At 50.3% G+C, this 140,839-nt stretch overlaps 4 protein-coding genes and 1 long non-coding RNA gene across 17 annotated transcripts in view; 2 read left to right on the top strand and 3 right to left on the bottom strand.

Annotated features, from left to right (window-relative positions):
* LOC123363156 (gastrula zinc finger protein XlCGF52.1-like) overlaps positions 1-11,658 on the bottom strand; it is a 22,357-nt gene extending 10,699 nt beyond the window's left edge. Inside the window, exon 1 of the mRNA XM_045004045.1 lies at positions 11,526-11,658. The gene's annotated coding sequence lies outside the window, so the exon portion shown is untranslated. The remainder of the gene's footprint in view (positions 1-11,525) is intronic.
* A 9,134-nt stretch (positions 11,659-20,792) lies between these two features.
* LOC123363160 (centromere protein F-like) lies at positions 20,793-48,360 on the top strand. 2 transcript variants are annotated; one of them, XR_006576714.1, is made up of 8 exons: positions 20,793-21,064; positions 24,184-24,288; positions 26,096-26,203; positions 32,384-32,517; positions 38,689-38,770; positions 39,544-39,627; positions 40,479-40,672; positions 48,082-48,360. XR_006576714.1 is itself a non-coding variant. In XM_045004048.1 (5 exons), exons 1-5 carry the CDS (start codon positions 34,999-35,001, stop codon positions 48,289-48,291), a joined length of 651 nt encoding a protein of 216 aa, XP_044859983.1. In that variant the 5' UTR covers positions 34,904-34,998; the 3' UTR covers positions 48,292-48,360. The 2 variants fall into 2 exon arrangements, 1 of the variants encoding a protein (XP_044859983.1); XM_045004048.1 differs by lacking the exons at positions 20,793-21,064; positions 24,184-24,288; positions 26,096-26,203; positions 32,384-32,517 and adding an exon at positions 34,904-35,079.
* Positions 48,361-70,489: 22,129 nt separating this feature from the next.
* On the bottom strand, positions 70,490-82,603 carry LOC123363152 (zinc finger protein 436-like). 3 transcript variants are annotated; one of them, XM_045004030.1, is made up of 6 exons: positions 82,422-82,603; positions 79,029-79,155; positions 74,632-74,736; positions 73,958-74,044; positions 73,101-73,202; positions 70,490-72,048 (listed from the first exon to the last, which is right to left on the bottom strand). In XM_045004030.1, exons 1-6 carry the CDS (start codon positions 82,455-82,457, stop codon positions 70,919-70,921), a joined length of 1,587 nt encoding a protein of 528 aa, XP_044859965.1. In that variant the 5' UTR covers positions 82,458-82,603; the 3' UTR covers positions 70,490-70,918. The 3 variants fall into 3 exon arrangements, with proteins under 3 accessions (XP_044859965.1, XP_044859966.1, XP_044859967.1); XM_045004031.1 differs by having other exon boundaries at positions 70,490-72,045; XM_045004032.1 differs by having other exon boundaries at positions 73,958-74,041.
* Positions 82,604-88,557: 5,954 nt separating this feature from the next.
* On the bottom strand, positions 88,558-94,746 carry LOC123363162. 3 transcript variants are annotated; one of them, XR_006576715.1, is made up of 4 exons: positions 94,197-94,746; positions 92,307-92,349; positions 91,370-91,452; positions 88,558-89,699 (listed from the first exon to the last, which is right to left on the bottom strand). It is a non-coding gene; the product is annotated as an uncharacterized LOC123363162 (long non-coding RNA). The 3 variants fall into 3 exon arrangements; XR_006576716.1 differs by lacking the exon at positions 91,370-91,452 and having other exon boundaries at positions 88,559-89,699; positions 94,197-94,742; XR_006576717.1 differs by lacking the exon at positions 88,558-89,699 and having other exon boundaries at positions 90,601-91,449; positions 94,197-94,742.
* A 355-nt stretch (positions 94,747-95,101) lies between these two features.
* Positions 95,102-137,395, top strand: LOC123363130 (protein KRBA1-like). Of its 8 annotated transcripts, none has more exons than XM_045003965.1 (25): positions 95,102-95,302; positions 106,851-106,977; positions 112,358-112,483; positions 113,281-113,379; positions 113,494-113,646; positions 114,133-114,288; positions 114,709-114,867; positions 115,885-116,055; positions 119,015-119,188; positions 119,716-119,877; positions 120,402-120,584; positions 121,481-121,639; positions 122,193-122,363; positions 122,557-122,721; positions 124,871-125,035; positions 125,940-126,107; positions 126,997-127,170; positions 127,471-127,644; positions 128,010-128,183; positions 129,117-129,263; positions 129,430-129,573; positions 131,267-131,422; positions 132,178-132,351; positions 132,883-133,056; positions 133,669-137,395. In XM_045003965.1, exons 1-25 carry the CDS (start codon positions 95,108-95,110, stop codon positions 134,595-134,597), a joined length of 4,779 nt encoding a protein of 1,592 aa, XP_044859900.1. In that variant the 5' UTR covers positions 95,102-95,107; the 3' UTR covers positions 134,598-137,395. The 8 variants fall into 8 exon arrangements, with proteins under 8 accessions (XP_044859900.1, XP_044859899.1, XP_044859904.1 ...); XM_045003964.1 differs by having other exon boundaries at positions 122,190-122,363; positions 127,000-127,170; XM_045003969.1 differs by having other exon boundaries at positions 122,190-122,363; positions 122,560-122,721; positions 133,693-137,394.
* The last annotated feature ends 3,444 nt before the right edge of the window (positions 137,396-140,839 follow it).

Here is a 140,839-nt window from a genome sequence, read left to right as displayed (position 1 = left end):
TCCGTTGATTACTGAGACTGTGGTGGCTCGCCCGGGAGCAGAGGGGCGCCGGGCCACTACTATGCTAGTTTACTCACATGTGCCTTTTAACCCAGTGGACTTAGCAGCCTTTAAGGCACAGGCAGGGGAATTCTCCACGAATCCCAGCAAGTTTATTTCGGTTTTTGAGGGATGTTTTGCCAGTCACAAGCCTGACTGGGATGACTGTAATATCCTTATGAGGACCCTGTTGTCTGAAGTGGAGAGGAATCAGGTTATAGCTAAGGCAAGAGAAGAAGCACAACTAAGGCATGATCGGGATCCAGCTAATGTTGCCACTCCTGCCAATATGGTCCCCCTAGCAGATCCTAGGTGGAATCCTAATGAGCCTAATGGTCAGACCCGCCTCACTGTGTACAAGGAGCTGCTCTTGCTAGGACTCCGACGCTCAGCTGTTCGCCATAACAATTGGGCCAAGCCTTATGAGCTCATACAGGAGCCTAAGGAAAGTCCGGTCGCTTTTCTGCAGCGCATCCGGGATACCATTCGGCAAAACACTAACGCAGACCCTGATAATGCAGCAACTGAGGCAATTATAAAAGGTATCTTTACCAGCCGTGCTGCCCCTGACATTAAAAGGAAATTGCAGAAAAAGGAGGATTTGATGGGCATGTCTGTGGCACAGATTTTGGAAACTGCAAACAAGGTTTACAGCCTTAGAGAGGGAGAGAAGGAAAAAAGGCAAGTGAAGATGATGGTTGCAGCAGTACAGGCCAGTGACAAGAGGAAGTTTCAGGAAGGTGGTGGAAGGGGCTGGGGGATGAGAGGTCGTGGACGTGGGCGCCCTGGCTCACAGGAAAGGCGTTTGGGTCGCAATCAGTGTGCCATATGCCGGAAGGAGGGACACTGGAAAAATGAGTGCCCCGAGAGGGAAGATACCCCTATAATGGCAGCAGAGAATCAAGACTAGGGGTGTCAGGGGAGACGGACTATCCTGCCCCCGGAACCCCGAGTAAAAATGCGGGTGGGAAATTCTGAAATAGACTTTTTAGTAGACTCTGGAGCAGCTCGAACCGCTGTAAATCAACCCCTCCAGCTGCCTGTGGCAGATTCCCTCACTGTGGTCGGCGCTACAGGAAAAGGAATCAAATGTCCAGTGTATGCCCCAGCAGAATGTGCTTTGGGAGACAGAACTCTCTCCCACAAGCTGGTTTACCTCCCCGACTGCCCAACGCCTCTACTGGGACGGGATCTGCTTTGTCGCTTAGGTGCCACCCTGCACTTCACCCAAGATGAAATCACCCTCACCTTGCCCCCAGAGAATGCCTGGATAATGACTCTTGCAGTTGAGCCCTCAGCCATGCAAGCCCCAGAGTGGAGCCAGTGGGAGGACCAGGTTTTTCCTCTAGTATAGGCATCGGGGGTCCCAGGAAAGGCAGTACATCACACCCCCATTAAAGTTCAGCTCCTGCCAGGAAAAAGTCCGGTGCGGATCAAGCAGTATCCGATAAAGAGGGAGGCCAGAGAAGGGCTGCAGGAAACTATAAATCAGTTTCTGAAGTACGGGGTACTGCGAGAATGTCAGTCAGCCTGGAACACCCCCATCCTGCCTGTTCGAAAGCCCAATGGCACCTATCGGCTGGTCCAGGACCTGAGGGCAGTTAATGAACGGGTTAAGACTCTGCACCCCCTTGTTCCAAACCCATATACACTGTTGGCATCTATAGGAGGGCAGTACACCCACTTTTCAGTCCTAGACCTGAAAGATGCTTTCTTCACAATTCCGGTCGACACACAATCTCAGGAGATTTTCTCCTTCGAGTGGGAAGACGACCGAAGGGTTAAAAGGCAGTTTTGCTGGACTGTGTTAGCCCAAGGATTTAAGAACTCCCCCACGCTGTTCGGCCAGGCTCTGGCCAAAGACCTGGAGGAGTGGAATATTCCGGACGGGATTCTCCTCTTGCAGTATGTGGACGACCTGTTAATAGGGGCGGTGGGATTAACCCCTTGCCTCCACGCCACTGTGAGCCTCCTGAACTTTGTTGGACTCAGAGGATACCGGGTAGCTCAGAGCAAGGCTCAAATTGCCCTCTCAGAAGTACAGTACTTAGGATTTCACATAAGACAGGGGGAGAGACAGCTTTCAAACGAGAGGAAGGAAGCCATCTGTCAAATTCCTATCCCAAGCAATCGTAAACAGCTCAGGGCTTTTCTGGGCATGGCAGGCTTTTGCAGAATATGGGTCCCAGAGTTCGGACTGTGGGCTAAGCCCTTGTATGAATGTGTTAAGGGAATGGATCACGACCCCTTTCACTGGTCCTCAGAAGCTGACAAGGCATTTAAAGTGTTAAAGAGAAAGCTAATGGAAGCTCCAGCACTCGGTCTTCCAGACCTCTTTAAGCCGTTTCAACTGTATGTGCATGAAAGGAAGGGAGTGGCTCTAGGGGTGCTTACTCAATTATTAGGCACTTGGAAACGTCCTGTGGCATATTTCTCTAAACAACTGGATCAAGTTGCCAAGGGGTGGCCAGCTTGTCTGCGAGCTGTCGCGGCAACTGCCCTAGTGCTTGGTGAAGCAGAGAAACTGACTTTGGGGGGGACTGTGCAGGTGTATACCCCTCATATGGTTCAAGCCCTGCTGGACACTAAGGGTGGTCTTTGGCTCACACAGGCTCGGGTAGCTCGGTACCAGGCTAAACTCCTAGAAAATCCTGAAGTTACCCTGCAGACCTGCCCCTCCCTCAACCCAGCCACTATGTTACCAGAAACAGAGGAGCAGGAACATGACTGTTTAGAAATCATAGATGCCCAGTACTCCAGCCGTCCAGATTTAAAAGATCAACCGCTCTCAAATGTAGACTGTGAGTGGTATACTGATGGGAGCAGTGCTGTCATAGATGGGCAAAGGAGGGCTGGCTATGCTGTTGTGACCCTCTACGATACAGTGGAAGCAGAGAGTTTACCTGCTGGAACATCTGCCCAGCTTGCTGAACTTGTAGCATTAACCCGTGCACTTGAACTGGCAAAAGACAAACGGGTTAATATTTTTACTGACTCAAAATATGCTTTTGGGGTATTGCATGCTCACGCTGGTCTGTGGAAACAAAGGGGAATGCTTACAGCTCAGGGGTCCCCGGTCAAGCATGGGACACAGATTCTCCGGCTTCTGGAAGCGGTGCAGCTCCCCTCAGAGGTAGCAGTGGTGCACTGCAAAGCTCATCAACGAGAAGACCAGGACGTAGCCAAGGGCAACGCCAGGGCCGACAGGGAAGCCAAGCGGGCTGCCACCCTGGAACCATTGGAAGCTGAGGAGGCCCATGTGCATGCCCTCATCCCATCAGTGGGTGAGCTCCCAGCCCCTCAGTACTCTCGTGAAGAAAGGAATCTGGCCGACTCCCTTGGGCTCCAGGAAAAGGAGGGATGGCTCCACTCCACAGAAGGAAAAATCCTCCTACCTAAAAGCCTAATACGGCCAGTACTACAGAAACTACATCAGACCACTCACGCTGGAAGGGAGGCTCTCACCCAGCTTATGAATAAGTATTTTCTAACCTCTGGATTAAGACCCCTGGCTTCCCAGGTACAGGCTGAGTGTTTAGTCTGTCAAAAGAACAACCCTCGACCAGGAGTGTCAGTGCCACCAGCCACTCTGGAACCTACCCCAGGGCCAGGATTGGTGTGGCAAGTAGACTTCACTGAATTCCCCCGGACCCAAGGGTTCAGGTACCTCCTTGTCATGGTGGATCGATTCAGCGGATGGCCTGAAGCCTTCCCATGCCGTAACAACACTGCCAGAACGGTAGCTCTCAAGTTTGTCAAGGAGATCATTCCTCGCTTTGGACTCCCCCAGTGGATGGAATCTGACAATGGAACACACTTCACATCGCAAGTCATTCAGGGGATTTCGGATGTTCTACAAATCACCTGGAAGCTCCACACTCCATGGCGACCACAGGCCAGTGGAGTAGTGGAACGTACTAATCAGACACTCAAGCGGCATCTCTCAAAGGTCTGCCAAGAGGCTTCTCTTCGGTGGCCTGATGCCTTACCCCTTGTTTTGCTCCGAGTTCGTGCTCTCCCAAAGGGCAGGTTAGGGCTTAGTCCCTTCGAGATTATGTTTGGGAGGGCATGGCCTATGAATGGTACACCGGTTCTGTTAGGGGAGTGGGAGGTAGGCTGCGGTTTCTTATCTCAGTACATGTGCTCTCTGTCTGCTGTTCTCTGTTCTCTCCACAGGTATACCAAAGATTTGCAGCCTCTCCCGCTGGATGCCCCTGTCCACTCCCTGCAGCCTGGTGACTCCGTTCTCGTTCGTACCTGGAAGGACGAGCCTCTCCAAGAGAAGTGGAAGGGACCTCACACCGTCCTGCTGATCACCCACACAGCAGCAAAGGTTGAGGGATACAAGAACTGGATCCACTACTCCTGTCTGAAAGCAGTGCCAGCTCCTGAACGGTGGACCGTCCAACCTGCGGAGAAGACCGCCAACGACGATCTGGGACTTAAGCTGTTATTCAGGCGACAGTAAGGCCTGCTGGGAATGCCCTGTGACCCCTTTGGACAGTTACAGCGCACTCCCCGTGAACACTCTGAGCGTTGGCTGTGTTTATTTTCACAGGGCCAGCCTAACCTGTGGGCCTGGTCCCTTTTGTTTTTAATCTGCTTGTTATTAGTAGTAGTAATTTTGTGGGTATTTGGGAAATTGTAATTGTTAGGCCTTAGGATCACTTGCCCAGTATGGATCCAGGCCTAGGGTTTGCCACAATGTTACTCTTTGCTATGGAAACACATCCTGTCAGCCAAACAGGCTTTCGAGGAGTGGAAGGCCCAGGAAAGGAAACCCACAATTTTTAATTCCCTTTAAAGTTGGTTGCCCAACCTAGGAGGACTGGGAAGTGGCCTTGTGCGTCTCCTCCTCACAGGTGTGATACTGTGCCTGGTCACCCTCCTCCTGCTTGCTTGTTTTAAACTGCTCCTCCGTAAACTTTGTACCCCCCGTGCCCCGAAGGTCCCTATGTACCCTCTCATTGACAGCCCCAGCTCCATAGAACTCAATTATGTTTTGTCCACAGTATATGAGAACACTCAGCCAAAGGTTTGTTGAGTATTCTCAAAGGAGGGAATTGTTGGTGGCACCAGGCATGACCCAGTGTTGACAGAGGGGTGGAAAATGACAGTGCCAATGAAGGCTCCCTGTATTAGGCCTCTGCTTGTCTGAACCGCTTCCATGTTTAAACTTTAATTAACCCCACAGGCTAGATGAAAAGAATGGAATGTGTGGCAACTAGTTATCAGTACCAGGAGGCAATTATACAGCCTGCTTGCACCTGGCTAAAGGGAGTGAAACAGAATGACCGGTCAAGAAAAGTTACTAACGAGATAATATGTTTTTTGCCAAGAATGATCTAACCTGTTTAGAGTAATTGCTGCTTCATAATGTATTTGCTGTATGGGAACTAAAAAGGAGGGAGAAGAGGGGGGCGAAGGGGGAAAGCTGGGCATTGGGGGTAATAGACATGCTTAGCTAAGATCATGTATAAAGACAGAGAGCTGCTTTTCTGGGGTGTGCTTGATTTGAGACCTGACTGTGTCTCCGAGCACGCGCTTTGAGATCTCAAATAAACTTTTTTTTGCTTCTCCACCCTGGTGTGTCTAATTGGAGCGAGGCACTCCGGGCAACGAATCACTGTTTGCTGCCTCAGGCCTTTTGGGCCGGCAACACTGGGAGAGCCTCCATCACTTTCCCTGTTGCTGGGGTTGGTCCCTTTCCCTCTCTCAGCTCAGGCAGCGAGTGTGGATGGGTTAGTGCCCCTCCCCCAGTTCCCGGCACTCGCTCAGGTCTGTGGGGTTTGGGCTCCCCACGCTGTGGGAGACATTAAACAGCAGCAAACAGCCTTTGCCCCTCTGCTCCCCCCACCCCTGGGGCACCAGAAGTGTCACTAAGAGACTCCCCCATGGAGCAGCATCTCCCCTCCACGCAGGCCCCCGTGGGGAGGGTCAGAGCACCCCCCCAAGAGAGACCTACCCCCGTGACTGCTTAATGCAGGGGGCAGGGGTCCCTGGAGAGGGGCGATGGGCCCCAGAGCCAGTGAGAAAAGCCCTTCTGGGGAAAGTTACAGGAAAAAACCTTTAATGAAAGGCTACTCTGAAGGGTCAAAGGTCAGGGCCCTGAGCGGGGGCAGCCCCCCCCCCCCCGGTCCATTCCTGGGGCTGGAGGCTTTCCCACAGCGTGTGCACTGCACTCAGCGGGGACCGGGCCTGCCGCATGCACGGCCCGGGGTGGGGAGCTGGTTAAGCACAGGAACCAGGGGGGCCCAGCTGAGCTTCCCACCCCTTCGGGGAGGCCCCTCATTGCTCCTCCGTGGAGGCTTCACTTCTCCAGCCTCAGGTCCCACTTCCTCGCAGGCCTAACCCAGAGCTCCCCTCGGCCAGGCCAGACACCGACTCCTGCCCCTGCCCGGCGGTGCCCGGCCTGGCGTTTCTGGCAGGTGCTGCAGCCCCTCTGCAAGCCAGGCCGGGCCACTAACCCCTGCCTGCTCTGGGGCTCACACACCCCATCACACCCCTCCTCAACCCTGTGACACAGGTGCTGGGCTCCTTCCTTCACGCCTGCCCCTTGCACCGTCTCCCTCCCCCTTGTACCCCACAGCCTCCCTGTCCGACACTGTGTTCACCAGCGCCCCGGCTTCCATCGCTTCTTGCCAGCCAGGGTGCAGCCTGGCTTCAGTCAAGCTAGAAAGAGTGGGAGCCGGGGGCCATCTTTACTAGGGGCAAAGTTCAGATCGAAATAACCTTTGGAAGATGAATAGTTTTCATGACTATGTATGAAAACTATATGCTCACTAATCCTCACTATTTTTGTCAAAATAATTTGCATAATACTTTGAACACTAAATCATTTGTACACGTCTTGTTGTTAAACATTTACTGATAACTATGTCAGTAACGCTGTATTGAATAAATGGACAGATCCATTTTTATTTCTCAACATGTTGTTAATATAGGTGATTGTTGTACAATGTTCTGTAAATAATTCTGTAGAAACTTGTTTGAAATAAAATTTAATAGAAATTCAGTTAAGTACCAAACCACACATTACATTAGCAGTATTCCTTCGTTGTAAGATTCCATAGGGCAATCACCACTTGTTTCCCCACTGTAAGGGCAGCTCTCACCTTGCTGTTCCTGTGCTGGGGGAGTGGGCCAAGCTGAGCATGCAACTCTAGGAATGAACTTCTGCATCTAAAAGTTCTAGAACCACTGATTGTCCCACCACTCATTAGACAGGCTCAACACTGCCACTCCACCAAATGTTGGTTGTTCCATGAATAGCCTCTGCATTTATTTTCCAGTTATCCTCAGTTGACTCTTTGAATGCTGAGTCTTTGGGAATATAGCACTAGAATGCCTAGCCAGAGTGCAGCACATTTTTGCCAATACAACTCAACGCTATGCAGACATCATGCCAGCAGAAGTGGCAGAGTGTAAAATGCACTTGACCAAAATAGTTTTGGCAGTGTCACCATGACAACAGAATTTTTACCACTGCCACTTTCTCGTGCAACTTTTTAGAGAGACAGGCTTGAAAGTCTTCACCTAACACTCTATATTATATTAATGAGCATGATAAAGTTAAAGAGTTTGGAGGTTATATGACTCTTTGGGGGATTGTTGTACATATAGCAGTAGCTTCATAAAATGGAATATTAATAAAACAATTTAATTATGAACATTTGGAGAATCTGCCTATGTACAGTTTACAAATTGTTTGATATTGGGGACCCTGTGTCAGATTGCAAACTCCATTTTGAATGTGGGTCTTTTAGCCTCTGTTTTTTTACCTCCATCTTGGACTAAAATTCCAAGTGGTGAGGGCCTGGGGCTATCAATGATAGGCTGTGAAACTTTGATGATCATTTAAATGGAGCTCCCTGGGACAAAGCAAAGGCTACCATCCAGGCTAAACTAGCTTTTCACCATCTAAATTCTAGGAAAAGCAGCAAAGAGTCTTGTGGCACCTTATAGACTAACAGACATTTTGGAGCATGAGCTTTCCTGGGTGAATACCCACTTCTTCGGATGCACCCACTAAAGCTCATGCACCAAAACGTCTGTTAGTCTATAAGGTGCCACAAGACTCTTTGCTGCTTTTATAGATCCAGATAACACGGCTCCCCCTCTGATACTTAAATTCTAGGAGTGATGGTAACTAAGCAACAGAATCTGTGGTCAGGTACTTCCATTAGCTGGTGAGGCTGATTGGGAGTCATCTGACAAAGAAGCGGGAGATAATAAAAGAGGGTTTCTGACGAATCCTGGGGAGGGGGGCAAGGAGAGAAAGGACTACAGATACTCCATGATTCAGGGGAGAAACCATGTGCATGAGGGCAGAGAGAGGAAGAATCCTGAACTAGAGGACTCTGACCTAAGACCAAAGAATGCTCTAGGAGTGGTGAGGAAATTGAGGCAGGGAATTGTGTAGAGGGTTTTATTATTTTTTTGTTCAGATCTGTATACTTATTGTGCTTGCTAACAGAGTGTTTTTTGGGAACCCTTGTAAAGTCTGTGTATCTGTGTTCAACTACTACCTATCATTGAAGAGGTGAACTGTGTACCTGGAGTGCCCACAATGTTGAAGCTCTGGGAAAAGGGTTTGTTTCAGTCTGTGGGGTCAGTGCTGGCCTGGGGGCTTAAGAGAGCTAGGTTGTGTGGTCCTGTAACTAGGAAGTGGAACTAGAAGCCTGTGCCCTGGAAGTGTACCAGCGAATCTAAGGGAAAAGGCCGTTGCTGCAGCCTTTTCAGGCCAAGGGAAGCTTAAGAGCACAAATCAAGCATATTGGGACCCAAAGGCAGCAGTCTTGTGACTGTCCAGCAGAGGGAGCCTTATCAGAGCTGTGACTGATTTTAAGAGGGGATAATCGTTGTAATTGCTTTTAATCTGTATCCTTTTTGTGTATAATTCTTTTAGTTATGAGTCTTCTGAAATATTAAACCTTTAGTGTATTTATAAAAGATAAGCTAATTGTCTCTTTCATAGAAGAAAGAATTTAAACAACCAAGTATCACTAGAAGTGAAAGTACAGATTCGAATATTTGAAGGTATCGTATTGTCATCTAGATATACTTTTAGTGATGTATCTTTATTATGCCTAATTTTATATTCCTTGAGTAACCAAAATTGCCATTCAATGTGCATTTGGTCTTCTGAAATATTAAACCTTTAGTGTATTTATAAAAGATAAGCTAATTGTCTCTTTCATAGAAGAAAGAATTTAAACAACCAAGTATCACTAGAAGTGAAAGTACAGATTCGAATATTTGAAGGTATCGTATTGTCATCTAGATATACTTTTAGTGATGTATCTTTATTATGCCTAATTTTATATTCCTTGAGTAACCAAAATTGCCATTCAATGTGCATTTGGTGTTCTTAAAAATGTAGGATTGGGCCCTATCTGTTTCTGTAACTAATTCCTTGCTCTTCTAATTCTCTTTTAAACAGGTACAAATCTGAACTTGAGAGAAGTCAGCAAACATTGATTACAGGAGACTTATCACTCAGGAGGACACCACAGAAGAATTTTTCTGCTCCTTTAACACCAAATCAAAATCACAATGGTCACTCCCCCTCCCCCCTAGTATGCAACTGAATAAAATGTAAATTCCTGTGAAAGTACAGGTCACTCCTGAAAGCATAAAAGAAAACAAAAGGTGAATGAAGAAAACAGCTGACCAGGTGTTTGTTTTATAATCTGTTAATGTCTATAATTTTCCAATATTTGAAAATTAATTCCCATGAGTGACTATGTAGGAATTGAAGTGAGCATACTTCGTGAGTCCAAGACTATGCTTTGTCTTGATTCAGGGGAGGGTACAAATGCAGATACTAATATGGATGTAACACACGGACATCCTAACTAATTATGTTCTATAACAAAATATTCAGGTAAAGTTTTCATTCAAAATCATTGAAATTCAGTTTTGCCGGCTGGTGAATCGGGGGCTTGAGGGATTTAGCAGTAAGAGCTCAGAGTCGGAAATGCTTACCAGTGACAAGGTACCATCACACAATTTGCTTGAGTTTAGGGTTGTGAAATTCAGACTCTACAATACAAAACAAAAACCCACAGATTTCATGGACACCAAAAGAAGGTACTGCCAAAAACTTGCATTTGGCTACCTAGCTGGAGTTGGAGATCCCCAGTCCTTGTTCTCATTTGAAAGCTGAGATTTCAGATGCTTTTGGAAGGGGCAAAGCATTCTGGCTATGGTGTTCCTTGAGAAAGTGGCTGCTACAGTTATGTAGGAATTAAAGTGGAGAGAAGCAAGATGTGACATTAGGCTGAGATTTTCAAATGTGTGGTGAGTCCCATTAGCAAGAAGTTAGGTGTCCAACTCCCACTGATTTTTCTTTTGAGCTCCTTTGAATCTTAATGCCTGATTTTTAAATCATGCTACAAATGAATGTTAATGCCAGCAGAGCGATGGGAAAAAAATCTTCATTCAGGAGATATTACAATATACATTTGTACCCCTGGTATTGGTTCCTCAGTCTAGTGGTTGCAATTTCATTGTGGCACTGAGTTCCAGATCTCAGTTTTCAGTCTCTGAACTGTTCAGTTTTAGAAGAACTCCCGTTGAGTTGTTGTCTTAATATATCGCTAGAGATTAATGAGGGCTGTTGCTTTTATCACCCTTGTCTAATATTAGGCATAAGAAATGGAAAGGGAAAGATTATGTATGAAATGAGGCAGATTATTAGCAAATATTCACTGTCAATTTGTAGATTTTAAGTTTGAAGAACTCCAAGAAAAATACAATAAAGAAGTTGAAGAAAGAAAAAAGCTGAGAAATAGCCAGATTAAAGTATGGGGCTAGAGTATCTCAGCATTAGAATCTCATTTAATGTGTGAAATGGAGAAAGGTGCAGTTCTTCAAAATTAGCTATATGATTTTTCAGGGAAAGTGGTAACATTAAATGTGCTCATTGTTCATACCATTGAGATTAAAGTGTAGATTTAAGAAGAGTAAGCAGGGGGTATGGTTAATTTCCTGACAGCATTTTTGAAAAGTTAGTACTAATTAGAATACACAAAAAGGACTTTTTAAACATATTGTTTTCATGTAAATAATCACACGACTGAGAATTTCTCAATACTTAGTTATAAAGAGGAATAGAATTTATATGGAATGCATATGTTTTTTAATTTAAAATCTGAAAATGATCTCTTATGTTTTCTGTTTTAAAAGCAAAACAAACAAAAAACCTAACCTACTCAACTTGGGCACAGTTGTTTTACCACCTTAAGAATATTTATACTACTTCAACATGCTTACATCCTTTTTTTAGGAAACGTGTACTGAAAACCTACAAACAAAATTAATGAAATACGTGTACAATCACTTTCTAGGAAATTTAGAAGTTGATTTACACGATAAACTCAGTGTAAATATCCAGGAATATTCCCATTACTGTTTTTCAGTAGGTGCTTCCTTTGTAGCACTTTTAAAGACTGATAGCGCTCTGTAGCGAGGCGAAGACTCACCGCTGTGGCACCTCCTGCTGTTCGTCTCTTTCAAGCCTGGGGAGTTGCAAGGCTAGAGCTCCCCAGCTCCCCTTGCCCTTTCCCCCAGCTCTGCTCTGCTTCGGGTACCTTGCTTGCAGACAGCTCACCCCTCTCCCTCCAGGGCTGAAGAGAGAGTCCTTCAGGTGCTGGCTCACAGGCCTCTTATCAGGGCCAGCTGGGCCCTGATTGGGTTGGCCACAGCTGTGGCTGCTTCCTCAATCAGCTTTGCTTGGCTGTTTTGAAGCCCTGCTTTACTGGAGGGGGGAAGCTGCTCCACTACTGATGTCAGGGATTACATTCTTGTGAATTTGGGGGAGCAGTATTGGGGCCCTTAGGGCTTTAGTCAAAAACCCCATTCAAATGTTAGACATATTGGAAAACCAAGTTCAGTAAGTACCAATAGCAGCTTTCTTGTATTTTTAGAACAGAATGGTCTGATCCAGTAGGGCCAATGGTCCATCTAGCCCATTATCCTGGCTTCTGGAAAGAAAAGACACACAGCTGTCCTTCACCCAGCAGTCAAGAAACCCTTTAAAGAGAGGTTTTACTTCATCCCATTTTCTATGGGGACAAGAGGCAATTCCTAGTCACAGTGGCTTAAGATCAAAGAAGACAGATTTCAACAACAAGTTCCCTGAAAATTGTGGTAATTCTTCCGTCATCAAGCAGTTAAAAACACAGAACCAAGGTATCTTGCAAGTGTAGTTATGACTTTAAATCTATTTTGTAAATAAGAACGTCTTATTTTTTTAAGATAATTAAAACCCTCTGTGTTTAAGGACTTCATTGAAGACTGTTCTATATATAAAATGGGGGTAAAATACCTACTCAACGTGTAAGACTTTTGGAGATCTCTGGGTAAAAAACACTATATACATGTTTATTAATTATTTTCTTAGTTTATAAAGTTTTTCCAGTATGAAAAAATTAACTGAGCTAAGAAACTGACTTGTTTTATTGTGTTTTTGAATTTAATTCTTTGGCAGGTTCTGTAGAGTAATCTGTTCCATCAAGAAGTCATTTTTCATGGAGATCCTTGCCTGCTTAAACTAGAACCATAGTAGAATGAGCATCTGGAGCTTCTTCAACTGAGAAGTCTTCTGAGCTCAAGCTCTCTAGTGTAGCCACTCTAAGCCGATGGGATAGAGGTCTAGAGGTCTCCCGTTGGCTTAATTCCTCCGGGCCCCGCAAGCGGTGGCAGCTGTCTCCTGCCAACACAGTGCTGTCCACACCGATGCTTAACTCTGTGTAAGTTATGTCGCTCAGGTGGGTGACTAATTTCACACGACTGACCAACAAACCTTATGTCGACTTAAGCTGTAGTATAGCCATAGTGTCAGTGCAGCTGTGCAGAATACCCACTTGGAAGTCTTTGTAACATTCAATAAACGCTATAGGAAGAACCTTATCTTCAGCAGATAAGGTGACAGGTGACTTAAGGCCATTTCATGTCTTCTGCTCTGCCATTCTGTCTTTGGTCTTCAGATTTTCTGTCAGTAAATTTTGTGACATTGTTGGAAGTGTTTGGGACAGTGTCTGTAGCCTCCTTTTTTTTTTCAGTGAATGGATGGGTCTCCTTTCTTAGATTTCTGCTTTAATCCAATTAAGCCAAAATCGTTGGCAAGTGGTCTTTGAAAAAGATCATTTTTTAAATGGTAATGCTGTTCTGCAGGACCGTTATCTCAATTCAAACACTCACCCTTTGCTTACTGTTTAAGTGGGAAGAGTTTTCATTCAAGGCTTAGTTTATGTGCGTGGTCACATTGTAAAGTTAATTGCAAACCTAAGATGAAGTTTCAGCTTTGGAAGCCTGAAGGGTTGGTTTGTTTGTTTGTTTGGGGGTTTTTTTGGGTGTTGGGGCGGGGGAGGAAGGGGATGGGGCAGGGAGAAGGGTCAGTGACCGAAAAAAGGAAAATTCTCAACTGCCATTGGCTGCCATCTGTTTGTTCGCAGATAGAGTGCCAGTGGAATAGGTCCTCATAAAAGAATGATCAGATCATTCATTTCACATGCTAATAATCTGAAATTGATGACTACTGTTCTTCATGTGCAAAATTCCATTGAAGTCTGTGGAAAAGAAACTATAGATTCTGAGCCTCCCCAAACACACACACGTGTATCATGAGAAAAGCAGTTTTGATTTTTAGATAAGTGGTTTTAGTGATGTGAAAAAAAAGACCCTATATGATATTTACAAAAGGCCCCTTCCAAAAAGGGAGACATGCATTGAATAAGTTAAATGAACACTATTGGGTTAAATTTGGCCCCAAATATAGGTTTCTAATAGCTTTTCTTCAGAAGCAGCTTTTTCAAAACTGAAGACCAAACAGAAATGTTTCAATAACGTTTTAGAAAATTCCAGTGGAGGTAGTTCTTATAAACAAAGAGCAGTGATTCTCAAGCTTTGGTACTGGTGACCCCTTTCACATAGCAAGCCCCCCGCCCCCGTATAAATTAAAAACATTTAAAATATATTTAACACCATTATAAATGCTGGAGGCAAAGCAGGGTTTGCGGTGAAGGCTGGCTGACAGCTTGAGACTCCCCCACATCATAGCCTCACGACCCCCTAAGGGGTCGCAACCCCCAGTTTGAGAACCCCTGACAAAGAACCTCTGCAAAATTTGTGGCCTAAACACTGCAGTGTTGTGCCAATGAATAAGAATCAGAAAATGAAGCTAGTAAAAAACAAAGTGAAACTGATCTACAGCTGCTATCCAAGTTAAAAAAATAAATATGAATTGTGCCAACCAGACTTTTAAAGGCCTTTCAATTTTTTCAATTTGATAATAGATTTTTAAAATGTTTTTATATTGCTACATATTTAACCTGATAAGCAGTTTTTAAATAGTTTTTTTCTAATTTGCATCTTATCAAGTGTCTAATTAGAATGTGTAGGCTGCTTTAAAGTACTAATACTGTAAGTACAGTGAAACCCCTTTATAACGCGATGTTTGGGGTCCAAAAAATTCCATGGCGATAAATGCAGGGTCGCGGTATAGCGGGGTTTCAAGCTGGTCAGTTTAAGTCAGTGGTCCCCAACGCGGAGCATTGATGTGCGCCGCCTAGTGCCTACTGCCCCTAGTGCCTAGTGCCTGAGCAGGGGAGAGAAGCCGCGGCCCCGTGCCTACTGGGGACAGAGAGCACCGGCGCCCACAGCCCTGGAGTTCTCTATCCCCAGCAGGCGCGGGGCCACGGCTTCTGTCCAAACGGACCATGAAATCTGGTCTTTTGTGTACTTTTATCCTAGTCTATACAGATTTCATGGGGGAGACCAGTGTTTCTCAAATTGAGGGTCCTTACTTCTGTGCTGCCTTCAGAGCTGGGCTTCCAGCTAGCAGCTGCCACTCCCCGGCCTCCCAGCTTGAAGGCGGCGCCGTCAACACCAGCAGCACAGTGGTAAGGGTAGCAGCACCGCAACCCCCCACCCCTCCACAGTAACTTTGTGACCCCCCCACACACACAATACCTTTTTGGATCAGGACCCCTACAATTACAACACTGTGACATTTCAGATTTAAATAGCTGAAATCATGACATTTATGGTTTTTAAAAGCCTATGACTGTAAAATTGACCAAAATGGACCATAGGTCCCTACCAATAATATTACATAGAGCAAGATTGACACCTGGTGGCCAGTTGTGACCTTAAAGGGACACTGTCATATAGTTTAATATTTTCAGCCTAAACTGCCATAAATTAAGGGGGAAGTTACTTGGATTCTAAACTATCGCAGGCTCAATACTTGGGTAAACTCGAGTCAAGGATGAGAGTGCCTTACAATAAATTTGTAGTAATTAAAAATAACAAGTATTAAAAATACGGGAAATTCAAAGTTAAGTTAAACGTAAATTGCAACCCAACATTTATCAATTTGGAAATGTATAATTCAGGCTCTCAAACAACCTCAACTCTGCCTCTTCAGTGACTCTAGCCTCTAATCTTTCTTCCTGGAAAATGTGCCATTTTCAAGTCCTTCACATAAGAGTTTGCGAGATAAGATCTCCATACTGAACTGGTGTTTTGATCAAGGGCTTTTTGTACTGGCTCCAGGACAATTTGTAAAAGCCAGTGTATTATTGGTTTAATGAACAGACCACTGCTATCCCTTTGCAACTTTTTTCCCTTCGAGTGGTTATCCATTTCCACAGTTTGCTGACGGTGTGCAATGTACCCCATTCACCCATGTTCAGAGTCTCATGCACCTTGAGCGTCCTCATATCCTGCACCGAGGGCATAAAAGGGTGGAGCAGGCCAGCCACCACTCAGTTCCTCTCATGCCTCCTGGCTTTGAGATGAACATGGGCAGTGAGCAGTGCTAACAAAATACCTGGCTCTTTTTAAATCTGTGCAGCGTGTAGCTAGAGATAGCTAGTTGTTGCTCATTGGCATTTTGGTTTTTTAACCAGAATAGCTATTTCTTTCTGGTGTCTGGATGGCTTCTTTTAAGTCTCCTGGATTTACATACTGCCCATCAAACACGGGCACTATACCCTGGAATGTTTGGCATTTAAAATATGTATTTTGTCTGGGGGAATGTTCCTGGAAAATGTACTATTTGCAAGTCCTTCACTTGCAGGACCTGCAAATCTAGAGAAGCCCTGCTCCAGATGTACTTAATGGGTAAAGCAATGAGAGTAGCTTCAGGCCCTGGGTCAGATAACCATCCTGTAAATGCCTTCTCTGCTCCTTAGAGTGCTAGTACTGGGTCCCTCGCTTCCTGGGCCTCATCAGCAACATCCTGTTTCAAAATCTGGCATGTCGGACAAGAAGCTTTCTGTGAAAAAGGTACAGGGCACGGAAGAGTCCAGAGATGATCCCAGACTAAGATCTCCTCAAAGAGAAGGATGGAGAACTCCAAGCTTTTATGCAGACCCAGCTTATGCTTATGCTTATCTTATGTCCAGACAAAGTGTCTTTTGGACACATGCTGTGTTCCTACTGACAGTTGTCACAGACTTGCATCTGCACCAAGGCCGGCTCTAGCATTTTTGCCGCCCCAAGCAGCAAAAAATAATAATAAAAAAAAGCCGCGTTCGCGATTGGTGGCAGCTCTACCGCCGCTTCTTCTACGGCGGCAATTCAGCGGCAGGTCCTTCGCTCCGAGAGGGAGTGACGGCCTCACCGCCGAATTGCCGCCGAACTGCCGCACGTGCCACCGCTCTCTTCATTGGCTGTCCCAGGCACCTGCTTGCTACACTGGTGCCTGGAGCCGGCCCTGACCTTGCCTACTTTTCAAATGTTACGCTGTCTTTTATTTTGATCTTAACTCTGAATTACCTTGGTTTCTAATGCTTCATTTTGTTTGTTTTTGATAACTGCAGCATTATGAATTTTTAAAAAAACAACACTTACATGTACTGTCAACTTTACTCACAGAGTTTAATGATTTGTTTGGTTTGGTTACTGCCTGGGGATTTTCTTGATAATTTCTTTAAGACATTTTGAAATCTTTCCCATGCAAAGAAAGAAAGCTGGCAGAGAGCCCCCGGCGTTATGCAGAGAACAATGGGGGAGCTAAGAAACAGGGAACATTGTAGTACTTGAAGTATGATAGGGGTCCCTCAGGTTCTGTGGGTACCAGGAGAACTGGAGGTTCGGGTGGAGCTACTGAACTTTGCAGGCACTCTGAGTTGAGATTAGTGGAGAAACTCTGAGGGGTGCAGGAATGCCTGAGAACATGGGGAAGTTAGTCCAGCTGAATGTTTTGGCCTCTGCCAATTGCTGCAGCGCCACAATTTCCGTGTGCATTGGGTAGAACATTGTAGCTCATGCAAGTCATGGATTCCACGATTCTTCATATTTCTCTTTAGCTTAACTCTTTTCCCATCCCCTTTCTGCCCCTCCATACACACTTAGATTAAAGAAGTTATGTTGCCGTGGGGAAAGGCACCACCACATACGTCTTCTGGAGGTGTGATGGTTGTCACCTACCCTTTGCTGTCAGGGATTTTATCTATGCATGCAGATTCTGCTGCCTACTTAAGAATGTTAGAAAATGCTGCTGCTTGTTAGAAAATTCTGCTGCTTCCTACATCCTATATACAGGATGCTGAAGATTATACCATCATATGAATGGGGGTTAAGAATTTGCCTCTGCAGGGGTACGGTAATGGCTGTTCTTTGCTACCTCTGTAAGGACCCCATTGAGAGAAGGTCTTGGCTGGGAGTAGGTTGAGGCCAGGGACAATGAGTCAATCCAGGGTTATTACCATGTTTGTATACAGATGTTCAAGTAAGTTAACAATGAGACCTTTTGACCTGTGAATAGGCCCTCTCCACTTCACTGACGGATAGCAAAGTGCAGAGGAAAGATTGATTGGTTGCCACTTCTGATGTCACAATGATGCTACTTATGAATCACCTGAGTTACTGAGCAAATTGCACAGGAAAGATTGATTGGTTGGTTCTTCTGATGTCACAATGATGCTACTTGTAAATCACCTGAGTTACTGGTATAGCTCTGTCACCATAACCTCTAGATGTGACTGTTGAGAGCTTTTCTTATTATAGTCTAGCTTCTTTACATGAGTTTGAAATCCGATTGAATTGCAAATTATATTAGTAACTATGGAATATATGAAGAGTTTGGGGTCTTCTGTCATTGAAATAATCAAAGCCAAGAATAAGGTGAGAGAACAAGCAGTGAATTTTATTAATATTGTGATTTTTTTTTAAAAAACATTTCTCTGGCAAAGTAAGAAACTATTTTATGCAAAAAATTAATGTAATCTAAAGTGTAACTCTGCTAAACTTGGAAAGTAGATTCATTTATTATACTGTGAAACCGGGATTTTTAGTTCCACTTTAAATGCAAATGTCAACCTGTTGGGTGAAAACCAAATCCACTTCAATTTAGGCTTAAACAATTTATTTTAGCCTTTATTATATATGTTTTTAGACAATGCTACTATCACGTATGAATTACATAAACATGCAAAAAAGATAAGGCAAGACAAGGAAGTGCTCAAGTTATCTTTCTTGGGGACAGGGTGACTCTTTTCAAATCTCTGCTATGCTTGGCTATTTTTCCTCTGTCTCTTCTCCACTATTATGTCAAGCATCTAATTTTTTTTAATCCTCTGTTCTGTAACTTTGCGCAGACTCAGTAGAGGAAGCTACCTCATCCGTGTCTTTATCCATATATATTCTACTCTAACCCCCTAATTAAAAGATTCGCCTGCATAAATCACAATAACTAACCCAGATTAATACATTTTTTGCTTATCCTGCTAAAACGTACTTATAGCTGTGTAGTTCCCAACGCAGCTATTCCTTGCTGTCACGCTCCCTGGCTGCATGCAGTTGTACTTACATTACAATTGCAATTTTTATTCTTCGTACTCATCTGTTTCTGTGGCCTAGAGTTTTTACTTGTTAGCTGGTTGAATGGGCGGGTGCGGGATGAGGGATTATACCTGACTTGTACAATTTTGCTGCTTGTTAGAAAATTCTGCTGCTTTCTACATCCTATATACAGGATGCTGAAGGTTATACCATCATGTGAATGGGGGTTAAGAATTTGCCTCTGGAGAGGTACAATAATGGCTGTTCTTTGCTATCTCTGTGAGGACCCCATTGAGAGAAGGTCTTGGCTGGGAGTAGGTTGAAGCCAGGGACATTGAGTCAATCCAGGGTTATTACCATGTTTGTATACAGATGTTCAAGTAAGTTAACAATGAGACCTTTTGACCTGTGAATAGGCCCTCTCCACTTCACTGACTGATAGCAAAGTGCAGAGGAAAGATTGATTGGTTGCCACTTCTGATGTCACAATGATGCTACTTATGAATCACCTGAGTTACTGAGCAAACTGCACAGGAAAGATTGATTGGTTGGTACTTCTGATGTCACAATGATGCTATTTGTAAATCACCTGAGTTACTGGCATAGCTCTGTCACCATAACCTCTAGATGTGACTGTTGAGAGCTTTTCTTATTATAGTCTAGCTTCTTTACATGAGTTTGAAATCCGATTGAATTGCAAATTATATTAGTAACTATGGAATATATGAAGAGTTTGGGGTCTTCTGTCATTGAAATAATCAAAGCCAAGAATAAGGTGAGAGAACAAGCAGTGAATTTTATTAATATTGTGATTTAAAAAAAAAAACATTTCTCTGGCAAAGTAAGAAACTATTTTATGCAAAAAATTAATGTAATCTAAAGTGTAACTCTGCTAAACTTGGAAAGTAGATTCATTTATTATACTGTGAAACCGGGATTTTTAGTTCCACTTTAAATGCAAATGTCAACCTGTTGGGTGAAAACCAAATCCACTTCAATTTAGGCTTAAACAATTTATTTTAGCCTTTATTATATATGTTTTTAGACAATGCTACTATCACGTATGAATTACATAAACATGCAAAAAAAGATAAGGCAAGACAAGGAAGTACTCAGGTTATCTTTCTTGGGGACAGGGTGACTCTTTTCAAATCTCTGCTATGCTTGGCTATTTTTCCTCTGTCTCTTCTCCACTATTATGTCAAGCATCTAATTTATTTTAATCCTCTGTTCTGTAACTTTGCGCAGACTCAGTAGAGGAAGCTACCTCATCCGTGTCTTTATCCATATATATTCTACTCTAACCCCCTAATTAAAAGATTCGCCTGCATAAATCACAATAACTAACCCAGATTAATACATTTTTTGCTTATCCTGCTAAAACGTACTGCTAAACGTATCCTGCTAAAACGTATAGCTGTGTAGTTCCCAACGCAGCTATTCCTTGCTGTCACGCTCCCTGGCTGCATGCAGTTGTACTTACATTACAACTGCAATTTTTATTCTTCGTACTCATCTGTTTCTGTGGCCTTGAGTTTTTACTTGTTAGCTGATTGAATGGGCGGGTGGGGGATGAGGGGTTGTACCTGACTTGTACAATTTTGCTGCTTGTTAGAAAATTCTGCTGCTTTCTACATCCTATATACAGGATGCTGAAGGTTATACCATCATGTGAATGGGGGTTAAGAATTTTCCTCTGGAGAGGTACGATAATGGCTGTTCTTTGCTATCTCTGTGAGGACCCCATTGAGAGAAGGTCTTGGCTGGGAGTAGGTTGAGGCCAGGGACATTGAGTCAATCCAGGGTTATTACCATGTTTGTATACAAATGTTCAAGTAATTTAACAATGAGAACTTTTGACCTGTGAATAGGCCCTCTCCACTTCACTGACTGATAGCAAAGTGCAGAGGAAAGATTGATTGGTTGCCACTTCTGATGTCACAATGATGCTACTTATGAATCACCTGAGTTACTGAGCAAATTGCACAGGAAAGATTGATTGGTTGGTACTTCTGATGTCACAATGATGCTATTTGTAAATCACCTGAGTTACTGGCATAGCTCTGTCACCATAACCTCTAGATGTGACTGTTGAGAGCTTTTCTTATTATAGTCTAGCTTCTTTACATGAGTTTGAAATCCGATTGAATTGCAAATTATATTAGTAACTATGGAATATATGAAGAGTTTGGGGTCTTCTGTCATTGAAATAATCAAAGCCAAGAATAAGGTGAGAGAACAAGCAGTGAATTTTATTAATATTGTGATTTTAAAAAAAAACTTGTTAGCTGGTTGAATGGACGGGTGGGGAGATGAGGGATTGTACCTGACTTACTGAAAGCTAACAGCTCTCTTCTATACCCTGCTATCTGCTTGGTCAAGAACTTTATAAATGAGACACAAAAACCAATTTTCTGATTTACAGACTGTTTCAGCAAAATCTGATGATCTCAAGCAGCAGAACTACATATGACAAGCAAACATTCCTATTTTCTTCCAGAATTGTATATAATAATTTCTCTAACATTACTTAGTACATATTTCACTAACACAATTCATTACATAGTTCTCCAACAAAGCTTAACTATGTATGTGCTTGCTAATGGTGGCTCCATAATTTACAGTAGAGCTTCAGAGTTACAAACACCAGAGTTACAAACTGATCAGTCAACCACACAAATCTCATTTGGAAACGGAAGAACATAATTAGGCAGCAGCAGAGACACATCCCTTCTACCCCACCCCACCCCAGCCCCCGCAAAAAAAGGCAAATACAGTACTGTACTGTGTTAAATTACTAAAAAATGAAGGGAAAGCAACATTTTTTCTTCTGCATAGTTAAGTTTGAAAGCTATGTTAAGACAATGTTCAGTTGTAAACTTTTGAAAGAACAACCATCATGTTTTGTTCAGAGTTACGAACAACGTCCATTCCCGAGTTGGTAACTCTGAGGTTCTACTGTATATTTAAGTCCACCATTTCCCTATGCCCTTAAAAGATTTAAATAGCTTTACGTGAGCTAAAACATCTCATACTTTTGCTTATGCAGCACCAGCACAGGCAGAAGTTAATAAAGCCTATTAGTAGAACTGTATTGCAGTCTGTGAGGCTGGTACATAAACAAGGAAACAGAACTGTGCTGTCCACTTAGAGTCACAGACCTGCATGATCCAGGACAGATTTTTTCTCTATCCTTTGGACCCTCTAAATTCTGGTGGTACCTCTGGATCCCTTCCATGACAGGAAAGAATTCACACACCATACTGAAGAGTTTTAAAGTGCCCAGAATGCAAGATCTTGGGTCCTTCCAAGACCTCTCCGGTTTGCTGCAGAAGAATCAAGGGGGAAAAGGCCCTCTTGTATTCAGTGCAAGGAAGCCAAGAAATTTCTGTGGCTATAGTACTGATATAATTGAAACATTGAAATAATTTGCATTAGTGGAGCAAACGTGTGTTAATCATATAAAATGGATTTTTTTTTTTGCTAGCTAAAACAGATGCCAAACAGGTGTACACTGATAAGAGTAAAGAAATAAAGCCAGTCAAACCCAGCCTTTCATTAAGAGGCAAATCCTTATTTGGCCCCATTTTTCCATATCCATGAAGAGGCCTACACTTTGCTATATGGGATAGGGTGGGCAAGATTTCAGCAGCCTGCACAGCACTTCCTTTCTCTGCAGGAGCTTCCTTGCCACTGCATGAAGTGGTTGTTTGGTTTAGTGGGTCAGCCACTGCATTGATATACTGGACAACGTAGCAGGAGAACCATGGAAACTAGTGGATCATCTGCTGCTCTATGACTTTTGGGATTAGTGATTGGTTCCTTTTTTCCCCTACCTTTTCATTTTTTTAATTTTTTTTTTTAATACCAGTTAGGTGGGTGTATGCTGTGGGGAAGATCTGCACCTTGAAAACTTTTCCTTTATGGATAAGTTGCTCTGATAGACTGAACAAATAGCAGGCCAGCTCTCTAATGAGGCAGCCAGCAATGCAGTATTGTTATTGCGGTAGAGTGAATAACGATAACAAATATCTAAGAAACACAGATATTTTATATATCCTAAAGCCATTTGAAAGTGTCATAAAAAGACGTTTTAACAGCACCACTGTCTCCTTCTTTGAAAATCATTGGCTTTTCACCCTATTTAACATGGGGAAGTTAGTCCCGCTGAATGTTTTGGCCTCTGCCAATTGCTGCAGCGCCACAATTTCCGTGTGCATTGGGTAGAACATTGTAGCTCATGCAAGTCATGGATTCCACGATTCTTCATATTTCTCTTTAGCTTAACTCTTTTCCCATCCCCTTTCTGCCCCTCCATACACACTTAGATTAAAGAAGTTATGTTGCCGTGGGGAAAGGCACCACCACATACGTCTTCTGGAGGTGTGATGGTTGTCACCTACCCTTTGCTGTCAGGGATTTTATCTATGCATGCAGATTCTGCTGCCTACTTAAGAATGTTAGAAAATGCTGCTGCTTGTTAGAAAATTCTGCTGCTTCCTACATCCTATATACAGGATGCTGAAGATTATACCATCATATGAATGGGGGTTAAGAATTTGCCTCTGCAGAGGTACGGTAATGGCGGTTCTTTGCTACCTCTGTGAGGATCCCATTGAGAGAAGGTCTTGGCTGGGAGTAGGTTGAGGCCAGGGACAATGAGATAATCCAGGGTTATTACCATGTTTGTATACAGATGTTCAAGTAATTTAACAATGAGACCTTTTGACCTGTGAATAGGCCCTCTCCACTTCACTGACTGATAGCAAAGTGCAGAGGAAAGATTGATTGATTGCTGCTTCTGATGTCACAATGATGCTACTTGTAAATTACCTGAGTTACTGGCATAGCTCTGTCACCATAACCTCTAGATGTGACTGTTGAGAGCTTTTCTTATTATAGTCTAGCTTCTTTACATGAGTTTGAAATCCGATTGAATTGCAGATTATATTAGTAAATATGTTCAAAATAGTTCAGTAATTTTTTTCTGATCAATCAATGTGCCGATTCTCTGTAAATTTAAAGTTGCATTGAATTTATCTCCTGTGCCTAAACACTTATTAAAACTTCAGCACACACTTGTCTTCTAGCCAAGTGTAATCTGTTCTCAGTTTGGTATGGGATACCTGTGTGAGTGTTCACTAAGACATGGAACACTGTAAGCAGTTTTGGGGCAGAGACCATGACTTCCTCGTATGTATGTTATTTTTTTTTTTTGGTTGTTGTTTTTTAAACAGTGCCTACTAAAGTGGGATTTCAATCCTGATTGCGGGGGTGGGATTGCTATTGTAGTACAAATAATAAATATTACCCTTGCATCACTGTGATTTATGATTAAACTTTGTATAGCGTGAAATGTTGGAGCAAAAAATGGACGACCTACTGAGTCATCAGAGACAATTTGTCGAAAATAATCGTCGGTCCTTAGAACAGAAAAGAAAAGAAAAGCAAAAGGTAAGACGAGACCCATTTTTTCACAAGTTTAAAGTTGCCTCCAGACTGCTATTACCAGAGTGAACAAATTGTTCATTGAGTATTTGTCCATGTAGAAGAAAAAACGCTGACGATTCCATACTTGATGTGTGCGTGCCCACGTGCCCGCTGTCAGAATTTTTTCCCCGTAATGGTACCCCTAGGGCCGGCTTTGGCAACCTCTGGAGCCCTGTGCTTATGCGCCGGTACATGGGGCCCTGCTGATCCCACGCCCTCTCAGTTCCTTGAATGGGTCTGTATTTGTTAGTGAAACAATTTACTGGCCTACCACGAATTAAGTTGACTAAAGCCATGTTCCCTAGCTGGTGATAATAGTAGCCTGGTGGTTATAACTTGGTAAGAGGAAGTGAATCCGTATTTCTTCAAGGCAGGCTGGGCAGGCAGGCTACCAATTTGTTCACCTCTAATTTATAGTTCGATGACAAAAATAAAATCAGAAAAAAGTTTGAACATTTTGCTAATAATTTGCTCACTTCTTCCTGAGTTTGACCCTCCCTGCCTGCATTCTTCTGCTCCTGGCAGGCCAAGCCAGGGTAGGAGTGGGTCTTTGGAAAGGGTCTGAGGGCAGAGAGGCTGAATATAATAAGGGGGTGGGGAGACATAAAGATTTGGGGAAATGGATCACTGGGATCCAAGAGGGTGGGGACTTCATAGGATGGGTCTCTGGCTGGCAATGAGAGTGGGAACAGGCTGTGGGGGTGCTTGCGGACATGGGATGGGCAGGTGTCTTGCTGGAGGATAGGAGGGTGCTTAGGAGAAAGCGGAGGGGAAGCACTAGCACTTCACTACCTTCTCCAGCTGACAAACCTGCTATGATTTGTTAGAGGGGAGTCCTGCAGCTGCTGCCAAGAGAAGTTTGGCAGAGAGCTTTGTTGCCAGGAGACGCCACTAGTGCTTTCCCTCCCTATCTTCCTCCACTTTCTGCTCCCCCACTCAGCCCTCTCTTTTCCTTACCAACCCAACACCCCCTACTAAAAGTCCCGTGCCCTCAGAGCCCTATTCCCCCATATAAATCCCCTCTCAAATTCATGTAGAGCCCCAACCATAAGGACCGTGGGGCTGGGAAGAAGCCTCAAAAACGAATGATACCCAGATGGATATCGACTTTGCATCTCCTAAAGATTGCAGGAGGTGGGCTAGATACCTAAGGATCTTAGGAGGTGTCCATTAGTGAAGTTCTGCTCCCCCAGACCTGAGGCGCGAGGAGTCAGTGCCCCTCTACAAACTTCTGTTGCTGCCCAGTCGTGTGTGAAGTCAAATTGAAAATAACTAAGGCATTTTCCTCATGAAAAACATTTTGACGGCAATAAGCTAAACATGGTATCATAGCAAAGAAGGGAATTCCCCCCACCCCAAAGGATCATGATTATTGGGGCTTAGTCTGGTTGCTTAGTTGTAATGCTCAGTGTTGCTATGGAGATCTACTTTTGAATCCAAGTATAAGCTTCATTCCATTATTTGCTAGTGTTTTTTTGATCCACCTGTATTGGTGTAGCAGATGAAGTAGGCTACTCTGATTGGCCAAAGTGAGTCATGGCCATTAGTGTCCATAACAGAATTTATGCTTTACTTAAAAATGGGTTTTAAACTCTTTTTGCTTCTGTCAGAGAGTGTAATTAGTGTAATTAGTAACTTTTTACAGAGGTGATTTACAGTCCCTCCCCCGCATTTTCCAGTGTTAATAGTTATAGTAACTTGACAAGAAACAAGTAATAGGAGTGTGTTTCTCTCTCCTACCACCCACCCCCACAATCTTCTACATTTCTAGGAAGTGTTTCGTCAGCTACATGACTTACTGAGAGGGGATCTGCCGTGCGACCAGATAAACCAGGACTTGCAGCAAGCCAACGACGCTCTACGAGCAGAACTCGACAAAGTAGGATTTTTAATATCTGAACTATTCAAATGGATGTGATGATGCTGAGTTTTTATTTGATGTAAAATTTAACTGTCCTCTTTATTGTGTTTGAAGATCTATTCATGACTAATATTTAAGTGCAACTAAATACATCACAGGTCAGAGCAAGCTGCAGTATGTTCCTGTCACAGGGTGAGCTGGTCCATTAAAAGACTGGGGCACAGCTGCACCTTTTGTCAGGTTTAGCCCATCTCCCTGTAGGATGGGAATAAATACAAGGGTCATGTGACAGAAGCATGCATCTAAACCGGGCCTGCTGGCAGGTAAAAGGGCAGCCTGTGGTCATTCGAGAGAGAGAGACCCCCCCGCCCCTCCGCCCCAAAAGTTCAGAGAGAGACTCTCTCTCATTAGTGCCCAGGCAGAGAGCCTGTGAAGAGGGCAGGTGACAATTTTCCAGAACTCCAAGGCAGAAGCCTTTTGGGGGAAGAGAATTACAAGGAACTGGAAACTGTGCAGGGATAAGCCTCCATTGATGGACTTGCAGGATGCAGAAGTCCCAGCTAGGAGAGGGGTGGGACTACAAGGATGGGCCTGCTCTGATCAAGACCTGGAAAAACTTGAGGCATTATATGCAGAAAAGAATAATTGAGGCTGGTAAGGGTATGTTTGAGTCTTGTGTTATGATAATAAACCAACTTGGAAGAGAGCACTACTGTAAAATCACCACATGTGATAGCTGGTGTGATGCAAGATTAAAGGTAAACTGAGGTAGCAGATGGGCCCAAAGGCAATCTGGGGGTAATGCCCTACAATCGTTCCCTTTAGCCTTGTTCTGATATGAGCACTGCTTCTTTTCTATCCACACTCTCTAATAGAAAACTGCTTTTTTATTTATGATAGACATGATCTACACTGACTTCATACAGAGGTTCTAAATTTGTCCACGATAGCTGTCCGGCATAGCTACGGTATGTGTCATCCTAGCTGTGTGAGCACATTAATCAAACCTTTTCTACAGAGGTGGTTAGTATTTTCTCTACACATACTCTTCTTTCCAGGTTTACTCTTGAAACACTTGCTTCATACTCAAACTTGGACATCTATAGGTTTTTATCCAGAAAAGCCTACTCCTTTCTAGAATGGAACTAGGTTATTTCATTCTCATTTTTTACTTCCTTTTTAATTTGGAGTACTATAGAGCTATTATGACGGATATAAAACAGGTTAAAAAGGTTGAAAACCAGTTAGAATTTGGTGGTGGTACAGTTATGATCTTGTTAACTTCCTGGTTTAGATAGCGACATAACAGGGGTTGGCAACCTTTCAGAAGTGCTGTGCCGAGTCTTCATTTATTCACTCTAATTTAAGGTTTCGCGTGCCAGTAATACAATTTACCGTTTTTAGAAGGTCTCTTTCTATAAGTCTATAATATATAACTAAACTATTGTTGTATGTAAAGCAAAAAAGGTTTTTAAAATGTTTAAGAAGCTTCATTTAAAATTAAATTAAAATGCAGTGGCCAGGACCCAGGCAGTGTGAGTGCCACTGAAAATCAGCTCGTCTGTGGCACGCATGCCATAGGTTGCCTATCCTTGCGATATAAAGTCAGGTGATAAATTTAAGATAGAGGATAGCATGACACTAATTTCCCTTACCCCTGAAGAATGTGGTTATGGAGACAGAGGTGCAAGCTGAATGTCTTTGTTGGTCCATAAATATGGGGAATTAAGATGTACAAATACTGGTTTTTCACAACATGTAACCTATTCCTTGAGTATATAGTAAGTGGAAAAGGTAGAGTAATTTGTCAATCTCTTGGTATTTGGATTGTACCGAATTGAGTCTAGTTTGGTATTGATCCTCTCTGTTCGTTGGCTGTTCAGTGGCATATTTGGTGATAGCTGATCTTCAGTCCAACACCTAAATGTTACCTCTCAAATGAGCAGCTGAGGACTGAGTGGGAATGGGGAAGGATCTTCTAAACCCAATAGGTGCTCGCTTTGACAAAATATGTTATGTTAAAAAAATTGAAAGCAAGTGTTAAATCTGCTGCCCTTATGATTGAGCTTAAAAGAAAGCACTGGTTAGGATTCCCAATGATTACCAGACTGTACTATGACTATTGCTTAAATTATGAATATATTTATACATTACAACTATATACTTGAAAATGTGCCTGAAAATATTTTTCATAACCTTGCCCAGTCTTGAGTTAAAGATTTGTGTTACCTTAACTTGTTCTGGTTTTGGTATGGTACAGAATCTAGAACCCAGGGCTGGACAGTGAAAGGAGGATGGATTTTTCAGATATTTGGGCTATTTTTAATTGCACTTTTTTAAAGCCATCATGCTGAGTTTCAAGGTTTAGGGCCAAATTCTGCTCTTAGTTATACAACATAGAAGTCAACAGTTACTCCAAACTTCTCTTTCTGTAGGAGGAAGCAGAACGTAGCTTATTCTTTTGGCTTTGTTTTCTAAGGTATCTTTGGAGCTCATCATTTAAAGGGACATCAGGAATTTTTAATTTTTTAAAAGAGATTCAATATAACTACAAATAAAATATGATGTGTTTTCCTCATGGGCAATAGCAGTGAAACACCATTTGGAAAACAACTCCAGTGAGCTTAACACAGAAGCTGTGCAGAGCAGAACAGGCTTTACTAGCAAACTAGTCAAAGGAACTGGAATAATTAATAATTTAAACTGGAAATCAGTAAGAACTGGTGCCATTTATGCCTTACTGACTCCCAGGGGAACTCTGCAAGCTCTGTGTTGGAGAATAGTGTATTTCCACCAGAAGTTGTGTTTCAATACTGTCTTATTCTGGCTGTCCTTTTTTGGACCATCTTAAAAGACACTGACAAAGTTCCTCCTCTGCCTTGGTGGGTCCTGCACTTATTGGCGGATTTGCTCACCTCAGAGATTCACAGCAGCCCTCAGTTTGGCCAGTTTTGTGGCTCAAACCTGCCATTCACTCAGCTAACCACATCATTTGCCAGCATGGGGAAAAGGAAGGAGAACAATCCCCACAGTCTCTGCTGACCCTCTTAGTGGGTCAGGGGGACAGGCCAGGGACCTTCCCCTCTGGTGGGACCCACAGTCCAAGTCAACTCCTCTTATATCCAATGGGGGGAGGGGAATGGGGGGAACCCAGGCCCTCCCTCTACTCTGGGTTTCAGCCCAGGGCCCTGTGGATCGCAGCTGTCTACAGTGTTACGTGTAACACCTGTGTGACAGCTACAACTCCCTGGGCTACTTCCCCATGACCTCCTCCCAACATCTTCTTTATCCTCACTACAGGACCTTCCTCGTGATGCCAGATAGTGTTTGTACTCATCAGTTCTCCAGCTGCAGGCCCTCTCACTCTCAGCACCTTGCGCACCCTTCACTGACTGAAGTGAGGTCCTTTTTAAACCAGGTTTCCTAATTAGCCTGCCTGCCTTCATTGGTTCCAGCAAATTCCTGATTTTTCTGGAACTGCCCCTGTTATCTTACCCAGGGAAAAGGGACCTGCTTAATCTGGGGCTAATATATTTGCCTTCTCTCACTCTCCTGTAGCGGGCCCCTGCCCCATGGACCCAACCAACCTCCCTGCCCCTTCACCATAAGCCGTCTGCACGACTTAAAGCCGGTTCATTTCCAGACCGTGCCAAGAAAACATCTATACGTGCTCATGCTCCACACTGCACTTCCTCACCTTCGCGTCCCACCCTGACACAAAGTGGAGGGACCTCCTGCCACCTCTAGAGGGTGAGGAGCCCCGGTGGGCCAGCCTCTACTCCACCCTGCTCCCAAGGCCCGCCGGGGATGTCAGTTGGTGGCTTCTTCACAGGGCTCTGAGCACGAGCGTGTAATTGGTGCAGTTCACCCCCATCCTGGACACCTGCCCTTTCTGCTGCGTGGGGGAGACTCTGGTGCACGTTTACCTGGAGTACGCCAAGCTGCAGCCTCTATTCTGTCTCCTCACAGATATCCTGTTGCATTTCTGGCTGCACTTTTCCCCTCATTTCCTTATTTATGCACTGCCTATCGGTGGCCTCACAAAGTCACAGGACCTCCTGGTCAACCTCCTCCTGGCCCTGGCTAAAATGGCCATCTATAAAGCCAGGGAGAGGATGTTGGCCAATGGAGTCTCCTGTAACTATGGCGCCTCTTTCTGGTCCTCCATCCATTCATGCAACCGGGCAGAAATCCTCTGGGAGGCGTCCATTGACTCCCTTGATGCCTTCGAGGAGCAGTGGGCGCTGTCCGGGGTTCTCTGCTCAGTGTCCCCATCAGGTTCCCTTCGTTTGAGCCTTTGACAGCACGTCTGTCCTTGTTATTTTATTAGTTGTCCCCTGAAACCACTTGGTTTCCAGGTCCTGTGGATCCCCCCTTAAGGCTGGGGGGATCTTTTAGCAGTGGGCTCCCCACTTCCTGGATCCCAATAGGATCACTCTCCTGTAGCCTCTGGCCCGACCCTGTCACAAGACCTATAGCTGTGATACAAGAGAAGGCCCCGATCTTGCAGTTTTTCCAATTGATTCCATGTGGACTGACCCCAGGCCAAAAATTGGTTGTATGGTCAGGGTTTAAAAAAATGATTTTGCACCAGCATACTACAGATAGGGTTACAGTTCAGATGGAATTATTAGTTTAATCTAATTATGTAGTATGGTTCAAGAGACTCTTTGTTTAGTCCTAAAAAATAGAATATATTAAATATCTGAGTTCATTTGGAACTTCTAGAATCATTAGCTGCTTCCTAAGTATACGTGTGTTTTGCCTAATTCTAAGATTTCATGGAGGAGTGGGCATTCAAGTCTAAATACATTGGATTTCGATGATTCAAGCAAAAGTTAATGATGGCCTATGTGGTTGAGGCCAAATTGTAAATACAAATGATGGGATGTAGCCTTACCAGATTAAGGTAGGAGAATGCATTTCTTGTAAATGGTTTTGTGAACATCCTGCATCAGAGCATGGGATTTTTTTTTGCAGCTATGTTAGGTTGTTGGTTCCAGATTTTTGTTGAATGCTTCTTAATCAGAGCCACTTGTGCTGAGTCACAGCAAGAGGGCTGGGCGTTTCAGCCATTTAAACCCCTTGAATTTTGTTGATATTTTGAACACAGGAAGCTGAGAATTCATACAGCTTTGAAACATTTGTCATACATCAGCATTGTCTGAAAATGTTGTCCCTTGACACCTGTGTCTTTAAGAATGATTGATAGCAGAGTGTGTGTGTGTGTGTGTGTGTGTGTGTGTTTGTTTTGGTATAGCAGTTGGATATTTTGGACGAGGAGGTTGTGAGACAAAAGGAAAATAACTAGAAGCATCAACAGTTTTAGTTATATTCTTTGGGTGACTTGTTTAAATAGATGAAAATACAGACCTGCTGTGTCGGCAAGGTTTTAATTTGTTTTCCATCCAGACCCTCCTTTTTCTTGAATTTGGCTTCTGTGCACTGGTGCCCATCTGGTCGTAGTAAGTAGATGAATAAATGATGGCTTGCTTCCAGTAGAGTCCCACCAGTGCCATGCCATCTGTTACCCAGCAATGCAGGAGTTGGGTGGAAGGAGTTAGTTTCTTAGAAATAACTTTTATTTCAGTTCCCAGGTAGGACATAGTTGTATGGGGTATTTTAACTTTTCTTAAAATATTTGGAAAAAAAGATGCTTAGAAAATGTACTATCCCGAGCCCCCAGGTATTACTGACTAATAATACTTTACATCTAATGCTATCTTGCTACCAAGAGCAACTTCATATATTTGACTCATCCACACTGAGAGATGGGTGGTCTGAGAACAGCAGCTAGAACTGGAAAGTTCTCCTGTGTTCTGATACTGACTCCCCTCTGTGGCTTTGGGCAAGTCACTTAACTTCACTGACGCTCAGTTTTTGTGGGCTGGATTCTATCCTGTGTCAAGATCTGCTATGGGCAGGCAACAGAGAACTGGTTGCAGCTCCCTGGTTCCATATCCTGAGCCACCTAAGTACTGCTGTGATCTGTGCCAGCTGGGAGACATCCCAAAAGGATTGTCTGCCCTCTGAGGACTGCCAAGAGTGCCGTTTGTGTTCCTAACTCATGTATATGTTTAGAAACCAAGGTTCAACTTTCCAGAGTCTTCATGGGACTCAGATGGGTAGTATACCACATCACACTACTCTCTGTCTATTGACTTAATCAACTGTTTTGTAACTAATGTTTTGTTGTAGGAAATGGAGGAAAAAAACCTTCTTCGCTGCCAGTCTGATCAAAAATCTCAAGAAATCCATCAGCTGCAAGAAGAACTGAAAACAGCTAAACAGTTTCTGAAGGAGACCCAGAATTATGCGGAAGAGATGAAAATGTGAGATACACATTTCTACCTATTTAAATCCTGTTACAAACTATGACTTCAATGTGGAGGTTCTTTAAACCTCATTATCAATGGTGATTTGAAGAATACCCAAGAAAAAAAAGTTCTCACTGTGTGATATAGTTAAATTAACTTTCAGCTAATACACGCAATTCTCTTTCCAAACTGAGATGGAACTTCTTTATACAAATATATAGTACTAACTCATAAAATTATATGGTTTTAATGCAATTTAAAATGAGGAATAAATATGTCCCAAAGAGAACTATATGGTCAGCACATTAAATACTACAATGTGCTCCTGTGTTTTAAAATCCCAAGCAAACAAATATACCTCAAACTATTATCCTTTAGCTTGTATATGGACTCCATCAAGCTTAAATGTGATGAAATGTTACCTGCCGAGCCCTAATTTGACTTTTCCCTACATTTGTCTATTTGGTTGGGAAAATGCAATTTGCAGATTGAGGTTTAAGAGAACAGGTAATTCTGCTAAATAGCCATTGTAAAGAAGGAGACTGCTCCCGCTTATCCCTGTAGAAGTCTAACCTTACTTAATGAGATTTCAAAATTAAATGTATGGACCCAGTCCTGCTCCCATTTTAATCAGTATTTTGCACTCTCCAGTCCATGAGGCCATCCAAAGAAGAGCTTTGTGTTTTGATCTTATTCTTGGCAAGTGGCAGCACTTTCGGCTAGCTAATAAAATGTAATGCCTTCTAAGTCCATTTTCTTGCTTTCGCTATCTTCTAGCTGTGGTTCTTAAGGTGTCAAATGGTAGCATTATCTCCATTTTCTGGAGGGAATAATTATGAACAAAAAATAAGTCAGAAGATGTTTGTGCTGTAGCTTTGCACTGCAACCAACAATACCTTGTCTTAATTGAAACATAACTGAATGTGGGTACCCAGAGTCCTAGGCTGTCACCCTTAATCCCCGGACAGTCCTTCCTCTCTAACAAGTCTCTGATTATCCTCTGACCCCTGCGGTGCCTCCTTCAGGTCATCCAGGGACTGAGCTCATTTCTAGCTGGAGCATCCTCTGCTGGTCACTATCCCTCTCCTCACTGGCCCCCATGTCCCTCCCAGACCCTGGTGCCCTCCCCGTCAGCTCCTGCTCCCAGCAGAAATCCACTATCTGGGTCTCCCCACCCCAGGGAATCTCCACCCCCTATTCTCCACCTTGTCTCAGTGGCTACTGCCAGTACCATCTAGCCCCCTTTCACTGAGGCTGACTGCAGTCTGTAATGGCCACTCATCATTGGCCAGGGGATTTGGACCTGCTGCCTTTCCCTGCAACTCGGTACCTCTGTAGGCCTTGGACAAGGCCCTGCGGCCTGGGGAGTTGCCAGTCTGGAGCTCCCCAGCTCCTCTGGCCTTTCCCTAGCCCTGCTTCACTCTAGTACCCTTAGCTTCCCCAGCAGCCAGGTCCCTCTCCCTTCAGAGCTAGAGGGAGACTGACTGAGTGCCTGGCTCACAGCCCTTTTATAAGGGCCAGCTGTGGCCTGATTAGGGCCTGGCCCAGCTGTAGCTGCCTCCCCAATCATCCCAGGCTTGCTGCTTTCCCCAGCCACAGCCCTCTGCAGGGTTGTTCCAACCCCTTCAGGGCTAGAGCAGGCAACCGGCCCGCCACACCCCCCTTTGAATCACCACCCTAAATAATCCTTCTCCATCCTAGGTGTTGATATATTTCAAATAACTATTGATTGCTATCATTTCCCTTCCCCTTTGTCTGCTCCTCTTTCTCACCAAGTTCTGGGACTTGGAGACATTGAATTTTCCTTGTCCTGTAGGAAGGGAATGCGTAGTCCTTGTTTTATATGGTAAGTTGGTGTTATTCAATAGAATTCTCTTTGCAATACAGGAAATGTCTTGTATTGTCCATGTCTCTTAATTTTACTCCATACATCAGTTCATCAAACACCTTGAACATTTTTATATATGCTGGAGTCTGAAAAGAGGAAAACAGACAAATAGGGCACCAACATTCTTTATCTAGCCATTGGTACTGTTGCCTGTCAACCATGAGTTTCAGAGTACAAGCCATCGGACCTCAGTGAAGATGGGCTGTAGAAACAGTTACAATTGTGAAGCATAGAGCGATTTGACTAGCAGTATGTTCTTTCTGCAAAACTGAATTCTGGCAGTGCTAAAATTGTCTCAGCTATCCAATGTCATGGTTTGGGTATAAAGGCAGTTTTAGAACACATAAGTAATTATATTCTGAAATGCTAAGAAAATGTATTGCTAGGTGAAAAATTGAAAATTGTCAATATTGCCATTTTATAGTGTTATCCATAAAAGCTAATATTGCATAGTTGACATAGTTTGCTTTCACAAATTAAGCACTTAATTTTTTTTTACTACTATAGATAAGAATTTATCTCAGGAAATAGAATTGAAAGAGAAACAAGCTGAGATTACCCATCTGCAGAAGCTGTCCGCAGCTGAGTTGGCTTCTTTAAAAAAGGAAATGATTAACATCAAGGCTCAGCAAAAGAAAATAAAAGAGCAACTTAATATCTCACTTCACGAAAATGAGCAACTGAGCAAGGTAATAAAAAGAAAGAATGAATCAGTAGCACGTTACTTAGTTCATGACATGGAAGATGAAAACTATTTCAAATGATTTGTCCGATATCTTAGTTGAAATGGTACAATACGGAAACTAACAAAGCCATGTTATTTTCAGTCTCTGTTATCAATGCCAGATAAGAGCAATATCAATATCCTTTGCTGACAGTTAATAAGGCATTTAGCTTTTAAGAGCCCAAATATTAAATTGTGTCCTTTTTAATATCTATTTTCTATTCTAATATAACATTTGCTATAACCTCTCCATTAGTAGCATGGAAATGTGATTAAATCTGTTATCTTATCAACTTCTGGCTATCAAAGATACAGGAGGTCTTTAGCGGGACACCTGAAAACATGATAAAATGTGCACGTTTTGTCTGTTCTGTGGCCCAGGTTTTCTCCTCACTGGTAACAAAGAGGTGATTCCTCTCCCCTGTAGAACTGGGAGGTGGACCAGTGCTGTTGCTGACAGCCCCCGAACTAAGCTCCACCCTTCACCTCAGGCCACCAGAAACTGTGTCCACCAGCAGAACAAGTTGGCGGTTCAGTTTCTCCCAACAACTTTGTTTTCTAATTAATTATTGTTCATTTTTCTGCCATATTGATTTCATTTCAACTTCTTGCTCTTCTCTCCCTCTCCTCAAGTAAGTTCTCTGGATCCGCAAACACAGCACCTCTCAGTAACTCCCTTTGACCGCTATTGCCGTGCTAGGAAAGCCCTGCAAGATCAAGCTAAGCCCAAGTAGTTCAGGGGGCAGCTGTTTAGGGGGCTTAGAGGGTTACCTCTGTCTTGCTGCTACAAGCCACCAACCCTTGCTCTGTGAGGGGACGGGGCTTTGTTGGACCAGTGCACTAGTGCCATGCATGCGTCCATCAACACACCCATTGGAAGCCCTGACTCCATTGTGAGAAGGCTTGATCAGGAGCATGAGGATTCTCAAGGAGATGAGAACCCCACATAGTCTGCTCAGGAATAATACTTGGAAACTCCGTATGCTCTGGGTCCCAAAAAGGCAAAAGGAATTGCCCCCTTTGTAAGGAAGTAATACGTACAATTAATGAGCAGGTTGTATACACATCAGGCTTTAAATCTTTTCTCTTGCCTTCCCACTCTTAGGGCTGGTCTACACTGTGTGGGGGGGAGTGTCGATCTAAGATACGCAACTTCAGCTACGTGAATAGCGTAGCTGAAGTCGAAGTATCTTAGATCGATTTACCTTGGGTCCTCATGGCGCGGGATCGATGTCCGCCGCTCCCCCGTCGACTCTGCTACCGCCGCTCGCTCTAGTGGAGTTCCGGAATTGATGGAAAGCGCGTTCGGGGATCGATATATCGCGTCTAGATGAGCCGCGATATATCGATTCCCGATAAATCGATCGCTACCCGCCGATAGGGCGGCTAGTCTGGCCATACCCTTAGGATGTGTTTGCTGTGGTTTTCTCCTATATACGGGTCTCCTGGAGTGCTCTGTATCAGACTCACTGCCTCCCTTCTCTCCCACCCGAGCATATCTGGGTGTGCAGAGAGATGTGTTACTTCTGTGAAGCCCATTCTCAGGTGGCAGGGTAATGTAATTTGTTCATCTCTGCTTTTCAGTCTGGGACCCTCTTTCAAGCAGGGAAGGGGACCCAAATTTTAGGTCACAATGGAGTGGGAATTGTCCCTGTCCGTTTATCAGGTCAAGGACCCAGGCTTTACCAAGGAAAGGAGTTTGGACTCTCCTCCCCCTCTCCATAGGCTTGCTCAGCATTGAAGGATTAAAGAGCACTCTAGACAGTGTGTGCCCAGAAGACAGGCACATAAGAATTCCATTCATTTCCGGTTAAATCTAGATGTTAAACTAAAATGTTATATAAAAAGATCAGGAAAATGTGTAAGTTTGGGGAACCTAAGTGCAGCAGTAGTCCTACCTGAGAGAGACATGGCCATGCCTCCAGAAGGGGGTTCCTTCCAAAAGATTCCATTGACCAAAAGAGTGAGGACACTACAGCAAATTTCAAAACTCCAACTGTGGCCATTTCTTAGACTAAGCCCTGGTCTACACACAGCCCCGGGGTCGAACTAGGGTACGTGAATTCAGCTACGTGAATAACGTAGCTGAATTCGAACTACCCTAGTTCGAATGACTTACCGTCCAGACGCCGCGGAAGTGAACTCCGCGGCTCCAAGGTCGACTCCGGCAACTCCTCCTGCCGCGGTGGAGTACCGGAGTCGACCGCGGCGCTTCCGGAGTTCAAACTATCGTGTCTAGATCAGACGCGATAGTTCGAACTCCGAGAAGTCGAACTCGCCGCGTCGACCCGGCGGGTAAGTATAGACGTGGCCTTAGTAAGGAAAATCTAGTTGGTGGCAAGCAAGTGGGCCATCGTCTCTAGGGTATGATCCTCAATTTGAGTGTGTGAGTTCTCTGAACTTTCATTCATTGTTCTGGTAAAGTTTCACTTATGGTGCAAAGGAAACAATACCTTACTTGTCAGGATCTGTACTTCAAAATTAGACCGTGTTTAAACATGTCTTTTCACTCTGCCCCTAAGGTTGACCGTAACTGACTGATGTGATATTAAACATAACAGGGCAGTGTCTACACGGCATGTTGTAACGTCGTGTTAACGAACACATTAATTAATATCTTATGAAACTTCCCAGTGCAGACATGCCCCTATTGGCTTTAAACTGCTTCTACTACCTCGTTATGTCACACTCGACTTGGGAGAGCATATCAGTTCTGATGTATGCAGAATTTCCATCGAAATTATTAATGAAGTGATTCTTTTTATGACTGCACTATTCTTGCTAATAATTTAGATAGGCGTGTGAACAATTCCACGTGCCGCTGCAAAGAGAAATTCTGGTAATGACTATGTGACGTTTTATTTGTAACACGCATAGGTTGGTGTTTACTGCCAAGCAGAAGGGGAAACGTTTTTAAACCTGTCCATCTAGGTGAATTTTTTTCTTATCAATTCCCTCTGCATTTTCTAGCCTACAATCTTTTTCTACTTCCATTTGTGGTGAATGAGGGACTGTAGTTCTATGCTCTCGCTTCAGAAATACACATCAAAAAGCACTCATGTAGCACAGTGTGGAGCCGGTGTTGTGGCAAGCAGGCTTGAGTTACAGTACTCACTCCATGCCCAGCTGATGGAGCACTGTGCTTGATATTTACATTATCGTGAAGTGCGTTTTATAAGGCTGCCAGATATCTACCATCCATTTATTTTGGCACCCCAATGCACATAGGGTGGACAAACATGCCTGGACCACATGCTATTCGGCTGGGTTCTGTCATTTGGTTATTTTGAATATTATATTTAGATTATGATTTCTCTATCAAGGAAATCTACACACACGTAGCTTTCCAATAAACATGATTTAATGTTTCTCTGTTGGAATTAGAAGCTGCTATAATTCAATTGTATATTACTAAGTGAACTCTACTGTACAAATTCATATTATAACTTTTGTTTGGATTTTTAGTTGCACTGAACTTTTAATGGCAGGTGAGATGCCATTAGTGAGAGTATAATGCTTAGACAGAAGAATGAATTTTCCTATTAGCAACTAAAAAATTTTTTTTATTTTATAGCTAGACAATCTGAAGGCTTTAGATCAACTGAAGAAGCAAAATGGATTCGCTCACAGTAAACTGAAGACATGGATGCAATCCTGTAAGCAGCTGGGGAAAGAAAAAGCAATGTTGCCGAAACAAATTGCTGACCATAATGCTCTATTAAAGGAGCACAAGCCAAGTCTGGGGTAGTTGAAGAAGGAAATGCTATACTAGAATGATTGTAAGGCTGCAAATCATTCATGGAAGTCACGGTTTCTGTGACCTCTGTGAATTTTGCAGTGCTGGTGCAGCTGATCCCAGGATCCCAGCAGCTGGGGAAGCCCGTTGCTCAGTCAGCCCCAGGCACGGTCCCTGGAGCAGCAGTCTGGGACTAGTGGTGGTGGGGCGTGAGCCACCCCTTCCCCCCTGCACCAGCATTGCCCTGCTCTCTCTCTCCACTCCCCAGCAGTCTTCAGGAGCGTCCCCTCTCCCAGGCGGTAAGATTTAGTCCCAGGTATTTTCAGTAAAAGTCATGGAGGGGTCACGGGGCCCTGACTTTTTGTTTATTGCCCGTGACCTGTCCGTGACTTTTACTAAAAATGCCCATGACTAAAACATAGCCTTAATCATGATCCTGTTTCTAACCTTAATGCATTTATTTAGAACACGTTTTCAAAACATCCATTATTACATTTGATTCAGATGAGGGGCCAGATCCTCATAAATCAGTCTAGCTTCTGAAGCTCTGGTATAGTTGACTGTGGTTGCACAAACACACATCTTATGTACTTAATTAACAAATGAATGATTGAGATCATTGCATTCTAAACGCATCTTTCCAGAGTCTCCTTAAAGTTATTTGTACAGGTAATGACTCTTTCCTTTGGTCAGGTGCTGATGAGGTGGCACATTCGCTGACCCAGGACAACGAGCAAGAGTATGAGCCAGACGGACTCCCGGAGCTGGTCAGAAAAGGTCATTGTTACTACTTTAGAGGAGAACGGTCCACATTGGGGAGAGTGTGTGCGCACACGCTTATCTAAATAATTGTGTTGTCATAGGTGTGACTTGGAAGCATTGTAAAAACTTGGACCTCATTGGCCAAATTCAGCCCTCGTATAGGTTGCAAGAGAGGGATTCTAGGCCCAGCCATTCCCAATATAAAACACCTTTTTCTTCTGGTTGATAGGAAGGGGGGAAATTTTTGCTTAAACATTTTTAGCTAAATGTTTTTTCATTGAAATGTGCTGCATTGTCAAAGCCGAAATGTATTACGGAGATGTATTGATTCGGACAAAGTTTTTGCTGAGCAGGGAGGAAGGCCCCCAAATTGAAAGCCTGATGTTTTTTTTATTCAATTTCATTTTATGAAAGCATTTGAAAGGCTTATGTTTTCATTCCAATCTAGAATAAAAACAAATTCTGAAACCTCGAAAGGGGTCGCAAAACAGAATTGTCTCCCTCTGGCCGGCTCTATGTAGAACAATAGAAGAGACGTCATTTTCAGATGGAAATGATTTTCCAGTTAATGGTGTCCCTTTAAAGGAAAAAGAGAACATTTGCTTGGGGAAAACTCTTTTTGCCATTTTAATGGAGTTGCTGTTGCACAGATCCACACCCTTGCCTGAGTTCACCTATAAAATTCTAGGAACGCAAGATAGTCCTAATCATTCCCCCATTCTATGTTATTCAGTGAGTAAATGCCATTTTACTTTCTTAAATTATTACCCGTTGTCATCTCCATCTTGAATTGAGCAAGATCAGATTGATTGGAACAATAAAGTAATTTAATCAACTGTGGTTCATGGCTGTTGTTTATTTTTCAGGCTTTGCTGATATTCCTACTGGGAAAACCAACCCCTGTGTTTTGCGCAGAACAGCGCTAAACCTAAAGACCAGTCCCCGTCTTGCTGCTCAAAGCCAAAATTTGTCACCATATGGCCAACGTTTACAAAAAGGCAGGTCAGATAATTTTGCCAAGATCTCTAAACTGACAGCTGGTGGCAGCAAATCACCAAAGGTAACTGATCGTCAAAATATATCTGAATGTGCAGGGCATGGGAAATCCACATAATGTATTTATCTCTCCAAGTGAGTTTGAAGATATGCCGTGTTATTCATACCTCCTTTATATCTGCCATGAATATAGTGAAGACAAGGTCATCAATGTAAATAAAATGAATAAAGCTTGGCACATAACAAAGATCTGGGCATAATGGTAAACTTAAAATTGTTGGTATGATCAAATCTGTGATCTCATGCCAAGTGCTCATTAACTTGGTAAATGGGAATGAGGTCAATCTTCCTACTTTAATGCTCATCCCAAATATTTGATTATTTCTTGAAAGGCCTGGATGCCTAGAGCGGGGGGGGGGGTGCGCGTGCATATATGGATTACACGCAAAAGCACTCAAAAATTCGTATATGCTGGAATTAAGGCTCCTTGGCCCAATCTCCCTGCTCAGCCAATCCCAGTTCTTTTAGACTCATAGACTTTAAGGTCAGAAGGGGCCATTATGATCATCTAGTCAGACCTCCTGCACAACGCAGGCCACAGAACCTCACCCACCCACTCCTGTAACAAACCCCTAACCTGTGTCTGAGTTACTGAAGTCCTCATATCGTGGTTTAAAGACCTCCAGGTGAGAGAATCCTCCAGCAAGTGACCCGTGCCCCATGCTGCAGAGGAAGGTGAAAAACCTCCAGGGCCTCTGCCAATCTGCCCTGGAGGAAAAATCCTTCCCGACCCCAAATATGGCGATCAGTTAAACCCTGAGCATGTGGGCAAGACTCACCAGCCAGCACCCAGGAAAGAATTCTCTGTAGTAACTCAGATCCCACCCCATCTAACATCCCATCACAGACCACTGGGCATACTTACCTGCTAATAATCAAAGGTCAATTGCCAAATTAATTGCCAAAATTAGGCTATCCCATCATACCGTTCCCTCCATAAACTTATCAAGCTTAGTCTTGAAGCCAGATATGTCTTTTGCCCCCGCTACTCCCCTTGGAAGACTGTTCCAGAATTTCACTCCTCTAATGGTTAGAAACCTTCGTCTAATTTCAACTCTAAACGTCCTAGTGTCCAGTTTATATCTATTTGTTCTTGTGTCCACATTGGTACTAAGCTTAAATAATTCCTCTCCCTCCCTGATATTTATCCTTCTGATATATTTATAAAGAGCAATCAGATCTCCCCTCAGCCTTCTTTTGATTAGGCTAAACAAGCCAAGCTCTTTGAGTCTCCTTACATAAGACAGGTTTTCCATTTCTTGGATCATCCTAGTAGCCCTTCTCTGTACCTGTTCTAGTTTGAATTCATCCTTCTTAAACATGGGAGACCAGAACTGCACAAAATATTCCAAATGAGATCTCACCAGTGCCTTGTATAACGGTACTAACCCTCCTTATCTTTACTGGAAATATCTCGCCTGATGCATCCTAAAACCGCATTAGCTTTTTTCATGGCCATATAACATTGGCGGCTCATAATCATCTTGTGATCAACCAATACTCCAAGGTCCTTCTCCTCCTCTGTTACTTCCAAATGATGCGTCCCCGATTTATAACCAAAATTCTTGTTCTTAATCCCTAAATGCATGACCTTGCTCTTTTCACTGTTAAATTTCATCCTGTTACTATTACTCCAGTTTACAGGGTCATCCAGATCTTCCTGTGTGATATCCCGGTCCTTCTCTGTGTTAGCAATACCTCCCAGCTTTATTAGCACATTCCCACTTTTTGTGCCAAGGTCAGTAATAAAAAGATTAAAAAAGATTGGTCCCAAAACCGTTCCCTGAGGAACTCCACTAGTAACCTCTGTCCAGCCAGACAGTTCACCTTTCAGTATGACCTGTTGTAGTCTCCCCTTTAACCAGTTTCTTATCCACCTTTCAATTTTCATCTTGATCCCCATCTTTTCCAATTTAACTAATAATTTCCCCTGTGGAACCGTATCAAGTGCCTTACTGAAATTCAGGTAAATTAGATCCACTGCGTTTCCTTTGTCTAAAAAATCTGTTACCTTCTTAAAGAAGGAGATCAGGTTGGTTTGGCATGATCTACCTTTTGTAAAACCATATCGTATTTTGTCCCAATTACCACGGACCTCAATGTCCTTAACTACTTTCTCCTTCAAAAATTTTTCCAAGACCTTACATACTACAGATGTCAAACTAACAGGCCTATAGTTACTTGAATCACGTTTTTTCCCTTTCTTAAAAATAGGAACTATGTTAGCAGTTCCCCAGTAGAATCCCTGAGTTTACTGATTCATTAAAAATTCTTGCTAATGGGCTTGCAATTTCATGTGTCAGTTCCTTTAATATTCTTGGGTGAAGATTATCTGGGCCCTCCAATTTAGTCCCATTAAGGTGTTTGAGTTTGGCTTCTACCTCGGATGTGGTAATATCTACCTCCATATCCTCATTCCCATTTGTCATCCTACCATTATCCCTAAGCTCCTCATTAGCCTCATTAAAGACTGAGGCAAAGTATTTGTTTAGATATTGGGCCATGCCTAGATTATCCTTAACCTCCACTCCATCCTCAGTGTTTAGCGGTCCCACTTCTTCTTTCTTTGTTTTCTTCTTATTTATATGGCTATAGAACCTTTTACTATTGGTTTTAATTCCCTTTGCAAGGTCCAACTCTACATGGCTTTTGGCCTTTGCCTTTCTAACGTTATTCCTACATGTTCTGACCTCAATAAGGTAGCTTTCCTTGCTGATCACTCCCGTCTTCCACTCCTTGTAGGCTTTCTGCTTTTTCTTAATCATCTCTCTGAGATGCTTGCTCATCCAGCTTGGTCATCAACTCCTGCCTATGAATTTTTTCCCCTTTCTTGGGATGCAGGCTTCTGACAGTTTCTGCAACTTTGACTTGAAGTAATTCCAGGCCTCCTCCACCTTTAGATCCACAAGTTCTTCAGTCCAATCCACTTCCCTAACTAATTTCCTTCATTCTTTAAAGTTAGCCCTTTTGAAATCAAAAACCCTAGTCCCAGATCTATTTTTGTTTATCCTTCCATCTAGCTTGAACTGAGTTAGCTCACGATCACTCAAACCAAGGTTGTCCCCTACAATCATTTCTTCTATGAGGTCCTCACTACTCACCCAAACCAAATCTAAAATGGCATCCCCTCTTGCTGGCTCTTCAACTACTTGATAAAGGAATCCATCAGCTATCACATCCAGAAAAATCTGAGCCCTACTATTATTACTAGCACTTGTCCTCCACTCTATATCTGGGAAGTTAAAGTCTCTCATAATCACACAATTCCCATTAATGTTTACTTCATTAAAAACATGAAAGAGGTCTCTATCCATATCCAAATCAGCTCCCGGTGAGGGGAGATTCTAGTAGCTTTCTTTCCCATTGTGATTTTTGCCCACATAGACTCTGTCTTATCCATTCCATGACTTCTTATTTCTTTACAGTTAACCTCATCATTGATATACAATGCTACTCCACCACCTTTGCCTTAATTTCTGTCTTTCCTAAACAGCACATACCCTTCTATACCTGTACTCCAGTCATGACTACTATTCCACCATGTTTCTGTTATCCCTATAATATCCGGTTTCACTTCCTGCACCAGTAGCTCTAGTTCCTCCATTTTGTTACCTAGGCTCCTCGCATTAGTGTACAAACATCTTAATTTTTGCCATTTGGCTTCACTGACATTCTTTACCTGGTTAGGTACAGACATTCTACTCCCAGTATCCCCTATTAGACTGGTATCTACACTACCCTTCCTCTTATGTCCATTCTCCGACCCATGGCTGTATCCTTTCTTACTTTGTTTTCTTCCCTCTCAATGTTAAGAAGGGAGATTACCCTTTTATGGGAATTTTGGAGATTACCTGGACATCTCCCAACCATCTTCCCCAAATTCCTAGTTTAAAGCTCTCTTAATCAGTTGGGCGAGCCTCCATCCTAGAAGTCTATTTCCCTCCTTACTTATGTGAAGTCCATCCCGAGAGAACAGTCCTCTGTCCATGAATGCTTCCCAGTGGCCATACATCCCAAAGCCCTCCTTATAGCACCACTGCCTGAGCCATCTGTTGATCGCCATAATCTTTTCACACTTTTGTTGCCCTTCTCTAGGAACAGGCAGGATCCCACTGAAGATCACCTGAGCCTCAATTTCATTAAGCTTCTTCTTCATTTTCCAACTCTGAAAACCTGTTCCTGAGCTCTATTTCTCCTTCACTGGCCCGTCTTTTTCTCTGCCTGGTTCTCTTAGTCACGTGCTTCCACCGTCCACTTTCCTCACCCAGCAGTCTCCCCTCAGAATTCTTTGGTCCTGCTTCCATCTGCAAGACTGAGCTTTTCCCTTCAGCCTCCTCATGTCTTTGCTCCATCATCCGCTCGAATCCCCTTCTAAACTCGACCAGAGTTTCCACCTGCATCTCCAGTCCTCAGATCTTTTCTTCCATCAGCTCTATCAGTCGGCACGTCAGGCAGACAAAACTCTTTTCAGGTACCCCCTCCAGGATCATGTACATGCAGCAGCTTCCATATCCAGTCATCCTCATTCTGTCTTTCACTGCTGCCTCTCTATCGGTCATAGCCTTCCCACCTAAAACCTGTAAGTCCAGGAAGCACAAACCGAAGCAAACCACCACCACCTACAGCAAAACAAACCCCAACAGGCACCAGAACACCAGCAGAACACCACCCACTCCCTTCACTAGCCTGTCAATTCCTCTGCCTAAGTCTCTTAGTCTCCCCTGCAAATTCCCCCTGCAAACTCCCTTCTTCTCCTCCTCCTCCTCCTCGTAGCTCTGTGTCTTCTCTCAGTGTCTCCTCTACATTCCTTTCCCCCTTCCCTGGCCTTCTCTCATAGTTTTCCAGTCCTAGCATTGCCTACCAGCTCCCTGTCCTTGGCCCCCTCCCCACACCCCCATTCCAGTCCCAATCTTGGCATACTCCTTGTCCCAGTCTGCCCCTCCCGCCCCCACCCCTCCATTTGTCTTTTGTCCCCTCTGCATTTGAGTCCAGTATCTTCCTCCACCAGCGTGCTTGTGCAGCAGCTTGGAGGGCTCATTGGGAGTTTATTAAGAGAAAAGTTCCTGCTCTCAGTTCTGGTGCCTGGACCAAAGCAGCTGGGAAGAACCATTGCAGGGAAACTCTGGCTTTGATCCTTAGAGGCCTGGAATGGAGCATATCAATTGCTCTGCGGGGATGGCACAGTGTGCCGTGTTTTCACATCCAGGAGCTATGGGGAAATGGCGCATGTGCAGTCACTCTGTGGGGAATAGCTCATGCACAGTTTGGTTAGCACTAAGAGCTGTGCGAGATTCAAGTATACTCAGCGAGGATGAAATCTTCAGAGATTTTAGCTGCTAAAAATCTAAGAATTCTCTCTGAGTATCTGTGAACTGTGATTTTTTTCAAAGGCTTATAATTTGGCCAAATGTGGGCAGGTTTTCATGGGGATGGCAAAAAGCACATTCTCTGCACAAAGGCCACTCTCTGCCAAATTACAGGTCCCCGCCCCAACACATGGAGTTTTTCAAAGAAAAGTTGCCAGATCTTGGGAATAGCTTAACCATTTTGGCTGAAATTCTGCTTCTGTCCCCCACCCCTGAAAATTTCAGCCCAAGCAATTAAAGTTTGTAAAGTTAGAAGCAGCAGAAAACAGGGTCTTCTTGTAATGGGAGGAGTCAGGTACCCTTAATAATAAATGGTCCTATTAGCTTTGCCAGTAATATATGTTGGTAACAATTCTGTTTTTGCTGTTGCATTGCTGTGAACTTAGCCAATTTAAACAACACACAAGATCATTCTTTAAATAACAATCTCTACAAAAACAATCATACTTCAACAAATTGTTTAAAGAGATATTCTGTTCCCAGAGTTTTCATTTTTAGGGCCAGACCCTGAAGTCTTTTCTCAGTCCTTATGCAAACTTGATCTGATTTTTATCCTTTGCTTTTTATTATTGAGGACACTGGAAGGAAAATTGATTGCCTTCGTTAGAAGTTCTGGTACTGAACGTTGTCTTAATGCTCGTATTGTCATAGCCTCAACCAGACACTGGTCACTGCATGTCTGCAATCTGAGATTTTGCCCATTGCTAGAAAAACACTGTTAGAGTGAAGGAACAATTAGAGAGGCGGCACACTATCCCCACAACTCTTGGGTCTAATAAGGAATGCTTCCACATTCTCTGCTTTCAATGGTAAAAATAATTTATTTTTAGATTTAGCCTTATATTTCTCAAGCTACTATTACAATGACAGAAGTGTAAGGACTGTCTTCCCTTTTTCCACTTGACATCAAAATTTTAACAGCTTTTATTTTGATTAGTATTGGCACTAGAAGAATAAGCCCTGATGCTCACCTCGCACACAGGACCCACATCAGTGTAAGTGGAATGAGAATTGGGGCCAATTACCTAGACTATCAGAAGCTTTGGCATTCAGGATTTCAATTGTCATGAAGCTCACATTTATAACTACTGAAGTTTTATCTAACTGATGCTAAAATCATGTCAGAATTTGGTGGGGAGTGCAGGAGAGACAAGGACGATTGTGATAGCGGTGGGGACTGGAATTTGAGATAACCCCAAAGGTGTACACATTGTGAAATTTTTCAACAGTTTTACAAAGCTAGTGTTGACCATCACAACAAACATATTGTGAAGATTATGTTAAACATTTAGAATGACATGACATTCTCCTGAATATTTCATAATACGTCTGGACAGGATATAAGGTAAGGTAATAATTGGAGATATACCAATCTCCTTGAACCGGAAGGGACCTTGAAAAGTCATCAAGTCCAGCCCCCTGCCTTCACTAGGCAGGACTAATTTTTGCCCCAGAATCCTAAGTGGCCTCCCTCAATGATTGAACTCATAACCTTAGGTTTAGCAGGCCAATGCTCAAACCACTGAGCTATCCCTCCCCTTGGAGAGCTAGCCTCGGCAGGCCAATGTAAATGCTTCAGGACTAAACAACTTTTTCAAGTGCTATCATATTTACAGAATAAACTATAGGACATTTACAAATTCATTATGAAATATCAGTAATTAAACTTAAATTACATATCTCAAAATACAGTTCTGCAGATTAGTGATTGAGTAAGAAGAGACTAGACAGGGAACTCCTGTGTACTACTCCTTAGCTTTGCCTATACCTTGTTAAATTATGTGACTTGTGATTTGTAAAGCATGGATAATAATGTCCATTCTAAACTTGAACATGGTGAGGAGTAGGTAGTTGCTGTAAAGCATTCTGCATAGCGCTGTTGTATTTTCAGAGTGATAACTATAAACATTGAAGATTCTTGCTTTTAGCGTGTGTCTGCTAATTCATATTATTCAGTCGCTTGGAATGGGTCTTTCACTTCCTGCTGGTAATTAACAAGGTTCTCCCATACCACTAAAGCATGAGAATTTTTTTCTTTGTATTGCAGGTAGATGATACTCAACGGTGCCAAGCAGAAACAACTATTGAACCCATGGAATCTCGTTCAAGATCTCCTCTTTGCATAAATAAGCAACCCACAAAAGCTGTTGCTGAGACCTCTAGGGAGAATCTTAACACACACAAAGGCAGATGTTCCTTCGGCAGAAAAACATTACCTGATCGGAATGAACAAGACAAAAACTGTATGGTACAGTAAACCTGAGTAGTATAGGTAGTATACCATGAAAAAAACCCTAACCGCACCCTTTGACCCCTTAAACTCTGCCACTTGACCCCTTAAACCCCATCCACCTGTCACCAAAAGTCCCGCTCTGGGGGGTATTACTCCCAGGGTCAAGATGCCACATGACCGGAAGCAAGGTGTGTCATGTGACCATCCTCTACCAATCAGGAAGGGTTTCAGCCGCTGGGGACCACCCCGAGAGGAGATTTGACCAATCAAGGCAAGTTCCGGGGTGGAGTGACCCATCTGGATGTGGGTCATGTGACCCCTCTAAGAACTCCGCCTACTTCCCTCTACCAATCAGGATGGGGTTCACCCTGATAGGACTGCCCTCAGAGGAGATTTGACCAATCAGAGTGAGTTCTGGGGTGGGGTGACCTGTTCAGAAGTGGGTCGTGTGACCCCTCTAAGAACCCCTCCCAATGCCCTCTGCCAATCAGAGAGCAGCACCATTACCCCATAAGTCCCAGCTCCAGGCAGAGGAGGCCATCTCTTACCAAGGACACGTGTTTTAGAAATTGTGGAAAGGCTACTGAGAGGAAACGGGGACTCCTTTACCACCCCCATGAGAACTTCGAACTTTGTTTTAACCCCGAGCACCTTTGGACTTGTGTGGAGAAAGCGCTACCTCAATGACAGTTCAAAGGAGGACCCTTTGACTCAACCATTGATGGATACGTTGGAATCTGACCCCGAAACCCTTGTTAGGCACCCTGATGAGTGTGACAGCCTCTCATTATTCACCTTCCTAGAGGTGATCATGGCTTGGGGGAGTCACAGGCAGACAAGGTGAGCGGAAAAGATGTTGCTCAGTTAAATGAATGTTTAAAAAGCGATGGTCGAGGATAGGGTGTAATGGGGCTAAGAACCAGGGATTGCATAAATTAAACACAAGCAATGGGGTTCTTACACTGTTTGTTTTCTGAAAACCTCTCAACAGCTTGATGATGCTGTGACAGTACCTCCCATAAGGCTTTATGGAAATAATGCTTAGAACGTGTTTTATGGAAATATGCTTAGAATGTGTTTATGCTACATATGCCATGTAACACATCTCCATAAAGGTTATGATCTACTGAATGTATTAATCCTATTTGTATGCATGTATCATTTTTGTATTCAAAGTTATGAATGTTGGCTGTGTACTGGCTTGATTTCTAAATAACCTTAGTAGAGCATTTGGTCAGTTCCTGGGGAAAGGAATGTTGAAATTAAGTACCTAATCAAGAAACACTGAAAGGACAATGGATCTTGGAATGCTCCAATCCACATAAGAAGTCTACTTGAGGAAGTTCAAGGTAGCATGAAAACAATGGATGCTCCCTGTAAAAACTGTGAGTCATGCATGGACATGTGACTTGCCCAAGTGACTCCAAAACTCCATCTTGGAGCTGGACTTGGCACAGGAGTGAGGAGGGGGTCTCCACCCACAAGAGAAAGTCTATTTAAACCCCTGGGAGAGCCCTCCATTTTGCCTTCAGCTGGCTAAAGAGAGAGCCCCCACCCCCAGCCCAGGATACCCAAAAGAAATTGGAACAAAGGACAGTGACTGCAGGGGGTGTGAGTGATTGCTGGACGCAGGCTAAAAGGAGATTAGTCTGTAAAAGGGAGCATTCTGGAACTGGTGAGGATCTTATCTGTATTCAGTTTGATTAGATATAGATTTGCACATTTTCTTTTATTTTGCTTGGTGACTTACTTTGTTCTGTCTTTTACTACATGGATCCACTTAAATCCTACTTTCTGTCTTTAATAAAATCACTATTTACTTATTAATTAACTCAGAGTATGTATTAATACTTGGGGTAGCAAACAACTGTGCCTATGTCTCTATCAGTGTTATAGAGGGCGAACAATTGATGAGTTTACCCTGTATAAGCTGTATACAGGGTAAAAGGGATTTATTTGGGTTTAGACCCCATTGGGAGTTGGGCATCTGAGTGTTAAAGACAGGAACACTCTTGGAGCATCTGTTAGCTGCTTTCAGGTAAACCTGCAACTTTGGGGCAAGTAATTCAGACCCTGGGTCTGTGTTGGAGCAGACGGGAGTGTCTGGCTCAGCAAGACAGGGAGCTGGCAGGGAAAGCAGGGCTTGAAGTAGTTTGGGCACATCAGGTGGCAGCTCCCAGGAGGTTTCTGTGATCCAACCTGTCACAGTGGCGTAGTCAGCAGAATCTGTGCACATCTGATTGCTTTGAGGTACTGGTAGTGATTTTAAGTGAGTTTTGAGTGTGGTCGGTGGCTGGAGAACAGACCAAGTGGTTACTGGTTTGTTGTTTTCTGTTTGCTTATTTTGGGTAAGGGAAGTAGGGACAGAAAAGGAAGCAAAATAAGTAAGAGAGAAGATCTGAAGATGCTAAAACTGCACAGGGTGCAAATTGCCCAGAAAGGCTGAACACTGGGCACTGTGAAAGTCTCTGTTAACGAAGAATCCCCTGAGCTGAGTGCATCCCACTTTCAGTGAACTGCAGAGGGGATGTGGCCCAGAAGAAGAAAGCAGGAAAATGACTAGCCGTGAAGCAGCTAACAAACTAGAGTTGGCTAGACTGGAAGCAAAAGAGAAAGAAAATGAACATAAAAGACTAATGGAGAGGGAGGAGGCTGCCCACGAGAGAGCTATGGAGGCAGAGACAGCAGGGGTGGAGGCAGAAGCAGCTTCCCACGAGAGAGCTATGGAGGCAGAGACACCAAGGATGGAGGTAGAAAAAGCCAGGGAAGAGGCTGCCCACGAGAGAGCTATGCAGACCCAGAGAAAGGCCCAGAAGCATGAACTGGCTGTAATGGAGTGAAAGAGACAAAACCCTCCACCTGCTGGCTCCACTTCCCCAAAAATTCATAAATGGGAGCAACTGTGTCCACAGTATGAGGAATCCAGCGATATCGCCGAATATTTCATCACCTTCAAGAGACTGGGCACCCTGCATGCCATCCCTGAAGATCAAAAGATGACCACATTGATAGCAAAATGGACTGGTAGAGCTCTGGACATATTCAGTAAGATGCCTATTGGATCTGGTTTTGAAAGAGTTTCAGATTACACCTGAAACCTACAGGGTTAAATTCAGGAGTCTTAAGAGGGGATCTGGATTGAGTAATGTGGCTTATGCCAATGAAATGAGAGATTTGGTAGACAAGTGGGTGTGGGGGAAGGGCATTACAAGCTTCGAAGGGATGTGTGATCTGGTTACTCAGGAACACTTCCTGAATATGTGCAGGGAATATGTAAAACAGTATTTGTGGGACAAAAAGGTAAATGCAGTGGGTGAATTAGCTGGGTATGCAGACTCTTATGAGCAAGCACAAGCTGCAATCAAACATAAACCACTGGGAGAGGGGTACAGGGTTGGGGGGAAGCAGAATCACCGGTTTACCCCTGGGAAAAAGGAGGCTGGGGAACCTCCCAATTCCCCTGGAACTCGTCCCAAATTTCCTGTGCAAGCAGAGGAGCCCAAGAGGTGCTATGATTGTAAGTCAACTGAGCACCTGAGGACTAAGTGCCCCTTTTTGAGTGGAAACAGGCAACAAGTAACACATGAAGCTGCGGCTTCTCAGAGCCAGGCTGTGGCCTCTTTCCACCCAGGATTTGTAAAGCTTGCTCCACACAACCAAGCAAGGAGCATATGCATGCTGTTCAAATGAATGGTGCAGTGCTTCTTGGATTGAGGGACACGGGTGCTGAGATTTCTGTGGTCAGGAGGGACCTTATCCAGAAGAAGGATTTGTTGCCAGGTAAAATGGCAGAATTAGAGCTGTTAGCGGGTTACAAAGTCTTTGCACCTTTAGCTAAAGTACACATGCAAACTAAGGATTTGCAGGCTGAACTGACTGTTGCAACGGTGGCACACAATTTTGCACCGTTTCTATTGGGAAACGATTTCTTTAGTGTGGCAGAATCTGTCCCAGGGCTGGTTAGCAGTCGGGGTCGGTGCAGGGTGAAGTCACATGGACTGCTGGGGAATAGGAGGGTGTCTCATAGATTCCTCTGCAGCAGTAAAGAATGCAGCTTTGGGGGCAGGGATGGTTGTGGCCAGTTCCTGTAGTCCCGGGGCTCAAGGAAAGTTCCAGAGGGAGGGGCTGGATGAAGCCAGCTCCTGTCCTGTAATCATCTCCCCAGGGGAGGGGGAGGAACCACCTTGTAGCAGGGGGGCCACCACAGCTGTTGACTGCCAGGAAATTGCAGGTCAGCAGAGGGCAGGGCCTGCCCTGGGGTGCCTAGAGACGTGTGTCCCAAAGGTGGAAGTTGGGGTCCTGGTGGCCACAGTGGTGGAAACAGACCCCAAGATCTCTGTAGCTGGAAGCAAACCCAACCTGAGTGAAAAGGGGGGAATTTTGCTGGCCAGTGAAAAGTCTGCCATAGCTGGTAGCTGTGAGCCCACAGTTGGACCAGGATCACCTTCCCTTTCGGGGGACACAGGAGTGTCTGACCCAGAGGGGAACCCAGAGAGGGAAGCCCAGATGGAAGGGGGGCAGAGAGTCCGCCCACCTTTTGTGGGAAGGGACTTTCCCAGGAGGAGGGTGAAAAGTTTGCATTTAAAATGCCAGCCCCTTCTCCTATGGTTCATGTTATAAGGGAAACCTGGGGGTCAGATCTCCTGAATGGGGGAGTCCATCCAGCTGGCCTGTTGGGAACAGAAAGTGGGGTGCCCAAGGGGTCCAGAGCCCCTCATTGAAAGGTGGAGTTCTTGCTGCACCTGTAAGAGATAAAACTCTCTCTCCAAGATGGGGGTGGTGGGGAATCTCTGCATGGGTGGAACTTCACAAGGGAGTGCGGTTCAGCCCAGAGACATTCCAGAGGGAGGGGCCAAGGTCAGGCATGGTGGCAGTGCACCCTCTCCTTGCCAAAGGCTCAACCACCTGCCTGAATTAAAAGCCTTCTCCAAAGAGGCAGAGTGCCTACCAGAGGCTACAGAGAGCTGGGAAAATGCAATAGACACTAAAGGAGTCAAACTGAGTGAACGAAGCCTGTCCACCGTAGATTTGCTGTTAACCTTGTGTCTTTTGCTAATTCACCTATGGGATAAAACAAAGGAATTCGTACTAGTGTTAAACCCTTTAAAGATGTGGGACATACCTGCTTTGTGGAAGAAACTGTTGTACATGCTAGGGATGGTGACAGGAGAGCCCCACAAGCATGTTACTTTTCAGCCTACGCCTGTAAACAGTCTGGAAGCTTGGAACAGCAGCAAAAGCATAACAGCCCCATGCTGCTGTGTAGGAGGGGAAACTGAGGCACACCGCCTCATGGCATTGGTGGCTAAATGCCAAAACGCCTCCACTGTAACAGATATCGCTGTCTGCGTTCTGTTAACAATACTACACCCCAACCTGTTTTCTGGCATCTGAGGACCAGGACCCCCAAAACTGGCTAAGACCCTTAGGAATGACATCATATGGTTTAAAGGTACTTGAAAGGAGTGTAACCAAAAACAAACAGGGATTTTACATGTACTGCCTCCGCCATGGACAGTGTCCAAGTCTCTGGCAGTAAGCTCAGGGGGAGGGTGTGACAGTACCTCCCATAAGGCTCTATGGAAATATGCTTAGAATGTGTTTTATGCTACATATGCCATGTAACATATCTCCATAAAAGTTATGATCTACTGAATGTATTAATCCTATTCGTATGCATGTATCATTTTTGTATTCAAAGTTATGAATGTTGGCTGTGTACCGGCTTGATTTCTAAATAACCTTAGTAGAGCATTTGGTCAGTTCCTGGGGAAATTAAGTACCTAATCAAGAAACACTGAAAGGACAATGGATCTTGGAATGCTCCAATCCACATAAGAAGTCTACCTGAGGAAGTTCAAGGTAGCATGTAAACAGTGGATGCTCCCTGTAAAAAGTGTGAGTCATGCATGGACATGTGACTTGCCCAGGTGACTCCAAATCTCCATCTTGGAGCTGGACTTGGCACAGGAGTGAGGAGTGGATCTCCACCCCCAAGAGAAAGTCTATTTAAACCCCTGGGAGAGCCCTCCATTTTGTCTTCAGCTGGCTAAACAGAGAGCCCCCACCCCCAGCCCAGGATACCCGAAAGAAATGGGAACAAAGGACAGTGACTGCAGGAGGTGTGAGTGATTGCTGGACTCAGGCTAAAAGGAGATTAGTCTGTCAAAGGAGCATTGTGGAACTGGTGGGGATCTTATCTGTATTCAGTTTGATTAGATATAGATTTGCGCATTTTAAGCTGTATACAGGGTAAAATGGATTTATTTGGGTTTAGTCCCCATTGGGAGTTGGGCATCTGAGTGTTACAGACAGGAACACTTCTGTGAGCTGCTTTCAGGTAAACCTGCAGCTTGGGGCAAGTAATTCAGACCCTGGGTCTGTGTTGGAGCAGACGGGAGTGTCTGGCTCAGCAAGACAGGGTGCTGGAGTCCTGAGCTGGCAGGGAAAGCAGGGGTAGCAGTAGTCTGGGCACATCAGGTGGCAGCTCCCAGGGGGTTTCTGTGATCCCACCTGTCCCAGATGCCTGTCTAGAGGCCTTTGAGAACTTACACGTCGGTAGCCCTGTGGGAGTAAGTCTATCATGCATCAGCTGTTTTTGCTCATGTCTGAGACACAGATCTCAAGAGGAAAATCTGGAAAAGGACAAAATGGAAAAATGAACCGGCTCAGACTTCCTTATGGTAGCGGTCACCCCACCAAAGCTCCCAACTTCCGGGGGGGAGGGTGTAATATAGTTATTTAACAGAGCCGTCTGTGGAGACATGTCATGTACCATGTTTTACTCAGACAAGCATAGAGGAGGGGACACATTCGTACTGACACATTTAAATAAGTTTTATTAATTGCCTGCTTTAACACAACCTTTTAGAGCTGCCTGTAAAAATGGACGCCATGACCCCTACCATAAGGGAGTCTGAGCTGGTTCCTGTTGTCAGTAGCTACTAGTGTGGTGCTCCCTGCAATGGACACAGCTCAGTCAGTGGTGGGGCTTTCCACTGCACCCTAGGCCGGACAAAGATGTGCTCTCCGGTACGTATTCTTATACACAGCTGCAGAACAGATTACTCATCGCTCCTGACGCATTGAGGTGCAGCCCCTTTGCGCGTTACTGCCTTTCTCCTGGCACAGGTCGTTTCGAACAAATCTGTCCATCATACTGTCTGTCCATCATATTATCCTTCCATATTGTCTATTCATCATATTGTGCTTTTATACTGTCATTAGGCTGGGTCTGCCTGTTCCTTGTTATCTGTGTGGGATGTGTTCGTACCCAGCTGTTCTGGTGCTGTCTTGGCATACGTTCCTAAGAACATAAGAACGGCCGTACCGGGTCAGACCAAAGATCAATCTAGCCCAGTATCTGTCTACCGACAGTGGCCAATGCCAGGTGCCCCAGAGGGAGTGAACCTAACAGGCAATGATCAAGTGATCTCTCTCCTGCCATCCACCTCCATCCTCTGACAAACAGAGGCTAGGGACACCATTCCTTACCCAGCCTGGCTAATAGCCATTAATGGACTTAACCTCTATGAATTTATCCAGTTCTCTTTTAAACGCTGTTATAGTCCTAGCCTTCACAACCTCCTCAGGCAAGGAGTTCCACAAGTTGACTGTGCGCTGCGTGAAGAAGAACTTCCTTTTATTTGTTTTAAACCTGTTGCCTATTAATTTCATTTGGTGACCCCCTAGTTCGTGTATTATGGGACTAAGTAAATAACTTTCCCTTATCCACTTTCTCAACATCACTCATGATTTTATAGACCTCTATCATATCCCCCCTTAGTCTCCTCTTTTCCAAGCTGAAGAGTCCTAGCCTCTTTAATCTCTCCTCCTATGGGACCCTCTCCAAACCCCTGATCATTTTAGTTGCCCTTTTCTGAACCTTTTCTAGTGCTAGAGTATCTTTTTTGAGGTGAGGAGACCACATCTGTACACAGCTTCCTCTTCTAGCAGTCCTCTTTTTGCCAATTTCTGCAAGCAGGGCCTGCCTCTGGCTCACAGCCTAAATTTGCTTAGCAACATCTTGACCCTTACTTCAGATCAGGCCTCAGGCCTCATCTTACTACAGTTCATTCTTCCATTTGTCCTTTTCCAGATTTTTCTCTTGAGATCTGTGTCTCAGGCACGAGCAAAAACAGCTGGTGCACGATATATTTACTCCCACAGGGCTACCAATGTGTAAGTACTCAGAGGCCTCGAGAAAGGCATCGTCGAGCTGTTGAGAGATTTTCAGTAAAGAACAGTGTAAGCACCCTACTGCTTGTTGTTAATTTATGCAATCCCTGGCTCCTAGCCCCATTACACCCAGTGGTGAGCTGCAGCCGGTTCGCACCGGATCGCGGGAACCGGTTGTTAAATTTAGAAGCCCCCTTTAGAACCGGTTGTTCCTGGAGGGACAACTAGTTCCAAAAGGGCTTTTAAATTTAACTAAAGCTCTAGCAGCTCCCTACCCTCCCCCAGCACCCAACTCACCTCACTCCGCCTCCTCTGCTGAAGCTCCTCCGGCTTCTGTTCGCGCGGGAAGCTGGGAGGGCTGAGAAGCAAGCAGCGCTTCCACCAGGTGAGCTGGGACTGGGAGGCGGGGGTGCCAGCGGGAGGAGGGCTCCAGGCGGCGCGCCGCTCGGGAGGTCGTAGCAAGATTCTGGGGTCGGGCGGCTGGGCTCCTGCCCCCAGGGTCCAGCTGCGACCTCGGCCGGGCAGCACGGCTCCTGCCCGGGTCCGGCCCCTGGGTCCGGCCGGGCGGTGCGGTTCCTGCCCAGGTCCGGGCGGCGCGGTTCCTGCCCGGATCCGGCCCCCGGGTCTGGGCGGGCAGTGCGGTTCCTGCCCGGGTCCGTGCGGTGCGGTTCCTGCCCGGGTCCGGGCCGCGTGGTTCCTGGCCGGGCCTGGGCGGCACGGTTCCTGGCCGGACGGCGCGGTTCCTGCCCGGGTCCGGCCCCCGGGTCCGGCTGGGTGGCGCGGTTCCTGCCCGGGTCCAGGTGGCGCGGTTCCTGCCCGGGTCTGGGCCGTGCAGTTCCTGCCCGGTTCCTGGCCGGGCCTTGCGGTTCCTGCCCGGTTCCTGGCCGGGCCTTGCGGTTCCTGCCCGGTTCCTGGCCGGGCCTTGCGGTTCCTGGCCGGCCGGCGCGGTTCCTGGCCGGGCGGCGCGGTTCCTGGCCGGGTCCGGCCGGGCGGCGCGGTTCCTGGCCGGGTCCGGCCGGGCGGCGCGGTTCCTGGCCGGGCGGCGCGGTTCCTGGCCAGGTCCGGCTGGGCGGCGCGGTTCCTGCCCGGGTCCGGGCTGAGAAGCAAGCAGCGCTTCCACCAGGTGAGCTGGGGCCGGGGGGCGGGGGTGCCAGCGGGAGGAGGGCTCCAGGCGGCGCGCCGCTTGGGAGGTCGTAGCGACACTCTGGGGTCGGGCGGCTGGGCTCCTGCCCCCAGGGTCCAGCTGCGACCTCGGCCAGGCAGCACGGCTCCTGCCCGGGTCCGGCCTCTGGGTCCGGCCGGGCGGCGCAGTTCCTGCCCGGGTCTGGCCCCCGGGTCCGGCCTGGGCGGTGCGGTTCCTGCCCGGGTCCGTGCGGTGCGATTCCTGCCTGGGCGGCGCGGTTCCTGCCCGGGTCCGGCCGGCGCGGTTCCTGGCCGGGCAGCACGGTTCCTGGCCGGGTCCGGCCGGGCAGCGCAGTTCCTGGCCGGGCGGCGCGGTTCCTGGCTGGGTCCGGCCGGCCGGCGCGGTTCCTGCCCGAGTCCGGGCGGCGCGGTTCCTGGCTGGGTCCGGCCGGTCGGCGCGGTTCCTGGCCGGGCGGCACGGTTCCTGGCCGGGTCCGGCCGGGCGGCGCGGTTCCTGCCCAGGTCCGGCCGGGTCCTGCCCCCGGGTCCGGCCGGGCCGTGCGGTTCCTGCCCGGGTCCGGGCCGTGCGGTTCCTGCCCGGGTCCGGGTAGTGCGGTTCCTGGCCAGGCGGCGCGGTTCCTGGCCGGGTCCGGCCGGGCGGCGCGGTTCCTGGCTGGGTCCAGCCAGCCGGTGCGGTTCCTGGCCGGGTCCGGCCGGCCGGCGCGGTTCCTGCCCGAGTCCGGGCCGTGCAGTTCCTGGCCGGGCTGCCCGGTTCCTGGCCGGGTCCGGCCTGGGCGGCCCGGTTCCTGGCCGGGTCCGGCCTGGGCGGCCCGGTTCCTGGCCGGGTCCGGCCTGGGCGGCCCGATTCCTGGCCGGGCGGCGCGGTTCCTGGCCGGGTCCGGCCTGGGCGGCGCGGTGGGAGGAGAAGCCGGGGGGAAGCTTCCTGCAGGTGAGCTGGGGCAGGGTGGGGCACGATGAGGACTCCAGCCACCGCCCGGCCCTGCTCCAGCCACTGCCCGGCTCCGGCCCCGGCCCCAGCTCCGGCCACACGGCGCGGCTCCGACCCTGGCCCCGACCCCGGCAGGGGTAAGAGGCCAGGGCCAGGGCCGGGACTGGGGCGGGGGAGGAGGGGTTGGATCGGGCAGAGGTTCTGGGGGGGCAGACAGGGGATGGGGAAGGGGGGGTTGGGTAGGCGCCACGTGGGAGTTCCTGGGGTCTGTTGGGATGGTGGTGGATGGAGTCGGGGCAGTCAGGGGACAAGGAGCGGGGCAAGGTTGGCAGGGGGTGGGGTCCTGGGGGGGAGTTAGGGTTGGGGGTCTTGGGAAGGAGTGGTCAGGGGACAAGGAGCAGGGCAGGGGGGGTTATGGGTTGTGGTTTCTGAGGGGGGCAGGACATGGGTGGGGGGTGTACTCACTGGGCGGTTCCCTACCGGGTCTTCGGTGGTGGGTCCTTCAGCCGCCGGAGCTGTGCCACCGAAGACCCAGTAGGGAACCGGTTCCTAAGATTTTGGCAGCTCATCACTGATTACACCCCATCCTCAACCGTCGTTTCTTAATTATTCATTTAACCGAGCGATGTCTTTTCCATTCACCTTATCTGCTGGTGACTTCCCCAAGCCATGATCGCCTTCCACCTTGAGGGGGGTGGACAATGAGAGGCCTTCACACTAATCGGGATGCCTAGCAAGGGTTTTGGGGTCGGATACCAACGTATCCATCAACGTTGAGTCAAAGGGTCCTCCTTGGAACTGTCACTGAGGTAGCACTTTCTCCACACAAGTCCAAAGGTGCTCGGAGCTAAAACAAAGTCCAAAGTTCTCATGGGGGTGGTAAAGGAGTCCATGTTTCCTCTCAGCAGCCTTTCCACAATTTCTAAAACACGTGTCCTTGGTCAGAGATGGCCTCCTCTGCCCAGAGCTGGGACTTATGGGGTAATGGTGCTGCTCTCTGATTGGCAGAGGGCGTTGGGAGGAGTTCTTAGAAGGGCCACATGACCTACTTCCGAACAGGTCACCCCACCCCAGCACTCACTCTGATTGGTCAAATCTCCTCTGAGGGCGGTCCTATCGGGGTGAACCCCATCCTGATTGGTAGAGGGAAGTAGGTGGAGTTCTTAGAGGGGTCACACAACCCACTTCCAGATGGCTCACTCCACCCCAGAACTTGCCTTGATTGGTCTAATCTCCTCTCGGGGTGGTCCCCAGCGGCTGAAACCCTTCCTGATTGGTAGAGGATGGTGGGAGAAGTTCTTAGAGGGGTCACACGACCCACTTACGGACGGCTCACCCCACCCCGCAACTCACCCTGATTGGTCAAATCTCCTCTCAGGGCACTGCTAATGGGACAAAACCCATCCTGATGGGTAGAGGGCAGTGGATGGAATTCTTAGAGGGGTCACATGGCATACTTGCTTCTGGTCATGTGGCTACCTTGACCCCAGAAGTAATATCCTCTGGGGCGGGACTTCTGGTGACAGGAAGGTGGTGTTTAAGGGGTCAAGGGACAGGTTAAGGGGTCAAGGAGCAGGGTTAGGGTTTGATTGATGGTAGGGCCCTTATACTACTAGCCTGCAGTTATATCACTTCAGATTAAAGTGACCATACGTACTGGTTTTTTGGACATTGGTCTGGTTAGTCGTGAGATGTAACCAGTACAGTTTAGGACTACAAAATAAAAAATTATTAATTTATCAAAAGATTGAGTACATCAAATCAATCCTTGATAAACCAGCCTAAATCAATTTTATTAATTTATCCTAGTTTTAGTTTTATTTTACACAACGGTTCTCGTTGTTGGATCTCGGCAATACTCAGCATTCAGCACACGCACTCTCACTATATTGTGGCCGCGGCGACTCTTTGATAATACTCCCGCGCATTACATACAGCCTGACCGTGGTTACTCGATGATGACGTCATCACACAGAGCCCGCCAAAATCGACCAATTCGGTGTTAGCTTCGGACTATAAAAGGCCCTCCGCAGCACAGGACAGGCACCAGTGATCTGGCATCTTTGGACCGTGACACTGGCCCTCAGAGCTCCGCGCTCTCTCGGTTACTCGAGCTTTTCGCTCCGCCGTTTTCACGGCGCACCTCGCTGCTTCGCCAGGACCCGATGACTTCGCCCCCTTGAACCAGGATCGACGCCTTCGCCCCTTTGGACCAGGACCGGCGTCTTCGCCCCCCTCGATCCTGGACCGGTGACTTCGCCCCCTCAAACCAAGACCGACATCCGACGAAGTTTGTAATAATTGTTTATTTTTGGACACCCATGGTGCCAAAACGACAAAAGTGCATCTTCAATGACGAGTTAAAATCGAAATATACATTCATCAAAGCAAGTACTAATAATGACAATAGTGAGGTGGAATGTGTAAAATGCAGAAGTATATTTTCTATTGCAAACAGTGGAAAAACCGACATTGAAAACCACATACAAACAGTTAAACATAAACGGGCCGTGTCTGCAGCAATTGCAAGTACGAGTGTGACATCATATTTTAAGAAAAAACAATTTGAAGATGCTGAAAGAAAACTAGCTGCAGCTGAGGTTTATGGGCGTACCACACAGTAATGCATAATCACTCATTCCGATCAATGGATTGTACCTGCAAACTGATTAAAACATGTTTTGATGCCAGGTTTACATGTTCTAGAACAAAATGTGAGGCAATAGTTACCGATGTGCTGGTGCCTTATGCGAAACAGTTATTGGAAGAGGATTTAGATGCTGCACATTTTATTTCTATTTATTCGGATGCATCAAACCACAAGGAAGTAAAATTGATTCCCATAATAAGAAGATATTTTTCATACCAGTCTGGAATACACGTCAAAATTTTGGAAGTAAGAGATCTGCCAGGCGAAACATCTGACATAGTTACTGATTATATTTTGGAAGTGTTAAAAAAGTATCATTTAGATACCAAGGTACTTGGATTTTGTGCTGACAACACCAATACTAACTTTGGAGGTATGCGAAGAAGTGGGAAAAATAAAATTTTTACCAAGCTGAAATCAAATTTGGGTGGAAGAGAGCTTGTGGGAATTGGTTGTGCCGCTCATATTTTGAACAATGCTATACAAACTGCAGCCGACTGTACCAATTGATGTGCAAACTTTCCATCACCAAGATTTATTTATACTTTTATATATACACAGTGCGCGTTAATGAATTGAAAGAATTTTGTGAATTCGTGGACATCGAATATAAGAAAGTCTTGGGATACAGTGTCACATGATGGTTGGCATTACGACCCGCGATTGAGCGTGTTCTTTCAAATATATCCTGCCTTAAAATCATATTTTGCCTCAAACGAGAAAAGCCCCACAATTATCACAAATTATTTTGATAATTCAGAGACAGAGTCTTGGCTTTACTTTTTGCATAACGTGTCATCAATGTTCCACAATGCTATTTTGAAAATAGAAGGACAGGAGATTTCTATTATAGAAACTAGCAATATTTACAGTGACTTAAAAACAAACTTAGCTGACAGAAAAGCAAACGTTTTCTTACTGTTACAGGTGCGGCAAAATTTGAAGCAGCTTGAGGAAGAAGGCATATTAAAACCTGCTATTTTCAAAGAAAAAGTGGTAGAATTTTATGACACGTATTCAATATCTAGAGGAATGGGAAGGACCTATTAAGCATACCGAAAAATTCAGTTGGGTTTTGTTAACACACTAAACTCACCCATGACAACATTCAAGTTTGCAGTGATTACATTCTTCAGTATTTTTCTGAAATCAATTTAGTAGAAGATGAACTGTTTGATGAAACCTGCTTTGTCCTGCGCTACATTACAGATGAAAAAATTACTCACTGGAGACAAAATTCTGTACCACTATCGAACAGATGGATTGAAATATTCAAAGCCTTCAGTGAAAATGATGTTTCCTACAAAAATATTGGCAAATTGGTAGAATATTGTCTCTTTTTACCAGGAACCAATGCACCTGCCGAATGTCTTTTTTTCTTTGATTAACAATATCTGGTCCAGTGATAAAACTCAAGTACATGTTGAAACTTTGAAATGTTTGCTAATTACTAAATATAATTTTAACCAAACTTGCATGGAATTTTATAAAAACATCCAGGAAAACGAATTATTATTAAAATCAATCCACTCTTCACAAAAATATAAGAAGCAAAATTAGGAATGTAGATTAAGTACTTTTGTACCATTTTTTATTAAAACCATTTTGTTTTACTGCTACACTTGTTTCTTTATTACTTGGATCCCAAAATCCTAAGTATACAATTATGTACTAATCTACCCATATCAAATTTTTTTCCCCGCAAAATTACTTTCATAATATATAATATAAATAAAAGAAGTACATTTTATTGTATTCTTTCACTTAAAGAAAAAAAAAGATAAGCATACTCCGCAATATTTTTTCAACTTATATTCTACGACAGCGACTATTACTCATGCTGGCTGAGCTATTTTAAATGTCCTGGTTTTAAATTTGAAAAAAATGGTCACCTTAGGCAAACATCACATCCAGTTACAAGCACTGAAGAGAAGGGGCAATCATCTTAACCAAGGGCAAGCTGCGGCTTCACTCCCATTGAGAACAATGGGAGATGGTGGCCATTTTGCATAAGGGCAAAAGTTGTCTCGCTCATGGCAGTGAGCTGAGCGCTCTGCGGGCCTCTCCCCCCATGAAGGTGGGGGAAGCCTCATCACACAAGCCTTGGGAACAATCCTGCATTGATCCTAGGGCCTAACAGGATTCAGGGCTTTTCCCCCATGGGAGTGGTCTGCCTCCTTCCCATGTCACTTCCCTTTCCCACAGGGAGGGAAACGCCCAGCCCCACCTCGCACTGAGAGAGTCGCGGATCAGGGCTCTATCATGACTGCAGCACCTTGGAGCAGGAGCCCGTTGTGCCAAGTGCTGAATAAGCTGAACACAAAGTCAGTCCCTGCTGTGCTGGGCTCAGGCTCCTGCTAGGCCGCTTGCCCTGTCATAGTGTTGGTGTCCCTAGGCCTAAGTAAACCAAAGTTGTGACTCTGGGCCTGAGTGAACCAAAGTTCTTCCATGCTGTGAACTTTAACCAGCCTAAGATGCTAATAAACAGCAAGCAAGACGTGTAACCGGCAGCTTTTCTAGCAAACAGCTAACAGCTGTAGCTTCACTCAAACGAGCAAAAGCGGTAGTGATAGAAAGGGGGAACGTCTACATGCGCCTGGGCCGACAAGGCCAAAGATAAGCATGTGAATGGGAACTTTTCTAACATGCTGAGATGTAATGTTTAAAGTAACTGCTGTTGGGAAGGGAGGGGTGGGGGGATAACCAAACAAAAGGCTTACACAGACAGCTTGGGGTATAAATGCTGGGACCCCGCCTGCGCGCGGGTGTGCAGGATCTGAGAATGCTTTTTCTCCCTGGCACCTTATTTGAGCTCAAATAAACTTGGTTTGCTTCTCCACCCTGGTGTGTTAATTAGTGCGACGCACACCGGGCAACGAACCACCGCTGTTGCTCCTCCTCGGGCCCTTTGGGCCGGCAACAATAGGGAAGCACATGCTGGGGTTGCCACCTCTGAGACTAAAAACAAAAACCAGACCCGTCCTGGCTGATCCTGAGCCCACAACACTGCACAGCTGGCAGTGTGCACTGAGCAGCTGAGCAGAGTCCCAGCAACGATCCTGGGACAACCTGGCCTCCAGCAACGGTGACCAGATGTCCTGATTTTATAGGGACAGTCCCAATTTTGGGGTCTTTTTCTTATATAGGCTCCTATTGCCCCCCACCCCGTCCCAATTTTTCACACTTGCTGTCTGGTCACCCTACCTCCAGCAGCCCTCTCCTCTCCCCAGCCACATCCTCCAGATGTCTCACTCATGTATGCTAATTCCTGTCAGTCCACTGCTGCCTTCTCCACAGCTTTGTATGAGCCGAGAAGAAAGGGAGGAGGTGCCTGGGCCACATCATTGTTACTAAATATATAACTAACCCAGGAACGTACATGAAACGTAAGCATGGGTGCCCTGCTTTGCTACTGATGTGTAATGTACAGGTGGGAAGTGCCCGATTTTAAGGCCAGAAGGGACTATTAGAACATGTTATCTCACCTGCATGGCCCAGGCCAGAGAATTTCACCCAGTTACTCCTGTATAGTCTATTCCCGTCTAACGTATTCCCCAGTCCTATGAGCTGATGCACCTGTGCAGGTGGAACTGCTGGACTGGGGCCTTCGATTGTAAACTCCTTGATGTTTGGCTCCCATTCTGTACTGAACTCAAGCGAGAGCCACCCCGTTTGCTCTCAGCAAACAACAGTAGTGGTTTTAGGAACAAACTTTATTTAAGACTCTTCCCATAGAAAAAAAAAGGCGGAAGGATGTTAATGGTCAGCCTGTGAAATAAACAACGCTCACTGGGTCATCCAGTCATTTAAAGCTTTTTTACGTTTTCCTTTTATGAAAAGTCAGGCCAAGAGAAACAAAACACAAACATACAGGGGGGAACAGCTCTCATCTGACAGTGTCAAATAGATTGTACCTCAAACTTCCCAGGCAACACAAGTCTGTGGCCCAAGAATAGACATAAGAATTACATTCAAAACAAACTGTTAAAAGAACATTTAAGGTTGCAAAGTCAAGCACTGAAGTCAGGAAATGCCAAAATTAAGGTTTTCCAGCCACCTTAATCCTGTCTCCTCTATATCCCAGTCAGGCCATTTCTTTCTCCCCTGTTCTAGAAAGTCTGGATGGTTTTTCAAGGGAACAGCAGGAGGCACATCCTGTGCCAAATTTCAAGTCCCTGCTCCAAAATATGAAGGCACTAGAGCTAAAGGTTATACGAATATTTTAACATGGGCAAAACTGTCCTTTCCCCTAATCTCATTCTTGGAGATGACTGAACTGTCTTATCTGAAACTTTCCCCAGTTGTTCAGCCTGAGGCAAACACCTGGCATGGAAAATGTCAGGCCCCATGGTTAAAGTCTGGCTAAGCTCCAAGCAACTGAACCCGGAGCCCAATAATGGACAGTGTTAGGCGAACTGTACTATAGGTCAGGGAAGTCTATTTTTTGCCAAGGTCCAAATTTCTTGGTCAAGGTACAGTCAAGGCCCAGACGCCAGAGAAAATAATAAAATAACAAGTAAATAAAGATTCCGGGCTCCATTCAAAAACGTCTGGCGATGTGGATTTGGCCCATGGTCCACCTATTGACTGCAACAGGCAGCGCTACCAGCTGCACCCATAACAACAGCCATTTATCTTTACAGAGGACTTAAGATCAAACCCGGGGTCTGTCTAGTCTGGGATGCCGGCTCCAGAAATATCTGGTGCCTGCAGTTTCAGGAGACAATGCAAGAAACCCCCTAGTGGACAATGAAAATCTTGTTTCGTTTGACTGGATGATTTAGGTTTCTCACATGTCAGGATCCAATGGCAGTAATACTATCCATTTCTGTGTGGATAAAGAAAGTACAAAATAGCTTCAGTCTTCCACCACAGGGGGGTGCAGCAGTATAATTGCAGAGAACGGCGATCATGCAAAAATTAACAGAAAGGGACAGAGAAATCATTAGTTCTTAAGGTCTACTGATTAGCTGGGAATAGCCATTGAAAGAAAGAAATACAATATTCAGTGTAAAACACAAAACAAAAGATACCAAGTGGGGAAATCTCAGGCCCTTGTCCACATGACAAGGACAACTGTGGGTTCTGGAATCATTTCCCAATGTCTCCATCCCACCTGCTCACAACAAATACAGTGGAGTTGTATTTATTCACCAGCTTTTTTCTGGTGTGAGGCCTGAGCTGAAGCAGTGGGCAAGCTTTGCTGATATAAAGCAAAGTCAGCAAAAGTCAGGCTGTGAGCAGACGTCAGGCTCTGCCTGCTTACAAGTTCATAGCATTTGGCAAGAACAGGGCTGATACTGCAGAAACACACACATTCCTAAGAAGTGCTAGGCACAGAGCGCTCACGCAAACACCCACCGATATCAAGTGGTACCAGTATCCCGATGTCAAGGATGGTACAGACACATTCCCCAAGGAGAACAGGAACACACTGACCCCTCCCAAAGATGAGGTCAGGATGACAGTACGTAATAGAGATGTTTTAATTGAACCAACATGTACAAGGTGCTGGGTAATAACTAGCGACGTCAGGGGGCAGTAACTAACAATAACAGAGGGGCAGTACTAACTTGTTTGTATCAGTATAAAGATGGATCTCAGAGGGAGCATCTTTGTCCAGCTGAGGGGGAATAGAAAGTCCTACCGCTCACTGAGCTGTGTCCAGTGTCCCGGGCATACGTGTCTTAATATCCTCGTAGAATCTGACAGGTGCTATTACCATGCTCTGTCGACAATAAACCTGGCCTGGTGCCTTCGTCCCTTAACTGATCTTGTGGTAATTGGGTGGTTTGCTCAAGGTCTGCTGTGCTGGCTGTCTGCGCAGGGCTGGGGCAGCACACAGCGAAAACACACACACGCAGCCGAACATCTAACCACACTGCCACATCCACTACAGATTCCTTCACAGATTCCAAGAACAGAAGGAACCTTTAGATCAGGGATCAGCAGCCTTTGGCACACAGCACACCAGGGTAAGCCCCCTGGCGGGCTGGGCAGATTTGTTTATCTGCCGCATCTGCAGGTTCGACAAATTGCAGCTCCCACTGGCTGCGGTTCTCCGCTCCAGGCCAATAGGGGCTGCAGGAAGCGGCACGGGCCGAGGGAGCCTTGTCCTTCATTGGAATGCAGTCCATTGGAGTGGTGGAAGGTCAATGCACAGCGTTTTCCAAGGCTGGGAAAACTGGCAAAGAGTTGCCCGTGCATTCCAGGATTGTCTGTGCCTGCAGAACGTGTGTTTTCCAACGCTGGCCTTCCTGTTAATCAGCTGCACACAAGACCAACACCAGAGCATGTAAACAAAAATCAGCAGGAGAGTTGAAATTCTAATGGGACTTTTTGTGTTTTAGGGTGGCTCAGGGATATGATGTAAAAAGTTAAACAAAAGAGTGGGTTTTACACATGACTGTTTTTGTTGTTAGTAAAGACACTTGACAAAGATAATATATATGTGGGGTAGATAGTGAATCGTTAACAATTAAACATTTACCCAATACAATTTTAATGGTTTGAACGTTTACTTTCTTAATGCTATTTACATCCCTAATATGCTCGAGAGCTCTTTGATTGAAAAACTTTCCACTGGCGCCTCCTGGGTCTCTGAGAATCACAGGGTGTGATCCAGTTACATGTGATGCACCAAACATATTCTGAAGGAGCTTTACATAAAATCTAGGGCGGGGTAGTCAATTATTTTTTGTCAAAGTCCAAATTTCTTGGGCAAGGTATAGTCAAGGTCCAGACTTCAGAGAAAGTAACCAAAACCCAACAACGACGATAAGTACAGTAGAACCTCAGGGTATGTTTACACTACAAAATTAGGTCAATTTTATAGAAGCTGATTTTTTAGAATTCGATTTTATACAGTCTATTGCGTATGTCCACACTAAGCGCATTAAGTCGGCGGAGTGCGTCCTCACTACCGCGGCTAGCATCGACTTACAGAGGGGTGCACTAGGGGTAGCTATCCCTCAGTTCCCGCAGTCTCCACTGCCCATTGGAATTCTGGGTTAAGCTCCCAATGCCTGATGGGGCAAAAACTTTGTCGTGAGTGATTTTGGGTACATGTCGTCAGGCCTCCCTCCCTCCCTCCTTCCTTCCGTGAAAGCAACAGCAATTGTTTCGTGCCTTTTTTCCGGGGTCCTGTCCGCCGGACCCGCTCAGCCTGCTGCTAGTCTGGGGCTCCGTCCGCTGGCTCCTGCCAGCCGGGGTCCCGCTCAGCCCCACTCAGCTGGCAGACCTCAGTGAGGTCGATCAGGGGTGCCTGGACAGCCATGGCTATCCTCTTCATAGAGCACCGAATGGGAGTGACTCCAGGTCATTCTCTTCTTTAAGTTTCGTCTGATGGAGATTCAGTCCTGCCTGGAATATCATGGGAGCTGGAGGCTTCTGCCTCAGGCTGCTCTCCCAGCCGGCAGCACCGCGTGGTCGCACCTACCCCAGCCTGCCCCTTGCTCCCATGGCTCATGAAGCCTGCACAGTAGTAAGGAGCAGTTCAGCTTGCGGAATGACAAATCCAGAAGGAAGGGTTGCACTCTATGGGCCATGTTAAGGTTATTTCAGAGTCCTAGATAGCATTTAGTCCCTATAAAAGGCTTCATGAAAATTCCCCCCCGCCCTGCAACTCATCCCATGGAAAGGAGGGGATTTCAGTCCACCTAAGGACTCATTCACAAATGGCCGACGGGAGCTGGGAGCAGTTTTGGAAGATATTTGGGTTGGACTTGGGTTCACAGATTTTAAACATTTAGGGGGAGTTCTCATACTCGCCTGGGAGCAGGAAGTTGCACTGTGGAAACCCGAATGACCAGAGTGACTGTTCCTTATTCAGACTCTCTCTTCCCCAGCACCAGATCACCCCGAAATGGCACAATTTACATAGTCAATAAGGGCACCATAGACATCTCGCCCCTCGGGCCAAGTTCTGCTCTCACACTAAAGGACGGGGAGCTAATGCTAAAGTCAATGGTGGAACTCTGACAGACTTGAACGGGAGCAGCACAGGGCGCCAAGCATGGAGTAACCCCACTGACTGCCGTGACATCGCTGCACATTTCCACAGGTCAAACGAAGTAGAAACAGGCCTGAGCCAGATGCTGCGCCAGGTCTGCCTCGTTTGCTGCTGTCCAGCCCCACTGATGACAATAGGGTGGGAGCCGTGTAACAGGGCCTGGTGCCTGTCCCTCCAGCTGCTTTTCTAAAGCAAGGTTCTCACAACCCTCAGAGTGCAGCCACCAACCCTCGCTGGCGGCCGCTCTCACAATTTTCCCTAAAATACTTAATTAACTTTTGGAAAAACAAATCAATATGCACAGACACATGTCCAGATCATTGTCATTTATTTATGTAGGGTTTTTGCAGACTCAGTATTAAAAATGCTTTGAGCTGGGGGTTGGACTAGATACCTCCTGAGGTCCCTTCCAACCCTGCGATTCTATGATTCTAATAATGCACAGCTGTCTCTATTCTTTACTGGGCCTAAACCGAATAGAAACACAAGGTGCTCTGCATGTTCTTGTCTTTTTTCTTGTTGTTTCTTTTGCTTTTTTGGTTGTTTTTTAGACTTGCTACAGAGTGAGTCTGTTGTGAGAAGTGCTAACAAACAACATACAAATATCACTTTTCCCAGCAGACTTACTCAGTCCCAGCAAGCCTGGGGACAAATTAAGCCCTGGATGGGGGAGTGGGCATGGAGACAGCGGGGGCCATGACGATGGGGCACGGGAGGAAGCAGTGGGGGCCAGGGTGGCGGGGGGTGAGCTCGGGGCCAGCGCCGGCCACCCCATGGCCAGGGAACGAAGCCTGAAGCGCCATGGCTGGAGCCCGCCACTTAAGGGCTGATGCCCGACCCCACTCCCCGCAGGAAGGTGAGGAACTCACGGGCTGCCTGCTCCTCCAGCTTGTGTGTCTCCACATGGGGGCAAGGCCCAACCACTACTGACGGCCCCGAGGTGGGGCCAACGCTTTGTGCCCCCCCGCCCCCATCCTATCACTGCCCAGGAGGCTGTGGCCGCAAGAAAAGCCCCTGGTGGCCGCATTTGAGAAACACGAGACTAGAGCCCCTATCACCGCAGTGATCTGCACGGTCTGGGCCAGGCAGCTCCGCCCAGGGGTGAGGCCCGGTCAGCAGGGCGAGTCTCCCATCGGGGTGAGCCGCTCAGGAACCGGGGCTAAGCGGCGATGGAGTGTAACACACACAGTGCTGGTTGCCAGGGCCTGGGCCACAAGAACGTACAGGGGAGTCGCACCTTACGTGGGGGTTAGGTTCTGAAGTCAGCGCGTGAGGCGAAAATCGCGTCTAGTCAAACGCTCATTGAGTGGAATGGCGGGCAGAATCGCCCGCACTACGGGTACAGTATTTAAATTGTTATTTCTCTCTTTTGTTTTGTTTTGCCGAGTGCATATAGTTAAAATCGCATAAGTTAAATGCACCTGTGATGCGACTCCACTGTAACTTACACTTGCTTGAGATGTCGGGGGCGGGGATCAGACCCTGGTGTAAGTGCTGTTGAAACCAATGGGATCTCAGTCCTGGAGGTGCTGCCAGACAACATGTCGGCTGGGGTGGCTTGATCTAGCACCCTCTGCTAGCCCCTTGCCCTGCTCTCCCCTCACTTAGCACATCCGCTGACACTGGCTCCTGATTTGCACTGGCAGGAAGGGGAGCAGAACGCGGGTCACGGCCCAAGTGACGTGGTTCCATCACCCACCCCGATTTCTGGACCAGCTCACAGCAGCACCCCCATGATGGTTCATTCCTGGCCAGGCTGGGCCCGGCCGGCCGCTGGGAGCCGCTGCCCCAGGTGGGTCCGTTGGTGGGCAAGGAGGTTGGATACGTTGCTGAAGCTCTTGCCGCACTGGGCACAGGGGTAGGGGCGCTCGCCCGTGTGCACCCGCTGGTGCTTGGTGAGGTCCTGCTTCTGGCTGAAGCTCTTGTTGCAGTCCGTGCAGGGGTAGGGGCGCTCGCCCGTGTGCACCCGCTGGTGTTTGGTGAGGTCGTGCTTCAGGCTGAAGCTCTTGCCGCAGTAGGTGCAGGGGTAGGGGCGCTCGCCCGTGTGGGTGCGCCAGTGCGTGTACAGATTGGAGACCTGGCTGAAGGCCCGGCCGCAGTCGCTGCAGAGGTAGGGCTTCTCCCCCGTGTGGATGCGCCGGTGCGTCTTGAGCCGCTGGCTCTGCCCGAAGCTCTTGCCGCAGTCGGCACAGACGTAGGGCCGCTCGCCAGTGTGGATGCGCTGGTGGATGGTCAGCTTCTGCTTGTCCTTGAAGCTCTTGTCGCAGTCGGTGCAGGCGAAGGGCCGCTCGCCCGTGTGGATGCGCTGGTGCCGGACCAGCACCTGCTTCAGGGTGAAGCTGCGCCCGCAGAGGTTGCAGGCGAAGGGCCGCTCCCCGGTGTGGATGCGCTGGTGCTTGATGAGGTTGGAGACGTGGCTGAAGCTCTTGCTGCAGTCCGGGCAGGGGTAGGGGCGCTCCCCCGAGTGGGTTCTCTGGTGCTTGGTCAGGTCCCACTTCCTCCGGAAGCCTTTCCCACACTCCGGGCACTTGTGGGGTTTCTCCTTCTTGGGAACGCTGCTCTCCTGCGCACCGGGAGGGGCCGTCCCATTGGCTCTCGGGGCACACACCGGGCACGGGCTCGGCCCCGCTCCAGTCTCAGGCCCTGAGCGCATATTTGGGGAGTTGCTAGAGCACCGGTCACACCCCCGCGTGGCCCCCAGCTCACTCTCCGGTCTCTGAGACCCACACGAGCTCTGGGAGGTCCCTTGCAGTTCAGGGCTCAGGACAGCGCCCTCTTCTGATCCCCAGAGTAACACCCTGTAGGGCTGCAGGGTCTCAGCCCCGTCGTCCGGATGCTGCTCCTCAGAACTGCTCCTGGCCCTGCCATCTGCTGGGTGGAAAAGAGAGTCCAGAGATTATCCCTCAGGGAGGAGGGAGCACTAATACTCTGGGACCAAGCACCCCCCTCCTCCCAGGAGGCACTGCAGCGCCTGCAGGAAGTGGAGATGGGCCTGCGGATTTCAGCACGGAATAGACAATGGGCCAAATTCATGCTGGGGTAACTCCATTAACTCCAATGCAGTTACCCCAGCGAGGCGCTGGCTCAGCGTGTTCTCGGGAAAGTGAATTTTCTCTTGTGATTGCCCCAGAGCTCCCAGTGCTGAACTGCCAGCCCCAGGCAATGGGCGTCTCCAGGGCGCAGGCCTCACCCTGCGCAGCATCCCCAGACAGGCGATTTGTGCCGCGTCTCCCAGCATCCGGTCAGCGCAGCAGCAGCCACCGGGAGAAAGTCACCAACACTGCAAAGCACTGAGGGTCAAAGAGCAGGGAAGAGCCCAGCATGGGCAGACTCAGTGTGGGGGTGACCAGAGGGAGTTTCCCGGGGGCTCTCCTAACAGGCCCACCGGCCCCCAGTCAGGGGATTCAGGGAGAGCGAATCCAGCAAGAGTTTCCCCTAATCTTAACCACCTGAGTATTAAAAACAGCCTCCCCTGAGACCCGGCGCGGGGGTGTCTGACCCTGGACGGCAGCGCTGTGACGTTCCGTACGGGACTGAAGGCGTCAGGGCTGTAGGGAGGAAACTGGGTGTGTAAGGGGAGGAGATGAAACCACCCACTGGCTGGAGGGGCCGGGTTCTGCCCTGGGCGTGCGCCGAGTGGGAACGCCCAGTAGCGGCAGTGAGTGCAATGGAGAGAGTCTGGGTGAACAGCGTGGCAGCAGGGCACTATCCGCTCAGCAGCTGCAGGCCCAGATCTCACCGCACTATCCCAGAGAGAGCAGAAACCGGGTGGGCAAAGGGCTTGGCCTGGGAGGGGACAGAAGGCCGACGGGCACCTCCTGAGACACAACAAATCCTTTGGAGGAAGCCCGGGCGGCAGCTGGGACAGAGTCACTGCTCCCCACTCTGGAGTCAGCGCAGCTCCCAGGACCACTGCTGCTCACCTCGGCTGATGCTCTCAGGTCTCTCCCCTGCCACGGCGCACTGGAGGATGCTGGCCCATAACCGGCGCTGCTGCTCCCCGGACCCACTCAGGACATCGCCGCCTGACAGGTGGAAAAGAGAATCCAGAAATTGTCTCACAAGCTGCAGCCAAGAGGAAACGGCTCCTAACCACCAGCAGCGGGATGGGGCTAGGACATCCCCCCAGCTGGCACGCACAGAACCCCCAGCTCCTCGGAGCACAGAGGGGTGGTGGCGTCATTTGGGGAGGGTTGGATTGCAGCAGGGAGGAAGCAGAAACAAGGGGCCAAATCTCCTCTGCTGCATGCAGGTCCCACTGCATTCAAGGCTCCCCCGGGGCTGATGGTACCCCAGGAAGTCTGGTTCCTTGGCCAACCTCTTGCGAATCCCTAATGGGGACCAGATATGCCGGGAAGGTGGCATCGCCCAGTCACACCCACCTGGGAGGACCCAGCCTACATCTTCCCCCCACAGCAGCCTGCGGCAGCATTCCCATGGAGGGGCCAAGAACAGGACACCGTCGCTGCTCATACAGAGACTCTGCTGAGGATGAAGGCCCAGGAGCACCTACCCTCTCCCCAGCAGGAGGCGGGGGCCAGCGAGCAGGCAGGGGAGAGTCCATGCTGGATGACTGGGATGTAAGATAACCAGACACAGGTCTGCACGGGCCCCCCACCCAGTCAGTGATCTTAAGGTAACGGAGCCCAGGGTCCTTCCCTAACCTCAGCCCCACGTGAACGAGGAACAGAGCCCTCAGCAGCCTGGGACGGGGTCTCTGCCCAGCTCTTCTCTCCGGGGTCCAGGCAGCACCGAGGGAGCTGGACTGGGTGCTACTCACCTCGGCAGGGACTCTCCGGAGGCTCCCACACCAGGGAGTCCTGCTGGGGGCTGACCCACGGCTCACAGCACTGCTCCTCCTCCTCTGCTGGAGGGAACATAACCCAGATGCTACTTCCTAGGCCCGGGAAACACTCAGACCCCCCTGCAGTGGGGCCTGACCGAGGCAGCCCCACATCCTTCCCCCAGCATCTGCGTCTGTACGTCGCCCTGTCAGCACAGCGCTGACGGCGCTGCCTGGCTGCGGCCCTGCGGGAGGATGATCCCGCTTGGGAGGAGCAAACACTGGAAGTGTCCAGCAGGGCAGCAAGGATGCGGGGGTGAAAGAGCCAGCACCTGACTAACAGCCCCCTCCCCAGGAGATACCGAAACAGGAGAGCATGCCAGGTCAGCGGACAGTTCTCACTGAAATAATCATGGTCCACAGGGAGCCTGAAAACTGAGGAGCAAGGGGCTTGTGCTGGGGAGGGGGGGCAGGTGGGACAGGCCCAGACATGACACCTGGGCCGGAGGAAGCTGGGGAGAAAGGGAAGCCGGGGCAGCAGCCTGTGACGAGGTCACTGGACTCTGACCCTTACAGCCCCGCCTAACCATATGGTTCTACGATTCTGCGACTCCAGCGCCTCACTGCAGAGCGTGAGCCGCGCTGAGGGAGCTGGGATTGCTGAGACTCACCCGGAGAGGGGCTCTCCCACGCCACGGGGCCCTGTGGGGTGTGGACCCACGGCTCTTCCCCACGCTCCAGCCGATACAAGAGGTCAGGCTTGGGGCCCGGGTAACCTGTGAGTGGGAAGAGACCGGGGCGGTCAGGGCTTGGAATATATGAACAGTTTTGTCTTGATTTCAGTGCACACTTTGCCATCACCTGAACAATTGGTGTAAAACCCCTCAGGAGTGTCCCAGTTCTGAAATGGACAAGGACTAAGAGGGTGGATAGGAACAGACTGAAAGCTGTGGAAACGCCACAGAAGACACAATATGTTTATCACCTTGAAGTGTTCCTTTTAACTGACACCCCGCCAGTGAGACGAAAGGGCCACGTCACACCTCCCTGTGCCCCTACGTGCTGCAGGAGGGTGCGCAGATCCTGCTTCTATCGACACCAAACGCCATTTGCTGCAGCGCTGCCCATTCACCTGGCTTGTTTAGAGCTCTCTGAGCAAGCGTCCGCCTGGGGACACTTGGGGAAGTGACAAAGGGCTTGTCTACACTTGAAATGCACCATTGCTGTGCATCAGTGTAGATGCCACCTGCGCCAGCAGGTAATCCACCTAGCCGTAATCCATTGGCACAGGTAATCCACCTAGCCGAGACGCAGGCAGCTAGGTCAACGGAAGGATTGTTCCATCAACCTAGCGCTGTCTACACGGGGTTAGATTGGCTTAAGTACATCACCCAGGGGTGTGAATTTTTCACACCCCTGAACAACGTAGCTGGGGTCAACCTAACTTTTCAGTGTAGACCAAGCCTTAGTTTGCTGGAATTTACTCCTCCTCCGGATTAAATTACAATGAACTAAAGGCCCTGTACTCCTGAGTGAGACCATCCATATGGGAGTTTAACGTGATTTCATTTATGCCCATTGACTTCACACCTTTGGTGGATCTGTGACACTGGCAGACTGGCTGCCAGCTCTTCCGAGGCCCCTGTGCCTCAATGAACACTGACTAATGCATCCCGGGAAACCAGTCTGACTCACCAGTGTGTTGGTATTGTTAAAATAGATATTAGAGTGATAAGAATGTGTTTAGACTTTATGAAATGCGCCTAGGATACTGCATGTATAAATCTCACGTAAAACATTTGTATCCTATGTTATAAGGTAATATTTAAATATTTGCTCTAATGTAGCTATAAAAGTGTTTGCTATGAAGTTGGAAACCCTCCCAGTCAGGAGGGAAGCATTGCCGAGTACGAAATGCTAGTTTACCACAAGAGGTGTCTCTCCCGCCCAACAAAAGAAGCTCTGTGGACATCAGGCAAACCCATGTGTAACATCAGTGGACAGAAGACTGTTGATTGCTCTCCCCATACCCACGGAGAGGAGACATGCACGTACGCTCGACCCATCAGTGGGAATTCTAGGGAAAGGTAACAAAAATGCCAGACCAGAAAGAACTTTATCTTTATGCTGCTTGGACTCAGAGAGGCAAAGATCCCCAGCTGCTCAAGTTGCGTTAGCCCTAAAGGAGATATCGAGCTTGCTTCTTATAGAAGCTTCTATTTCCTTTGGCACTTCAGACGGTAACTCATTTCTGTGTGTGTCTGTTTACCTGCCTTAACCTTGTAAATAACTATTTATTTCCCCTAGTTAATAAACCTTGAGGTAGTTTATTACAGGAGTGGCTTCAAGTGTTGTCTTTGGACAACTTGACCTTCAGGACTGGGAGTAACCTGAATATTGGTGTGAGTTTTGGTGTAGGGGACGCTCTATCACCAAGCAGCACAGAGTCCTGTGGCACCTTATAGACTAACAGATGTTTTGGAGCAGGAGCTTTCGTGGGTGAATACCCACTTTGTCGGATGCATGACGTGCATCTGACGAAGTGGGTGTTCACCCACAAAAGCTCCTGCTCCAAAACGTCTGTTAGTCTATAAGGTGCCACAGGACTCTGTGCTGCTTTTACAGATCCAGACTAACATGGCTACCCCTCTGATACTCTATCACAAAGGCAGGCTTGTCTGGATGGCCAGACAGACAGCATGACCAAGGGGACTGTCGGTGACTCCAGGCCTGAGGCATTCACACTTGTCACTTGAGGGGTGAAATCTACGTATTGAACACAAGCAATTGGGGGTTTATGCCACCCACGTTCATGAGCCATTCCAGACAGCCTGACAGGATCCACCTTAGCTGTTCTGACTGTCCCTAAGCAGACATGGCCCGCAGGTCCTCACAGCCCTCTCTGGTCTTCAGTAATGTACCTCTGTGCCATCTGCGCACCTTCCTTTCTGGAGCAGTGAACACCACAGGACCTGCTAGAGAACCTCCCGGCCCCAGCTGTTACCTTCTGTCATGATGGAAATGGGCCACAGAATCCCACTCCTGGGTTTCCAGCTCCTTGCTGGTTGCTGAGCCATGCCAATACTTTGTCCCCCAGGCTCTGGGAGCTGGCAAGAGCCACTGGGGGTCTGTTGTAAGTCTGGCTCAGGAAGGGCTGGCCCATAATAAGTAGCGTTATTGGTGTGTCTCACAGAACCGGAGTCACTCCTTGGTCTACGTGCGCACTGACGAGCCTTCGCTGCGTTACAGGTGGGAGAAGCCTTACAGTATGTGACAAAAGGGACAGGGAGCTGCCATGTGAGGATGGTGGAGAAATTCTTGGGGTTAGGGCATAAGGAATATGAAGTGGGGGGCATTTTCTACAGGTCACCACGACGGCACGACGAGAGAAAGAGAAAAAATTCCTGCACCAAGCCCCAGTCCACACACCTCTGTAGCTGTGGGGGATCTGAATTACCCAGATATCTGCTGTGTAATAAATACAGCCAAGCAATCATCCTCAAACAGGTCTTCTGAATAAGGCAGCTTATGATCCTGGCTGTAGAGTTTCCAATCAAACAGGAGAGGCCATCCTGGGTCTGCTTCCTAATTCTAAGGAGGAACTGACTGAATGTAACAGCAGCAAAGAATCCTGTGGCACCTTATAGACTAACAGAATGTAACAGGAAGGCTTGAAACATACCACCATAAAATGCCTGAATTTATCCTAGTCGAACAGATTCACACGGGGCCTTATCCAAAGCCCACTGAAACCAACAAGCGTCTTTCCATTGACTTCAAGGAGCTCTGGGGCAAATCCAGAATGCGGCACTCTTTTGCAGGACGATTCACGGGGTAGAGCTGACTCGTGAGAAAGGACTACAGGATTAGAGGGGCAGTGGGAGGAAGTAGGGACATGAGCCAGTGCGGAAGACGACAAGATAATTAAGGCACAACAGAGCACAGCTCCTCTGAAAAGAATAATGTAAGAAAGAAAAAGCGGGCAAAGCTTCCTTCAGGAGGGACTGTTCCCGATGCAAGGGTCTGTGCTAGAAACAGAGCGAGTAGGCGACCGAACAGAAAATGCACAGTGCAGAGAAAATAAGAGCAGTAAAGAGGCCAAATGAATTAATGCAGACAAAGGGCAATGGTGAAGAGAACGGCTTTTACGAGTGTGTCATGGAAAAAAGCACAAGGGGGAACCATCAGTAAAGAAAACCAAAATGGCCACGGTACTCACTCCTTTTGGAAATCGTTCTTCAAGAAGAAAAATCAAGACATCTGAACAACCTGTAAGGGCGGGAGACCCAGTAAAAATAACCCTGGATCTAGAACTGGTGAGAAAACACTTGGAAAAGATACACCTATCCAGATCAGCCTGGATGGGTGGGAAGGCACCCTAGGGTACTACGGGAATTAGCTAGCCAATTTACTGGCCATTGCTTGTGAAGAGTCGTGAGCAGATGGACAGGTAACGAGATGGCAGAAAAGCAGTTTGGTGCCGATTTTCAAAATGTACAGAGACGACACTGAAAATATGGAGGTTATTAACAGCATAATAGACATCCCTGCATAGGCCAGAATCCTTGACATAACTCAGGACTCAGCCTATAGCAGCAAATGCTGCTTTTGTGTTTCATACACAGACGTAGGCTGGGTAACTGCAATGGCTACCTAGCTAGGCCTAACCATAAACCTCGCACAGTTGTGAAGTGACTGGCTGGTGAGTGCGCCCTGTTTCTCTTGCCGCTGACAAGCAGCCTATTATCCGGTTTTCTGAAACCTCACCTAGGGAGATGACTGTGACATCTGGAGAGAGTAAACAGCAGCAGCTGTCATAACACCTTGAGTGAGTCACCCGCACGACCTCCACAGCGTGAGCAGCTGGTCATCCCTGCAAGTGTGAAGCAGAGCTGGGGAACCCACCCTCGTGCCAGAGTGTTCATTACACAGACTTTCAATGGTTTTAAATCAGCCGCTTGCTTTGCTGGGGGCGGCTGGGATTCTGAACGCAGATCAAACGTGCTAACAGAAGCCCCAAAACAGAGCCCCCACACGTCTCAGCAAAAGAACAAAAAGAGCTCTTTACCCAAAGAAAGCAGCATTTCATAGTTCTCCGTCATCACCTCCCGGTACAGCTCCTTCTGCCACTCCGCAAACATGTCCCACTCCTCCCGGGAGAAATAGACCGCGACGTCATCAAATACCACTGGCACCTGCAATCACAAGCATTCCACGCTAGCGCTGCCTGCAGCCCCGAGTCCCAGCAAAAGGGCTTTCTAGGGGGGAAATTCACCCCTGTGCAGAAGGCCAGCACAGGATCCAAGCCCCATGTCAGCCCCAGCTCTGTGAAAAATTCACAGAAATAACCCACAGAAAATCTCTCTCAAGGGGGTTATCCATCCCTGTGTAACTCAGCCAGACTGGGGGATCACAGTGGGCCCTTCTGGACTTGGAGTCTATGAAAAAAACATGCAACATCAGCACCAAATGCAGCCTGGAGCAAGTAGGTTCAACCCACATGAGAGTGTTTGGGCCAGATTCAGTGGTGATGTACATGGTAGCATGGGAGGCTAATAGAATGGGTGTCCTGGTTTAGCCCGGGCTAGCTGCCCGTCAGGTGTGCAGGATGAGGGTAATGCACCTGCCAAACTGGCCGAAGAGGAATTATTCTTGTTCAGCCTTTGTCCATAGCTATCCGTGTGCATGGCAGCACCCACCCCTATGGAAACCCTGGGCTGGGGCACAGCAGCTGCAGTAAATTCGAGCAGCCCGATTCTGTGCTTTACCGGCTCCTATATCACTTCTGTACAGGTGTAAATACTGAGAAACTGCACTGAAGCCAATGACGTTACACAGGTGTAACCTATATCACAACCTGGCCGATGAGCAGTTCCTGGTCCCACTGAAATCGGTGGCAAAATCGCCAAGTGGTTGCAGGAATTGGCCGGAAGTCCCCAGAGCGTTTACCAGAGCCAGGGTGCAAAGGGAAAATGTCACTAACGTGAGTGATAAATGAAGTACACACAGGGCGGGAGGAGGGAGGATGCTGAATGGATGCTCTGCACCACTACAGCCCAGAGTCCCTGCAGTCAGCCCGAAACAATGGGTGAAATCCGGATTCTACTGAAGACAAGGGAGGTTTTGCACTGACTTCAGTGGGGCCAGGCTTTCACAAGGCAGCTCTAGGATAGGCGTGAGCTGCAGTGTGGTCATCAGGAAGCCGGTCTGGGGACTATTGAAATATCCACATTGTTCACAGCACTGAAACCGGCTCAACAGCCCACCCTTATCAGGTAACCTGGCTTACGCTGCTCATCCAGACAGAGAAACATGGGCTTGTGCTTGTCTCTGCTTTTATAATGAAGCATAACACAGACCTGTTCACACTGGGGTTGTATTTGGGGCTTGTCTGCCCTAGGTCTCCTGGAATGCTCTGTGGCTGACTGGAGAGCTAGGGGGCTACTTATTGAAAGTGCTAAAGAATGTGCCCATTGCATGCTCTGGGCACATGAACAAAAGCAATAAAAACTGCATCACAATTTACAAGTAGGACCCAATGGCCCAATAACAAAGACCCTGCTAAGCCCCACAACCTCTCACAGCACCCCTCATCCACCATGCAACATTCCCTCCTCCCTGGAGACCTGGCACATGGCCCTGGCTGCTGAGGGCATGGGGCAGCCCACCCATCCCAGAGCCATTATCCCAAGCTGTATTGCTTGCACAGGGCCCCGGCTTCTGAGTGCGTGGAGCGCCACACACCGCAGAGCCATGTTCCCAGGCCATATTGTCTGCACACGGCCCTGGCTACTGAGTGCACGGAGCGCCACACACTGCAGAGCCATGTTCCCAGGCCATATTGTCTGCACATGGCCCCGGCGGCTGAGTGCACGGAGCGCCACGCACCGCAGAGCCATGTTCCCAGGCCATATTGTCTGCACATGGCCCCGGCTGCTGAGTGCACGGAGCGCCACACACCGCAGAGCCCTGTTCCCAGGCCATACTGTCTGCACATGGCCCCGGCTACTGAGTGCACGGAGCGCCACACATCGCAGAGCCCTGTTCCCAGGCCATACTGTCTGCACATGGCCCCGGCTGCGGAGTGCACGGAGCGCCACACACCGCAGAGCCCTGTTCCCAGGCCATACTGTCTGCACATGGCCCCGGCTGCGGAGTGCACGGAGCGCCACACACCGCAGAGCCCTGTTCCCAGGCCATGCTGTCTGCACATGGCCCCGGCTGCTGAGTGCACGGAGCGCCACACACCGCAGAGCCCTGTTCCCAGGCCATGCTGTCTGCACATGGCCCCGGCTGCGGAGTGCACAGAGCGCCACACACCACAGAGCCCTGTTCCCAGGCCATACTGTCTGCACATGGCCCCGGCTGCTGAGTGCGTGGGGCAGCCCTCACATCCCAGAGCCATTGTCTCGGGCTGTATTGCTTGTACATGGCCCTGGGCTGGGGTCCACAAGGGCTGTAGCTTCCTTTACTTTTGCCACGAAGCTTGAACTCTGCAGAAGCAGCTAGGAAGGCGGCTGGCCTTGCTTAGCTCCTGCGGAGGGGACTAAGGCCCGGTCTACACTAGAAATATACATGGGTAGCGCTAGGGAGCCTCAGGACAGGTCTACGCTTAAAATGCTGTGACACTGCAGCTGCGCGGCTGTAGCGAAGCCGCGCTGTGCCAGTGGGAGCGCGCTCCCGGTGTCGTTAATCCACCTCCGAGAGAGGCGGCAGCTGTGTAGGAGAGAGAAGCTCTCCCGCCGACATAGCACTGTCTACACCAGGGTTACAGTCGGTACAATTACATCATGCAGGGGTATGGATTCTTCACACCTCTGAGCTGGGAGGGCAGTGACTGGGGGTCACGGGGAGGACCCACTGGGTGTGGAAGGGCAGTAGCTGGGGAGGGTTACCGGGGTCCTGCTGGATAGGGGGGCAGTGGCTGGGGGAGGTCACACGGGGGGGGTCCTGCTGGGGGGGGGGAGCAGTGGCTAGGGGGGTTCCACTGGGTTGGGGGAGCAGTGGCTGGGGGGATCACACGGGGGGGTCCTGCTCGGTGGGGGGCAGTAGCGGGGGGGTCCCGCTGGGTGGGGGGCTCACACGGGGGGTCCCGCTGGGTGGGGGAGCAGTGGCTGGGGGGGTCACACGGGGGGGTCCTGCTGGGTGAGGGAGCAGTGGCTGGGGGGAGCACACTGGGTAGGGGGGCAGTGGCTGGGGGGGTCCCGCTGGGTGGGGGCGTCACACAGGGGGTCCGGCTGGGGGGGGAGCAGTGGCTGGGGGGGGTCACACGGGGGGTCCGGCTGGGGGGGGTCACACGGGGGGGTCCTGCTGGGGGGGGTCCTGCGGGGGGGGTCACACGGGGGGTCCCGCTGGGGGGGGTCACACGGGGGGGTCCTGCTGGGGGGGGGTCACACGGGGGGGTCACACGGGGGGTCCCGCTGGGGGGGGTCCCACGGGGGGACCCGGTGCGGGCTCCTACCTGGGCAGGCGGGGCGGGCCCGTGTCTCCCGGCCATGCCCGGCGGGCGGCTCCCCGCGCAGCAGGAGGCTCCGGGCCGCGGCCCCTGGGCTCGGCCGCCCCGGCCCGGCTGCTGCCCGGCGGCCCCGGGGCCCAGCGACACCGGCCCGGCGGAGAGACCGGCCCGGCCCGGCTCGGCTCGGCGGCCACCCGGGCAGGGCATGCTGGGAGCTGGGGGCTGGGCCGGGAGCAGCGCCCACCCACACACCGACACACACCCACAGCGACAGTGACACACGGAGCGCTGACTGCACCCCCCCACACACACACACACCCACACAGCGACACACACACTGACAGTGACACACGGAGCGCTGACTGCACCCCCACCCACCCACACACACACACTGACACACACACTGACAGTGACACACGGAGCGCTGACTGCACCCCACACACACACACACACACACACTGACACCCACACACACACACACTGACACCCCCCACATACACACCCACTGACAGTGACACTGACACACACACTGACAGTGACACATGGAGCGCTGACTCCACACACACACGCTGACACCCCCCCACACACACACACACCCACTGACAGTGACACTGACACACACACACTGACAGTGACACACGGAGCGCTGACTCCACACACACACACTGACACCCCACACACACACACACACACTGACACCCCCACACCCACACACCCACACACACTGACAGTGACACACGGAGCGCTGACTGCGCACACACACACACACTGACACCCCACACACACACACACTGACAGTGACACACAGAGCGCTGACTGCACCCCCCACACACACCCTGACACACACACCCACACACACACTGACAGTGACACACGGAGCGCTGACTGCACACACACACACTGACACTGACCTGACACTGACACACATAGAGCACTGACTCTGCACCCACCCACACACACACAGTTCATAGCCACACCGACACAACCACACTGACACACATAGAGCACTGACTCTGCACCCACCCACACACACACAGTTCATAGCCACACCGACACAACCACACTGACACACACAGAGCACTGACTCTGCACCCATCCACACACAGCTCACAGCCACACCGACACAGCCACACTGACACACATAGAGCACTGACTCTGCACCCATCCACACACACACTGACAGTGACACACGGAGCACTGACTGCACCCATACACACACACACTGACACCCCACACACACACACACTGACACACACAGAACACTGACTCTGCACCCATCCCCACACACACACACTGACACACACACACACACACTGACACTCACGGAACACTGACTCTGCACCCATACACACACACAGAGAGCTCACAGTCACACCGGCACAGCCACATTGACACACACAGAGCACTGACTCTGCACCCATCCACACACAGCTCTGACACACACACAGAGCACTGAGTCAGCACACACACACACACACACAGACACACACAGAGCACTGCCTCAGACTGAGCTCACACACAGAGCTCACACACACTGACACAGCCACACTGACATACCCATCCACACACAGCACTGACTCAGCAACACACACACAGCACTGCCAAAGACTGAGCTCACACACACACAGTACTGAGCTGACATGACACCCGCTGACACAGACTCACACACACAACTGAGTAGGCACTCACACTGACACAAACACCGCACTGAGCTGACACGACACATACTGACAGAGCTCAGCTGACAGCACACACAGCACTGACACACAGCGCTGTCTAGGCACACACACACACAGCACACACTGATACAGGCTCATACACACAGCATTGACACACACAGAGCACTGATTCTGCCTGCATGTGCACACAAATAAGCACATAAGAACGGCCAGACTGAGTCAGACCAAAGGTCCATCTAGCCCAGTGTCCTGTCTGCTGACAGCGGCCAGTGCCAGGTGCCCCAGAGGAAATGAACAGAACAGGGAATCATCAAGTGATCCATCCCCTGTCGCCCATTCCCAGCTTCTGGCAAACAGAGGCCAGGGACACCATCCCTGCCCAGCCTGGCTAATAGCCATTGATGGACCTGTCCTCCATGAATTTGACTAGTTCTTTTTTTGAACCCTGTGATAGTCTTGGCCACAACAGCCTCTGGCAAGGAGTTCCACAGGTTGACTGTGTGTTGTGTGAACAAATATTTCTTTTTGTTTGTTTTAAACCTGCTGCCTATTAATTTTATTGGTGACCCCTAATTCTTGTGTTATGAGAAGTGGTAAATAACACTTCCTTATTCACTTTCTCAATACCGGTCAAGTTTTTATGTCTATCATATCACCTCTTAGTCATCTCTTTTCCAAGCTGAAAAGTCCCAGTCTTTTTAATCTCTCCTCATATGGGAGCTGTTCCATAACGTTAATCATTTTCATTGCCCTTCTCTGTACTTTTCCCTTTCTAATATATCTTTTTTGAGATGAAGTGACCAGGACTGCACACAGTATTCATGGTATGGGTGTATCATGGATTTATATAGAGGCAATATGATATTTTCTGTCTTATTATCTATCCCTTTCCCAATGATTCCCAACATTCTGTTCACTTTTTTGACTGCCACTGCACATTAAGCAATATTGTCAGAGAGCTAGCCACAATGACGCCAAGGTCTCTTTCTTGAGTGGTAACAATTAATTTATACCCCATCATTTGATATGTATAGTTGAGAGTCTGTTTTCCAGTGTGATTACTTTGCATTAGGGCTGTCAAGCGATTAAAAAAATTAATCATGATTAATTGCACTGTTAATAATTAGAATACCATTTATTTAAATATTTTTGGATGTTTTCTACATTTTTCAAATATATTGATTTCAATTACAACACAGAATACAGTGTACAGTGCTCACTTTATATTTATTTTTTATTACAAGTATTTGCACTGTAAAAAAACAAAATAAATAGTATTTTTCAATTCACCTAATACATGTACTGTGGTGCAATCTCTTTATTATGAAAGTTAAACTTGCAAATGTAGAATTAAGTACCAAAAAAACTACATTCAAAAATAAAACAATGTAAAATTTTAGATCCTGCAAGTCCACTCAGTCCTACTTCTTGTTCAGCCAGTCACTCAGACAAACAAGTTTGTTTACATTTGCAGGAGATAATGGTGCCCGCATCCAGTTTTGTGAGGTCTTTCCACAGTCTGCTTTGGACTGAACTATCTTGAGTAATTTTGTATGGTCTGCAAATTTTGCCACCTCTCTGTTATCCCCTTGTTCCAGATCATTTATGAATATGTTGAACAGTCCTGGTCCCAGTACCAACCCCTGGTGGACACCACTATTGACCGCTCTCCATTCTGAAATATGACCTTTTGTTTCCTGTCTTTTAACCAGTTACTCACCCAGGAGAAGACCTTCCCTCTTATCCCATGACAGCTTACTTTGCTTGAGAGCTTTTGGTATGGGACCTTGTCAACGGCTTTCTGAAAGTCCAAGTGAACTATATTCACCCGATTACCCTTTTCCACATTTGTTGACCCCCTCAAAAATTCCAATAGATTAATAAATCATGATTTCCATTTACAAAAGCCATGTTGATTCTTCCCCAACAAGTCATGTTCATCTCTGTGTCTGATAATTCTGTTCCTTCCTGTAGTTTCCACTAATTTGCCTGGCACTGAAATTAGGCTTACCAGCCTGAAATTGCCAGGATTGCCTATGGAGCCTTTTTTTTAAATTGGTGTTGTGACGTTGCACTCCAGAATGTTTGATGGAAATGCAGGATAAGCTTTATACAGAGTAAAACGGATTTATTTGGGGGTTGGGTCCCATTGGGAACTGGGTGTCTGGGTGCTGGAGATAGGTGACCTGCTGAGCAGTTTTTAGTTAAAGTCTGCAGCTTTGGGGGCATGGACCAGACCTAGGTCTGTGTTTGCAGCTGGCTAGCATGTCTGGCTCAACAGGGCAGGGGTCTGAATTCCCAGCTAGACGGGAAAATGGGCTCAGAGGCAAATTCAGCACATCAGTTGACAGTCCCAGTGCTTCCCTCCTCCCCCACCCTCCCCGGGCTACCTTAGCGGTTATCCCCCCATTTGCTGTGATGAAGTACTAAAGAATGCAGGAATCTGAAACAACACGGACTTTATTGCCTCTGCAAGCGGAGATCAAAGGAGGGAGAGGAGGGAGGTTTTTCAGGCCTGGCTTGACAAAGCCCTGGCTGGGATGATTTAGTTGGGGATTGGTCCTGCTTTGAGCAGGGGGTTGGACTAGATGCCTCCTGAGGTCCCTTCCAACCCTGAGATTCTATGATTCTATGGCTTACAGGGAAGTAGAGTGACCCACCCTTCTGCACTTGCTCAGCCTATAGCTGAACTGCTCCTTACTACTGTCCAGGCTCCATGAGCCATGGGAGCAAGGGGCAGGCTGGGGTGGGTGCGCCCGCGCGGTGCTGCCAGCTGGGAGAGCGGCCTGAGGCAGAAGCCTGTGCTGATGAGCTCTGCATGGTCACCTTGCTGATCAGCTCGCCACGCTGGCCAAACAGGAAATGAAATTCAAACATTCGCGGGGCTTTTCCTGTCTACCTGGCCAGTGCATCCGAGTTCAGATTGCGGTCCAGAGCGGTCACAATGGTGCACTGTGGGATAGCGCCCGGAGGCCCATACCGTCGAATTGTATCCTCACTAAACCTAATTCGAACTGGCAATGTTGATTTCAGCGCTAATCCCCTCCTCGGGGAGGAGTACAGAAATCGATTTTAAGAGCCCTTTATGTTGACAAAAATGGCTTCATTGTGTGGACGGGTGCAGGGTTAATTCGATTTTACGCTGCTAAATTCGACCTAAACTCGTAGTGTAGACCAGGCCCGAGAGTCTATGGTCTGGTGTGTTCACAGCAGTTTGGGTGACCTTGGTGACCCATGTGTAATGATTGCGTGGGGTGTGATTATCCCTTCCTGGGGGTATATGGTCATGCACAATATTTTATCACCCTTTTTATGTCTTAGGTGTGATTTTATGGGCTAAAAGTGTTTTTCACGCTCTGCCTCCTTCCTTCGGGCTCACCCAGTGGTGCCCACAGAGGTGTCCACGCTGGGCTAAGCTATCCCCTGGGGAGATGTGCACACTGACACCCCTCAGCTGCTGCAGCCCGTGGGTCTCTCTGGACCGACTGCTGCTGCTTGATTCCTTATAATGTGTATTGACAGGCCCAGCAGAGCCACTCGCATCAGTGCCTGGGGAAAGGAAGGAATCAATACATCTGCGTGAGGGGTGGCATATCCCTGCCAGGCTGGAGGCGTGTGAGACAGCTCCCAGATGGAGGTTTTTCGCCTTCCTCTGCAGCATGGGGCACGGGTCACTTGCTGGAGGATTCTCTGCACTTGAGGTCTTTAAACCATGATTTGAGGACTTTAATAACTCAGACATAGGTTAGGGGCTTGTTACAGGAGTGTGTGGGTGAGATTCTGTGGCCTGCGTTGTGCAGGAGGTCAGACTAGATGATCATAATGGTCCCTTCTGACCTTAAAGTCTATGAGTCGAGGGGCAGAAAATGTACTGATCCCAAAACCAGAAGGGACCAGCCTGATCATCTAGACCAGGGATTCTCAAACTGGAGGTTGGGACCCCTGAGGGGGTCATGAGCAGGGCCGGCTCCAGACCCCAGCGCGCCAAGCAGGCGCGTGAGGCGGCATTGTCCTGGCAGGGCGGCATTTGGCTCCGGCGGACCTTCTGCAGTCACGCCTGCAGGAGGTCCACTGGAGCCCCGGAATGAGCGGACCTGCCGCAGGCATGACTGCGGCGGGTCCCCTCTTCCCGCGGCTCCGCTTGAGCTCCCGCAGGCATGACTGTGGCGGGTGCGCTGGTCCCGCGGCTCGGACGGAGCTCCCGCAGGCGTGCCTGCGGATGCTCCACCGGAGCCGCGGGACCACAGGACCGTCCGCAGGCACTTCTGCCCCGGCCGCGGGACCGGGGAAGGGCGGCGCGAGCGGCGCGGCGCGCCGCCCTGCTTGGGGCAGCAGAATTTCTAGAGCCGCCCCTGGTCACGAGGTTATTACATGGGGGGTTGTGAGCTGTCAGCCTCCACCCCAAACCCTGCTTTGCTTCCAGCATTTATAATGGTGTTAAATTGTAGTAACGGGAAACAGAGACGGTGCTGCAGAGAGGCGTCCTAGGAAAGTCCCGGACCTTTTCTTTTATTCCCTTTCTTACAGACAGGTTACTCATTACTACATGATTGATATACTTGTTTATTTCCTACTAATTGGTTAAGGCTGGCTTTCCTCAATGGGCCATTGTCTTGTGTCTTCCGTGTAACTAAGACTTGCATAACAGAGTGTACCTACTGTACCGTACTAGGAGGGGAACAATACCAAGGTTCAATGCAGGGACAGCGTGGTTTGCCAACACTTGTACCCACATCTCCCCCTTTTTGTTTTGTTAAATATGACTAATACTTTTGAGGGGGCCCTGGGTAGGTCCACGGACAGCCCTTGATAAAGAGAGAAACAAAGGAGGGGACACACTGAATGCCGCAGCAAAATAGCACGAGCAAGAGTACAGTGAGTCCTCCAAAGGTGACAAGCTGATGCAACCACCCAATGTTAGGAAGCCATGAGGAAAGCCAATCCCACCATCCCGCGAGGGGGTCTGGATTGTATCTGATTTGATCTGTTAAATTTTTAATAATCTTGAGTTGATTTTCAACTGAATGATGGTGATCAGAAATATTAAAGCAACACATATCATTAACCTTTTCACACCCATAATGATGCAGCATAAGTAAATAATCTATAGCCGCTCGATTTTGCAACACCTTGCGGCAAACACAGAACGGTCACACAAATGTACATAATCCAACAAAGAGAATTAGCATTTAAGCTGGCTACTAGCGCAAGAACATAATTTTCTGTAGTCTTATCCGCCTTAGTTTGTTCTAATACACGTTCAGCCTGCCGCGATAAAGCTTTGACCTGTCCCCAAGTTATGGCAGCGTTGGGTGTGCCACGCTTTCGGGCCTTGTCGATCTTGTCCACCCTATCCGTCAGGGTCAGACTGAAATCCGGAATGGGATTCTTTAGCCCCTGATGCCAGGCCATCTTTCCACGGCTTCACAAAGCGAGCGGGAACCCACACAGGGCCGGTTTCAGTTGACACCGCTGCGTAGCCCCGGCCCCAGGTAATGAGCGGCACGGGCAGGCTCCACTCTGGTCCTGGCAGCTTGCGATATATCACCTTCGGCGCTGGAAGGGGCTCGGTCTGTCGATAATGGTGCTGGGCTCTAGATAAAAACTGATTATTAAACAAGGTTAAATTTAAATGATTCAGTGTAAACAAGACACGAGCCAGCCATTCTTCCTTATCTGGCAAGGATAGGGGCACTCCTCCTTTTTGTTTTTGTTTAGTAAGGGCCTCCTTTAGGGTGCGGTTAGCCCTATCAACAATGGCCTGACCCCGGGAATTATAAGGAATGCCGAATTTGTGGAGAATGCCCCACCGGGCACAAAATGCGGCCATGGCGGAGGAACAGTAAGCAGGGCCATTGTCGGTTTTCAACTCAGCGGGGCTGCCCATTACCGCAAAACTGCGAATCAAGTGATTGCAAACATGTTTGGTAGCCTCCCCTTTTTGGGCTGTTACCCAAGTGTAGCCTGAAAATGTGTCGATGACAACGTGCAGGTATTTCCAAGGGGAGAAGGGGGGAAAAAGGGTAACATCCATCTGCCAAAGTTGATTGGCTCCGAGACCACGGGGATTTACCCCTATGGGAGGACCCTGTGGGTTAAGGGTGCATTGAGGACATTGTTGAACAATACCTCGAGCATCAGAAAGAGGGATCTGAAATTGTTTAGCCAATGCCTTGGCATTTTGATGATGTAGGGGATGACTTTCTATAGGAGTACAAGGGAATGCCCGGAGTTGGGTATCCGCCTGGGCATTGCCTTCCGTCAACATGCCAGGGAAGGGTTGGTGGCTTCGGATATAAGCAATAAAACACTGATCGGTACGGGAATGAATGAGATGTTGCAATGCTAAAAACAAAGCTAGCAAATTTTTATCTACATATAAACTATCAGTAATAATATTAAACGGCTGCATTGAAAAACGATTAAAGGCCAAAATTACTGCAGCCAGCTCAGCACGCTGGGCGGAGCTTTGGGGTAGGGTAAACAAGGAACACCAGCAGGTGGTAAGTGGGTCACGCCAAGAGAGAACCCCACGGTGTGGACTTCCGTCCGTAAATACTGTAAGCACATCTGGCAGCGGGGTTGGTGAGAGTAAATAGCGAAAACTAAGGGGTAATCGCTGTGTCATGCCAAAACGGGGGTCCTTTAAGGTATGAAAGGTAAAGGTTCCTGTATAACCTGCACACGCACATTGACCCTCAGGAGTTGTTTCACAAAGGGTTTGCCATAAATGTAGGGGAATTGGAAGAACTATTTCTGCTGGATCAATAGCAAAAAGCACTAATGCACGTTGGCGCCCTTTTGTAATTAGGGAAGCAAGCATGGAGGGAAGGGGAGTAAGGGTATTTGCTGGGGTGTGGGCGAGATAAAGCCATTCAAGGATTCGTACCGTCCCAGCCTCGGGTGCTTGAAAGAGGGCGGCACAAGGCTGGGTCACCCCTTGAAGACAAGCGAGACGTGGAGGCTCGTTATCCACGGCACGATCCACCCAAACCTTTGCGAGAGATTGATTCACCTGCGCAATGGCATCTAATTGTGTTTTTGTGAGAGAAATGATATCGGAGGGGTGACGCCCCTGCCGAAGAGCATCAAATAATGGACTTAACATGTTAGTATCCAGGCGATAATAGGGGCGTACCCAATTTATAATGCCCAATACTTGCTGAAGGGTGACGTAATTAATGTTGGTTTCCAAAGCAATTTGCGGGATAATTGGAATGGAGTAGGCGGCCATCATTTTATGTCCTAGATAAAAAAGGGTTCTAAATATTGTACCTTTTCTGGGGCTATCTGAAGGCCGTATTCCTGAAGCATCTTTTGCAGGTCAGTTTTCCACGAGGGAGGGAGCTCTGGTCCTGCTATGAGGATATCATCCATATAATGGTAAACCTTAAGCGTAGGGTACCGTTTGCGAAAAGGTGATAGAGACTGATTCACGTAATATTGACAGAGGGTGGGACTGTTCAGCATACCTTGGGGAAGAACTTTCCAGTGGTAGCGTTCTGTTGGCTGACTATTATTCAAAACAGGGATAGTAAAGGCAAAGTACTTTCGATCATGGGGGAGGAGAGGGATAGAGAAAAAACAATCCTTAAGATCGATTATTGCTAACTGATAATCGTGTGGTATAACATTCGGGTTCGGGGTCCCACATTGAAGGGCTCCCATAGGTTCCAAAATTTTGTTTATAGCTCGGAGATCATGTAATAATCGCCAGCGGCCAGATTTTTTCTTAATAACAAAGACCGGAATATTATATGGGCTAGTAGTAGGTTCAATATGTCCCTCGGTTAACTGTTCCTGAACTAATTCTTTAAGGGCTATTAATTTTTCCTGAGGGAGTGGCCATTGTTCAACCCACACTGGGACGTGGGTTTTCCATTCCAGTGGGAGGGCAGTGTGTGAAGAGCATTGACGTGTCATGGCACAACTAGGGAGGCTCCCAGTTGAGATAATAGGTCTCGTCCCCAGAGATTAAGATCAATTGGCAAAATGCACGGACGAATTTTTGCAATCTCTCGCCCTTCCTCACTATCCCATACTGAGAGCCAATTGGTGCTCTGTCGAGAAGATTGCGGGCCTCCCACTCCCCAAACTGAGGGGGAGATTTCAGAAGGCCAGGAAGGGTCCCAATGCTTTTGTGCAATTACTGAAACATCCGCTCCAGTGTCTAGCAACCCATAGAGCTCCTTACCGTTGATGGTATACTTACGGGTCGGCTTGTGGGTTCGAATGTGTTGTAAGACCGCAGCAATCTGTGGATGAAAAAGGGGATCTTGCTCCAGATTAACGCGAGTAGAACCAAATCTGCCGGCACGATTCGCCTGGCCGGGTCCGGCCGGCGCTGTGTAAGGTAAGATTAGCAGTTGAGCCCAAGAATCCCCCGCCTTTAATTTGAGGGGAAGGTGACTCCAAATTTGAACATAGATAATGCCGGTGTAATCAGAATCGATAACTCCGGGCACAATCATAATAGACTGACTACTAGCAGATGAGCGAGGCAAAATCAACCCAAATGTATCCGGGGGAAGCGGACCAGAAAGCTGCGTAGGCATGAGGAGTACGTCACCAGGAAGAGGGGATTGCATATCTACTGCATTGATAAGATCCAAACCAGCACTGCCTTTTGTGGCCGGTTGAGCGGCCATGGCAGGCAGGGCTCCCTCCTTTAAACCGGGGCTGAAGGGGGGCCCGGTTGAAAGTTTCCCGAATTAGCTGAAGTCGAGGAGCGACATTGATTGGCCCAATGATATCCTTTGTTACATTTTGGGCACTTTTTAATAGGACGGCCCCCGGTTGTGTTAGCTCCGCCCTTATAAGCACCACCTCCTGGGGCTCGGCACTCCTTTTTAAAGTGTCCGGGTCGCTGACAGTTAAAGCAGTTACCCGTAGGTTTGTTACCTTGACGGATTGCTCCCGCCAACAGTGCCATAGCGTGGGTCTGAGTGCCTACTTCGGCACATGCCTGCAACATATCAGCGAGTGTGTAATTAGGGCGGTGAATGATAGTTTGGAGAATTTTCCGACAATCAGCATTGGACTGCTCATACGCTAAGCGTAAAAGGAGTTCCACCTGAGCGTCCGGATTGTCAATTTGGCGTTGAACAGCCTCTTTGAGGCGATCAACGAAATGATGATAAGGTTCCGTAGCTTGTTGTTTAACATTTGTGAATGATCGAAGGGGCTTACCGGAGGCCGGAACCCGCCGAAAGGCTCTCTGAATGCACATTGCCGTGCGGTGAAAAGATTCCATGGGCAATATAGATTGTTGTTCTATGGTGGCAAAAGCTCCTGTCCCATATATTTGCTCAGCAGTATTCTGCGCGTTACCGAGTGCTAGGGCTGCCAATTTAAACTCATTATCCCATACCACGTATTGTGCAGGGGAAAGGATCATACGAAATAGATGTTTCCAGTCCTCCGGGATCATAGTATAACTATTGGCGATCCCTTCTATCATACCCTGCACATAAGTGGAACGCAGCCCTGACTCACGTACCGCTTTGTTAAGCTCCCGAAGAATTGAGTACGGGAGGGTGGAGTGCCGAGCTACCACCTCACCTGCCTCATTGGGAGGGTCATAAGACAGAGGAAACACCAAAGGGACTTCTCCCTCCCATTGTTCCAATAAGGGGTCTTGTCCGCTTGCTCGCGCCGCCACAAGGGCGGCGCAAACAGCACCCTGATGAAGAGACTTCTGCCCCAGGGTGTCCACCACTGGTGTAGAAGTTTTTGGTGCTAAGGAAGGGGCCGGTGGGAGCACTCGGGGATATGCTGGAGGTGCCTCCACCGAGAGCAAGGGAGGTGCGGAGGGGGACGCCTCTTTTCGTAATCTCCCCTCCGCAGCTGAACAGTGCTGCCATAACAGAATATGTTGGATCTCGGCTCGAGGTTCCCGAAATAATGCCTCCCCGATCTTTATCCAATCGGAGTGGTCTAGGGAGCCTCGGTTCGAGTACCATGGGCACTTGTACTCAATTGCTCGGAGCAATTCCTCTAAGTGTCGTAACGATACTGCAGTACACCCGTCCTGTTTGATAAGTTTCAATAACTCTTTTGCATGATCTTTTTGCTCAATGGATAAGTCCCCCCCCATACTCACGAGGGAGCGCGTTGCGCTGTGGTGCACCAAGGCTAAGCCAGCCGATGAGTCGGGGGTCTTGTGTCTGGATCACGTCGGGGTCACCAGATGTAGTAACGGGAAACAGAGACGGTGCTGCAGAGAGGCGTCCTAGGAAAGTCCCGGACCTTTTCTTTTATTCCCTTTCTTACAGACAGGTTACTCATTACTACATGATTGATATACTTGTTTATTTCCTACTAATTGGTTAAGGCTGGCTTTCCTCAATGGGCCATTGTCTTGTGTCTTCCGTGTAACTAAGACTTGCATAACAGAGTGTACCTACTGTACCGTACTAGGAGGGGAACAATACCAAGGTTCAATGCAGGGACAGCGTGGTTTGCCAACACTTGTACCCACATTAAATATATACAAAAGTGTTTTTAGTTTATAAGGGGGGGGGGGGTCACCCTCAGAGTCTTGCTGTGTGAAAGGGATCCCCAGTACAGAAGTTTGAGACCTGCTGATCTAATCCAACCTCCTGCATAACAGGCTGGAGAGCTGCCCCCAAATCATCCCTGGGGCAGATCCTAGACCCCCCCCCCACACACACACCCTCTTGGCCCAGAGCGTGGCAGCACGTGGCCACCGGCTGCCGCACAGGAGACCCGGATCCCTGCGCCCCAAGCCGCGGGAGCTGGAGCCGGGCACCCCCGGGGGATCCGAGCCCAGGGCAGCGCGTTGACCTGTTTCCTTTCCAAGGCGGCCCCGCTCCGGGCGCGCTGCCCGGCCCAGCGCGCACGGGGCCGCAGCAGGGTCCAGCCCCCGGGACTCCCCGGCCCAGGGCTGCGCGCTCCGCCCCGCGCGGGGAGGCTGCTGGGAGCTGTAGTCCCCCCGGAAAGGGGGCAGGCCCGTTCCCAGCGACGCTTTGCTCCCGCGCAGGGAGGGAGACGATGACAAGCGGCTGCTCTGCCCACGGAGCGTCCCCCGTTCCTGCGTGGGCGCCCCACGCCCCTGCGCCGCCGGGCTGCGCCCAGCCCCCGGGAGCGGCCGAGACCGCCCCGCGCGAGCGGAGAGCGGCTGCAGCCCCGGCCCGGGCTCCGGGAGAAGCGGGGGGCGAGATGTCTGCGGGGGTCGCCGCTGCCCAGGTGAGGAGCGAGGCGGGGGCGGGGGAGGCGCTGCTCGGCCCCCTTGGCCGGGGGAGCTCGGCTGGGCTGGGCTGGGCCGGGCGGGCAGGAATCAGGCACCCGCCTGGCCCTGGGGCTCCTGGGTCAGAACTTGGGGCGCGGATCCGGGGAGTCATTGTCCGGTGAGCTGCCTCGTTCCCGATCAGGCTGGGCACCCAGGTGCAGAGTGGGGGGCGGGGGGAGGGTTGAAGGGGCAGGAAACCCGGACACTTCCCGGTGCAATGGGGGGCGGGGGTTAAAAAGAGGCGATTGCGCGTCCCAGGGCTGGGAACGGTGCTGGGTGGCACCGGGACACCTTACGGGGGTTTCCAAAGAACAGACCCTGCAGATTCCCCCCCCCCCCCCCGGCCGGGTTCCAGACCATGCCCGGCTGGTGACACCAATCAGTCACTTAGCACTTGCCAGCGGTGGGGTCTCCCTGGAAACCCCCCTGGGACGGGTATGGGGCTGCCTGACACCGCCCAGAGTTAGCTTCTCCTTGGGCTGCCCTCACCGAGCCATGGGCATGCTGGAAAGTGCTGGGTGAAATAACCCAGGGTCACTCCTGCTTGGGACACAGATAGCCCGGGAGCCTGTCTGGCGCTGAAATGTTGCTATTTTCACCAGCCTGCAATCAGCAGGCACAGATTTGTGCAGGGAAATTCTGCCTGTTAGGCACATGGCTGGTTAGCCTGACTTGTCACCGGGCAGAACGCCTGCCCCTTCTCCCAGCAAACCCCCTCTCACGGTGCAGCCTGCCCCACGGCTGCCATTTGGGGAGTGCTTTGCCTGCCGCAAAGATCCCCAAAGTTCCTGCTTTTCCATGAGCCCTCAAACCAGCCAGCGCCGCTTTGTTCTGTTCGGGCAGGAGTGTGACTCTCTGTATGGAGCTTTGTGCTGTGCCTGGTGCTTGGCTAGAGACCGTCCACAGCTCCTGGGAACGGGCAGTAGAAAGGGAGGAAACACGCCGAGGTTCCTTGCTCTTTCTTTCAGTAGCCAAAGCAAAACCCCGCTGTGCCATGGGGCTCGTTACGGGCGGCCGTCTAGTGCGTAGGGCACTGGCTGCTGTTCAAAAGACCTGGGTTCTGTTCTACTCTATCGCTGACCTGCTGCTTGATTGACCTTGGGCAAATCTCTTCATCCCTGTTTCTCCTCCCACCCTTTGACTGTCTTGTCTGTTTAGATCAGGGGTCGGCAACCTTTCAGAAGTGCTGTGCCGAGTCTTTCACTCTAATTTAAGGTTTCGCGAGCCGGTAATACATTGTAACCCTTTTAGAAGGTCTCTTTCTGTAAGTCTGTAAGATAGAACTAAACTATTGTTGTATGTAAAGTAAATAAGGTTTTTTAAATGTTTCAGAAGCTTCATTTAAAATTAAATTAAAATTCAGAGCCCCCAGACTGGTGGCCAGGCAGGGTGAGTGCCGCTGAAAATCCGCTCGCGTGCCGCCTTCGCTTGCCTGCCCCTGGTTTAGATCATAAGATCTTCAGGGCCGGGTGGGGCCTGGCTTTCACTATGTGTTTGTACGGCACCTACTGCAATGGGGCTCTGATCTCCGTTGGAGCCTCTAGCCACCACCGTAATACAAACAAGTATTATAATAATCCTGACTGTCATTGCTGGTAAGGTTTGAAGTTGGGACCTTTGGCGCCAAAGCAGTTTTGCCTCTTGAACTAAAAGCGCAGTAGCTTCAATAGTTGGTAGCAGTAGTAAGCTGTTATCCGCAATAGAGTCTAGCCACTAGAGGGAGAAATGAAACACATTTTACAACCATGTTACACAATATTAATTTCCTGGGGACAACTTTGTCTTAGTTCTCTTTCAAGCCTTTTGTTGCTGGATGAGTAAATACAACACAGCTATAAACAGCAGCAAACAGCAGGTCAGGAGCCAAATGACGTGGGACCATTTTTTTTTTAATGGGGTTCGGGGAATGATCCTATTCAGGGGCAACAGAGAATGCAACTGCAAACAAAGCTAGTGTGTTCAGAGGCTTTTTAGACTGGAGGAGGGGCTCAGTCACGGGGGATTGTCTGGGGGGGGATGGGGCACACGTCCAGCACCTGAAGAAATGCCACAGCCACCGTTCCATCCCCTGCCCAGCTGAGGTGCAGTGAGGGATGTGCTAGATCGCGGGTGGTGTCGGTCAGGGCACGGAACTCATCGGGGAGAGGCCCTGGAGCAGATCTCACCAGAGCAGATATTACAGGAGGAGCCCATATTTATTCATGAGTGGGCTGGTTGGTGTCTTTGAAATGGAGTCACACGGGTGTGTGAATTGAGTGCTGGTGGAGGTGACAGCCCATGGAGAGAGAAGCCCTCAGTTTATTCCTGTGGGGGATACAATATGGACAGCGGCAGGACAGTCGTCCCCACACACGCCCAGCCCAGAGCGGAGCGGCGACTTCGGCCTCCGTGACCAGGCACCCCTGGCCTCTCTCAGCACAGAGCTCCGCTGACAGCTGCTGCACTGGTGCTGTGGGACTCGGGAAGGAGCGTGAGCTCCACCAGACCCTGGTGAAATCAGGCACCGTTCGACCTGGCGAGGGTCTCCGAATCTGGCCCTCGCTGACCAGCGGCACAAGGGGCACTCAGCCCAGCAGAGGGCACCCTGAGGCGGGTCAGTGCAGTTTCCCTGGTCGGTGCTGTGAAGTCAAATGGTCTTTGGGAAGAACAGCCCTGCTGTCAAACCCGAGCCTTCTGCCCGGCAGCTTGTCTGTGTCACGCCAGCAAGGCTGTGGCATCAAAGCACCATAATAAGGCCCGGCTGCTTGTGTTTCACCAGACGCTGCGGGGTGAAGTGTTCCGTCGGAGGCTCCCTCAGGGCAGATCCTGAGGGGTTACTGCAGTGGGCACAAGGGGAAGGTCAGAGGGGAATCCAACATTGCATTAAAACTTGTCACGGCTCACCTGTGACTCTCCCTGAAGCAGAGTGTGACACCCCCACAGCCCGGACACGCACACGCAGGGACGTGTGTGCAGAGCAGGGACTTTGCACGTTGATGTAAACACACGTGGGCCTGATTATTCCCGCCCCCCACCCCTGCTGCCTTGTGTATTCATTTGCCCCTGTGCAAAATAGCTACAGGCCCCAGCATAGGGAGGTGTGGGGGGTGGGCAGGGCACTCCCAGGCAGTGCTCTCCGCTGTGGGATTGGGGGCTGAGGTGCAGCCCATGGGGGTAGCACCAGGGAGGCTGCTGTAAGTTAGGGGCTCATCTTCACGAGAGTGTTTTGCCTGGAGCTAGTTGACGGCCCGTTAACTCGAGGTGATTAAACACCCTCCGTACAGGAGCTGGGACACTCCCTTCATATTTGTTCCAGGACACAAGTGTTTGTTCTTCCCCCAAGACTCTGCACTAAGAGTTTATCTTGGCCAGCTAACACGTATTAAAATGATCCCTTGCCTTGCCCACACTAGGATTTTAATGTGTGCTAGTTAACACATGTTCAGCAGGCACCTCTCTGCCTAGTGTGGACATGGCCTGAAGTCCCGCTTGGGTCATGTTTGGAGAGTCTAAGGGTGCATAGGCCTTTGTGTGGGCCCCAGCACTGGGTGTCTTTCACCCTGTGGTGATGGTTTATAATGAGACTTGCCTCCTTCCTGGGGGTGGAGGGTTGTGAAGTGTAATTGATCCATCCTAGTACCCAGGGCCGGCTCCAGGCGTCAGCCCAGCAAGCAGGTGCTTGGGGCAGCCAACGGAGAGGGGCGGCACATCCGGCTCTTCTGCGGCAATTCGGCGGCGGGTCCCTCACTTCCTCTCGGAGCGATGGACCAGCCACCGAATTGCCGCCGAAGACTGAAGCGGCGGTGGTGGAGCCAAAGTGCTGCAGATCGTGATCACGGCTTTTTTTTTGTTTTGCTTTTTGCTGCTTGGGGCGGCAAAAACCCTGGAGCCGGCCCTGCTTGTACCATGCTTTGAGATCCTTAGATGAAAGGGCCAGGTGGTTTTCTCTTCCTGTGCCCTAAAATGCAAATGTCCTTGGCTAATCTTTGCATGATTGATGTAACCCAACCAGCCAGGGTGTTAAAGAGCCATGAACGATTATCACACATTCGACAGGAAGCCGAGCCAAGGAGCACATAGAATTAAAGGTTTGACAAAGTTACTTCTTTTGAAAATATCACGGTGTCGGACTTAATTATGTCACGTCAGCGTTATGTCATCTCTGACGGAGCCTTAACCAAACACTGAAATGTCAACAGGCAGCGGGGGGGGAACAGCACTAGGGATACCTTAGATCCTGCGTCTGACGGTGCACGTACGCACAAGCACACCTGGACCAGAAACTGTTCGCAACAGAGGCAACGGATCATTATTACTGCTGCACCTGGGCTAGGAAGGGACGACACAGGCTGCTGAGGAGAATGTGGTGTCGCTCCCTGCCGCTCTAGGTGGACGCTCACAACCCTGTTGGTGACCGTGGCCTTTTAGAAGGTATCAGGTCGGATGCCCAAGCTTCTCAGTGCCCAGGCTGAGAAATCTTAAAGGCCCTAATTTTCCAAGGGCAGGTGCTCAGCACTTTGTGAAAATCAGGCTCCTTTAAAGACCTCTCAGGTTGGGCACCCAAAATCACTAGTCGCTTCTGGGAACGTTGGCCTTGTCAGGGTCTGCTGGGGGGAAACTTACATTGATCCATGTATAGCAATGGGAGTGCCCATCACCTGACACAGGAGACACATGCCTTACACGCTGCATGTCTTTCTGTCTGCAAAACCAAATCGCCCTGTTGGCCAAATGCTGGGAGACTCCAGCTCTGGATCAGAACTTGGTGGGTTGGACCCATCTCGAGCAGTGAAACATTTTGTTTGAAATATGCTGCGGAGTTTGACTGTGGTGGCAGATTCCTTGTGGAAGGGATTGTTCCTCTACCTGACAGTACCCTGGGTAGTGGGGCTTGGGACCAGTTTGGATCAGTACCCAAAAGTCTGGATGGTTTTCCTACACATCCACCTCTCCCAAGTAGCATGAGAAGAAGCTTTCTCACGAGACTGGCCGTGTTTCCTCCTTTGCGTCGGGATGGAAATATCAGCAGAACAGCCTATGTACCCCAGCATGTACGTCCGGGTCCCCACTGGTGCCTGAAAGAGCAACTGCACCAGTGGGAAGAGCTGGCAGCAAACCCTTCTGGAATATTTGCTCAGACAGTTCGGTTCCAGCACCGGGCAGAAGCTTCAGGGCTGAGCCTGGGGTAGAAGCATCTAATCTGGGGGGGTTTGAGAACCCCCAGTTATTTAAAACACTCACATTCCCTGATCCCCTCTCATCCTCTCCCTCTCCCCACACCCCCCCTCTCCCCACACCTACCTTCACCCCTCACACCTCTCTCCCCACATCTTGTTCTGCTTACAGGGCATGGACGCCTGTCACGTTCGCTTGTACCATTTTGTCCTCATCTTGACATGGGGTTTCCAGAGGTCAAACCCTGCTGCCCTTTAGAGGGGCTCCTACCCAGGGATGTCTGAGTAGCCTGAGTATCGTCTGCAAGCTTTATAAGTGCACTCTCTGTGCCATTATCTAAATCACTGATGAAGATATTGAACAGAACTGGATGCAGTACTGGTCCCTGTGGGACCCCACTCGTTATGCCCTTCCGGCTTGACTGTGAGCTACTGATAACTATTCTCTGGGAACATTTTCCAACCAGTTTTGCACCCACCTTATCATAGCTCCATCTAGGTTGTATTTCCCTAGTTTGTGTATGAGAAGGTCATGTGAGACAGTATCAAAACATAAGAACGGCCATCTAGCCCAGTGTCCTGTCTTCCAACAGTGACCAATGCCAGGTGCCCCAGAGGGAATGAACAGAACAGGGACTCATCAAGTGATCCATCCCCTGTCGCCCATTCCCAGCTTCTGGCAGACAGAGGCTAGGGACACCTTCCCTGCCCAGCCTGGCTAATAACCATTGATGGACCTATCCTCCATGAATTTGTCGAGTTCTTTTTTGAACCCTGTTATAGTCTTGGCCTTCACAACATCCTCTGGCAAGGAGTTCCACAGGTTGACTGTGCGTTGTGTGAAAAAATATTTCCTTTTGTTTGTTTTAAACCTGCTGCCTATTAATTTCATTTGGTGACCCTTAGTTCTTGTGTTATTAGAAGGAGTAAATAACACTTCCTTATTTACTTTCTTCACACCAGTCAGGATTTTATAGACGTCTGTCATATCCCCCCTTAGTTGTCAATTTTCCAAGCTGAAAAGTCCCAGTTTTATTAATCTCTCCTCATACAGAAGCCGTTCCGTGCCCTTAATCATTTTTGTTGCCCTTTTCTGAACATTTTCCAATTTCAATATATCTTTTTTGAGATGTGGCAACCACATCTGCTCGCAGTATTCAAGATGTGGGCGTACCATGGATTTATATAGAGGCAATATGATATTTTCTGTCTTATTATCTGTCCCTTTCTTAATGATGCCCAACATTCTGTTTGCTTTTTTGACTGTCGCTGCACACTGAGTGGATGTTTTCAGAGAATTATCACAATGACTCCAAAATCTCTTGAGTGGTAGCAGCTAATTTAGACCGCATCATTGTATATGTATAGTTGGGATTATGTTTTCCAATGTGCATTACTTGGCAGATGAAATTCAATGTTGATAAATGCATTTTGTTGCCCAGTCACCCAGTTTTGTGAGATCCTTTTGTAGTTCTTCACAGTCTGCCTGGGACTTAACTATCTTGAGTAGTTTTGTATCATTTGCAAATTTTGCCACCTCACTGTTTACCCCTTTTTCCAGATCATTTATGAATATGTTGAATAGGACTTGGCCCAGTACAGACCCCTGGGGGACACCTCTATTTACCTCTCTCCACTCTGAAAACTGACCATTTTCATAAGAACATAAGAACGGCTGTACCGGGTCAGACCAAAGGTCCATCTAGCCCAGTATCCTGTCTACCGACAGTGGCCAATGCCAGGTGCCCCAGAGGGAGTGAACCTAACAGGCAATGATCAAGTGATCTCTCTCCTGCCATCCATCTCCATCCTCTGACGAACAGAGGCTAGGGACACCATTCCTTACCCATCCTGGCTAATAGCCATTTATGGACTTAGCCACCATGAATTTATCCAGTTCTCTTTGTTTCCTATCTTTTAACCAGTTAGCAGGACCTTGCCTCTTATCCCATGACAGCTTACTTTGCTTAAGAGCCTTTGGTGAGGGACCTTGTCAAAGCTTTCTGAAAATCTAAATACACCATATCCACTGGATCCCCCTTGTCCACAAGCTTGTTGACCCCCTCAAAGAATTCTAGTAGATTGGTGAGGCGTGATTTCCCTTTACAAAAACCATGTTGACTCTTCCCCAACAAATTATGTCTATTTGTCTGACAATTTTGTTCTTTACTATAGTTTCAACCAGTTTGCCTGGTCCTGAAGTCAGGCTTACCGGCCTGTAACTGCCAGGATCGCCTCTGGAGCCCTTTTTAAAAATTGGTGTCACATTAGCTATCCTCCAGTCATTTGGTACAGAAGCTGATTTTAAAATGACAGGTTACAGACTACAGTTAGTAGTTCTGCAATTTCACATTTGAGTTCCTTCAGTACTCTTGGGTGATACCATCTGGTCCTGGTGACTTATTACTGCTTAGTTTATCAATTTGTTCTAAAAGCTCCTCTAAGGACACCTCGATCTGGGACACTTCCTCAGATTTGTCACTTAAAAAGAATGGCTCTGGTTTGGGAATCTCCCTCACATCCTCAACTGTGAAGACTAATGCAAAGAATTCATTTAGTTTCTCTGCAATGGCCTTATCGTCCTTGAGTGCTTCCTTTAGCATCTCGATCGTCCAGTGGCCCCACTGGTTGTTTAGCAGGCTTTCTACTTCTGATGTACTTTTTAAAAAATTGCTATTACTTTCTGAGTCTTTGGATAACAGTTCTTCAAATTCCTGTTTTGGCCTTCCTAATTATATTGTTACACTTCATTTGCCAGAGTTTATGCTCCTTTCTATTTTCCTCACTAGGATTTAACTTTCAGTTTTTAAAGGATGCCTTTTTGTATCTCACTGCTTCTTACTTTGTTGTTTAGCCATGGCGGCTCTTTTTTAGTTCTCTTACTGTTTTTTAATTTGAGGTATACATTTAAATTGAGCCTCTATTGTGGTGTCTTTAAAAAGTTTCCACGCAGTTTGCAGAGATTTCACTTTTGGTGCTGTACCCTTTAATTTCTGTTTAACTAACCTCATTTTTGTGTAGTTCCCCTTTCTGAAATTAAATGCTACAGTGTTGGGCCGCTGTGGAATTTTCCCTGCCAGAGGGATGGTAAATTTAATTACATTATGGTCACTATTACCAAGCAGTCCAGCTATATTCACCTCTTGGACCTGATCCTGTGCTCCACTTAGGACTAAATCAAGAATTGCCTCTCCTCTGGGGGGTTCCTGGTCTAGCTGCTCCAAGAAGCAGTCATTTAAGGTGTCAAGAAACTTTATCTCTGCATCCCGCCCTGAGGTGACATGCACTCAGTCACTATGGGGATAGTTGAAATCCCCCCATTATTATTGACTTTTTTATTTTAATAGCCTGTCTAATCTCCCTGAGCATTTCACAGTCACTATCACCATCCTGGTCAGGTGGTTGGTAATATATCCCTACCGCTGTATTCTTATTCGAGCATGGAATTACTATCCATAGAGATTCTATGGTACAGTTTGGTTCATTTACAATTTTTACTTCATTTGATTCTACGCTTTCTTTCACATATAGTGCCACCCACCCATCAGCACGACCTGTTCTTTCCTTCTGATATATTTTGTACCCTGGTATTACTCTCCCATTGATTATCCTCATTCTACCAAGTTTCTGTGATGCCTATTATATCAATATCCTCATTTAATACAAGGCACTCTAGTTCACCCATCTTATTATTTAGACTTCTAGCCTTTGTATATAAGCACTTTTAAAACTTCTCACTATTTAGCTGTCTGCCATTACATGATGTAATTGAATGACACTCTTTTCCATTTGACTGTTTCTCATCAGATCCAACTTGTATTTTATCATCTTCCATCCTCTCCTCCTTACTAGGACATAGAGAATCTCCATTAGTAGATCCTCCCCTAGGGGATGTCTCTGTCCGAACCACGTGCTCCTCCGCACCTGTCGGCTTTCCCCCAGCTCTTAGTTTAAAAACTGTTCAATGACCTTTTTAATTGTAAGTGCCATTTAAAAGCCTTACTAAAGTCAAAATATACCACATCTACTGCTTCCCCTCATCCGAAGGCTTATCTGTCAAAGAAAGCTATTAGGTTGTTTGACATGATTTGTCATTTTGTCCTGTTGGTTTACCTGGGTGTTTATCCTTTTAAAAAATGTGTTCCTCCCCGACACCCGCCCCATCTTTTCATTGCTGTCTCTGTCTGAGCAGGCACGGGAAATGTTAATCTACTAACGAATGTCGTTTCAGGGGGTGTGACGCTGTATGGAATCTGGGGGACACTAGGTTATTATGAATACCAGTATTGTAAAACTGCAATGAGTTATGCCATGTAAAATATCTGCAAAAATATTATGATTTGCCAGATATGATAATCTTGTTTGTATGTTTGTATCACCTTTTGTAGTATGTGTTATAGATATGTCTGTATGTCTGTATTTCAAACTTGTGCTATGCTTCTGGGTGTCACCCCCAGACAATTTGGCATCAGCACTGCTAGCCTGCTGGATGGCTTGTTAAGGACCATCCGCTAAACAATTGACCCATTGAGAGAAGACAGATACACCTTATGACTCAGCAAGGCAGGGACATGCCTATGGACAGAACTCTAAGGTTTTCAAGTAGGGTGACCAGACAGCAAATGTGAAAAATCGGGATGGGGTGGGGAGTAATAGGAGCCAATATAAGAAAAAGACCCCAAAATCGGGACTGTCCCTGTAAAATCAGGACATCTGGTCACCCTACTTTCAAGTCATGTGCTGGGCAGCTTGTGTTTGAAACAAAGGAAGCACAGGCTGCCTGGCAAAAGACTATAAAAGGCAGCTGCATCCTCTCCATTTTGTCTTCAATCCTGCTTCTTACCTCTGGACAAACTTTGCTACAAACTGAAGCTCTGAACAAAGGACTGAATGGCCCATCCCAGCTGGGGATGTTCCAGGGGGACTTTCAAGCCAGCAAACTCACCAGTACTGCTAGGAACCTGATCTATGGACTCTGAAGTCTTTGTATATATGTGATTGTTTTACCTTTAACAACTCTCTTCTTGCTCTTTCCTATTTCTTTATAATAAACCTTTAGTTTTAGACACTAGAGAATTGGCTGCAGCGTGGTATTTTGGGTAAGAGCCAACCTAATACTGACCTGGCAACGTGGCCGGCCCTTTGGGGCCAAAAGAACATTTTGTAAATGTGAGCAGAGTTTAAAATAACTTCTCACTGTACTGGCCCTAGGTGCTGATTGGAAGCCAGAGACTGGAATGCAATAAAGGGGCTGGGTGATTTTGTTTTTGCTTCTTGATAACCAGTGTGGGAATCAGAAGCGCAACTTGTGACTAGTTGGGAGGTTTAACATCAGTGTCACCCACCTGGCTTGGGAGTATCTGCTCTCCCCCCTGCAGCCTGCCCTGCCCTTGGCATGTCCAGTGAGGGCTGCCCCGGGCATCCCCGGTCCCAGGGGGTTCCCCTGTACTGAAGTGAGTTGGCGAATGTCCGTGACGGGTTCTGAACACGAGCAGGACTGTATAAGAAGGGCTAAGAATTGTTGATGCTCGGACGCGTTCTTCAGCATGTTTCAGCTCCCTGGATCCCATTGGCCATTCTGGCGCGTCACTGCTCTCCCTTCCTTGCTGCTCAGCCGGATATTCAGGCTGGGGGCCTGGCAGCGGGTAGTTCTTTCAAGTGCCTTCCCCTTTAAATGGGTCTCTCCCTGTTCCATCCTGCCCCGCTCCTGGGGCTGTGTCCGCATGCTGCAGGAGGCAGGACGTGGCACTGCCTGCCGGGAGCACGTCTCCTTGGGGCGTCTCCTGCTCTCGGGGCAGAGGGGCTGGTGGCTCGGAGTCGGCCTGCTACTGAAGTGGTTTGGGGAGCATTGGGAGGGGTGTTATCACAGGTGCTGGAACTAGGGGTGCTGGGGGGCTGCCGCACCCCCTGCCTGGAAGTGGTTTCCAGCATATCCAGGGTTTGCACCTTGGTTCAATGGCTCTCAGCACCCCCACTATGCAAATTGTTCCAGCACCCCAGGGTGTTATGACAGGGAGAGTTTGTTTTCAGTCTCATCCATACTCTGCTCCTAGGCTTTAGGCAAACACTTGGTGTAAGGCTGGGAGGGGTGAGGCCGGAAGGGGAGGGGTAGAGATGAGCGACCATATGAAACCACTTGCGCCTGCTTGCTGTAGTTAGCGTTCTAGGTGTAATGGGCGCGTTAATGACGGTCTGAGAGAGATTCAGCAGGGAGTGCCTTTCCCCATTAAAATCACAGAGGGAGCAAAGTTAATAAGGCTCAGAGGCAGGGGCCAGAAATGGTGAGTTATTTATAGGACTCCCGTACTCTGCCCCAGGCCCGGAATCGACTCAGCCGTTTGTTTGTCTTCAGGTGCCAGTGACATTTGAAGATGTTGCTGTCCGGTTCTCCGCAGAGGAGTGGCAGATCCTGGAGGGATGGCAGAAGGAGCTTCATAAGGAAGTGATGGAGGAGAATTACCAGTTGCTGATCTCGCTAGGTAAGGAGCAGCACGTGTCATGTCCGCACGGAGGGCTGTGGGCCATTCCCTGGCGTTGCAGTTACAAACATGTGTCTTTCCGGCTCTGCCTACGTTAAAGTGCAGGAACTTTATTGAAACCTCTCTCCAGCCTCGCTGGGTTCAGTGCCTGTATAGGGAGGGCCAAACTGTCCCTGTCTACACTCCGAGATTCCAAGCCCAGAAGGGAGCATTGGTATGTCTTGTATAACAGGCCACAGGACTTCCCCCAAAATAAGCCCTGCAGCAGATCTCTTAGAAAAACATCCCATCTTGATTTAAAAATTGCCAGTGATGGAGAATCTACCCCTTCGCTTGGTAAATTGTGCCAGTGGTTAATTACTCTCACTGTCAAAAATTTACGCCTTATTTCCGGTCTGAATTTGCCCAGTCTTCAGCTTCCAGCCATTGCATTGCGTTAGACCGTTCTCTGCTAGACTGAAGAGCCCATTATCAAATGTTGGTTCCCCATGTTGGTACCTATAGGTTGTAATCAAGTCACCCCTTAACCTTCTCTTTGGTAAGTGAAATAGATTCAGCTCATTGAGTCTGTCACTCCAAGACTGTTTTCTCATCCTTTAGTCATTCTCATGGCTCTTCTCTGACCCCTCTCCAATTTATCTGTATTCTTCTTCCTGGTGGGCACCAGGACTAGACACAGGATTCCAGCAGCGTTGCACCAGTGCCAGATAGAGATGGTAAAATAACCTCTCAGCTCCTACCTGAGATTCCTTTCTTTCTGCATCACAGATCTCATTACCTCTTTTAGCCACAGCGTCACATTAGAAGCTCATGTTCAGCTGATTATCCACCACGACCCCCAAATCTTTTCCAGACTCACTGCTTCCCAGGACTTAAGTATGGCCTACATTCTCTACGTGCTCTGATGCTAGAAGAATGCATTTACATCTAGCCATATTAAACAGCACATTGTTGGCATGTGCCCAGTTTACCAGGCAATTCAGTTTTCTCTGAATCAATGACCTGTCCTCTTCATTATTTACCACTCCCCCGTTGTGTGTGCCATCTGCAAACTTTATCAGTGATGATTTTACATTTTCTTCCAGGTCTTTGATAAAAATGTTAAATAGTGTAGGGCCTACAACTGATCCCTTCGGGACACCACTGGAAACAGACCTGCTCAATGATGATTCCCCATTTACAGTTACATTTTGATGCCTTTCAGTTAGCCAGTTTTTAATTCATTTACTGTGTGCCATGTTCATTTTATATCATTCTAGGTTTTTAATAAAAATGTTGTGCGCTACCATGTCAAACACCTTACAGAAATCTAAGTATATTACATTAATACTATTACCTTTATCAGCCAAACTTGTAATCTCATCAAAAAAAGATATCAAGTTAGCTTGATAGGATCTGTTTTCCATAAACCCATTGACTTGCTTTAATTACATTACCCTCTTTTCGTTTGTTTTTAATCCAGTCCCATATCAGCTGCTCCATTATCTTGCCAGGGATCGATGACAGTCTGACAGGCCTATCATTACCCAGGTCATTCTGTTTACCATTTTTAAAAACTGGCACAATATTAGCTTTCTTCTAGAACTTCCCCAGTGCTCCACCTCTTGTTGAAAATCACCGTTAGCAGTCCATTGAGTGCCTCAAACAGCTCTTGTAAAACTCTTGGATGCAAGTTCTCTGGACCTGCTGATTTTAAAATGTCTAACTTTGGTAGCTTCTGATTAACATTCTCCACAGATTCTAGTGGAATGGAAAGAGTGTTATCATCACCATATGATGAGACAGCATCATCTGTTTTTCCCCAAATACAGAACAGAAATATTTACTGAACACTTCTGCCTTTTTGGCATTATTGTTGATAATTCTACCATTTCCATCTAGTAATGGATTCTTTTAGTTCCTAATATAGAATCATAGAATAGCAGGGTTGGAAGGGACCTCAGGAGGTATCTAGTCCAACCTCCTGCTCAAAGCAGGACCAAACCCAGCCAGGGCTTTGTCAAGCCTGACCTTAAAAACCTCTAACGAAGGAGATTCCACCACCTCCCTAGGGAACCCATTCCAGTGCTTCACCACCCTCCTAGTGAAAAAGCTTTTCCTAATATCCAACCTATATTTAATAAACTTCTTATTGTCCTTAACTATACTTTCAATAGATTTCTTCTTGTGTTCTTTTGCTTCCCTTACCAATTTTCTAAAGTGCCTAATTTCTGTTTTATATTCATTACTATCAACTTCCCATTTCTTCTATTTGTTACATGTTATTTTTCTATTTTTATAGCTGCCTTCGCTTCCCCTCTAAATTAGGTTTGGTTTTTAACCAGTACAACTTTCTTCCTCAGTTTTGGGATTGAGGCTTTTGGGGCAGGAAGGTGGTCTTAAATGATTCCCAAGTATCATTCACTGCAACACTAGCCGTGTTTAACCACCTTAGTTACAGCAGTGTTTGTTCTTGCTTGTGTGGAAAATACAGGTTCTATCTATGATACAAGAATGCCCCCCATCACTGCAGTATATGAGCACCTCATTATTTAACGCGTTAACTTTCACAGCACCCCTGTATTATTATTCCCATTGTACAGATGAGGCTCAAGGCTACACAGCAGCTCAGGGCTTGCGTCCCAGCTCGAAGGGACAGACGCCGCTGGCTCCGCTTGAACTAGCAGAGTGGCCATGGCAGCAGCTCCGACGAGCCACACGAGCATGTGCCCAGGCTGTCAGGCAGGGTGGCTAGCCGAAGCCACCACCCGTGCCGCTGCAGCCACGGCGCTATTTTTAGCATCCTAGCTCAAGCACAGCTGGTGTGTGTACGTCAACCCGAGTGGGGCATTACGCCTCCCAGCTGCTGTGTAGACGTGCCCAGAGCAACTAAGTGACTGTCTGGGTCACACGTTAACCCTTGTGGCTGCCCCTGGTTCTTAACGCATTCCTCCCCCGTTTCTTTTCTGCGCGTTCCCAGGCAGGAGTGAACTCTGTTATAACATTCTTTGGCCATAGCTGGGCTGGGTTTGGGGTTTGTAGTGTAGATCAGTGGCTCTCAACTTTTCCAGACTATGGTGCCCCTTTCAGGAGTCTGATCTGTCTTGCGTACTCCAAATTTCACCTCACTTAAAAACCACTTGCTCACAAAATCAGACATACAAATACAAAAGTGTCACAGCGCATTATTACTGAAACATTGTTGACTGTCTCATTTTTACCATATAATTCTAAAATAAATCGATTGGAATATAAATATTGTACTTGCATTTCAGTGTATAGCATATAGAGCAGTACAAACAAGTCATTGTCTGTATGAAATTTTAATTTGTACTGACTTTGCTGGTGCTTTTTCTGTAGCCTGTTGTAAAACTAGGCAAATCTCTGGATGAGCTGATGTACCCCGGGAAGACCTCTGTGTGCCCCCAGGGGTACATGCACCCCTGGCTGAGAACCACTGATACAGATGGAACCATTGAACACTTCTCTTTAGAAGTCTGATTCCAACACGGTTTTGCCTCGTTCACACTGGCTGAGTGAAGTGCGCAGAGCTGGAACTGTATTTTAACTGCGGTTGGTCTGAGACCTGATCGGTGTCTCGCTCTCGCTCTCTCTCATGCACACACACACACACGTGCACACACACATATACACGCACACACCACTAGCATTCGTCTCCAAACCCTCCCCTTGCACTAGCATCCCTTGGTTTCCCCAGCTGTAGCAGCAAGGGGGTACTACCGCTGCTTTGGCCGCTGTGTTATCTGACCCTGCTCTGAGCCCGTCTAGGCAGCACTGTGGTGAATACTCTGGCAGCTGGTCTGGTGGAGCTGCACAGGTGGTACCAGTGGTGGGGAACGTGAAGAAAAATGCCAGTGTCCACAAGGCCTCTGAGCAGCATTTGTTAGCCACGCAAACTACAGGCAGCGTCCATTGGCAGTGGCTCATGGGAAGGTTGGGGACCCTCGGAAGCCGGAATGAGAGGAGAATCTGGTTCCTTCATTTCCTCTCTGATCCATGTGGAGGTTCCTCCTCAGTCCTGAGCTGGGCTGGCGTTTCAAAGCAAAGCAAAGCTCAGCCCAAACCTATTGCGATACAAACCCACAAGTTGCCCCGGGTTTGCTGAGGATACTAACGAACATGGCACCAAACCAAGCCTGTACTGTGACCCCGAACCAGGTGGCTGTGGTGCACTCACGGGTTTCACAGGGAACTCCTCTGGCTCTGACTTCCATTGGGAGGGTTTAATTTCAGCTAAGGCAAATGAGCAATTGAGCAAATCCAAAGTCTCTGACTGCGGCAAAGAGCCATCTCTCGCCCCCTCTCCCTGCCACCCACTGCACAGAACCATCTCCATCTCCGGGGGGGCTGTCTCTTCCCTGGCCAGGGGGATTCTGACATTTACAGCTGCAGGATGTCGACCATAGATAAGTCAGAGTGAAACTGGAAAGGATCCAGAGGCAAGCAACAAAGATGATCAAAGGGATGGAACACAGGCCATATGAGCAAAGGCTGAAAGAACTGGGTATGTTTAGTTTGGAAAAGAGGAGATTAAGGGGGTGGGGGATGGGATGATCGTGGACTTCAGGTACTTGAAAGGCTGCCATAAAAAAGATGGAGAGAAGCTGTTCTGTCTTGCCACAGAGGGCAGGACAAGAGGCAGTGGGTTCAAACTACAGCAGAGCAGATTTAGATGAAATTTTGGGAAAACTTCCTAACTGTAAGAACAGTAGGGAAGGAACAGACACCTGGGAAGGCTGTGGAAGCTCCTTCACTGGAGGTTTTCAATAGGAGGCTGGAGCCGTCTGTCTTGGGTGGTTTAGACACAACAAATCCTGCATCTTGGCAGGGGTTAGACTGGATGAGCCTCACGGTCCCTTTGAACACTGTGGTTCTGTGAGTCTAGGAAACATGTCCCCCCCCCCAGGCAGCAACACACGCCGAGGTTTGCACCATCTCCTGCCCCTGCTTTGCACCGTCCTGCCTGAAGTGCAGGGTCGCCCTGTTTGTCAGCTCCCACCCAGACTGGGCCTCGAACCAGGACCCGGTCGTGTGTTAAGGGCCCTGTCTGGGGCGCAGCTGAGCTGTAGCCAGGTTCCCGGACATGCGCATAGACAGGGCTGAGCTGAATGACTCTGCTGGCCGTGGTGGACAGGAGAGAACTGGGCAGACCAGGTGGGAGTCGCTCTGAGCTCCATGGACGGCCGGCGAGGTGCAAAGAAGCTTTGGCTCCGTCCTGCTCAGCAGCTTCATCTTTTCTCTGTCCCCAGCTGGGGTGGCTTTGAGCTTCTGGGTGGTTGCTGGCCCTGCTCGGACAGGCTGCTGGTCACCCAGCCTCTGGCTGCCTGGGTAGCTCGCCAGAGCGAGACTCATTGTTCTGGGTCTTGTTTTCGCTGACCAGGTCAGCCGGTTCCCACGCTGGCTCTTCTGGCCCTGGCTGCGGAGCGGGAGGCTGCTGGCGGCCAGATCCGCAGCGTCTCCGGACAGCGAGAGCGAGAGCTCGCCAGCGACAGCGGCAGCTCGGAGGGTGAGTGAGCCCTTCAGTAACCGGCGCCAAGCCACTGCCCCCGATGCCAGCCTGGCAGTGGGTAGACTGCAGACGCCTCTGGCTGGCGGGTGTGTAAGGGATCTGCTGCACACCCGTCGCCGGGCTGGCTGAGACCTGGCAGCAGGTCCAGCCCCCAGAAGGTGTAAGCTAGACCCAGAGTGTCTGTCTTCTCCCCTCCCGCACCTTCCTGGGGCCCCTTTCCGCTGTCCGCAGAGGGAGCCCCACTGGGGCCAAGCGAGCTCCTAGGTTATTAGGAACTGACTCTGCCCCCACCCCCCACTCTGGCCCCACACACCTCTGGCGGTGCCGAGGGGCTGGTGATGCAGCCCCAGGGGTCAGGGGAGAATTCCCCCCGTGCAGGCACCCTGGCCCCTTGCAAGCCCCAGCATAGACGGCAGATTGGAGGAGGGAGGAGCTCCTGGTGTTAGGGGGAATCTGATCCGTGCCACAGCCCAGGACAGCTGCTCTGACTTGCACTGGGAGCTGTCAGCCCAGGATCTGCAAGCACAGCCCCTCCTCCGGGGGGTACCACACAGAACGGGACCCCTATGGTCAGCTTTCACCTACCACCACTGAGTAAAGTTGGTCTCCTGGTGCGAATCCCACACCGGCAGCCAACAGACCTCCCAGCGGTGAAGTGATGGGAGGTCGCTGGTTCTGCAGCCTGAGGCATTTCATAAGGGTAATAGGAACCATATGGACGGAGACCCTCCCCCCCAATGATAAAATGGTGCCCATGGTGACATACACTATTCCATGCACCCACGTCTTTCTAGGTGAAGAACTGGCCTTTCCAGAGGATGACCCAGATGTGGGTGGATTCTGGGACTCAGGGCAAACAGAAGAGGACGGGTGCCCCACAGGGGATGAGGAAGGTAAGAGATTCTCTGCCCGAGGTGGAAAAAAAGGAAAGAAAGAACTGCTCTTTCCTCAGGTCAGGTGCCGATGGCACTGAGCTCCTGGTGAGTTTTTCTCCGTGTCTCAAGCAGGAGCGCGTCAGGGCAGCCTGCACCTTAGCGCGCTGATGAAGCTGGTGAAGGAAATCCCGGAATTTCTCTTGGGGAATTCAAAGGCCACTGTGGAGCCAGCTGAGGCTGCTGACAGTGACGCTGAGATGGGCTCTGAGAGGGCGTTTGCTGATGGTAAGCGGGGACCATGCACAACCGCAGGGAGAAAGTCCGTGGTTCTATTTTGTTTATGAACCCTGAGCTTGGCTTTCAGGTGCAGTTTGAAAGCAGAGAACATAGTGGCTTTGTGGATACCTACCTGAGATCCTTTTGGGCACCAGGGATGGCGGGGGGGAAGCAGGAAATTGCAGGGGGGAAACTGGACTAAAGGATGGTAAATCTGGCCTCTCTGGCAGAGCAGAGGAGGGGTCAGTGGGTCAGTAACGTAGAGGAGTTGATAGGTACAGATCTCCTGAGGCCAAGGCCAGAGCCTTTTGCCCACAAGACCATCCATCCTCACCATTAGTGGTTCACGGATGCCCACCCAATGACAGTGGAGAGGTTTCTCTTTAACACTAGGCCTAAATATCCACTGTCAAAGATCCAGGTGGTTTTATAGGGTTAAAATGAACCCACTCCTCAGCAACAGGCCCTGAGCTGATGCTGGCTTTGTCTGTCTAGTTAAACCAGAAGTAACTCCAGAGACTCCACCTCCCCTTGGCCTGGAGAACTGTTTAGTGGAAGTATCTGTCAATAGACCCAGTCATCCCGACACACCGAGCAGCTGCGTGTCCACCAGCAGCACAGAAGGGGCTCCGCTTAGGAGACTGTATGCAGGTGAGTCACAGAGGAGTCAGACTATGCTAGGTACCAAAACTGCCTTGGCAGGCCGACACGTCCCAGAATAGTGCTGTAGGGGTGTGACACACCGCTGTCCCGTGTGGGTGAGGTGCATCGGGGCGGGGCGGGCTTAGAATGATAGGAATTGGGCTGGACACAATCTGTTGGGTCCCACCTGGCTCATCCTGGGGCTCCAGATCTGAATGCCTCGTTCCACAGGCAGTTTTGAATAGACGACCTGCTCCGGGACGTGCCGGATCTGTATGTGCAGCCCAGTCTTGCTGGCAGGAGCGTGAAGAGAGAAAAGAGAAGGGTTGGGGTTAGTGTAAATTCCTGTCGATTTGACGGGGCTCAGAGACTGGCTGCCATGGCTACACGTCTCCCGCTGATCTGTTTCTTTTCTTACTATTAACACAGAAGTGGCTCCAGAGAACAGCCCCCTCCAAGGTCTGCTGAACTGCCTGAAGGAAATTCCCATCCACAGACCCCGTTACCCCAACATGCAGAGCCCCGGCGCACCAGGAGACGTGGAACACAAGAGAGTGAGGGGGGAGGTGAAGAGCTTATATGCTGCAGGTGAGTTAAAATGTGTTTATAGCTCAATGGACGAAGAGACAGTATCTCGCTAGGCAGAGCAGAGAGATCAACCACTCTGCTGCTGCCTGCGTGTGGTATAATCAGAATGAGCTGGGGCTGGCTGACTGACACTGGTTTTACACTGATGTAATTTCAGTGGAGGGACTCCTGATTTACACAGAATAAGTTAATAGCATCAGGCCCCCAGGGTACAAAACTACACAGCCCGAATTTGGGGCCCAGTTAAGCCCAGATTATTTGGGTGCCAGCTGGATAGGAGCCATTCGTTATTCGAGTGTCTGGGTCGATCCGACAGGGATGTCACTGCATTGGTCAGTATTCTTGCCACGCAGAGGAGGTACATGCATGTACCAAAATCCGTCTTGCCATGTTAACCTCGATATGGCCATGCTCCATCCTTCCTACGCTGCATCCCCTTCCGCGCACTGGTCACTGGAGAGAGCGGGGAGAAGCGCTGAGCCCAAGTGATTTCTGGGATTGTGGATCTCCCTTGGTTTCAGGCATTCTAAAATCAAAATGAACCTGGTTTCTGGTTGGACGCTTGGCAGCTGAAAGAAGTGTGTGTCCTGTCTACGGTCTAGCCCAGGGGTCGGCACCTTTCAGAAATGCTGTGCCGAGGCTTCATTTATTCATTCTGATTTAAGGTTTCGCGTGCCAGTCATACATTTTAACGTTTTTAGAAGGTCTCTTTCTATAAGTCTACACATACAACAATAGTTTTGTTATATATTAAAGTAAATAAGGTTTTTAAAATGTTTAAGAAGGTTCATTTAAAATTAACTTAAAATGCAGAGCCCCCCAGACCACTGACCAGGACCTGGGCAGTATGAGTGCCATTGAAAATCAGCTCGTGTGCCGCCTTCGGCACGCGTGCCATAGGTTGCCTACCCCTGGTCTAGCCGCTGATCCAGTCGGCTGTGCTGACCGTGTTCAGGAGAGAAGGAACCGAGCCATCCGGCTGCAGGACTGGGACTGAAATTGAGTTTGTTTCTGTAGTTAAAACAGAAGTCACGACAGAGAGTTCCCCCATCCAGGGGCTGACGGACCTCGCTGTAAAGAGGCCCAGTTATCCAAGCACCCCAACCAGCAGCTCGTCTACCAGCAGCGCACAAGGGGATGTGGAAGACAGGAGGCTGGAGCTGGGGCTTTGGAGATGTTCTCATGAAGGTACAGTTCAGTAAGGCAGAGGATAGGGCCTGACGCGTCTCCCGGTAGAGTCCATGGAAAGACGCCTGTTGACCTCAGTGTCAGTGGATTGGCCCCTTCTCCTCAGAAGGAGGATGTGGTTTGCAAATGTATAGGATTATAGGATTCGTGTGGGGTGGAGTTTTGGCAGCAGAGTGATGTGCTGTTAGCCAAACACTCTAGGTCTCAGTGATGGATTTGACCTAAAACCTCAGTGTGTTCTCAGGACCTGGTCGCTCCGTTGCCGGGGCTTGCGAGCCGACAGACGGGTCTGAAATTCTCAGAGATCTGGAGAGAAACCGGAGGAACATCTGGGGATCAGAGGACAGGACTGCATAACCCCATATGAACACAACTGATTCATACACTAAATCAAATAGGTCCAGAGAAGCCCTTATTTCCTCCCCGATCAGGACCAACTCAGCCAGTGCACACGGGCACAGGAGAGGGTCACCAGTCAGGCTGTCTGGGGAGAATCTCCGTAAAGGCCCCAGAAATATAAACTGTTGGGTTTTCAGGGTTAAATTCCATAAACCACTGATCAGCCCAGAGTCCTATTTCCTACAACCCTTGGGGTACCCTACTAACCCCTCCCACCCGTATGTTATCTACACGTGTGCACCGGCTCCTGATTGCTGGCTCTGAGCCCTCACCTCTGCCCTGCTGCTCTGGCTGATCCGGGCTTCCCTGACGATCCACCGGTTGTTCCCGGTATTGACCCTCTGCATCCTAGTTCAGTGGTTCTCAGACGGGGTCTGCAGCCCCCGGGGGTCCGTGAGCCGTTTCAGGGGGCCGCACGGCCCTGCGGCTGAAACCCGAGCCCTGGTGCTGAAGCTGGGAGCAACGCGGAGCTGAACCTGCCTCCCCCAAGCTGGGAGTGGTGTGGGGCTGAAGGGAGGAGCCCCAGCGCCCCCTGCCCCCACCCACTGAATCTGGGAGCCCCCCCTTCCTGTACACAGCCCCTAGTCCCCCTTCCCTGCACCCTGAGCTCTCCCCTCCATTGCACACAGCCCCTAGCTCCCCCTTCCCTGCACCCTGAGCTCTCCCCTCCATTGCACACAGCCCCTAGCTCCCCCTTCCCTGCACCCTGAGCTCTCCCCTCCATTGCACACAGCCCCTAGCTCCCCCTTTCTGCACCCTGAGCTCTCCCCTCCATTGCACACAGCCCCTAGCTACCCCTTCCCTGCACCCTGAGCTCTCCCCTCCATTGCACACAGCCCCTAGCTCCCCCTTCCCTGCACCCTGAGCTCTCCCCTCCATTGCACACAGCCCCTAGCTCCCCCTTCCCTGCACCCTGAGCTCTCCCCTCCATTGCACACAGCCCCTAGCTCCCCCTTTCTGCACTCTGAGCTCTCCCCTCCATTGCACACAGCCCCTAGCTCCCCCTTTCTGCACCCTGAGCTCTCCCCTCCATTGCACACAGCCCCTAGCTCCCCCTTCCCTGCACCCTGAGCTCTCCCCTCCACTGCACACAGCCCCTAGCTCCCCCTTTCTGCACCCTGAGCTCTCCCCTCCATTGCACACAGCCCCTAGCTCCCCCTTTCTGCACCCTGAGCTCTCCCCTCCATTGCACACAGCCCCTAGCTCCCCCTTCCCTGCACCCTGAGCTCTCCCCTCCATTGCACACAGCCCTAGCTCCCCCTTTCTGCACCCTGAGCTCTCCCCTCCATTGCACACAGCCCCTAGCTCCCCCCTCCCTGCACCTTGAGCTCTCCCCTCCATTGCACACAGCCCCTAGCTCCCCCTTCCCTGCTCCCTGAGCTCTCCCCTCCACTGCACACAGCCCCTAGCTCCCCCTTCCCTGCACCCTGAGCTCTCCCCTCCATTGCACACAGCCCCTAGCTCCCCCTTCCCTGCACCCTGAGCTCTCCCCTCCATTGCACACAGCCCCTAGCTCCCCCTTCCCTGCACCCTGAGCTCTCCCCTCCATTGCACACAGCCCCTAGCTCCCCCTTCCCTGCACCCTGAGCTCTCCCCTCCATTGCACACAGCCCCTAGCTCCCCCTTCCCTGCACCCTGAGCTCTCCCCTCCATTGCACACAGCCCCTAGCTCCCCCTTTCTGCACCCTGAGCTCTCCCCTCCATTGCACACAGCCCCTAGCTCCCCCTTCCCTGCACCCTGAGCTCTCCCCTCCATTGCACACAGCCCCTAGCTCCCCCTTCCCTGCACCCTGAGCGGTTTTCAAACTTTTGAACTGAGTCCCCCCTTTGAGTTATATTTTTTGGTTGCATCCCCCCACCGCAGACAGGCTGGGTGGCCTCCTGAGTGAGTCGGGGGTGGAGGTGGCGCTACCTCCCTGGACCCCGCTAACCATGCCAGCCTTTGCCCCCCCCCCATACAATAGAAGTAAAACTGTGCCTTTGCCCAAGGGTCCCCCTGGCCTGGAGCCCTGAGTTCCCCCCTCCCTGGGCCCTGGCGTTTTTATAGCACGTTGAGGGGGCCTGTCCTAGATCTGTGCAGGAGGCCGTCCCGGCGACGGGGGACCCGCCCCACCCACTCTCCTGGGGGTGGCACTCAGAGGCTGGTGTTTAAAGGGCTCAGGCCATTGACACTTTATTTTTCCTGCATCATTCGAATGGAAACCTTTCCCCGAGCTTTTCAACCCAATTTCCCGGTTAATGTACCTCCCTGTTAAAAATGTGAACCTCATTCTCATCGGAATTCCGGAACCTCTCCGAGCTACTCGGCTGTGCAGGGAAATGGAGACCTGCCCTGACTTCGCTGCTTCTTCCTTTACTCACTGAACACAAACGAGCTAGCGACCAAAATGCAACATCCCACCCAACTCAGCGTGCGGGACCCCACCAGAGAGGATCCCAGGCGCGCTCTGGTGCTGGGATCTCGTTATAGACCCAGGCATTTTCGTATGATTCAGTCAGGTGGAATCTTCTTGGCGCAGGGCGAGGGGTTGTGTTAATAATGTGTTTAATATTCACGCAGTGGGGACGGCAGAGAATAGCCCCCTCCAGGGCCTGCTAAACTGTCTGAAGGAAATAATTGTTCATAAGCCCCGTCATCCCCACCCATCACCCTGCAAATCGGCCAAGAGCAGCACGCGAGGAGACCCAGGGCAGAGGAGGCTGGAGGGCGAGGATGGGAGCTCGTCTGTAGGAGGTGAGTGTGTGTAAAATTATAGCATCCCCTTTGGAGTCGGGAACAGCTCCCTGCAGCCGGTGCTGGGCTGCCCCTCGCCTGACGCTCGCTGTAAGGGAGGGGCAGTTGGCGAGAGACGCAGGAGCAGGGTGACTGGCCCTCGCAGTGTGTCTAGCTGTGGTGCCTGGTGCATGTTTCCCACGTTGTCTTGCACGTATTTGCACAACCTTGGAGAGGCGCCTCTCGTAGGGAGCTGGCTCAAAAAATCTGCTGTCCACATCCGAGGAACAATCATGCTGAGCGCTTGCACCGAGAAGCAGTCGCATGGGCAGGTCTTGGCAGGCTTTGTAGGGGTGGGAAGGGTCGGTATCTCTGCCCTGGGTGAGTCTTGCTCACGTGAATCATTGACAGAGGTGGGGATAAAAGCCAGGCTTCCCCTGCCCAGCCTGTGCTGGGTCTGCCAGACCCTCAGCTGGCTGTAGGAGGTCTGGGGATGGACGGAGCCAGCCCCACAGGTGCTGACCCTGACTTTGCTGTTCTGCATACAGTGAAAACAGAAGTAACCGCGGAGGATCCACAGGACCCCGGCTTGGAGAGCTGCCCCTCAGCCAGGCCTGTGAGCAAAGCCAGCCCTCCTGCCAGGCCGTCCAGCCGCGCCCCCTGGAGCAGGGCGGAAGGGGAGGCCGGGGGTAGGAGCCTGTTTGGTGAAGGTGAGCCATCGAAGTCACACCCCGTCCCCTGTACGTGCCTTGCGTGAGACGGCACCGGAGGCAGCGCAGGCCACGTGTCGCTCTGTGGTTCAGACAGACGGCCGTGCCCTGGCCTGCCTTCCCTCCCCGGCCTTGCCACTGCTGATCGGCTCCGCCGAGATGACCAGGTGGTGGATGGCTCTGTGCTCCTGAGGTCTGTCTCTCCTGTCAGCCACCATCACTTCCAGCGGCCTGCTCCCGTCCAGGCCTCCTGGTCGTCATATTTATACCCGGAAAGTAGAGCCAATCCGTCCCTCCGGCCACATGGCTGATGACTGATGTAAGGACTCCCTGGCCCCATAGACAACTATGGGGTCAGCCCGTCCTCCAGGGACCTGTCGGAGGGGAAATGCTGTACCAAGGTATCGGCCCCGAAGGGGGAAGAGGCAGAGAGTCACATGGCTGCTGCCCGCGGAGGTCGGAGGAGGGGGCAGCGAGTCTCTGTCGTGCCCCACCCAGAAGCCGAAGTTCTGACTTGTTCATAGGAGCTGTTAAAAGGGAAGGAGCTGCGGAGAGCTCCCCTGCCCAGGGCCTGCTGAGCTGCTGGGGAGACGTGACCAGCCCCTGTCCTCCCGCCCGGCCAGCCTGCAGCTCCTCCACCCGCAGCGCCCACCGGGGGGCGGAGCCGAGGGGGCTGGAGCTGGGGCCCTGGCGCAGTCCTGGGGAAGGTGAGATGGGGGCCGGGGGGGGGGGTCTCCCAGACTGGGGAGGGAGACATGCACAGCAGACCTGAGGCCCCACGGGTTTAAGAGGCAACAACCGGCCACTTACCCCCAGGCTAGTCGTTGCTGAAAACACTTGCAGAGCGTCAGGCGCTGAAAGCTCTTCGAGCGGGTCTCCAGGGCCGGGGAACGGGCTCAGGCTGTGGTAGTGATGAGAGGCGCAGCGAGGGAGCGGGGGAACGAGTCACCCGCTGCAAGCGAGCGGGATGGCCCGGGTCCCTGCTGAGAACCCAGCCGGACGTTAGCAGACCAGGCGGCCGCCAGGGCACGTGCTGGGGAGCGGTCGCCATGCCACTTCCACACTCTGGCACAGACCTAGGCGTTCCCTGTGCAAGGGGGTTTGCACTGATATAATCGCACCGGTGTCGCTGGGTGGTGCTGGTGTAAAACAGGGCTTGCACCAGTGCATTTGAAATGGGGGCAAGCCACAGTGGTGCACACCCCAGTACACACTGGTGCAAAGCATCTATCGCACGTTAGCTCTGCCAGTGGAAATAAACCCCGTCTAGACAGTGTCCTGCCAGTGCTGTAAAACCTCTGCGTGTATTCCCAGCAAGCGCTCAGCACTGCCGTGTTACCAGAGCCGTGGCTAGTAACTCCGGCTGGCCGCTAGCCTGAGAAGCCAAATTCTCTCCCCAGCACAGGCTCATAAAGCAAAGGCCTTTCAAAGTGCATCTCAGGTCAAGACCTGCACAGCCCCCTGTGACTCTGCCCACGTGGGGATGGGGGATCTCGCTGAGGGAGTCCGGGGGGCTGGCTAGTGAGTGGTACAGCGTGTTGGGGGCAGACACCACCTGTCCTGCACCTGCAGGCCGTGCCCTCTCCATTGTCCGTTAAAGCAGAGGCGGCGCTGGAGGACTCCCCGCTGCGCAGCCTGGAGAACTGCCTGAGGGACATCGCTGTGACCAGCCCCCGTTGCTCCCACCCGCCCGCCAGCCGCGGCGCGCAGAGAGCCCTGGGGGAGAGGCCAGGGCGAGGAGCTGGGAGCCCGTCCGCCGAAGGTGAGAGCCGCAGCGCGTGGTGGGGGCGCCCCCGCTGGACACACATCAGAGACAAACTCTCTGTTGCTGGGTAGGAAGGGTCAGCTCCTCTGCTCGGGAACAGGACAGTGGCGGGGGGGGGGGGGTTCAGGTCCCTAAAATCTCAATTATTTGGGCACCAGTGGTGTCAGACTCATTCCGTACACAGGGCGTCGCCCCAGGCATTGGTCTGCCCGCTCTGCAGAGGAGGGACTGTACTAGGGAACGTGCAGAAATCAGCGTGTCCTTACCAGGACCTCCCGGGTTCCCTCCCCAGCCCTTTCCGTGCTGCCGTCCCACAGAGATGCAAGGGGCGGGGAGGAGGAGCCTTGGAGTGCAGCTGATTCCTGGTCATGTCCATTTCGAGTTGAATTCGCCGCTGGCCCAATCCCCGGGCTCTGATCGGAGGGCGTCTTGTTCTGGGAGCTGGGGAATGGGCTGGTGGGTTTATCATGCGCAGAAGGGCCGGGACGCCTCTTCCAGCCACAGTCACTGGGCTGTTATTTGGGCATCGTTCCTGTCCTTAAAACAGAAGCAGCGACAGAGGATTCCCCGCTGCGTGGCCTGCTGAGCTGTGTGACCGACACGGCCGTACCCTCCCGCCAGCATCCCAGCCCGCCGACCTGCAGCACCTCGGCCAGCGGCGCCGAGCAGGAGACGGAGACGGGGGGAGTGGAGGCCGGGCTCTGGAACTTGTCCTCTGAAGGTAGGACAGTGCTCCAACCAGTGGTCCTAATTGAAGTCCATGGGACTCTGCCACGGACTATATGGGACCAGGACCGGGCCCTAGAAAGGGGGGGGATGGGCCAGAATCCACTGTTCCTATCTGCAGCTCAGGAGTGGGTCGGTCCTTTGGCTGCTGACCCTGAGCTGGAGCATGTCTCTCCATGTTTCTCAAGCAGAGATGACGCCAAGGACCAGCCCCCTCCATGACCTGGCGAACTGCCTGCAGGAAACACCTGTCAGTACATCCTGGGCTTCCCGAGTGCTGGCCCACAACGCAGGAGCAGATGTGTCCCCGAGGAGACCTGCGATGGGCATGGTGCGGCGCTGGTGTGGAGAGGGTGAGCCTAAGAACACACGCGCTATCACACCGTGGGTCTTGTCGACGGCCGCCCGGCTTGCTGGAGGGTCCCGGCTGCCCCTGTCACTGAGCGGGTCTCTGCCTGACCCGTCTCCGACCCTAGCACGGCACTTAAACATGCTTTTCGGTCACTCCTACGTTACGATTCCATTTCTAAATGGCTTCAGAGGGTTACTGGATGATGAATGGATGTGACGAGCAGGATGTCACAGGTGCTTGTTGGCACCTCACTGGGAGATGCTGTAGATGGTTATAAGCAGGCGTGGTAGAATTCAGGGTTTTTTTTATAGTTTTGACAGATAATATTGATATTGATTTTTAAGCATTTTTTCCTATTTTTAGCCATTTAAATGTATCAGTTGCGCAGAACCGTGAGGCGAGGGGAGGGGTCAGACACTAGGGGGGTCAGACAATAAATATTTAGTGACAGTAAACTGTGAGCTTCAAAAATGTAAAGCTTTATAGCCATTAAAACACAATCTGTCAACATCACATGTCAAAATAGACCCAGTAACTATCCTGACATTAAACCCTAAGTTCCCAGTCAGGATTCTTCCCGCTTTGCCCATAAATCACAGGACTGGCAGGGACCTCGAGAGGTGCATCTAGTCCAGTCCCCTGCGCTCATGGCCGGATACGTAGATGTACATTTTGATGGCTATTGAGGGAAATATTTGTTGTCGGTTTGTGTGTGTGTGGTGAAATGCACGTTCGCTGACACAAATCTAACCCTGCCAAGCTTCGTTATAAGCCATAGTCAGAAGCAATTTGTTGGGCTCGGTAACAATGGATTAACGTGTGTCAATCGTTTATTAACCCTTTATAAGCTATTTATACAGGGAACCTTACTGTAGAGCAGTGGGTCTCAAGCTTTTGCACTGGTGACCCCTTTCACGTCACAAGCCTCTGAGTGCGACCCCCCTAAGAAATTAAACACCCTCTTTAATACATTCAACCCCATTATAAATGCTGGAGGCAAAGCGGGGTTTGGGGTGGAGGCTGACAGCTCGCGACCCCCCATGTAATAACCTTGTGACCCCCTGAGGGGTCCCGACCCCCAGTTTGAGAACCCTGCTGTAGACTTTGACCTCCTTTTCTCTCCCTGGTCTTGCTGCGATCAGCCCTCTGTTCCTTCCATGCAGCTGTGAGGTTGGTTTTTCCTCCTCGTCTCTCCTGGCTTTTCCTCAGTGTCTTGCACAGCTCTCTGTGCTCTCTGGTGTCTGTGCTCAGGTCACTCCTCCTTTTCCTCCTCCATTCCTTTGCTACAGCTCCAGAGGGGTCTGGGTCCTCTTCTTTCAGCCACCTGGTTCCCCCGGCTCTGCGTGCACTCGCTGATTCGCTTGGCTATGCCAGCGTTGTTGCGTTCCTTGGCTCTGGTTCCTCTCAGGGTTTGAGTCGGTTTGGGGCCCTGGAGAGGAAGGATGGCATGGTGGGTAAGGCACTGGGGTGGAACCCAGGAGAGCTGAGTTCTGGCCCTAGCACAGGCTGTCTGTGTCCTGGGTCAAGTCACTTTGGGTCTCGTTTACACTGGTAAAAACCAACGAGGAGTCTGTGGCACCTTAGAGACTAACACATTTACTTGGGCATAAGCTTTCGTGGGCTTGAACCCACTTCATCAGATGCATGATGTAAAAAATACAGGAGCAGGTATAAATACATGAAAGGATGGGGGTGTTTTACCAAGTGCGAGGTCAGTCTAACGAGAGAAATCAATTAACAGCAGGATACCAAGGGAGGAAAAGTAACTTTGGAAGTGGTAAGAGAGTTAACAAGAAGGTGTGCACTGGCGTACACCACGAGTAGGTGGGCCAGGTCCTTGGCACTGCCGAGGTCCCTTTGCCGCCCAGAGACTAGGTAACAAGCATCATGTGTTGAGGATAGCAGGAAAGGGGGGAGTGAGACACTGTGGGGACCATTAGATCATCTAGCCCGACCTCCTGCATAACACAGACTGTTACGTTACCCCTGCGCTCAGCCCACCCTGCGCTGCCCCTACAGCCAGTCCCTGCGTTCGGAGGGGAGTACGTGTCTGCCCAGGTCGAGAGCCCGTCTAAGGCTCAGTGGGTTTTACAGGGCTCAGCGATATGTACCTCCGGCTGATATTGGCTTTGGATCTTTTCTTTAAACAGACATCAGCACGGAGACCTCGCCCCTCCGCGGGCTGGAGAACTGCCTGAGGGACATCCCAGTAAATAGCCCCCACATGCCAGCCAGCATCGCCTTGGCCAGCCCCACGCAGAGAGACATGGGACAGAGGAGGCCAGGGGCCGGGGCAAGGAGATCACTTGGAGAAGGTCAGGTGAAGTGTTTACACCATAACCCAGTGTCACCACCATAAAGATCAGGTGGCAAGGGGGTCAGCCGGGGCCAGAACAACACCCCATGGCGATCCTATTCCAGTGCTAGCCGTATTCCTGTGCAGCCTGGCTCACTTCCATCTCCATTCCCCGCCGTGAGCAGAGTTCACCCCTCGGCAGGGTCCCAGCACATGGCCTGGGGGCCACTTAACTCTGTGGGCTCCAGGGGTGAATTCTGCCAGACCTGCAGCCCCTGCGCTGCTGCTGACTTTCACTGTGCATCACACAAGTGGAAATAACTGGGGAAAGAGCTGGCGCTCCCGGCGTGCAGATTCTGATCTCGCGTACGTCTGTTTTGGCTTCTGGCTTCGCCCTGTGCGGATGAGAGCAGAATCAGACCTTGGTTCTGAGTGGCGCGTGGTTCTGGTACACGCTTTGCCTTATGTAGACGTGGGGATGGCTTGTAACCTGTTATAAACACAACAGGGTGTGGGGGTGGTTTTTTTTAACCCAATAAAAACAAACACAACATGGGGTGGAAGCCAGGGGTGTCCACAGCGGATTCTCCCCTAAGCTTTTCCGAGAACCAGCTGGAGGTAAACCCGCTTCTTCCAGCCTGCTACTCTTCCTGCAGCAATAGACGTGAATTCAGACAGATTTGGTCTCTTCACTGCAAAGGCTCCTATTTACCCCTGGTGTAATGCTGACCTGAGTGGAGTTCCTCCAGGGATGAACCCAGCTTAGTACCTCAAAGTCCCTGCGAGACACCTAGAATTCATAGCCAGTCGCAGTAGGAGAGCGCAGGTGAATTGCACTGGACGCAGGCTCATTCAGCGATGTAGGGAACCCATCCCAGAGCTGCAGGCCGTACACTGACGCGGGCTTGGTGTTGTTTAAACAGACGTCAGTGCAGAGAATTCACCACTGCGAGGCCTGGAGAACTGCCTGAAGGACATTCCTGTACCGTGCCGTAGTCAGTCCAATACCCCAGGCAGCCGCTCCTCTCTGAGCAGCTCACCGGCTCCGCGGGGCAGACTGGAGACAGCGGGGTGGCCAGTGAAAACAGAAGGTAAATAGAGAGTTCACAGTGTCCCTGGTTCAGCTTTGCAGAACCGAGCACAGCATGGACCTGAAAGGTAACATCTGACTGGGTCGCTTTTTGGTCTGTTTTACTAGCCCTGGAATCACGGGGCGGGGGCTAGTTTTCATGGAAGCCTTTCACTTTTTAAGGCAGGATTTTCAGACAGGGAAGCAGCCCCTTGTGGGATAGTCCAAGACCCACTTGTGGGATACATTATGGGCATATCGGCAGCACTGTATGTCAGCCACCAGTGAAAACCTAATACCCTCGGATGAGTCGGTTCCTAAGTTCCCTGGAAGCCGCGCAGCCGCCTGGTTAGCACCGCGCAGCCGCTCAGGGAAGGTTTGGCCCCTCCGAGCTCTCCTTCGCTGGAATACTGTTTGCTTTTCTCCCAGACTTTAAGATCTGCTCCTCTTGCCTCTCGCTGCCTTTGGCTTCGTTCTTAGGACCCCTCGGGCCCGATCCTCAGCTGCTGTACATCGACGGAGCCCCAGTGGCTCCTGTGGCTTTGTGCTGGGCATCTGGCCCTCGGCGCGCAGGCAACACGTGGTTCCTTTCACACTGTTCTGGTGGCTTCTCCATGGATTTCCACTCCCCAAAGCCCCCAGGCCCTGAGGCACAGGAGCCATGGCTCGCTGGGAAGCCCTGCGGCTCCTTGCCATGGCCCCGGCTGTGCTGGGGGCCCCTTTCGGAGCTCCGTATGGTAACACACTGCACTCCCGCTGGCGGGCCGGAGAGGCTGGGGGTTTCAGCGGGCCTGGCGGGGGCTGGGAGCTGCTAGCAGAGCCAGTTGGCTTCACGAGTGGCCGAGGCGGATGGAAGCAGGGCTGTAACTCCCAGCCTCCCGCTGACAGAGATGTCGTGCCTCTCGTTAAAGCAGGGGCCGTCTCAGAGGTCACGCCACCCCTCCAAGGCCTGGAGAACTGTCTGAAGGACATCACCATGGCCAGGCCCAGGGGCTCCAGTGCAACTAGTTCCTTCTGCACCAGCAAAGCCCCGGGAGAGGGGGAGCAGAGACCGGTGCCGAGGCCCTGGGGAGCACGTGCGGCAGGTGAGACAAGGAGCCGAGAAAGGGCTAAAATGGGTGGGAGCTCGGCAGGGCAGTGTCCCGGGTGGGGCTGGGCACGCAGCGGGGGTGCACGGGGGACGTGGGAACTGCCTGTGACTCCTCAATGCGCCTTGGGAGAGAACAGGACCAAGAAGGGCGAGAAGGCGGGATTAAGATTTGACCCTTTTTAAAATTTGCCTTAACCCCCCTCTTCTTAAATCTAAAAATGTCCTGAAATCCCCGGGGTGCCCAGGACACGTCCCAGCCGGCCCTGATGCTGGGGGGTTTGTATGGTTAATCCAGCAGCTAGTGCGGAGAGCTCCCCCCTCTACGGACGGCTGAACGGCTTGAAGGAAATACCCGCCGGCCGGCTGCGCTATGCCAGCGTCCCGTCTAGCTACTCCTCCAGCAGCAGTGCCGACGGGGAGAGGGCCCCGTGGGGCGCCGGGCCAGGGGCGTGGAGGTGGGGCAGTGAAGGTGAGCCGGGGGCGTCGGGGCGTCTCGTGGACCGTCAGGCCGTGCCGATCGCTCCGTGAGCTCTCCCCGGCCTCACACAAAGCAGCGGGAGTTACCGTGCCAGCCACTTCTTACAGCCGCTGTGCTGGGGACGGGGTTGTGTGTCCTGGCAGGTTCTCTGGGGGCATTGGGGGGTGATGGTGGGCAGTGACCATGGGCTGAGCAATGCTGAGAGCGGGGAACTGTGGGGTGAGGGGACCAGTGGGCTGAGGAGTGATGGTGGTTGGGGGGACCGTGGGCTGAGGAGCCCCAGTGAGCGTGGGGGACCTCTGACAGCAGCTGCTCTGTGGCCCAAGCTCTGTGCTGGTCCTATTTTGTCTAAACAGAACTGAGCCCCGAGAACTCCCCTCTCCGAGGCCTGGAGAAGTGCCTGCAGGAGATCTCGGCGCCCCGGCCCCGGACCCCCAGCACCCCAGCCCCAGCCGCTGTGGTGGGCAGCCGGCAAGGAGAGACAGCGCAGAGGAGGCCAGAGATGGGGCATTGGGACTGGCACAGTGCAGGTAAGAGGAGGATCAGGTTCACGATGTGAAAGGAGGGGCTGTGCCCTTTCCTGCTGCTCCGCTCTCTGCCAAGGCCCCAGGCTTGTCTGGTGTGAGAGACCCCAGTGCCGGGCCTCTCCCCCAGTCCTGTACAGAACGGACGGGACAGTCAGTGAATAGGACACATGCAGGGGGATAGTGGAGGTTTCCTTCTCCCTGTGTCTGCCCCCCAGAGTCAGGGTAAACCGAGGCGCGGGGCAGAACTGTGAAGGAGGGGGAAGAACAAAGCGATGGAGCGTCCGTTGGAGGTGGAAGGAACTGGACGCTGAGCTTTGCCGAAGTCACCGCAGAGCGCTCCCCACTCCATGGCCTGCAGCGCTGTCTGACGGGCCTAGCGGGGGAAGGCTCCAGCAGGCCTGCCAGTGACAGCCCCGCGCGGGGGTAGCGCGCGGAGCCCTGAGGCGGGGTTTGGGGATCACAGGCCAAGGTGTCCAGCCGCGGCGGTGGCCTGGGTTAACAATCTGAACGTCACGGGTGGGGCTCGGAGGCGAACGGGGGAGATTGTTTGGGTACGAGTCCTGCTGGGCCAGAGCAACGGTCCCTACACGAACCACCTGGCTCAAACGGGACGATCTTACTGCAGGCATCTGGCAGACCCAGGACAGCCCTGGGCTGTGGCTCGATGTCCAGGGTTTCCATGCAACGGCCACATGGCTGGGATTGCTCGGGGGAACCAAAACCAGCACAGCAGCAAATGTTAGAAATACGCACTTAGCCGTGCTTCCGAGACCCCGCGAATCCACAGGGCCCCGCCACGGGGAGGCCATTCCCCAAGGCCTGTCTCAGAACCGTCTCGTGCTAGCGACCCCAGGGCACGCTCTGTAACGCCGCGGTGTCTGGACCGAACGGCGCCTGGCAGGAGCCTGACGCTGGCTCTGTCTGTGTGTGTTGTAGCTACAGTCAGCGCCCGTGTCCTCGGCCCAGAGAGCTGTCCGAAGGCTCTGCCTGGAATCAGACCCAGTCACGCCGGCCGCTCGTCTCCCCACAGCACAGCGGGATGCAGCAGCCCAGAGGCTGGGATTTCGAGATTTCGGGCTGAAGGTGAACAGTGGGACTTTCGACTGCATTCACTTGAACCGGGCTGGTTCCTGGCTCCCTCCTCGGGCAGGGGAACTGCAAACCCTTAGGCCCGGTTGGTTTTCCAGGGCTCGAGGGAAGGCCTGGCCTGGCCTCATGCCTACACCCATCTCTGGTTTCTCTGCTGCAGACAAAAGGCAAGTGGAAAACCTCCCGGGCCTGGAGGAAGTAGCAGCACCCAGCCCCTGTCCTGCCCAGGCCCCTCTCCACAGCGCTCGGGGAGATGCGGAGCGGCGGGAACGGGACGTACACACGAGGAGCTCTGGGAGCAGAGGTGAGTGGGGAGCTTGGATGTTACGGCTCTGTCTAGATCAGGTATTTATCTGGCCCCCAGCACCGTAGTGCCTGGCTGCCTCCCGGTCTGCAGAGGCATTTACCCCCCTGCACCGCTGTGGGCAGGGCAGGGATCTGGTCCTCATGGTAGGGATAGGAACCGGTCACACAGAGTGTATGGCTGAGCTGGGGCATGAACCCTGGTCTATGGAGTCCTAGTCTAATGCCCTAGCCACGGGACCACCCGGCCTCTGCTTGTCTGGCCTCTGGCTCTCCCACACGGTGCAGGGTCTGTGCTGGTAAACTCCAGCCCATCTCCGGGGAGCAACACGGACAGCCGTAGTGTAGACAGGGCTCAGTTCAGACTGGCAGTGCAGACTCAGCACGGCTCCGTGCTGCCCTGCCCCTAACACGGAGGGCCCAGTTCCCATCGGCTGCAGTCGGAGCTGCCCCCACGGAATGGGAAACATTCAGTGATCAGCCCTGCTCACGAACCCTGGCGCTTGGGAAGTCGCTCTCAGCCCCTGGGAGCCTCCTCCCCGGCGGCCCTCTGCCTGCCAGCCCGTCGTGCCAGGCGCTGCTCCTCGCCCAGCTGGGGGCCTCCATGGCAGGGGCGTCTCTTTCCGCATTTGCCCTGCAGGGGCCTGGCTGACTGGTCTCCTGTCTCCAGTGGGCATAGGAAGGGGTCTGCCAAAGCTGAACCAGGCAGGAGAATCCGACCTGCCTCCACGGGTCTGAGAGCCAGGAATGGTCACAGAGTCTGTGAGCGGCTGACCCGGCTTTCCAGCAAAGGGCCTTGAGCGGCTTTTCAGTTCCCTTAGAGCAGAGGGACCGGCCGTCGGTGACCCGCAGAGCTGTCGGAAGGAGAGTCCTGTGACCAGCCTGTCACCCCAGCAGGACGGGAGTTAGGAGGCCGAGGAGACGGGGAACGGGTGCTGGGAGATTCCCGAAGGTGTCAGAGGGTAACCCAAGGTCCCGTTTAGGTACCAGCTCGAGGTACAAAAGTCTAGTGCAGACCAGCCTCGGGAGGGGCTGGCGTCTGCCCCTTGCATGGGAGGCAGTGGGAGAGGCAGGTCCTCAGCCCCAAGACTGGGGCATCATCTGCACGCTGGTGCCGCTCGGTCTGGGGTAACTGGGGACTCTAAACCCCCAAGGACAGGGCGAGAAAGGTACCAGCGTGTAGCCCCTAGAGCCGCGCCTGTGGAACCGCGTGCCGCACTCGGCGGAAAGCACCACTCGCCGCTTAGACTAGAACGAGCTTCTGCGTGGCAACGCCCATGCTTCCTGCCTCTCCCCGGACGGTGGAACAGAACGTCAGATCGGGCAGACTGTGTCAGCCCAAAGGTCCATCTCACCCAGTGTCCTGTCTGCCGACAGTGGCCAATGCCAGGTGCCCCAGAGGGAATGAACAGAGCAGGGAATCATCAAGTGATCCATCCCCTGTCGCCCATTCCCAGCTTCTGGCAAACAGAGGCCAGGGACACCATCCCTGCCCAGCCTGGCTAATAGCCATTGATGGACCTGTCCTCCAGGAACGTATCTAGTGCAGAACAGCTCGGGCAGAGCGTAAGCAATGGACGTGGGACCTGGGCCACAACCCGGCTCGGGCTTGATATTGTTGAGGGGCAGAGGGAGCTGGCCCTTGGCTACGGGCCAGGAGCGGGCAGCAGACTTGGATATTTCTGTGTTGGCAGAAGTGACGGCGGGGAGCTCGCCCCAGCCCAGGCTGAACTGTGTGAAAGAGCTCGCTGCCGACAGAGCAACGCCTTCCTCGCCGCCTGCCAGCGCTGCGCAGGGAGACGTGGCGCTGCAGGGAGCAGAGAGCAGGGGGAGGACGCTGTCCGAGGAAGGTGAGCAATGGAGTTCGTGGCTTTAACACCTCGTAGGCAGCAGCACTGCAAGGCCTGGCTGGTCCACGGGGTCTGAGAAGCTTGAGAATAAGCCCGGGGGCCGGTTTCCTCCCCTGAAATCGAGGTTCTGCAGGTGCTCGAATGCACACGCGGCGTGGTCTGCATTAGGGCTCGGTCTGCAGGCCGGGCCCAAGGCTTGTCGGCTCAGTGGAGATGCTCCTAGACTCGTAGGACCAGACGGGACAGCGAGAGGTCACCTGTCCAGCCCCCTGCACTGTTGTCACATGTATCACTCGCCTGAGGTGGAGGCGGGAGAAAACCACAGCTGCCACCACAGCAGATTCAAGACCCGGGGGCCCCTCGACCATCCCCCCAGGGCTTTGGTTGTACCTCTCGGCTGGGGACATACGGGAGAGGAGAGTGTTCCCATGAGACGGGGGTAGTGAGGGGGGAGGCCAGGGGATGTGCAGCCCACTGGGAGGAGGCTGGGGAGGATGCGGTCACACGGTGGGGGGCTGGGGGATATGTGGCCTCGGGGGGAGGCTGGGGTGCAGCCCCATTGACTCCGCTCTGCCCTCGGGGTGCGTGGGCTCTGAATGTCCCCGCCCCTGTAAAATCGACATGTGTACAAGCGAGTGTCCGAGTGGGCTGAGGAGTCCATCCTGTGTGGGGATCGGGGAAGCCCCGGTCAGTGTCCATGGCTGTAGCAGAGGGGCCCGGCCTGTCGCTGACGTGGATTTCTTGGTTTAAAACAGACAGTGCGGCCGAGAGTGCCCATCTCCCAGGCCTGGAGCCTTGCTGGGGCGCAGTGCCTGTGAGCCGACGCAGCTGGGCCAGCACCCCCCTCGGCACGTCCTCCAGCCGCAGCCCACGCGGGGCCGGGGGGGAGAGGGGTCCACGGCCAGGGCTTTGCAGGCGGCACGGAGAAGGTGAGCCGGGACGCGGGGCATGTGATCTGCACTGCAGGGGCAATCAGCCAAGTCAGCGGAGCTGTGCCTTGTGTTGTGGAAAGCAGCAGAGAAACTGTCCGCAGCTCCGTAGTCCACGGGCACGAGGGGAGCTGGGAGGGTGAGGACAATTCCTGCCAGTGCCCCATCCTCCTGGAGTACGTGGGGTACCTGCAATTCTGGGCTGGGAGCCCAGCTTCCGGTGGGACTGATGGCCCCTAGAGAGGGTCCCCGCTCCTCCGTCCTGCTGTCCTGAGCTTGCTACGCTCCTGTGTTCAGAGACTCTGAGACACTGGAGCTGGAGAAGACCCACTAGATCTCCGCGTCCCAAGCGGTGCAGGGCTGTTCCCGGGGTCTGTTCCCGCTCCAGACACTCCAGTGACGAGAGCCCTAGATGTGCCAGTAGATGAATGGTTTCCCTTAGGAACAAGGCTCCAGCAGGTCTGTAGCGCTCGGCGGAGGGTGGGACCTGGCTTAAGCTGATGCAGGTTTTGTTTGTGTTGGTAAAATCAGAAGTGCTGCCAGCTGACGCCCCTCGCTATGGCCCCGCGACCTGCCCACAGGGAACCCATGGAACTGGGCCCGGTCGTTCCAGCACGCCAAGCGGTACCTCGCCTGCCCGCGATGCCCCGGGCCACAGGCGTCCTAGGAGACCAGGGACAGGGGTTAAGAGACCACACACTGAAGGTACCTCGATCGCCGTGCGCCTTCCCACTAGGTTCCTCGTTAGGCCCCCCAGTCTATTTTCAAAGGTGCTGAGCACCCGCAGCAGGGTTAGTGGGTGCTGGAACCAGGCCTGCCTTTAGGAGTCTGATCCGGTTCTTCCCTCCTGGGGCTGGGTCTCATTGCTCTTGTAAGCCAAGCTGAGTTTGGATGGGAGACCTCCAAGGAATTGTGAATGAACAGGTGGCGATCTGCCCACTGAGTCCATCCTGAGCCAACGCCCCAGCCCCACCCTTCACATCAGCTGTAAGACCGAGGAGCCACGTATCGGTGAGCGTTAAAAATCCCATGGCACTTTGTGCATGAGTAGAGGGGTTAGCCTGGGACCTGGTCCAGTGCCAATTGGGTAATTACGCTCGGTTTTACTTAACTCCCTCCCACAGCATAATGGGATCTGCTGCCCTTAGCTCCCTGTCCGAAGCTGTTGGGTAGCGTGGCTGGAAGACAATCAGCTGCCACCTTTCACTCCAGAGGAGGCTGCAGTGCAGTGGTGGGTGTGGGGTTTCCTGCCTAATACAGTGCTAGGGAATTGGCTCTAGAAATGGTGCTGACTGTTGCTTTGTGTTGCCGGGTCTGATATGTTTGTCCCCTGGACCGTAGCCAGGACAGATGCTGCCCGACCCCCGAGCACCGGCTCCTGCACTTCTAGTGAAGACGGTGGACAAAAGGCGGATGCCGAGTGGGAGGAATTTCCCAAGAGACATTGCTCCAGCGCAGCGCCATCTCCCTGGGCGTGCTGCGGCTGGGAGAGCGGGACGCCCCTGGACCTCGGGGTGGAGAGGAGCGCGATCGAGGCCGTCCTCTCGGAGAAGCTGGACCGGGTCTCCCAGGATTTCGCGGCCATGTGCAGGGATGTGTCAAGCATGCAGAGCCGCGTGGCCCAACTGGAGCGGGACTCGAGGGGCTGGGCTCTCGAGCTGGCTGCCCTCCAGAAAGGCAACAAGTGCCTGAGTGAGACCGTCCGGCGGCTGGAGAGCCGCTGCCAAGTGCTGGAGAACCGCGCCCGCCGCAACAGCCTGCGGCTGGTGGGCCTGCCGGAGGGGGCGGAAGGGGGAGACCCCGTCGCCTTCCTGCAGAGGACCCTGCCCATGATGCTCAACCTGCCGGCGGACTGGCCACCCCTGGAGATCGAGAGCGCGCGCCGTGTGCACGGGGGGGTGCGCTGGGACCCTGCCACCCGGCCCCGGGCGCTGCTCTTCCGCCTGCTGCGCTTCTCCGACAAGCTGGCCATCATGCGCGCGGTCCGGAAACGCGCAGAGCCCCTGACCTGCGGCGGCGCCAGGGTCGCCCTCTTCCCGGACGTCTGCCCCAAGCTGTGCCGGAGGAGCGGGGCGCGGTATGCGGCCGTCAGGAGGCCGTGGCGGGCAGCGGAGCTCCGCTTGGGCACTCAGCCCTCCGGCTGCTGCCACGGCCGGGCACGAGGACACGGGGAGCCACTGCCCAGCCCACCAGGTCGTGCGCCCGCTGCAGACGAACAGGGGAGCAGAGTCACCAAAGGGCAGTGACAGAGGGGGGGGGACTTGGAGCTGCTGGCTCCGCTCACCCCCCTTTGAGTCACAGGGTCCGTCTCCATTCTGCCCCGGAGACCACAGCACCCGCTGGGTCCGGCCTGGAGCTCTCCGGTTCCCTGACTGCACTCGGCTGTGTGATTCCAGCGTGTCCGTGTGTCCCCTCCACGCTGTGCACCTGCTCTGCTCTGCTCTGCTCACAGGCTGGGGGGCCCCAGGAACAGAGCGAGAGCGACTCGGCCGTTCTCGGGGCCGGCACTGCGGGGAGCCCTGGTATTGTAACAGGTGAGATGGCATCAGAGTCGCGTGTTAGCGAGTGCGCAGGGAGCCGACCGGGTCAGGCACTCGGATTTGCTTTGCTCCCCCTGACAATTGCTCCTGGCCAGCGGGGGAGAAATTTGACATTTCCCCGTTTTTCCCCTGTCTGTCGCCACTGCTCAAGCCGGTGTCTTTTCTGTCCAGCTTCTAACCTGCTCCTGACCCTGGACGAGTCACGCACGCTGCTACGTCTCGGCAGCAGGTCCCAGGGAAGAGCCTTCGGGTGCCCGGCCTGTGCGTGCAGGGGCAGAAACCTCCCTGGTGCATCTCACTCACGGGGCTGTTGTCAGAGTACAGGCTGCCCAGCTCCCTACTCTCCTCTCCCACTCCCCAGGCATCTCCCGGCACTCTGGAGAGTTTCTGGTTTTTCGGCACAGGGAGAAGCTGCCAGATTTGGCGCCCTCTGCGCCCAGACAGGTCCCACCCCCCACGTGCATGAGCCCTGCCTTGGCGGGACCATCTCTGAGCGCAGAGAGAAGTTCATTCTCAGTGGCCTCCTTCCTCCCCACTCTGGCCGAGACTACAAACCAAGGGACCGAAGGCTCGATCCTGCCAGGTGCTGAGCACTCCAGCCCCGCTGCAGCTAGGCATGTTAGCTTGTGCTTAGCTTTAAGCACCTGGGTAACCCCTCTGAAGTCGGTGCTTTCCTGGATCGAGGTCTGAGTGCTCAGTGCTGCAGGATTGAGCCCACCCACTCCATACCCAGCTGCACCCGCCAACTCTCCCAACAGCCATCTGTGTGCGATCGGAGCTGGATTTGAAGAGGAGACCTGCAGCGAAAGGCTCCTGCACCCGTAACTAGGTCTTCTGTGCCCTAATCTCACGCTGAGCTCATCTCAATAGGCCCCGATCACTTCAGTGTCCAAGTGCCGATCTCCCAACAGAGAGTTTCTTTATTAAATGTATTTCCAAGCTGTCCTGTCTGTGCAGCCCCATCCTGCGTGTAAAGCACAGGGCTGAGCAGTGAGGCTGAATGCAGACTGGAGCTAGGCAGGATTACGGTAAAGGATGTGCCGTGTATCGGGCCAGGCAGCCCTGTGAGTGGTTGCCTGGACGATCCCAGCATTTTAAGAGTTAATCGGTACAATGAATCCTGCTGAACAGAAGTGACAGGTGCCTCCCTGGAGCCGTATTTATTAAATTCCCTAAGCTGGCCCCAGGTCCCAGCCAAAATTTACTGGTGCTGGAATTTCTTTGTCTTCAAGACGCCGTCTGCCTATTCCCACTGGGCAGCTCAAAGACGTCTGGTTACAGGTGGGTCACCTTCCAGTACCCACACCTGCTGCTTGAGTTTGCCCCCACGCCCAGCTCTGCCAGGTATTGCACCGGGGCCTGTTCTCTGTGCTGGGCGGTGGCTGCTCTGCAGCAGGAGAGCTCTAACCCTGCTGGCTGCCCCGTCAGCCTAAGCTTTGCTCTACCTTGGTGGCCCTACTCAGTAGCCACGGGGCACTGGGAGCCTGATTCTGAGCTCTTAGCAGTGAAATCAGGAGTGACTCCGCCATCAGGAGCGGAGCTGGGCTGGAAGCGGGAGCGACGCTGCCGGCGCTCCAGGCTGGAATCAGGAGTGACGCCGGCGGGAGCGGAGCTGGGCTGGAATTGGGCACTTCATGGCCTGGGCTCCCTTCTGTTGCCAGCGTGGTGTGTGTGAGATCCTTTCCTGCTGCCGGGGTGGGCGGCACGTGGCTGTGTTCCCTGTGTTCTGTGCTCACGGCGCAGCTGAACTGCATTAAAACTCTGATTGGTAAAGCTGCTTGGCCCCCTGGCCTGGTGTCTGAGTTCCCTGCACCTGCGTTACGGGCGTATGTCAGGCAGGCCACGGGCCAGAACCTGCCGTCTGGGTAAAGCCGAGACACGGCACAGCCTGCAGACTGGGGAGTTCCCCTTGTAGCCTAGAAGTTCAGGCATCCCCTGTATGAAACCCCCCTTTGGCCCCCGGAGAGAACACGGGGCATTTGCTGGGGATTTGTGAGCGGGCATGAGGGATTATGGCCTGGGCTGGGGGCCTGAGTGTTATAAACCTGGAGCAAACCCCACCAGCCTATGGATTTCCCTCTGGGTGAGGCAGTGCGAAGTGCTAGGGCATCAACCCCCTGGGCACTAGCCAATCAGATTTGCTCGAATCACTACCCAGAATTCCATTCATTTGAATAAATCTACATGGTAGGTGGCTTCTTAAGCACGGGGCGTGAATGTTCCCTTCCCCCATGTTCAGTCTGCAGCAGCAGCCACTTTCATTCACTTTCCTCTCAAGGCCCCAGTGTGTGAGGCTGGTCGTACCCGGCAGCTGGCAGCTGTATAACGAAGCCCTGGCCTCAGAGATATAGCGGGGATAGAACCCAGGACCTTCCCCTCCCAACACACTTGAGCTAAAGGAGGTGCTCTGTTCGGTATGAGCCGGCCCCTATCCTCCCGGGAGCAGCCACTCGAGGGAGACATCAGCTCACACGCTCACGTGCACACCTACGTGCACATGGAGCAGCCACTCGAGGGAGACATCATCTCACACGCACAAGTGCACACCTACGTGCACATGGAGCAGCCACTAGAGGGAGACATAATCTCACACGCGCACAGTTAAGGGGCGGTAGCGACCCAGTGATGGACAGTGAGGGGAGGGGGGAGTTGGTGGCTTGCTGGGTGTGGCTGTGGGTGACACAGGGCCAGACCACGTGCAATTCAAATTAAGACCCAAAACCCAGCGGGAAGGAGCATGACTGGAAAGGGCCCAGGCCAGTGCCCTCTGCGGGCGGGGCACTGAGGCCAGTGTTGCCATGGGGACAGTTCTGCCCAGGGTGCCGTCCCTGGGGGTCTCTCTCCCCTCAGCCCTGCCCCTGTTTAAGACTTAGGACACTGGCCGGGAACTGGTGTTAAAGCGCCGTGTGCTGGGAGTTTCCAGGGCTGGGGAACCTGTAGGGGGCACGGTGGCTGGGTCAGGAGCTGGGAGAAGGTATGCGGGGGGAGGGGGACTGCAGGTCTAAGCCGGTTCCACATCACCTGCCTCTCCTCACCCATGAACCCCACTCCTCCGTGGGGTGCTTGGCCCTGCCACTCCTAGTGCCCCCGCCCCCCTAGGGGGGTAATGGCAGGAGGCAGCAGGCGTGGGGCATGGGCCCAGGCACAGAGGCCTCTGGGGATGGGGCCTGGGGGGCTCTAGAGAGCCGGGGCAGAGGGTGCTGTGGGGCTGCTGCAGGAAACTCTGCTCCCGTCCACCCCTGGGAGCCCAGACAGCAAGTGGCCTCCACCCTCGGGGCTGGGGGCTGCCCCACCAGCTCCTCTGCTCTGTGCAGGCAGCCCCTGGCGGCTCAGGCCTGGTGGTGGTTTGCTGCCCAGAGCACGGCACCTGGGTGAAACACGGGAGCACCGCGGGTCCGCGCCAGCCCCGATCGCACCCAGCAGCAGCCGCGGGCGCCCCAGCCCCTGTCAAGCGGAAGTAAACCCGTTTCACGCTCCTCTCCCCCTCCGAGGCACGTGAAGGTAATAAGAGCTGACGGCGCCCCTGACATTTCCCGCTGTCCCCTGAGCCAGGCAGCTTCTTGGCTCCCACACCTCATCGCAGAAGTGCCGCGCACGCCCACCCGCGGGCCGTGCCCTCGCCCCATCGCTCCCCAGCCCTCACACGCTCTCGTCCCCCGGGGGAACTGCCCCCTGTCTGTGACGATCAGCGGCTGGCGCAGCTCTGAGACCCTGCCTCCGAGGGCGGAGAACGAGGCCTGGGCTGCTCCAGTGGCTGAGTTCGTGGACGGCCTCCCTCACCGACAAGGCCTGAACGAGTGCCCTGGGTCCTGGCAGAGCCCCGGCTCTGAGCGCTGCCACATGAGCGGTACAGCTGGGGGGCTGCTGCTAGACACGCTGGCCGGAGGACGGGAAATGCAGCCACCCCTCGCGTGGTGAACTGCCCATGAATGTAGCAGTGGGGCCGTTCGCCCCCATCCCGGCTGCTGTGGGTTTGCAAGGTAATTATGTTGCTTCAAAAGCAAGTGAATTGGGAATAAAATGAGCCTGCGTGACAGGTGTGGGGGGTCCCTCTTGTGGCCATTTCAAGCCAAGGCCCCTTTGAGTGGGGTTTTCTGCAGACTGCACCGGTCAGATTTGGGGTGTACAGCCCCAGGCGTGTCTCTCCTGTGACCGGCAGGGCTGGCAACGGGCAGCCTCCCTGCTCTCTACTGCAGGGTTTCCTCCAACTCAAAGGCCTTCACAAAACACGCTCTGTATTCGTCCCCCTCCTCTGCGTGGTGGTGCAGCTAAGCACCTAGTGCACCAGGAACACACAAATCTGAGGCCCTGACCTGCACCGCTCATTAAAGATCCCACAAGCCTGGGGGTTAACCCCCAGGGGCCTGACTCTGGTAAATCGCTCTGCTTCCCTGAACTCCCCTACACTTTCTTCCCTTCCTAGCCGACAGACATACCCGAGTGCCGTGCTACACAGCTGCTGCATCCCACCCAGAGGTGGCCGCATTTACTTGGTGTGTGACTGATCCTGTTTATAGACTGTGGTGGCCTACAGGCTCTTCCTGGCTAAAAGACCCCAGCCAGGCCCATGAGTCCTGATCTGCCCTCTATTCTAGGCTACGTCTAGCCACTTTCTTCACTGCGGTATCTGCACCTTCCAGCGGTGCATTAAACGCAATGAGACTAACATCCGTCTTTTAACTCTCCCAGAGGGAGCCGCATATGCAGAGCTGTGTTTGGTTTTGCAGGGGGTTTGGTGTTTATAGATGCGTGGGTGTTGGTAGAAAGGTAATAATTGGAGATATACCAATCTCCTAGAACTGGAAGGGACCTCAAAAGATCATTGAGTCCAGCCCCCTGCCTTCACTAGCAGGACCAATTTTTTTGCCTGAGATCCCTAAGTAGCCCCCTCAAGGGCTGAGCTCACAACCGTGGGTTTAGCAGGCCAATGCTCAAACCACTGAGCTATCCCTCCCCCCTGAGAAAGTGCTGTCTCCCGCATCGTGGAGCTCTGTCCTTATCACAGCGCGTTCCACTGTGCCAGAGGCCCCTGGCTGGCACCTGCCGTTTTTGTCCCAGCGCGCTCGGCTCTTTCACAAACCCTGGGCCCAGGCCCTGTGGCGCTGTGAACAGAAGGCCTGAGAGCCAGACCTTGGTTTGCAATCCCATGGGCAGAGCTGAGGGCACATGAGGGGCTCGCCAGAGCTGTGTGGCTGGAGACCTGCTGCTGCATCTGTCCCAGCCGGAGTTTCCTAAGAGCTGGAACCTCTGGTGCCCAGGCCTCGCTGGGTGTTTGAACAGCGCTTAACTCCCCTGCTCACAGCTTCAGCACACTGGAAATAGGCCAGATCCTGTCCAAAATCCAGCCCAGGCCATTCCGCAGGCGGTGTGCAGCCTCATCGGCCGGGTCCACGCCAACTCTCGGCGCCCGAGGCCTTCCCGGCCTGTCGCGCCTGTGACTGCACCGGAGAATGACGGCGTTAACCTTTCCCACACCCCCCCTTGGGCCCCTTCACAAGCCCACACGCGGCGAGCGCTTTGCCTGGCGCTTCGCTCGCCTTGTTTTCCGTGAGGCTGCAGGGCAGGGGGGCCAGACGCTACAGATGATCAGGGGAGGCTGCCTGCCCCTCAGGGAGGAGGCGCTGGAAGCAACTCTAGCCTCAGTATTATATTATTGGGGGGCTCTTTGGTGCTGGTTTCATAGCTGTGAAGCCGGAATGGCTCACGCTGGCCAGGTGGTGGGCTGAGAGCTGCAGCACACAGGGGTTTAGGGCAGGTCGTGACCTCGCCCAAAGACTGGGGGCTACAAGTGCAAAAACCAGAAGGCAAATTCCATGGAGCCCCAATGTGTTACTGTGTAAAACCTCCTGAGGGTCTGGGTCCAGTTCAGGCTTTCCCAGCGCTTGGGGCTGGAGCAGGAGACTCCCTGTGGAACAGAGACTGAGCAGATCCCCCGTTAGGCGGAGTGG

This window comes from Mauremys mutica, chromosome 2 (genome assembly GCF_020497125.1).
Source record: "Mauremys mutica isolate MM-2020 ecotype Southern chromosome 2, ASM2049712v1, whole genome shotgun sequence".
In the NCBI taxonomy this organism is placed as follows: domain Eukaryota; kingdom Metazoa; phylum Chordata; order Testudines; family Geoemydidae; genus Mauremys; species Mauremys mutica.
The sequence above is the reverse complement of the archived record's forward strand: the minus strand, read 5'-3'. Positions and strand labels throughout refer to the sequence as shown.

Excerpts from the sequence above, each read along its gene's own strand:
- LOC123363160 (XM_045004048.1), top strand. The coding sequence starts at position 34,999 with ATGATTAACATCAAGGCTCAGCAAAAGAAAATAAAAGAGCAACTTAAT. Across the intron at positions 35,080-38,688 it reads AAAATGAGCAACTGAGCAAG|CTAGACAATCTGAAGGCTTT; the intron begins GTAATAAAAAGA and ends TTTATTTTATAG. Across the intron at positions 38,771-39,543 it reads GAAGACATGGATGCAATCCT|GTGCTGATGAGGTGGCACAT; the intron begins GTAAGCAGCTGG and ends TCCTTTGGTCAG.
- LOC123363152 (XM_045004030.1), bottom strand. The coding sequence starts at position 82,457 with ATGGCCGGGAGACACGGGCCCGCCCCGCCTGCCCAG. Across the intron at positions 79,156-82,421 it reads GGCCCGCCCCGCCTGCCCAG|GTGCCAGTGGTATTTGATGA; the intron begins GTAGGAGCCCGC and ends TTGTGATTGCAG. Across the intron at positions 74,045-74,631 it reads GTGGGAGAGCCCCTCTCCGG|CAGAGGAGGAGGAGCAGTGC; the intron begins GTGAGTCTCAGC and ends TGTTCCCTCCAG.
- LOC123363130 (XM_045003962.1), top strand. The coding sequence starts at position 95,108 with ATGACAAGCGGCTGCTCTGCCCACGGAGCGTCCCCCGTTCCTGCGTGG. Across the intron at positions 121,640-122,189 it reads TGGGAGCCCGTCCGCCGAAG|AAGCAGCGACAGAGGATTCC; the intron begins GTGAGAGCCGCA and ends TCCTTAAAACAG. Across the intron at positions 131,423-132,177 it reads GAGGACGCTGTCCGAGGAAG|ACAGTGCGGCCGAGAGTGCC; the intron begins GTGAGCAATGGA and ends GGTTTAAAACAG.